This window comes from Phasianus colchicus, chromosome 1 (genome assembly GCF_987193195.1).
Source record: "Phasianus colchicus chromosome 1, bPhaCol1.hap1.1, whole genome shotgun sequence".
Lineage (NCBI taxonomy): Eukaryota > Metazoa > Chordata > Aves > Galliformes > Phasianidae > Phasianus > Phasianus colchicus.
The window spans coordinates 90,283,012-90,425,145 of record NC_143436.1 but is presented as its reverse complement, the minus strand read 5'-3'; the positions used below and the strand labels follow the sequence as shown (position 1 = coordinate 90,425,145).

At 38.8% G+C, this 142,134-nt stretch overlaps 1 protein-coding gene and 1 long non-coding RNA gene across 5 annotated transcripts; one reads left to right on the top strand and one right to left on the bottom strand.

Moving 5' to 3' along the window:
- Window positions 1–66,856: 66,856 nt before the first annotated feature.
- NECTIN3 (nectin cell adhesion molecule 3) lies at window positions 66,857–127,339 on the bottom strand. Of its 4 annotated transcripts, none has more exons than XM_031613211.2 (9): window positions 126,806–127,339; window positions 106,078–106,416; window positions 98,100–98,396; window positions 96,184–96,301; window positions 93,282–93,433; window positions 80,929–81,067; window positions 79,716–79,797; window positions 70,568–70,630; window positions 66,857–70,023 (listed from the first exon to the last, which is right to left on the bottom strand). In XM_031613211.2, exons 1-9 carry the CDS (start codon window positions 126,984–126,986, stop codon window positions 69,847–69,849), a joined length of 1,548 nt encoding a protein of 515 aa, XP_031469071.2. In that variant the 5' UTR covers window positions 126,987–127,339; the 3' UTR covers window positions 66,857–69,846. The 4 variants fall into 4 exon arrangements, with proteins under 4 accessions (XP_031469071.2, XP_090008204.1, XP_031469070.2 ...); XM_090152078.1 differs by having other exon boundaries at window positions 69,916–70,019; window positions 126,806–127,337; XM_031613210.2 differs by lacking the exons at window positions 66,857–70,023; window positions 70,568–70,630; window positions 79,716–79,797; window positions 80,929–81,067 and adding an exon at window positions 84,039–85,982 and having other exon boundaries at window positions 126,806–127,329.
- On the top strand, window positions 85,992–89,233 carry LOC149919841 (uncharacterized). The gene is made up of 3 exons (XR_016471913.1): window positions 85,992–86,082; window positions 86,783–86,990; window positions 88,888–89,233. It is a non-coding gene; the product is annotated as an uncharacterized LOC149919841 (long non-coding RNA).
- Window positions 127,340–142,134: the final 14,795 nt, after the last annotated feature.

Sequence of the window (142,134 nt, the reverse complement as noted above, 5' to 3'; positions counted from 1 at the left end):
GCTGAATATATTTGAGCCTTTTATTGCCACCATGACCAAAAGTATGAATCTTCCCCCTGTTCCCCATCTAACATGCTGACTGTCTGAATGCCTTATGCACAAATGAAATGGTCCCAGTCTAATTGTATCTCATCAAAGATGATGAATGTCATGAGAAACCAGGTCTGTGAATGATTCATCACTTTATAGGCTGACTGTATATCAGTTGAACAAGATACCCATTAAACTTGATTGACGTGAAAGACTGTCCATACTTTTACAGTTAAGTTTTTGTGATTTTTTTCCTTACCATGAGGAACTTGTGCTCTTAGGCTGGTGACCTGAGGAAAACTGTGGCCTGCCTAAACTCAGTGGCTAAATTGAGTGGCCATGGCAGAGAATGGTTATATGAAACCAAATTTACACTTGCTAGAAATAGTTGTTCGTCTTTCAGATTACCAAAGCTGATTAACAGGTGTGCTAGAAAGCACTATGACTGCGAAGCTTCTTGCATTCAGTTCTCTTTGTGGATTCAAATCAGAAGATATGCTGAGATGCATGAATAGAGGTGCATGTCCAGATACGGTGTGAGACTAGGGAGCGACAAGTTCAAGCAGCAAGCTGAGTAGCACATAGAATGAAAAACAAGTTATATGACATCTGCGTGCATAACTAAGAACAATTAGAGGGGAAAAATAGTATTTTAAAAGCTTCACTTGTGATTTCACAAAGGGACATTTTAATTCTCTCAACACTACATCTGGACTCTGAAGATGACCTGGTGAGTTTCATATCCCAGCCTCTTCTGCCTGAGCTACAGCATCTCTTGAATTCTGAATGCAAAAAGGAGACAAATCCACAGTAAGAACTGCTTTCCATGAATAATTCAGCAACCTCCAGTCATGAAACCCACAACAAGCACTGCAAGGAAGATGAAGTATTTTTGCTGCCCATCATTATGTATGTTCATGCCACAGGGATTTTTCAATTATTGAACAGTGTAGAGTTGCCTTTGTTTGTAGAAAATGTCAATTTGAATTGTGTGGCTTCTACACATTCATTTATGTTTGCCAAAGGCTGCCTTAACCTTAGTTTGGCTTTTTATTCCTCTGCCTCATGAAGTTGTAGATCAAGATTACAGACTCATTATTAACATTTTAAGAAGCATCTTCAGTTTAGATGCCTTAGCTGTCAAGACAGTTTCAATAGTTTCTTCTTCTTTTTTTTTTTTTTGGTGCCAGAAAAAAAGTTCTATTTCATTTGTTTTTATTCACCAACTCAACCATTTAAAATAAATCCTAATGATACAGAAGTATGTTATAAGCATAATAAGTAATAGAAAATGAAAGGTAAAGCAGTTAATGTTAAGTTTACAAGCTAATATCTTGGAAAGTATTGCTGCTTTTATTTAGTACCTATTGAAATTCAGCCCACAGTTTAAGAAGGAAACGCCTGCATCATTTACAGAGAGTACAGGAATAGTACTTTGAACAAGGAACATTTTCTGGATGTATATACTGAGCTTCAGTGAGGTAGTGTAAATAGCTTAATTTTGCTAATGGTGACAGAAATAAAGGAGTATCTGATGTGTAAGTTCAGAGGCAAGAATCTACCCTTTTTGAGGCATCAGTGAGAATAGAAATATATAGCTTGTAAATTTCTGTTACATGTGGCAAGAGTTATTGCATTTTATTTATTTGTGAGATATGATGAAGAAGCTCAAAATTCTTCTATAATTATAATTTTGGTGTAGTTGGGCATCATGGCTATGCTTGCATATGTAACCAGTGCCCTTCACTCCTTGGGTGCCAGGATTTTACTATTACCCCTGGTTAGTCTCTGTGTTGAAGAATTACTGGACTGCCACAGCAAAACAAGAGACAAATTTTGCAGGAGATTGGGTTTTTTGTTTGTATGTTTGTTTTTGTTCGGGAAACAATCTGCCCACGTCTGCAACTACTGAATACAACAGGATTGTACATACTGTGCTGATCTGGGTGGATTCATCAGCTCAGATAAAGATTCTGCATGTGCTACAAATCTTGTCCTAAAAAGAATATTTTATTTGTCAGACAAGTTGAGTTAATTGTTGAAAGCAGCATCCCAGTTTTATAATAAAGTAGAACTGAGAGATGTAAAGTAACAGGTTCACTGAACCAGAAACTTGGAAGAAGGTAACTCTACTTCATGTCCTCTTTATCTTCAATATCTATGTATAATAAATCATTCTCAATAGCAAGACACTATCAACAATGCAAGACAAAATCACCAGTGGAAACCTTACTGGAATGTTACCCTTTCCTATTTTTTTTCAACTAGTAGATAATATCTCCATCACCAGAAATTCATCACTGACATTGAACCAGCTGCTAAATGTTAGGCATCCGATCTTCATAATCAGCTTCTTGTCTATATACCCACAGACAGATCCTTTCAAAGGCAGTGCATGCTTTCCTATTTGTTTAATAACTGATATGGAACAAAACCATCTTGCCTGTATAGCTAAACATGATTACCATTTTTAACCCTAAAGTGAACTTCAAAATTCCTAAAATGATTTTGTTGACATGGAGACAGACTTAATAATTATCAGTGTTATATCTCTTGATGAGAACTATAAGAACTGACTTATTGATTATGATGAAGTTTAACTGGGCAAGATAAAACATAAAACACAAATGCAATAAAGCTATTTGGCAATTATGGTTAAATAGTTCAATAATTTTTTCTGAAAAAAGAATTTCTAAAATACAGATTTTTTTGTTTGTTTGCTTGCCATACATATACATCTTAATTTTTTAATTAATTTTGATGCTTTCTCAGTATCCCTTACTATTAAATGATTAAATGATTAAATGTTAAATGACTGGGAAAAGGCCAATGAAGTAAAATTCAGAATAAAATAATAGATCTTACATCTTAGAATTTTCAAAGGCTTACAAAGGTTCAATAAATTACCTCAGTACAAAAGCAAGGGTGCAACAAATTTCCTCATTAGCCACCCTGTCTATTTCTGTGTTTAATCAACATGTATTTTTTCCTCAGTCCAGAACCCCATGTCAGTGCCATAAACACTAAAAATGCATCTTTACTCTAAGATATTTCTCTGATAACCCTATAGCATTGCATATCTATGGTAGACATTATGGGCATCCAAAGCTAATGCACTCACTTGCTGGATGCATTTCCAAATTACAAATGCGTGTAATCAACATGTTCTTTTTGACTCCTATTGTAGCCAGAATTTCTTCTCTTTAGCTTTGAACTGTATCTTTCTTAAAGGGAAACCCTAAGGGAGCATTATTCCTTTATAAAATGAGTCCTTATGGCCATCACCTTTACTATGTCCAGGAAAACAAATCCAAATGCACAGCCCATCAATTGAGGCAGCACAATCATCAGCATAGGCTTTCCTGAGGAACGGATTGTGATCTCAAAACATCAGCCTGAGAAAACTAACCCAAAAGTCAAGTAAAGAAATCCACAACACTCACACACTGGAGCCATTTCAGCCTGTCGCATAGCCCCCTGCTTTCTCTTGCTGTCTGGTGCTGTATTTATGTCCTGTTCTGGGGTCAGATCTCAGCTTTGCTGTGGCAGTCCTTGCACACTGCTCTGATCATTTCAATGTATGAATGCCTCCTGGCAGTTCTCGCCATCAATAGTAATCTACAGCAGGCTGAAAAACAATTATTTGATTATTTGACATGACAATTACTCATTGGCCTCATTTCTCCTCTGAGAAGTGCATCTGAATATACATCACATCTGAAATTGTAGCACCGCTGCACGGGGAGAATTACTGTTGGTACTACTCACCTGTGGTAGCATTAATTTAATTCATGGTTTGTTCCTTTCCGATCTATTTTCAGCTCTCTGCTTTTCCATGTTTTTTATAAAGGTACAACAGAACCAACACAAAGGTATTAGGAGAGAGATTCATTATGAATGTGGGGTTGAGAGCAATCCTGGCATCTTGCTCCCAACCTTTTTGATAATGTGTCACTTCAGAAGGAAGAAATATTTATGATATTCCCATTACCTAAGATCATTTTTCCATTTCTAATTTGCATGAGAAGGATTGACGGTTATGCATCCATCCTCTCTGTGGACATTATGACAGTACATCCAGCAATGTTAAATAAGGGGACTAACAAATAGCAAGCTCAAGTTAACCTGCAAATCATGATCTTATGTTCAAACACTGATACTTCAGATTTGAGAACAAACAAACTGAAAAAAACAACAGTAGTTCAAAATTGTTGTCTGGCTTTAGTGGAAGTAGGAATTAATAATAATGTCAGCATCATTTTGGGGCTGGTATGAATGCGACCTGTGAAATTGGCAGATGAGGAATAGGGAAGAGGCAGTAAAAAGAAATTTTAGAACAGAAGGATATTTTGGTCAGCCCCACCATCCAGCTGATCTCTTTTTCAGCTGTGAAACAGGCATTCACCTGCAAGTATGTGGAAATGGGAATGATGAGGTACATTGCTAACAGAAACAGACTGCTAACTTAGAGAGGATTTAAGGAAGTGATCCATCATGGCTTCAGCTTGCTTTTCACCAAGGTTATGCATTTGGGAATGTGTGCAACAACAGTAACACTGTTTTTCTGTTATTAATAGACTTCTATGAATAGAAGTCTTTTCATTAAATATTTGGTGGCTCCACCAAACTATCTCACACTTCTCTGGCTGCTGTCTCAGCCATAACTGGCAGATCCTTAAGGACATTACAGCTTGCCTAAGACAACATCTTTCCTACAGAGGTCCATTAGAAAGCTCATGCATTTTACTAGGAGCTTCTTGTGTCGTGATATATCCTCACTATAGTGGATGATAAGATACAAGATGATAAAGGGCCTAGAGCATCTCCTGTATGAGGAAAAGCTGAGTAAACTGGGTCTGTTCAGCCTGGGGAAAAGATGACTGAAGCAGGATCTGATTCATGTTAATAAAGATCTGAAGGAAGGTGGGTAGCAAGATCTAAAGGAAGGTGGGAAGCAACTGAGGCCAGGGTCTTCTCAGTAGTGCGTAGCGATAGGACAAGGAGTAATGGTCTAAAACTTACACAAAGAAAATACCATAGAAACATGCAGAAGAAATTAAGTAAGGGTGACAGAGCACTGGTACAGGCTGCCCAGAGTTGTGGAGTTTCCTTTTATGGAGATATCCAAGACCTGTTTGGACTCATACCTGTGCAAACTATTGTAGGTAACTGCTTTAGCAGGGTGATTAGAATCTATGATCTCTTGAGGCCCCTTCCAACCCCTGCAATTCTGTGATACTGTAATCTGAAATTTCATATCTATGCCAGTGACTCCCAAATCTGTCTTAGTAATGGAAAATCCATGAGCTTTTGTAAGTTTTCCATTTGCTAGTAGGTCAAATAAATGCTGACTCAGTCCAGGTTTTCATTATCAAATGTGTACCAGAGACACTTTTAAATGAGTCCTGTTCTTAGCCTTAGTCCATGACCACTTCTTACATTTCTGATACTTCAAAAGAACTTCTTGAAGGAAATGTGGGGAAAGATCATGTCTGCAGGGAGAAAGCTCACTCAGAACTGATTTTCAATTAGTTTTTTTAATTAGGTGGATCATGGAAAAGGTGAAGCTATCTTTTAGAATACTGTATTTTTTTGATTAGGTGAGTTGGTAACTTCTATAAAATCAAGCCACACATTTCTCATTTGGACACAATTGGAGCAATACTCATAGTGCACAAAAGCTCCATATAAAATGGTCTCTCTTTTTTCCTCAACATTTTCACAGTATGGCTGCCAAAGAGCATTGGCATGAAAGATGGTTCAACTGCTATCATAACAAAGTTACTTGCAATAGATTTGAGAATGCTAAAGGATGAAAGATTAATTTCAAGGTTATGGTGATGATGCGCAGATGGTGTCACAACTCTGATTCTATTTGCAGTTTCATATCTGGGTGTAATTTGCCTATGTTATTGATGGTTTAGCAAATCTCTCCTCTTGGGCCTTGATACCCATGTGTCTTAATGATTACAACTGGCAAGATTTATGTCCTGTACATAGAGACCTTCCTTAGGATTTTTTGCCTGTGTGAGTGAGCTCTGTTTTATTTTTGATTCCCAAGTTGTCTTTAACTTTCTATTCATTACATTTTCACTTCTAGAAAGGCTGTGTTTGAAATGACCTGTTGGGTTACTTAGGGACAACTTGTACTTGCGACAAGTGGATGTCATGCGCTGAGATAACCAGACAGTTTGGAAAGACTGCAAGCTGTGATATATCAAATAAATTAACAGCACTGAAAGGAAGGAAAATCTAAAAAAAAACACGTAACAATTACATAAATGTCTCAGATTTTGAACTTATTTCTTGCTTTTGCATTGATACAGATGACTGTAAAGGCAAATGTCCACACCTTGGTCAGATACAGCCATGGAAACAGAAAATTTATGCTAGGCAGTTTGCATCAGAGTTACAGGAAGGACAGGGAAAGCACAAGCTTCTGAATAGGGCTGAAGACACATACCGAACTTCAGGGAAGTGCCACTTTCTAACTAGGAAGTTTGGGTCCGGTGATGTTATGCCTACACGCTTGAAAAAGAAGATGTAGTCCTAAAAAAATAAAGGAATCAGGTCTCAGATGTTGCTGTTGTCAGCTGTCTGCATAATTCTGAGACCAGAACTCTAGTGCTGTGAAAAAGGATTCCTATTATAGAGAAATCAAATATTGCCAGTACTGGTCAACAAGGCTAACACGCTTGGAACTATACAAATGAAGTCATATTTTTAAGCCTATTTCTCAGCTGAACTTAATAATAAGTATGATATAGAAGATGTTTGCTTTCTCCATCAAACACACTAAGTGGGAATAGGAGAGTCCTTACCATTGTGCTCAGTCTGAATTACACATCCATTTTGAGTCATAGATCAGGAATGTAAAGAGCTCAGATTGCTCCTAATGATGCCACAAGCATTTTACAGACAAAAATTCTGTTTATTAGTAATACTGGCTTTAATCTATGAAGTATAAGATGGAATAATGTTTTACAAATATTAGGATAATTAGTGCAGAAATAATAAGCAAGAAGATCAATAGCTTTTCAGGTGTGCATGTGCATACTACTGACTGTCTAAGCCCTACAGAGGTTAGATTTCAGATCTTGCTTCAATCTAATATTGTATTCAGAGCAGTGATTTATTTCATTCAGGTAAACCAGTCTTTCTGTCTCTGCTTGAAGAGCGAGGATCACATGGAAGGCTTCTTTAGTTCAAGCAGAGAAAAGACAATTCACAGATTTTTATTTTTAATACATCAGAAGCTGATTCCTCAAGCCTCCATCTTTGCTGTCTTCACAACCAAAATTCACTGTGTTCACACATTTGAGTTGTTATTCTGTTTAAAATCCTGAAATTATAAATAGCCAGCACTCTTTTCCTGTAAGTCCTTAAATGAGTTTGTTCTGTTTTCCAGCATCCTTAGTTTTTAACAAATTACCATGCTTAAGCAAGTTATTTTGACATGCTTTTAGAAGGTTTTGCATCAGCTGCAAGAACAGGTTTATAAGAAGTATGATAACAATTATCCTCAATCTCAGCATACTTGAAGAAGAAAAAGATAAAAGGTATGTTATCAGTGTTGCCATTCCTCATGTGGGTTCCTGTATGGAGAACAGATGGTGAAACTATTTTAGGGTCACACTGCCAATACAGCTTGATGTTGAGAGGGAAAGGGAAATCTGTAGATCCAGAGATGCTCACCCTTTTCAGAAATGAGCATGAAAGTTTCAGCTTTCAAACAAAAGAAAACACAAAACCAAACAGCTAGTGCATTCAGAGCTGGTTACTAGGATAATAGGAAAAGCTTAGACCTTCTTTGCTCAGGAACTTACGGCAGCTTCAGAAAAAGGTGGGCCTCATTGACCAGAGGCATCCACCAACTAGATTATAAACATGCTCTTAGTACTTTTTGGTCAAGTCTAGGCCTTATACTCCAGTCTCAACCTATGTCTGATATTTTGTACCCTGGGCCCTGCAGTGACACAATAAAAAGCTCATTTTACCTGTAGTAGGCCTCTTTCAGGAGCAGGCAAAGTCATCAGGTACTGGGTAGATCTCTACAGATCAGCTCATAAATAAATGCCTGTCTTTTACTCAGCACAGGAACCAAAGGAAACATCACAGGAAAGAGAAAAGATATAAGAGACTAAAATAATTGTCAAGAATTAAAACCAGGTTCAAGAAGTCAAGCCAGAATTTGTAACTCTTGTGCAGACTCCCTAGATGCAGACAGTATCATGAACCCACTGGGGTCATTTTGTACCCTGATTTTCTGGCTAAGATGAATCAGCTACATCACTTACAACTGTCCATAACTGTGATAGAACATTTCTCCTGGTCTGGATGGGGCACCGTGTCTTCAAACACATCCATGACTCCACAGAGTTATGTATCTGAGTTATTTCATTGCTATGATCTTCAGAGTGCAAAGAGGATTTAATAGCAGAAAGATGTAGTTGACTGTGGGACTCCAATAATGTTTAGTTTAGGGTAAGCCAAAAGGTAGAGAGTAGACTATTTTGGCAGTTTTTTTAGCACCATCTCCAAAGATGCTTGCTACCTTTTAAAAAAATATGTAATCTCTGTATATATTTTGCTTAGCAAAAAGAGAAGCAAAAGTCCTGCATCTTTCTATGCTAGGGTTAAGCAGTACTAGCTTCAAGGGTTTTGTTTATTTTCTAAAAGAAGGTCATTATATCCCTTCTTCAATTCAGCTTTCCCTGTGGAACTTATACCACAAACAGGCCTTTACAAATTAACTCCAGTCCCAGCTGTTTAAACAGAGCATAATCTGACGTATTTAAAAGACTTTTTTTTTCCCCCCAGCATCTGTTACAACCCGAGGTCAATCTGAGAATGGCCAAAAAAAGCCAGAAAGGCAGTGGGACCTAAAAGGAGTGAATAGAAGCCGTACTCACTAATCCTTCACCATTCTTAAGGATTCGCATCAATCAAGGAGCAATTTCAGGCAGTGCCATGCACTCAAGGCTCTGCTGCAGCGTGGGGACACTTGACAATATTTGTCTGTGTGTAGAAAGATGGGCATGAAGAAAAAACAGATTCCCTATCATCATCTTTGCAGAACAAAAATGTGGAAAGCAGACTATCTGAGGTACTAGGATAGGCACGTCTTCAATTTCAATTCAACTGGGTCTTGTTATGACCAAATGGCCACAGTATTTGCACAGTCAAAGCCAAGAAGAGTTTCCTTACATCTGCTGTAATAAGAATGGAAGGTTATGGGGTTTTTTTGGATTTTGTTCTATTTTTTTTTGTTTTAAGTTCAAGACATCTTATACATCTTGCATGGAAAAGGTAAAATACTCTATTTGAGGCTGTCCAATTGATTCTACAGGAGCATGAATTAAAGAACGTGATGTCATTTTAACCAAATCTATTGCCAACAAAGCTGCATAATATGAAATTAGGGAGATGCTTAAAGGCTGAGAGATCTTCAGTTTACAGCTACTACACTAAACTACATCAGTAGTCCACTATTGGCAGTCCTCGAGTGGGGTTGCTTATGCCGAGGTTTGGTGACAGAAAAAATGTAGCTTTAAAACTGTTACTTTTATCTGGGTAGGAAGCTACTGTCAGAAGCTGTTTCTGACAAAAGATGTTATTTCTGTCAAAACAGAGACTATATGGTTACATAGGCATTTGGAAAAGCATCTATTTATTTATTTATTTTTATAACACTTCATTTTATGTTCAGTTTCTTGGAACTGAAATCTTTCTGCTTTTCTCAGAAAAACAAAATTAATTACATTAAAAAAAAATTACAGCTTAAAATCTGAAAAAGCAAGCTGTCCTATTGAAATGTCTCCAGTGAGCTCCTTCAGCTCCTGTTTTTCTGAAGCTCAGTGCCCTGCCAGAGATGTAGCATGAATACACAAAGTGTGCCTTACCCACCACACAGTGGATAACGCTGTGCACGGACAGCACAGCATGTCGTGCTGCTCTGTAGCTGTATGCATAGCATGAAAAGAGAAAAGCAAGACACTGAACAAAGGTATCAGCTGCACCGCTTCCACAGCATGGTCCTCCCAGTATGTTACCATTTATCTCTGGAACAGAAACAAAATCAGACGACAAAAACAAGAAGTTCAGCCCTGTTCATATTGCTGAAGCTTTTGTCAGTTACCAGATGAAAGGCCCTGTGCAAACAAATTCTCCTTTATTTGATGTGCAACTGGCAGAAGAGAGGCTATTCTGACGCCATCTTCCATCCATCCATGAGAGCAGACTCTCTGATCCATTCTGGAAAGGCAAGGAGGCATCCAAAAGCACATTCCCAGCTTCTTTCTCTTTCCCCACACATTTGTGCCCTCAGTTTACCAACAGCTTGCTCTCAAATTTCAGATCGATAGTCGCTAACACGACCACCTGTATAAAGGAAGCAGTGTTGCAGAGAAACAATAGTGGGGAACAGACTCACATCTCAAAGAAACTGCATCAGGACGGGACAGAAAACTTTACTCCACAACAGGAAAGCAGCTCCCATGTCAAGGACCAGGAGAAGTGAGGAAAATCTCTCCCATGTGAATGCTGTCACCTAACCAGGAGCGACCCATATTTCTCATTGTTCAGGACTGAGAATGCCCCTCACACCAAGACATTTCCATTCGTACTAAGGCAATGTGCAGTGCAAGAGCACCAAGAATGAGCAGGACAAGAACAGAATAAAACAATCCCTCACACATTCAGATAGTCTTGATTCACTTGCCCATTTAGCTGCTAAATAGAAGCTAACAGCTTGGTAGGGCTTAAGGGCTTCAGGTGAAGAAACCAAGGCTGATAATTCTGCTTCAGAGATGCATACAGCTACAGAGATGCATAATTTCAATTTATTTCCTAATCAAGATGAGTGTTTCGAATCCTTTTTTTCCAGTACTAGTGGGCTATCAATCTATGGGCAGTAGTAGCCTATATATACATTGCTCTGCATATAGTTTAAAACTCCCTTATCCCACTACACGAAAGCCAATCTGTCTTTCTAGACCTTGTGCCATGGTCCTTTCCCCATCTCCAAGAGATTCCTTGGTTACGCTCTTTGTCATTCAGAATTTCTACACTGCTTTGTGCTGTGAATTAAATTCAGAAGAGAAAGCTGTCTTCGTCTTTTGTCAGTTTATGGTGTATTTCATCTCCCACTATCTCATAAAGTGACAGCTTGATTATAATGTAATTACATTTTTTAGTGAACCGAGTGCACAATTTTATTTCCAGATGGGTTTATGTTCATTATATTTAAGCTTAAGAAAAAAGCTTCACTGGGAAAATACAAAGAAAGGTGGTTGCTATTTTTTTTTTTTTAAGCTGAACATTATCTAGGGCTTATTGAGGGAGGGACAAATGCCAGCATCCCACCAGAGAGAAGATCACTCTCAAACATGAGAGCACAGATGAATCTGAGAGTCCTTTAAGACATTTATATGGAAATTGAAAATATAAATGTTTAATTTTCATTGCATGGAATTGGTAAAAAATAACAGGTTGAATAGCTGCACTATCCAAGAAGAAAAGAGCCTGAAAAGCAAAGAGCATAGAGTGGCTGCAGATGACTATGGCAGGGACAATGCCTGCTCACAAATTGGTGAAATTGAAGTCTTTTTTATTCAGTCAAATCTTCAAGCCTCCTATGGCTGGGTCCTTGCCAAGGAGCTCGTTTGCAAGTCAAGTATTATTTGTTGATGCTAAGAAGCACAAGCTGATACATTTTGCCAAAACATGTGTCAAGAAAATCCATGTAAATCAACAGTGCTTTGCAGCAGAAACTGTGGTTCCTTTCTGAAAACTGTCTTAGTAAAATGGCACCCTGGGGTTTCCTGTTTATTGCATCCCAGTGACTTCCAAATCAAACATGATCAGCTCAGGCACAAGTGATAATGATTTTTTTTTTAAACTGCTGCTTCTATGAAAATAGAAATAAAATTGTTCACCCAAGACGTGCTTTCTTGGTCATGCATGAGCAGTATAGAACCTACAACTGGTATTTACTCAACAACGCTATTTACAACTTACATTCCAGTTTCCTTTCTATCATCCAGTCTGCAGTTTACTGGCATTAAAAATACATCCAGAAGCAAAAAGAAATAATAATAATAATAATCCGCAAGAAAACATGTTAACCTACTCCTAAAGTGAAATTGGATCTTTGTTGGAGTCCATTACTTTAGCAATATTTTTACTTTTGGTTGAGCATTTGCTAACACAGCTCCTTTCCTGTCCAAACTGGAGGTGCAGTGCAGTATACAGTGTGGACTACATCAATTTCCTGAAAGGAGAAATTACTTAAATAACCAGTGGAAACAAGTATTTTCACTTCTCACTGCCATTTCACCACTCGTAATCCTCCAGATGTGGCTGGAGAATGGTGGCTTTTGGAACCATGTCTTGTATGACATGATTTATTGGCACAACTTTCCAGGCTCTTACCTGAGATCAGGCTGAAAATCCTTCACACTTTGCTCCTTGAAATGCACTGATACTCCTCCTCTTTCATCAGTCATTACTTCAAAATATACACCCTGCAAATAAGCAGTATTTTGGTTTAGAAAAATATGCATGTTCACTTATTTTCAAACAGTTCTGGTCTTATTTTCCCATTTCAGGCTACTGATAAGTAACCTAATCTGCTGTAATGAGAACACTGCTCACTTTCCATGCAGTATCAATCCCACAGCTCTCTTGGGACACTTTAAACTAGCATGTAAAATTTTGATATTCCAGGCACGTATTCCACCTCATTCTATTACTTTGCCACAGACCTCGGTACACAAACTTAATTGTTCATTTGTCTGGGCCTGTCAGGTTTTCTATTTCCACACTCCCACCTCAGTACCAGCATTCTGCTAGGTAGTGGGAAAATCCAGAGATTATCATATACCACAACATCATTTGTATGCTCTATCAAACAGGAACTAATTATTGATCAAGCTGATTCACTAGAAAGCCTGTGAAATAATTTGATCAAGAAGTAGTTTCTATGTAAGAATTGGACCTTAGAAATTCAGATAAAAGATGAGAAACACCATCACTTAACTGCTACCTTTCCAGGTAAAAAAAAATCAACAAAAGGCTAGACACCTAGAGTAAAGAAAAGGGGAAATCACGTGAGAGAAAAAACAGAGATAAAAGAGAAAAACAGCTTATATTAAAGCTTAACAGTCCTGGGGTTATTGCGAAGGCTTCTGAATGGATGAAGCATTTCCAGTAATTACGATGAATCGAACAAATACTGTTAACCTCAGGCTTGCTGCAAGACTATCTTGAAAAACAGACAATTGGTTTATATATATATATATATATATATATATTTTTCCCTCTGAAACCAAGTTATTGTTTCACTTAAGTGAATAGAATCTGCCTACGAGAAAAGCTTTTTGCGTGGGATTTTCAACACTTAGAAAATCATCTTGGGATTATTATTATTATTATTTTTCACAAAGCAATCTATTCCCTTACTTGTCAATCCGCTCAGATGAGAAGTTTTTTTCAGATGAGCTGCAGAGCATTCGAAACCCAATATCACTAATCAAACAATATTCTCTAAAATCAAATCTACTGGAGGAGGTCAGTCAGAGTTCAAGAGTCCTTAATTCCTGAGCAGGTTCAGATTTCCCTTTAAGGTTTACAGTAAGACTCAACACATCCTCCCTGCAGTGATCTTCAGACTCCACATCTTCTTTGCCTCTTTTTCCACATATTTTGGCAATTAATTGAAGAGGCATCAGACTTCTTCCTGCTGTCTTCAGTAGAGGTCACTGAACAGCACAGGGATGAGAAGGCCTACTGAAGCCTGTAGTTTTTGGGGTCCCAAATCCAGAACAGAAAGAGTTTTGCAGAGTAAAGCCATAGATGGGACCAGAGAAGACATTAATAGAGCTGGGACTCTTCTCCTTATCCAACACCCCAGAAGAGTTCTTGACTTTAACTTGCCTAACTCCTCACCCACATCCAGAAATGATGGGTAACAGCTGAAGATATCTCCTCTGTGTACTTAGCTGCTCCCTTGTTTGGCTTTGCTCTTGTACCAAAGATAGAACCAGATAAAAAATTATAAATAAATATATTTATTTATATATTATTTATTTATATATATTTATAATTATAGATAAATTATATATATATATATAATATTTATATTATTTATTTATAAATTATAAATCTTGGTAAAAATGAAATTTGAAAGCAACACTTAAAACTTCTATTTCAAAACTATAAAGTATATGTCTTGAAATCAATGCCACAGTACCAGTCCTTCAGGGCATAATTCAAAATAGCCCTCAGCTTATTCATAGTGATGTAATACAAGAAACATATTCATAAATGGCACAGGACTAGTTAACTTTGCAGTTGTTTTTCTTCGATCAATAAAGTGGCACAGAGGTCAAAGCTTTATATGACTGAGAAGCTATCAAGCTGGTGACAGCACTAAAAAACAAAATGCTGAAGTGCCTGTTAAAAACTGAGTCCATCAAAAGAGAAAAAAATCATGTCAAGAGTCTTACTATACAACTCAATCAACAAGATTTTGTAATCAATACATGGTATGCAGTCCACGTAATTCAATTTGAGAAAATTTTAACTAGATTATATCTTGGCAAGAAGACCTTATGGGTCACTTTAAATTCAATTTTTATCTGTCCAAATAATGAACTCTAGAAGGTTAAGAGATTAGCACATTGAGTATGTTTTAGTGCAATCAAAGCTTTCCTAAGAGAAGGCTATTGTACTGAAATTGTTCAAATTTTGCCTGGATTATCATATAGACAAGACAAAATCCAAGAATTAATATCTGCAAGTTTCCTTTGTCAAGATAAACTAAGGCATTTGCAAAGTGCTATAAGAAATGCAGACAGCCACTTCCATTAATGTAAAAGCTTACCCCCAAATGACTGAATAAATTCTAGAATAATAGGAAGCACTGTCCCAACACATAATTACAAAGATGATACTAGTCCAGAGTATTTTCTTTAAAAATATGTATATTCTGTTCCACTTCTAATCCTTGTCTCTTCATTCTTTGCAGTTATAATTCTTTGCTACCCTCATTAGGATTTCATTCTTTTTGGTCCATCAAAAACTGCTCTGCATTTTTGTTTTCAGCTTCTGGGGGGACCAGTGCATGCAAATCACAGCGCTTCTGTTCCCTCTGGCTTGCAGTTTTACACACAGAGAGAGCCAGCCAGGAAAGAGAATTAAGAGGCGGCCTGACCCACTGCCTTGCCAGGAGGGAGGCTCCATTATATCTGTGTCATTTTTGACAGACTTGTCTCTCTCTCATTTTGCATTGACTGCCAGCAGCTGAAATGCCACCAGATCCCCAGGCCATCTGTTCCCAGGCTTCCCTATCTTTTAGCACTGAGAAATTTCTTCTTACTTGTTAACATAGGGAATTCCATTACATTTTGTCCTCCCTCTTAAGGACAGGGAGAATTGATCGCTCACTCACTGCCTCAACCCTGTACCTACTGATGGACATCTCTACTTTCAGTAATCTGTGAACTACTCATTTCTCCCATTGCTTCCCAATGCTCTCCAGGCTCTGATTCTCTTGCAGAAACTGTAAAAGCTAACCCGCACCTCTGGCTGCTGCAGGTGCTTTGGGTGAAGAGTAGCTGCTTTGGCAGGATGAGCAGAGCCTTATCCTGGTGGGAGACAGGGCAGCCTGGCTCAGTGCTCTTCTCATGCTGGGCATTGCTGCACCTCACAGCTTGCACCCCAGAGCAGACCACTGTCCACCACTGCTGCAAAATGCCATAAATCAGCATTCCTGCCCTTCTGGGATGGCCAGAGTCTGATGGACACATCAGCACTGAGACAAGGCTTAGCAGGACTCCTCAGGGAGTATAAATCCTCTGTGCTGAGGAAACCACTATGAATGCTGGGTCAGGATCTTTTGCTTATGCTAACTGATAAAAACTTGCTTGATGTGTCCTCTATGGCCATCAATCTCAATAACATATCTGGAAGTTCTGATTTCCTACTGCTTGTTATTGTTGCATGTGACTTGCTTACATTTTGTATATGATAAATGAGTAACTGTAGCTATCCAGAAGAAGGCTAATTAAAAAAGCAATGTGAGGCCAACTAGGCAGAGATAATTGAGTATTAAAGTACTTGACCTGGCCAGGTGCTTAAAGATATTGCCAAAAAGGTCTTCAAGTTAAAAAGAGAAAAAAAAGAAAAGCAAGCAAAAGACCACCTTGACAGATTATTAAATGCTTAAACCTTCTGGCAAAGGAGCTGCTAATAAAGAAACACTGTAAACGAGAAGACAACAGTAGCAATAGTAATTATGCAGCAGAATGATTAAACAGCTCACAGCCTTAATGACTCTAATCTATTTTATGAGAGGAAGTCAAAGCTACAGCATTCAAAAAAAAAAAAAAAAAATCAATTAGGGAGCAAGGGAGATGGAAAAAAATCTATTTAGGCTGCATTCCTACAATCAAGTGATAAATCAGTCATGATTAATTGCAGAAATCAGTACAGCTTACCATGTTTTGATAACCCTGCAACTCTACCAGAGATGGGAGACCCATTCAATTTCTAAGCATCCAAAGAGACTCCACAGAGTAATCTGAGAGAAATTGCCATGTCCCACAAATTGTGCTGTCCAGCCAGAAGAATATCCAGAACTACCAGCATTAAGAAGCTTGCTTTGGAGAACTTTGCTTATTTTTATTGCAACAAAGCTACTTTCAGGTCAGTTCACAGGTACCTAACAGGATCAATAATTCTCAACAACTCACGATTTTTTTTTTCCTCTTCCTTTACTTTTTCCCTATTCCAGATTAAAAGAACTTCAGATATCATCTTCCCACAGTGTCACTAGCCATGAAAATGTAATTCTTGGAAGTCTGCTACATCCTCCCTTACTGCAGAAGACAGAAAGTTCAAAGATAGAACACTAGGAATGCGTGTGGGAAAACCAGAGGTGGTTGCTGGTCCCTTCTCTCACAAAGCCCTATTTGTTACATCAGGACACTGATGGTCATGGTCACCTGTGCTGTGAAAATCAGCCCTGAAGAAGGATCTCATTTTCATTGCACTCTCACCCAATTCTTGGCGTGGCGGTCAGGAAACGGGGGGGAAAGAAAAGCCACAACTGGCTTTGGATCAGATTGAGTGTGTGAGTGCGAGAAAAGAATACAAAGGCCGGTATTATTCCAAAGGTAATAATAATACATTAGTCAGATGCTCATTTTTGTGAAGTTATTTTAGGTATCAAAACCAAAGTGTTTCTAAACCTTTTGTATTTAAACTTGTCACTCTCTTCTCCAGCATCCCATTTGCAAACACAAGTTGAAATACAGAATTTCTCATTTGCTGCATTTCTATGTAGTTTTCTATGTAGTTCGTATTTATATGTATATATTTATATATTTTCTTTTTTAATGTTGTGTTTGTACACTTCTATTTTCTGTAGTTAAAAAAAAAAATAAAGTCATTTGCAGAAGATGATAGGAGATGAAGAAATTCCATCAGGACTTACCCGTGCCAAAGTTGCTCAGGTGCCTCTCAACGTTTCCCTGGAAAAAATAATTGCTGGTCATTACCACCGTAACATCCATCCCCATTTGCTCACGGTTTACTTTTCAGGGCAGGACGCAATTAATTAACAAGGGTTTACGTTTGTTGTGTCTTTAGACGGAGAAGTTATTGACAGCCACTTGACATTAATTATTTGTACTATTGACATCTTTGTGCTGTGGAAAGCTCTCTGGAGAAGAGCTTGGGGATACGCCAAAGGTGGTGAGGAACATTGCTGAAGGCAAGCAGGTGATGATGTTACACGTGTACAGACTAGGAAAGCAGGGGGAATTAATTCCTGCTAATTCTTTCATCAGAAATGCTCAAACTGTAATTGTTTTAAATCAGAGGACTGTGGTCAGAGGCAGCAGCCCAAGTGGTGCAATGTCAGTGACAAAAATTGGAGTGACACCAGCCTGAGCGCAAGCATGGGAGATGCTACCCAAGTAATAGCAGCTGAGAAGAGAGGGGGTCAGTGGAAGACCTGCAGCTGTCTGAGTTGGCAGTGCTGGAAGAAGGTTACCAATCATAAAGCTTCTTTAAGTGGACCATCAACTGGATTACACAGGAATCAAGGGACTCCCAAGAGACATACAAGAGCAGGAATCAATTTGAATAGAAATAATGTGCAAAAATTTGTGACTGTTGAAGCGAGAGAGTGGTAACAGGTTGTTACTCAGTTCCAATGAGAAACTCAGAAATTCATAGGCATATCTTAGGGTTTTGTTAAAGTTCATTATTGTCATTTACATTATGGGTATTGATCTTGAGTGTATATTTCATGGATTGTTTTTTATTACTTTTAATTTAAGTTTTTTACAAAATCAGTAAGCTATGTTGATCCTTATTTGATCACAGAAAGACTTGGGTTGAAGGGACATCAAAGCCCACTCAGTTCCAAACCCCTGCCATGGGCAGGGCTGCCCGCCACCAGCTCAGGCTGCCCAGGGCCCATCCAACCTGGCCCTGAATGCCTCCAGGGATGGAGCACCACAGCTTCTCTGGGCAGCTGTGCCAGTGCCTCACTGCCCTCTGAGTGGAAAATTTCTTCCTACCATCTAAACTAAATGCCCCCACTTTTAGTTTAAAACCCTTCCCCCTTGTTCTGTCATTAATGGATCTCCTGCTTGTAAGCTCCCTTCAAGAACTGGAAGACTTGATATAACAACTTAAATTGTGCAGCTTTTTTTTTCCCTGAGACAGCAGGCAAATCAGGTGGCACACAGTACATAGTGAGTAATTAAAGTCTGAGAAAAACAATTTCCTGCTCACCTGTAGGTGCTGAATCTGAGGTGAGCACCCACCTGATGTTCATGTGCTGCTGAGAGCTGGTAAGCCAAGAGGACTGAGGATGACTGTATGTTTTTCCTTTTGCTTAGCTGAGGCAAACAGGCCGGTGAGGATTCAAATAAGAAAGGATTAAAACATTTTTACTCTAATAGAAATGATCCCCTCAATCAGATGAGCAATAATCAAGAATTTTGTTCTTACTGCTCCACATGTGCTATTTTCAGCACTGTTTTTCAGAAAAGTACAGACAGAAAACATAATACCAGCAAGATGTGCTGCTTTTCAGCCAACAGTTCATTCCCAGAGGTCACAAACAGTCCAAGTAGGCATTTCTGTCCTTCAGAGGAAGACATCCAGGTCCACAACTGCTGCTTTGTTGGGTCTTTTCCCTGTCCTATTTGGATCCCTTCCTCTTCATCTTCCTCTTGTTTTGCTTAAACACAATGTAGATCCCAGAGATCTGCAACCCTGACCTCAATAGATCTGTCTCAGATTGAAACGCAAGATCTTCTCTGATGGCCTTTCTCCATTTTTCTGCCTGCTTCAACTATGGAGCAGCCAACTGGGGCAGCAAGTCACAGAAGGATGTTGTTCCTATAGTAACTCATTTCCGTTACCCACTCATTAGATTAACACATTTCACATCAAAGGTAGACATCAAACTATCTCAGAAATGACAGCCTGAGACATTATTTAAATATAAATGAAACCCATCAGGCTGTGTCAAATGGCACTATTTGATATCAAAACATACATCTTTAGCTACTGTCATTACACTGTCCTGCCTGAAAATCAGCAAAAGCACCTCAGCGTGTTCACTTTGTTACTAGTTTGTAGACAACTGCTGAAGTACTGAAACAATCAGGAATTCCCCTACATCAGACCTGAGCTGCAACAAAGCAGGGAGGTTCACTATCTCTGTGATCAACACTTTCGGTGTACTTAGCATTTGATAACATTTGCAACACTGCTTTGGAAAAAGTCTAAGTGACACTCCAAGTAGCAGCAAATCTCCCATCATTTTTGCTTCCCCCAGTTTCAATTTTGCTATGTTTTAATGCTTCAAAGTTAGTTGACTTAATGGAGGTTTGAGCCTGAGGAACAAATCTGTGCACTAACTCTGTGCACCCAGACCATATGAAAAGGCTGCGTTGGTTCCAACATCATACTGAAACTCTGCTGTGCCTTAAAGAAATCCTGAAAACTGCACAGACTTTTTGCCACTGAAAGTTACCAACATCATCTTCTGGTAAAACACCTGACAAAGAGGCAATGTCAGAGGCAACAGACAAGATATATATTTCCTACTTTCTATCATGCTTACTCTGGACTTTACAGAGTGTTTGGTACTCCATCCCTCGAGACATTCAAGGCCAGGCTGGGTGGTGGCAACTGTGCCCATGGAAGAGGGTTGAAAATAGAAAATCTTTAAGGTCCCTTCCAAGCCAAGGCATTCTAGGATTCTATGTTTCACTTTTCTCAGTCTCAGCTCTCCAAATAGAAAATGAGCCATTTCATTTTATTTCCTTTCTCGTCATTCATCTTTCCAAATTGATTCTCAGAGAGGTTTTGTCAAATATCTACATTCATATATACATATATGCATATATACATACGTATATACAAGTTTATACAAGCGTACATACATACACGGCACCTTCTATGTATACTGCTTGTGAAATCTGAAGTGTTATAATGGGTCCTTGACATGGCTTTAAATGCCACCTTAATGCAAACTTGCTGAAAAACCCTGTTCCCAGCACTTTGCCGTGACTCAAGCAAAACCTATTTATGCCCAGCAATTTAATTCAGAGACTGACCCTCATCGGTATTTTCATGTCAGTGTTCTCTGTTCCCTGTACATTTGTATTTGAGAACCAGCATTCTCCTGATGACAGCTGCAGTTTCACCAGTCTGTTCAAATCACCAGGTACTGAACTTTGTTCTTTTTTAGTTTGCCTTTACACCTCTCCTTGTCAGAAATCACTTTTGTCAGCTGTGCGGTCTCATTGTGCCAGCTCACTCCATCAGCATCTTGCCTAACTTCTCCTAAGTACAATATCTCACAAAAGTACAATTTGCAGGTGGAAAATATAATTATCATCTCAGAAAATCACCCTAGAGTTGTGCCAAAATTCATAAAAAAGGTGTGATGTATATTAAGAACTTAGAAGTATTGATGCTGTTCATCATTTCTGATCGCAACATCAGTGCAGCCATCTGTCTTCTGAGAAAAATGCTATGATTATGTTCCCTCATACTGAATATCTTCACAGTCACTTCTAATACCTTTCCAACATTGCCTCATTTCATAGAATCATAGGATCATTAAGGTTGGAAAAGACCATTAAGGTCATTTAGTCCAACCACCAACCCATCACCACCAATGCTGCCCACTAACCATGTCCCTCAGTGCCACATTCACACAGTTCTTGAACTCCTTCAGGGATGGTGACTCCACCACCTCCCTGTGCAGCCTGTGCCAATGTATCACCACTCTTTCTGAGAAAAAAGTTTTCCTAATATCCAATTTGAACTTCCCCTGGGGTGACTTGAGGCATTTGTTCTTATCCTGTTGCTGTTGCATGGGAGAAGAGGCCAATCCCAGCCTTGCTACAACCTCCTTTCAGGGAGTTGTGGAGATCGATAAGGTTGTTTCTTCACTTCCCATTGTCTTGTTGGCTCTCTGACGGTCCTGCCCTTTCTTGGTTTGCTCCTGCAAAGAGTGGGGAAAGCTAGATTGTTGCAGAACAACTTGCATGGACTCTGAAGTACAGAATGGTGCATGGCTGGGTCTTTGCTTTTGTACCAAAGAGTACATTTCACCCAGGGAGAAGAGGTAATTCTGTCCTTGTTTCCAAGTAAACTGCAGAAGAAAGAGACATTTCCTGTTTTGTTGTGCTATAACCTTATGCAAGTGCTTTAAAATATATATGATTTTGGTCCTTAAAACCTGTAGCCTTTTCCTGTCATTTATGTTCTCTATACTTTGTGCCTCATTAGAAACCTGAGAGGAACACAGGCACTCCGACATGATGGAAATGCCAGCCAGCAGCCAGTACATTTTGAACATTAAAATGGAAACGGTGAAATGGTAAATGAACGTAAAGAACAAACAGTTTTTTCTCTTAGCTTCCATTATTTTCTGCATTAAAAATACAGTAGTCAGAACAAAATCACAGACTTTAAAATCAAGGAAAGAAATTGAATGGTAAAGTTGGCCATGAATTCTGTAAATTACCACTACTTAGTAGCTACAGCCCACTGTGGTTCTTCAGAAGAAAGTATATGTCACTCATGTCACTACCCAGGGAATAATCAGAGACACATCTTAGTTCTTTATCGGCAGAGAAATACCAGCTAAGCTGCCTGCTTTCTACTGGTGAAAGCTCCCTCACAGGTTCCACAAAGGCAGGCACAGACCCACAGCATGGTTGGGGTTGGAAGGGACGTCCGGGCCATCTGGTGCACCCTCTGCTCACACAGGGACACAAGAGCAGGGTGCTCAGGAGCAGGCCCCTCTCTGTTCAAGGTGATGAGCAAAGGGGCCTTCCCATTTCTGAGCTCAGTTCTGTTTATAGAAAATACTTGCTGCCCTTCTCAGGGCACCAGGGAGGGGGAGCGTACCTTTCATCATCAGATACCAAGGTGACATTGACCGGTTTTCCTTTCTCTCAGTTCTGATGTGGTGCTTTGCTGATTTTAAACATCTGAAAGAGAGAGAGGAAAGAGCATTTTCCCCAGAAGAGAAATCTGCAAGCACTCGCATTTGCATGAACTGATTTTCTTACCTCTTTTCACAAAAGGAGCTGGCCAGCAATTAGAAGGCAGGCAGCACTTTGGGAATAACTTCTGCAGTTTTCTGCCTTTTTACCCATGGCAGATGAATGCTCTTTCAAGTCTGCCTCTGGACCAGACATCAGCATTGTTCACACCTGTAAGTGGTACTTTCTATTTTGCAGGTAGAAAGTCACCTATCACAACCACTGTCCTTGTGGGCAGAACTGTATTGGGATCCCTGGTTTCACCACAGGAAGGATAATCCTCAGTGCTATGCAGTTTGTTACAGGATAACTTTTCCTGTTATTTCCGGGTTGGTCATTTTTCAACTGTCCAGCTTTACTTCAAAGTGCTCTCAGTTTTGCCATAAGCTACTCATTTGTTACGTTTAGTTACGTATAGCTGCTAAAGCAATAATCACCTTACAGTTTTTGGCTTCATCTGATACAACTGTTTTTTTCCTAAGCAGACATTATCCAGCTGCTCCCAGCTGCTAAACCTGTCTCTGATTAAAAAGTCATGCTCTGGAATTCAGTATTGGTATCCATACCCCAGGGCCTATCCATAATCCCAATCAATACATCACACAGAACACGGATTACAAGAGGTGCTGCCCAGCCACCTCAGTGCGAGCAGTCACTCTCTCCCTGGCAGCTTTCCCAGTAGCCCTGCAGACAGCAGACAAAGCACAACCTAGAGCAAAAGCAGTTTACTGGCAAAGATGTGCACTGTCACACAAATAGCAGACAGCTGCCCTAACATATCATGACAAGGGAGCTCAGATTGCACTTGACACTTACATGGTATACACACACACATCCTATAGGAATCCATCAGACCAGGCCCTCATGAGAGGCAGGGGTTAACTTGCCTGGAGTTTGTCAGCACCACTGCTCCCTTGTTAATAGAAACAGCAGCAATTTGCTTTAAAGATGAAGGCACAAAGTGACCTTCGCTGCTGCCTGGCAGTCTTAAATCCAACAAGCACAGCACAATACCTTGCAGGTCTCAGAATGATTTTTAATACATGCTGGACTGTAATAGCCCTCTCCCATAGCATCTCATTTCAGCCTATGACTTGGGCTAGTACATTTTCCTTGCTAAGCCTTCTATGGCAATGCTAAATGCTCAAGGGCTTTGTCAGCTACACAGTACGTACCCCAGAGGCCCATGCAAGGTAGGAAATAATTCTGCACAAAAGGGCACGCAGCCATACTACCTGAACACACATCTGTCAGCTCCCCAGTCACCTGCATCAACTTCCTAATGCTACCAAGAGCTGCCTAGCCAAATGGCTCAGCAAACCGTTACACTTCTAAGAGAAGATCCAAGACTGACATGAGGGAGTTATCCTAAAGATGAAGATGCTGGTGGCTTCAGCAAGGGGTAAGGATCACAGCAGAGCAGGTGGCATGTGTAGGAGTATGTCTGGCTGCTCCTGTCTACCACCACCACTACCAGCAAAGGAGTAAAGCAATTACAGAAGACTAAATTTCCAGCAAACCTGCAGACAGTGACTCATTTTGAAATCAAAAGGATTTAGAGAGGAAGTGCTGGAATTTTAGTCGTTGCTTATTAAAAAGAGCATGAGCAAGGGAGCATGGACTTAAAGGTGTTCAGGACCTTTTCATTTTGCTCGCCTCTTCTCTCTCCTCTAAACTACTAGGTCTCCTAGCACTCCTGATGTAAGAAAATATTCACAAAGCATGATTGTTCTTCTCCAAAGAACCAACTGCTGACCCATCCTTGTCTCTCTGCAATCTTTTAGGACGAGAGTAGGCTTCTCAGAATAGTGCAAATCAGCTCTGTCAGCTGAAATCAGCCTTCCCTCCAAGCAATAGGCTAAGATATTTTGTATTAAGCAGTGAAACATAGAATCATTAAGTTTGGGAATGACCACTAAGATCATCTAGTCCAACCATCAGCCTATCCCCACCACGCCCACAAAACATGTCCCTCAGTGCCACATTCACACAGTTCTTGAACACCTCCAGGGATGATGACTCAACCACCTCCCTGGGCAGCCTGTGCCAATGCTTCACCACTCCTCAGAAGAAAATTTTCCTGATATTCAATCTGAATCTCCCCTCGTGCAACTTCAGGCCATTCCCTCTCACCGTATTGCTGCTACGTGGGAGGAGAGGCTGATCCCTCACCACAACCTTCTTTCAGGCAATTGTAGAGATCAGTGAGATTTCCCGAGCCACCTGTTCTCCACACTGAACAATCCCAATTTCCTCAGCCACTTCGCATAAGACTTGTGTTCCAGACCCCTCACAGCTCTGTTGCCCTTCTCTAGACGTCTTCCAGGGCTTTGATGTCTTTCTTGGAGCGAGAGCAATCAACAACACATGACATGATAGTATTAGATACTGTAATAACACTGTAATGCTTCTCCCCATGTGCTTTTCCAAACTGATCTTCCATCTCACAGGCTCTGAGTTGGCTGGTGACAAGTGCATGTTAGGAACTGTGACCACTACAGCAGACTGCCAGACTCTCAGTGATCACTCTGCTCTGCTCATATCAGCTCAGAGGAGCCTGGCCTGCTGTCCTTCACAACAAAATGCGGCACTCACCCTGTGGCCCAGCTGACAGGGCAGCTTCCTACAGTGAACTGCCTTAACAATACATTCCAGTACAGTTTGACAGCTGGTAACACATGCTGACACACTTAGCATTTATTTTCCACTTTGCACCATGAAAAAAACCTGAGGTTTTGTACAGATTACAAACACTGCCAGTAGAAGCAATCGCTGGACAACTTTTTATTCCAATGCACAGTACCCTATAAAAGTTTTAGATTTATGTCTAAATATTTAGTACAGGAAAACATTTCAGCCAAGAATCTGATTGAATTCTTGTTTAGTTTAGCTTTGTTTTTAGCAAGAAAGGGGGGAAGGAAAAGGCAGACGGGCACACATGAAAAGAGCATCAGGAAACTACTGTGAGAGAAATAGCTATCCACTTCCTTTGGGTACCATTTATATGGCTCTATAGTGCCAGCTAAAATCTTACACTGAAAAGTAATGCAGCAAAACAAGTTTGCTGTTCAAAGTTGTCTATTTTTATTCATCTACTGCTGCTAAAGTGACAGTCACTTAATAAGGAAGATCTCTGGGATCTCTGTGAACAAGTTCACTAAATATACAATTATGCATAATTTTAATTCCAGCGTCACCCCACTCACAGCATTGTTTTCAAACCTTCTCATTAGAATGGGACCAAGAATCTTCAGGCGTACTTTAACATTAACACTGACTCTCTCCTAAATAAATCATGCAAAGGAAAGTAGTTTTTGAGTCACATTCCGTGTTAACAATCAGTCAAGTTCAGAACAGGAAATTCCATTATCTAAAACATATTTCAAGGTAAAGCTCTGGTTGAAAAATATAAATGATTTTGGCCTTGTTCTATCATACATTTTGAAATAAAAGGCAAGAGACTTCTCAGTCTTCACAATTTTATTTATTTTTTAAAATCAATCTCCAGAAAGAATAAATACATGATCCAAAAAGCACTTATTCAACCCTAGCCCTATAGTTTGCCATAATCAAGCTTTTTTAAAGCATCCTGAAGAATTCATGCAGGAAATTCGGGATACATGCTTTGAAAATAAAAGAGATTTCCTTTAACCTTATTAAATGTTTTAAAAACCCCTTTCCACTGAGTAAACTAAAATGAGATTTTACTCAATTGAATAAGTTTAAATTGGCTTCCAAGGACTTGCTTAGACTAGTTTTATGACTCCTCTATGCCACGTATTGTATACATTTGCAAGTTGTAGCAATGAAGGCTTCGAAAGTATACCTAAAAGAACACAGTGCTGCACTGGAGGGAATTTTTTGTCAAGGCAGGTTGGAGTATAGATGAGTTCTCTGCTATTTTATGAACTATCCAGAGAAACCACTGTGGAGAGTCAGGATTTTTATTTTATTATTATTATTATTATTATTTCTCAACCTAACAACTAAATATCCTTTAAACATCCTTCTGCCCCCCAACAAAGAAACATTGATTTCACCCTTTTGGAAGTGAAGGAGAACCCAGTATCATTCCACACCACAATGTGTGGAATGGAGGCCATCCATCTCCATTCCACTGCTGTCTTTGCCCCGGCCTTTTTGTCTGATCTCAGGCACACCCCTCTCATTCAAGTATTTCAGAGCGGAGTAGATGCTGGTAATGTTCCTTACTAGAGAAGTGATTTTTGTTTAGCTCTCAAAGGAGTCTGTGTTTCAGGGTGTATGAAATAGAGTTCATGCCACTGCCTGGCTGACAAACCCTGCCAGACTGAACTCTTTGAATGTCCTGAGATGCTAGCTGCAGTAATGGCTGTTGTGTGTGACATTAAGACAGAAGAAGCCTCATTCCATCAGGAAGTACCTCTTCAGGGTCAACTTACAGTCCTGGAGAAGCCCAGCTGCCAGCTACCACTGTCCGTGCACATGCTTTTGTGAGGCCTGGACTTGCCTTCTGCTAGGGATTACTCAGGAAAGTTGCAATTTCAGTCTTGCACCAAAAAGTTATGGAGTTGTCACTGCTCCAAATCAAATCTTGCTCCATCTGCTTCCCTAGCATCGGTTCCCAAAGCATTTCCTGATATCCCTCAGTGAAGGAAATTGGTCTGCTGCATGTTGTTGTTTCTGAAAGGATGGGAAAAGAAGAGAGGAAGCAAAATTGGAGCTACATTAAGCACATAAATGTTGCTTAGGCCCCATTGATCAAGTCTGCTTTGCACAGGACACAATCACTGACAATGAAATTTTTCCCTTTTTCCGAGATCTCTGTGAAAGTGCCAAGCATGATTCTCACTTGACTGGTTCCTGTGCAGAGTAGCAACAATACATGATTAAGATGTGAGAAAGTCATTTATTGTCATTTGAGAAGAGAGTTATATGTGTCTCGCTAAAGAGCTTGAGACATTTTGATAAGGTCTAATGGCATAACTACCTTAGCAGATGTCATAAATATGTCTGTAGGGAAAAAGAGTGAAAATTCAGAGATGTATATGAACAGTGATAAAGAAGGACAGAGTGGAAAACATGGAATGAAGCAAATAATTTTTTTAGGAACAAAAATGAGGGAAATAGAGATGAGCCTGAAATAATAAACTAAACATAGTGATTGTAGCCAGGAGCCAGAACATGTTTTTCAGAACTAGGTGAACTTATAAATGCAGACATGGTTTAATAGTGTCAAGACTGCAGGCGAGAACCATAAGAAAGCACAGAACAAAGACGAGGTCCCACACTTTTTTCTCCCCCTCAGAGCAAACACAACTCCTGCCCCCATTAAAACTGCTGAATGCAATCCTAGTGACACGCTGATAAAGCCAGGTCCAAGACAAGGTTGACCAAAATAATCAGAGAAGTAGGTAGCAGTAGAGTCTGATGTAGATCTGGACCTGGAGCCATTATATAATTTAGTTTTCCCTTGCAATTCTGACACAGGAGTCCAGGCACAACATTTAATTAGTAACTCAATTATCATTTAAATGTTTGCTCGTAAAGTTCAATAAAGATCAAGCAGCTGAATTTTGACACAAGTGGCTGTGTCATCAGTGATTTCCCAGGGGGTGGCTTATTTGAAGATTAGCAATTCAGGCGGAGGCTTCTAAAAGAAATTAAAAAAAATATATTTCAGTATATACTTTTGGCTGCAGACATTGCCCCTATTATTTGATCATAATAGAGTAGGAAGTATTTCATACCTCATAGCAACAGACTGGTCCTAAGCTGCTGTCAGAGATGTCACCTCCATCTAAACAGCACTTTCTAAGAAGTAAATCACAATTGTACTGCAGAAAGTTAGCAGGAGATTCACTAAAATGACTACACCAGCTGCTGAAGAAAAGAGGGAGAAAGGTGTGCAGATCCAGCTGCTAGAAATCTGTTTCTGAGAGGAAACAATCTTAGATTTGCCTGGTTTTCTTTAAATAAACATCAGTCTACTTCATCAAATATCTGACCTTGGATATCATAAGCTAGATACATAAGAAATTTATCAGGAAGAAGATACATTAATCATAAAACCAACAGGTAGAATAATGTGAAAGTATTCCTTTCTAGCAGTGAAGCCGACTAGAATTGAAATCTGTTATTTGCCCGCTATATCCCCTAACAGGTACCTACACAATGGCAATACTCTGATGACCAAACATAGCTAAGCTTCCCAGAACATTTTTCCATGTAAGGAGACAAAGAGAGGATGAAAATCTTTAGTAAGTCCTTAAGACTGAATTGATGGAGCTCAGTTTTGCAAAGGCAGGACATAGCACAGGATGAATAGCAGAAAGCTAAACAGATCTGATATTAATGTCTGATCCCAATGTAGGATCCACACCACGCTGCAGAAGATATAACCCTAAAGATCATTGCTAGGCTGTCCTAGCAGAAGTCACCTTCATAGCTCTACTGTGAAGGCAACAGAGCAAGGGCACAGGCTGCCCAGAGAGGTTGTGAAGACACCTTTTCTGGAGATATTTCAAACCTACCTGGACACTTTCCTGTGCGACCTACTCCAGGGAACTTGCTTTATCAGGGGTTTGGATTTGATGAGGTCCCTTCCAACACCTATAATTCTGTAAATATGTGAATTCAATTTATTACTTCTCTAATAGACTTTTTCTTAAGGAATTTACCAATTACAGAAGAGGCTCAAAATCAGCAATCAAATTCAAGATTAACATGGCTAAAGATTGCATGTGGTGCTAATGAAATTGAACTAAAACAGCTTGGCACCAACTGCAGTGGTAATATGAAATAGGGATATAGAAATGATTTTTCACCTTTGTTGTTAACTTAAACAATTTTTGGTCTAATTAGACTGGTTATTATTTTGTCTTTCTGTAAAAAAAAATGAAAACAAACAAGTTAGTTCTGTTTGCAAATAAAGTGCTCTGTTTTCATGCAACTCAAAACAATGCAATAAAAAGAATGTGAGCATTGTTCACCAAAGAAAGGAAAGAAGAGGCTGATGGATGATGTCCTTTTTCCCTGCTCTAGGCAGGTTTTAAAGGACTGGATGGGAAACATGTGAGGCCTTCTGCTGTATGCTCAAGAGGATACAAACTGAAGTCTCCCTTTGGCAAGAGAGCAATGGCTCGAGCTGTCTCTCAATAGCTGCAAATGATTACAACATGTGTCTGAACTGGGAAGGGACTGTTCGTCCACCCCAAGTGCTTCATTGCATTGCCTGCTCTTAATTTTAAGAAATTCAGTTAGGAACCACTAACCTGTGAATCAGATGGAGGTCTCGGAGGTGGCAGGCTGTGGTACATCTCCAGCTCAGGCAATTACCTATCATGCCAGCTCAGGCTAGCATGAATGTGCATAGGGGAAGAGGTTTAGTTTTTCCAAGGAGAAAAGCAGCACATCAAGGCTTTCAACAACTCACAGCACAGCCTAGATGTCTAACTTCACTTGTTTGTTTGTCCTGTAATTTAAGAGTCATAGATCCATGATTCAATTCCCAAAATGCTCAGACACTGCAGGTCAAGATCATCATTGAGTCATAGTCATTGCAGAATGCCTTTAACTTTTTTTGAGCAGCATTTTTCTTTCCTACTGCTGTACTACCTACTGCCTAAGTGTTGCAAGCAAGCCTTACAATAGAGAAATGGTTTATCTTTCCCACCCTTCAGTGCACAGAAATAATTCTCTCTCCCTTTACCCACTTTTAGCGCATTAACATACAGCTCAGTCAAAGTCTGACAGCTCGCCATTCTTAGCCACAAAGTAACGTGGAGCTGGTGGAAATGTACAGTGCTGTAGTAAGGAGGAAAGGAATAGAGGCACTAGGAGCTGAACCCAGCTAGGCAAATACTTTGGCATTGTAACTGTTAATGCTGTCTTAGTACTTGAAAACAAAATAAAATAACTGGAAGAAGAAAACTGGGAGAAATGTACTTCCCATCTTCCCCACGCCATCCCCTGCCTGCCTCAATCTACTTCTTGAAAACACCTTTACCTAACCAGAAATACTACAGAAACAACAAGTAGCTAAAAATCAATTGAAACCTTTTGCAGGGTGGAATTCTCTGTCTGGGTGCAGCCTGCTTTTGCATTTTGTCAAATTGTCTCTAGGCAATTGGAAGTGGGCTCTGAGTCATTCAGTTCTACCCATCAGCAACTACAAGAGTAGCCCAGAGATGCCCTGGTCCCAGAACTGGACAGGGACACTTCTGCCCACTCACACCACGGCTTCTGCAAGGCAGGAGCCTGTGGGCTGCAGACATTGCTTTTTTGGTCACCAGCTGAGTCCTTTCCCAGGCTCCCCCCCCCCCACAGTCTCATCTAACTAAAACAGCCCACATCTGAAAAAGCCAAATATTAGTCTTTGGAAGTAATAGCTTTTTAAGGGTAGACAGAACAGATGTCTTTGTGTTACAATTCTAATACGAATATCAAGCCCATCCCTTCTGTTGCCAGGCATTTGGACTGTGACTTCAGTTTTCTCACAAAGGATAAAGCATAAGCAAAGAACAGATGGGGAAATGGTATTTAAGCCACCAAAAAAAGTTACTGGAGATTTTTGGTTTTTTTTTTTCCTCCCCCCCTCCAAAAAGAAACAGCATTCTGGAAAAAGAACATGAACATAGCTTCAAACTAACAGATTAACAGATTAGTATCTTTCAAAATTCAAATAGCTGAATTTTGTAATTAAGATTTTAGAGGATGTAAAATCAAGAAAGCAATCATTCCAGCTTTTGCATTTTTTTCCAAATATTTTATATTATTGAGGTAATTTCCAGAATGAGGGCTGACCCTACTCCACATTTAAAGAAATATTTAGCACTTTGCAGAATCACTGATGAAATCTAAGCAGTGATTTTTTTTAAAACTCCATTTCATGAGAGGAATGGTTTTTCAAGAGCTTTCAAAACAGAAGTAGAATTTTCTATGTACTTTTTAAAACTGTGGGCTTGTTTTTCTTTGTTGTTGTTTTGTTTGCTTGTTTTTAAAGGAGATAATTTCCCCGGACTGGTCAGTCTTCAAAGTTATCTATGAACTACTAAGAGGTTTCTCAAAATAAACATCAGAAATTTCTTATTAGAAATTAGAGCAGTTCAATTGGAAGGGATACACACAGATTGAATCCAACTGCCTGACTACCTCAGGTCTAACCAAAAATTAAAGCACATTAATGAGTGCATCATCCAAATGCCTCTTGAGCACTGACAGGCACAAAGTACCAACCACCTCTCTAGGAAGCCAGTTCCAGTGTTTGACCACCTTCAAGGTAAAAAGACATTTTGCAGTGACCACCTGGCCCTCCCCTGGCACTGCTCTGTATCATTCCTATCCTCCCATCAGTTCCCAGGAGCAGAGCCCAGCACCTCCCTCTGGTGCTGCAGAGAGCAGCGAGGTTGCCTCTTGGCTTCCTCCATGCCGGGCTGCACCATGTCCTCAGCCTCTTTTCACATGCTGTGCCTTCCAGCCCTGTTACCAGTTTTAGGGCCCTACTCAGAAAATTCTCAGGGACTTTAAAACCCTTTTATATTGTGCAGCCCTGAACTGCACACAGTATTCAAAGTGAGGCTGAACAAATGCTAAATTACGATGGGAGATTCACCTCTTTTACCAGTCCACCACACTGTGTTTAGTGCATAATAAAATGCCCCTTGGCTGCCAGGGCACACTGCTAGCTTGGGTTGAGCCTGCAGTCACCAGCATCCCCATACTGCTTTCTGCTGAGCTGCTCCCCAGCAACTAATCTCCCAGTCTGTGCCCATGTCTGGCATTCCCCCACCCCAGGTGCAGTACCTGAGATGAGATTTACCCCTGTTGAACTTCATGCCACTGATTGTTCAGTGCTCCAATCTTTCTTGATTCCTCTACATGGTCTCTCCACCCTTGAGAGAGTCAATAACACCTGCCAGTTTTGTATTGTCAAGGAACTTGCTAATGACACACTGAACTCGTGCATCCAGATCACTGATAAAAATGTTGAGCAGAACTGAGCCCTCAGGATCACTGCTGGTGATTACCTGCCAACCAGATGAAGCCTCTTTAATACTACTCCTCTTTGAGCTCTACCATCAAGACAGCTTACCATCCAGTATATTGTCAACCTGTTCATTTCACTTGGACAATTTGTCAGGTAAGATGCTGTGAGAGGCCACGTGAAAAGCTTTACTAAAATCCAGAAATAATACATCCACCGCTTTCCTTTCATTCACTAAGTGGGTGAACTTGTTAGAGAAGGATGTCAAATTAGTAAGGCAAAATTATCTCCTGTTGAACCCATACTACGTCTGATAAAACCTTGTCCTTTAAATGCCTTTCGCTAGCATCCAGGATAATCTCCATAACTTTTCCAGGGAATGTCATTTGATTAAGGGACCTGAAATTTCTCAAGTCCTCTTTTGTGGCCTTCCCATAGTTTAGCACAACTCTGGCTAGCTTCCATCAGCGGAGATCTCCCAAGACTCCTTCAATCTTTGAAAAATTTTGAGAGGAATCTGCTAACTCCTTCAGTACTACAGAGTGAATCCCATCAGGCTTCATGGACTTGTGAACATTTAGTTGATGAAAATGGTCCATTACAGTTTTTATGACTTCAAATGGAAAAGCCACTGCTCCTCCAGTCATAGTTCTTACCACATAACCAAAGATCCATCATTAATCTTCAGAACTGAGCCCAAAAGAGTAAGAAAAGCCTTTACCTTTGCCTAACCTCTAGTTGGTAGGTGACCATTTTCAAGTATCAGTTCAAGGTTTTCCTAGATGTCCTCTTAGACTTCCTTAAATGTAGACATACTTCAAAAAAAGCTTTTTTTTGTCGCTGTTGTTGTCTAACATCACACTGGATAGTATGACCACATATAGAAAATGTAAATGCGCATCCCACAAAGCTCATTAGAAAAAAGTCTCTTCTAGTCCAAATGAAAAAATGCATGAGCATACACAAAGATCAAACCATACGGTACACAGAGGAATAAATGCTAAATTAAAAAAAAAAAAAAAAAAGAGTAAAAAGTTGGGACGAGTAGTAAAATGTTGGCAAATAAGCAACTTTGACAAGTTTAACAAAGATGCCATTTCTTACATACCACCAACTCATTTATAAGCCTTCAATGCCTGCTGGTCATGCATGGTAAAAAGTCTTTTACAAATTCTCTTAGTTTTCCACACAAGCAGGAAATTCCAAATAAACAAAGGAGATTTATGTTGCAAAATTTATAGACCCAAAGAACAAGTAGAATTAGAAATCAAGAAAGAGTTTAGGAGTGCAAGTAGAAATAATCAGTATGGGGTTGTTTTTTTTTTTTCCATCAAAAATCAACATCTTTCAAGTCAGCCTCAACATATGCATCAGAACTAAAGAAGCTTTTCAAGATTTGTGAACAAGATATAATGATTGTAAACAGAAATAAAGAAAGTTACATTTGCATAGAAGTCAAACTTGCTTTACTCTGATGATGATCAAACTTTGCAGCATGTTGCCCAGAAAAGTTGTGGAGTGTCCATCTTTGGAAGTGCTGAAAATCTGACTAAACACCATTCTAGTGGACAATCTGGATAACCAGAGATGCCTTCCAACCTCAACCATTTTTTTTTTAATAAGTGGCAAAATCATATGCACAGAGCAACATTGGTGCAGGCTGCCTGTCTGAGTCCAGATAGTCTGGTCCAAACAACAGAAATATGTGTATTTTGAAGCTCATATGAGCTGCAGTCATTCCCACTTGTTTCCCTGAAAAGCAGCATGCATGCATGCACACACAAACACACATGCATACAAATACCCAAGATTTTCCTCTCAAATACCCAAGATTTTCCTCTCAAATTGTCTAGTAATGTCTGACACTAGTGTTCAGAAAATTCAGCTTATTATCAGAGTGAATAAAACAGATCTATGATTCTACTCCTTCTCAAGCCTGGGGCAATAAGTTGTCAAGTCATCAATGTGACAATTTACTTCAGTCACTAAAAAGTCTTTGACTACTCTGTGAGGTTTCTAATAAGTAGATTTATTATCATAAAACACAGTTACAAAAAGCTTTTCACATCTCTCCTTAAAAGCAGCTTCCCAAAGTCAAGCAGTAAATATCGTCTTTCTGCTGACTTGAGTCAGTTTTGGATCACTAGCCCCCTTGACAAGTTTTCCTTTCACAAGAAAGGAAAAAAGAGTGTATATAGATCCTGTAAGCACTGTATGTTAGAATGAAAAGATCAGCCATTGGCTGTACATTTAATACGATGATTTCTTTCAAAAATTGCCTTCTATCTGAACATGTCCCTGATAACCTACAGAAACCAACTGATAGGATTGTCTGTGCCAATGGGTAAAAATTAATGAAAACAAAACGTGCCTGCTATAAAGATTAAAAATAGCCAAGTCTAGAAACACATAGAAGGTCTCTCTTGTCAAATGTTCAGGACAGAAAATCTTACTTTCTTGGAATCTTTCATCTAAGCAATGATTAGATAAATGTGATTTCAAAATACAAAAAAGTGCTTACTACTCCCATTGCAAGTTTATTTCTCAGGGCTTGAATCATCAGGAGAAAGGCACCCCAGGAAGTTTCAAGGATAGGAGTCAACTCACTGTGTAACTTGTGAATGGGACCAATAGAAATCAAAGCCTTTGTTTTCTGCTTCATGGCTTGATTGACTTTGCAGCAGATTAAAGCAATGAGCTGTGCAATTGTCAACTTTCTCCTGCTACATAGTCTTACTCTTTGAGGAGTTATTCTCTGGATCAGATTTTTATTTCAGTAAATACTTCTTTTCATCAAGTAATGCTTGTCATGTAGTAAAGTGAGGTAAAAGGGGAGAAATAGAAATTATGTATAAGCAAATTACACATTTCCAAGAGCAAATTGGTACTATTTGTTCAGGTGGAAGAAAATAATGCTAGGTACACTAAGTGTTTCATAGGATGTGTGCATGTTCATTAAAGAATGACTCATTACAAAATTGTATTCAAAGATTGCATTCTTTCTGTAACACAAGGAATCACTTCCCATTGTTCACAAACAACACCTAGATGAAAGCATGAGTGGCCATTAGTTCGGGTTTAAAAGCCAGTGAACCATTTCCACTAACTTGCTCTGTACATATGCCAGTAAAAATTCTACCTTAGCTTTTACACTACTACTTTTATATGCGCATTGGAAGTCCTATATTCAAATGACTGTGCTAGAAATGAAGACGTACATCTAGCAGCTCATCTATTGAAAAGAAACTTACAAATATATTTTAATTCCATTCATTTCAGTAAGAAAGAGATTCCTGAAATTCTCCAGCAAGATTTTGCTACTCAAATACTCTAGCACTCTGCAACTTTCTGCAAAGGAAAATGCATTTATTGATTACTCCAACTCCTTCACATTCAGTAGTACAGCAAAAGGCTGAGTTTCTCAACAACAAATGAAACAATGGCAGAACAAGGAATAGATCGCTTATCTTCCTTTGTGGCCAGCGTTGAAGCATTTAGACACCAAGACAATCTCTATGTCATGCTCCCACATGCTTTGACTGCTTAGCAAATCATACAATCATTGAATGGCTTCGGTTGGAAGGGACCTTAAAGACCACCTTGTTTCAAACCCACTGGCACTGGCAGGGCTGCCATCCACCAGAGCATTGCCCAGAGCCCCATCCAACCTGGCCTTCAACACCGCCAGGGGTGGGGCATCCACAGCTTCTCTGGGCAATGTCTAATACACGGAGCTGATTTTTTTCCATCCTCATAGAGTGATTAAGGAAGATTTTTAATTGATATTAATGGGATGAAAACCCTCATATAAAAGAAAATACTTCAAATTCTGCCTTTAAAATTAGAAAAATTAGATGATTCCTGACATTTTTACTCTGATTCCATCAAATAATAATTAAAAAATGCTTCTTAGTTCTAATTAAGACATAAACATTACTTTGAGAAGATCAACGGCTAGGACAGGGATTTTTGTGCCTAGATTGATCACTGGCTTTAGAAATTTGGAGATAAATTTTAGAGGCCAGAGAAAGAGCGCTAGGAAATGCTGCACGTGCCAATAAAGCCGAGGAATGTGGGTACTGTCCGAGGTGCTGTATTGAAGTTTAATTGTACTTACAGAAGGACTGTCTGACATACAGTCCTACAATTAAGTAAACTGCCTTCCCCACTTCATTCCCACCCCTGAAGCACAATCTTGCTGAGAAAAAGCATTCCTCTGCCAACCTGCCTTCTATTCACCGATCCACACAATACAAGTACTCACTGTGCTGGTTCCTAGAACCAAATTAGTCCTGTAATACATTCTTATAGTCTTCTTTTCCATATTCAGTCTCCTTGGTTAGTCATCACACAAAATAAACAGGAAGGGCAGACGGGGAAAATTACCTTCTTTTGAAAAGTAAACAAGGAAAAAATGACAGAAAAAGAAAAAAAAAAAGGTCAGGCTAGAAACTGTCTGCTTACTCAAATGCTGTTACAGTTGATTCATGCCTGAGAAGGCTGAGGAGCAGTGAAGAAACAAGTATGAGTAAGTAACTACTGACAGCACAATGGCCCAGTGACTCACTGACCTACAGCATCACCATCAATTGCTCATTTATGTTCATGACAAGCTGCAGAGAAGTCAGCCATCACATAGCAGAGGTTACTTGGAATGATAACATTCATCTCTGGCCCACAGCTACTCCATGTACTTTTTCACCCATAGCCACATTCTGGAGTTGCATTCTCAAAGTCATTTGCAATTGAGGCAGCATCACAGGAAAAGCAGAGGCAGAAAGATTTACACAGCAAAGGAAGACAACATCCTAGGTATCTATGGGTCACTTTTTCAGGCATAAGTCTCTTACACTTCTTAATGCAAAGTAAGACCAACGAGTATTGAAAAGCTTTAGTTTCTTTGACCTGCCTCCCTTCCAACTCCGTTAAGGCTCAAGGACACCATTTTGACTTGGTCAAAACTCCAGTTCTGCCTGAAGTGGTACCTTGCACGTGCTTGTGCCTGGCCACAGTGCCTTGACAACCCCCTTGGGCATCACCTTGGGGCCACTGGAAGACTCTACAACTGCTCCCAGCTCAGGGTTACCCTCACATCCTGGCAACCTTGCTCCTGCTGCTCTCTGGGCCCTTCATCAGGTAGGTAAATCAGAATCAGACCATCAACAGAGAAGGAGCCAGAAAGCCCATTTTGCTGTGTGGAGCATCACACTCTCCCAGAGACAATTTATTCATCCAGCTGTAATGGAAGCCTACCTATGGACAGATTTTATTTTTTTTGTCACATCAGCCAACATTGATGTCATTCTCAGCACACAGCTTTCTTCTTCTGAAGAAGTCATTTCACTCTCTTCTGCCTTCATTTTGTTCATACTCCTTACAATTTCTTTTGCCTGACAGCCAAGTGGCTATCCCATTACATAGAACCCAACAGAAGACCCTCAGGACATCTGTCATGACCTGGTTTCTGATATTAGTCTTCCTCACTCACACTCCTATGATATTATCTGGATGGCATCATCTTCAGAAAAGAGCTATTTTACTATCATTTTCCCCCAGAGTAATGCCCTAGGACAAATATGTTGTTGTTATAATAACAAATTCAAGAAGAATTATTTTGCAACTAAATTATATACCTAAAGTATGAACAAGTACAAATGAAGAATGCCTAAGATCCATGTAATTAATACTCTATTCAGAGTTAATGGAAAAGCCCAAGAAGCAGCACTGAGTTCCAGACTTCTTTATCATTGCTGGGAATTTGAAAGAGGAAACTCAAGAATGATTGACACCAACAATTTTGTGTGCATTCATTACCCAAAACTTCAATATATATTTTTTTTCAGATTTACTCACATTAGAAAGCAACAGGCAGCTTTTAGTACCATTTTGGTTTATCTGCAAAAAAACTCAAAAAACAAAAAACATACGGTTTTGCTGAAATTAAATCTACTTGCCTTCTCTCCTATTTTCTGTTTCCTTTCCTACAGTTAAAGAAAGAATAAAAGTCTTTCAGTTAAGGCTTCAACAAGTGTACTCAATCATGAATGACAAATACCTATTTCATCAACAATATAATGATCAATAAACACGACTATTATTATATTCTTTCTGCCAAGGTGGACTTAAAGTAGAATTTTCATCAAACTGAACTGTACGGCAAGTTGGATCAAAACTAGAAGCAGACAGAACTCTCCATTTTACAACAAACAGTTAATTCCTAATAACAAGACCTTTATTCAAAACCACTTTTTTTTTTTTCTTTTCCATGGAGGACTTAGAATAATGCAGCTCAGAAATTAGTTATTACTGAAGGCGCAGCAAGATGTGTAGATTAAGAAACAAGAAAGCTGCGCTGGAAATTTTACCCCTGTTTGGCAGTATTTACTCCCATTTCATAATTAAGGCTGTGAAGCTGCCAGAGAGGATGGAAAGCTTCCCCCTTAGGACTGGAGACTGAGTCTAGCTGCAGTTCGTCCCAAGTACAGACCCTGTTTGTCCACACTTTGTCCAGTTTGTTCCCAAGTGCAGTTTGAACAGCATACTGGGGCTTGCAAATTAGGCAAATACTACCTATTAAATGTGAAAGCACATTTAAAAAGAGATTAGTAGCATAGTCTTTAAGTGTCATCTTTGTTACTGACCTTTCTTTATAGAAGGTGATTTCAAATTGATCAGCATATATATGCATTGGCATACAAAGTGTTAAGCACTGTCCAGGTAGAGTTGTGAATTCCATATGCCAGAAAGCAGCTAAACAAGTGCACTAAACTAAAACAATTTTAAAATCAAGGTGATGGAAAGAAAACTCAAATCCTTCAGAGACAAAAATACCTAAAACTTCGGTGTTGTTTTTGTCTGCCAATGAATTCTCATTATCCAGATTTAAAGGCTAAGGCTACATACAAATTAATTGTTCTTCTAAAAGAAATGGTTATATCAGTAATTTTTGCTGCACCCTCAGCTTTGACAGGTTGGACAATGATGTCCCCTGCAGAGCCAAACCATGTGTAAGCACAGAGCCCATATGGCTGAGTTGCAGAGCTCTCTCTCCCACTACTACAAACAGTACTTCCTCCTTCTTATCTCTCTCAATAGAAAAATTGAGCTCAGAAATTCTCTAAGCTTTTCAGCTATAGTCTGTCACTACACAGAAAGAAACCCTGTAAAACCTGTCACCTCCAGCCTTACTAGAAGTTTCTTCTGCTCAAACAGCAAACTGATAACAGGACTTAGAGGATATCTTTCAGGTCACATCTTCTTAAGGAAAATGTGGCCTTCTACAGAAAAATCATATTCTCTCTCATGCCTTTCACCTGCTTATTTCAGGCTGTAGGCTTATTAGCACGAATACTTCCTACAGGCTTTCATGACTTGCTAAAGCTCCCAGTATGCATTAAGGCCTTCACATTTTAGAGCTGCATAGTATTACTAACAGAATATAGAAGGGTAATCTACAGATAAATTACTGTAATTGAACACAATCTACCAACCATGTTCTAACTGAAAAATACTTTCTATATAACAGAGAAATACTGTATCGAATTTTAAGAAAGCAGTGAAGGCAGCAAGACAGAGTTAACATCTATTAATTACAGATAGTCTGGACAGAATTTTGCCTGGCTTGTTTTCAACTTTTATTAAGTTAGACACCAAAAGCTGTGTCACTGCATGCCATTTTCACCAGGACTTTTCTATCTTTATCATTAGCAAGGTTTACTCAAACCTGTTCCAAATCTCCTCTGTTGCAGTATCACGTCCCCACCTTTTCACTAAGGGCATGAGGGAATATGAAGGAATATACGAGGGCTATTCCAAAAGTAATGCCTCCTGTTTTATTATGTTGACCCAGATAGTGGAGGTGGATAGGATGCGGATGTCAGTGGTATGGCAGTTAAGGATGAACCTTCCCACCAATGTTCTGTTACACACTGTTGCTGTATGACAGATGGCAGCAGAAGGGCAGTCTGACAGAATGGTGTCCGACATGGAAGTATGAATGAAGTAAAAGGGTGTGATTGAATTTCTCCATTTAGAAAAAAATGGCATCCATTGGCATTCATTGATGCTTGCCAAATGTTTAATGGAGACCAAGCGGTGGATGTGAGCACAGTGAAAGCTGGACTACGTGCACAACATTTTCCCCCCAACGACATTGTTGTAGCAGTTGTGGGACTGTGGGTCACCTCTGTTCCTATTGGTTGTCATGGTATTGGGATGGAATTATAAAATATGTGTCTGATTTATAAATATTCTGCTCAGCACTTATTTTAAAAGGAAATCCATGACAAACATTTGACATGTTTCGATAGGCCTCAAAGAATCACAGCTGCTGCTAACGTGGTATTTTTATCTTCAGAAGATTAGGTGGGAAAGATTAGTACCTTCTGCACTTCAAGCAAAGCAGATTGCATTAGAACATGGCAGTGATAGCAGGAGGAGCAGAAAATGAACCAGAAGGAATGACAAAGAGCAGAACAAACACCTATAAACACTATTTCTCAGAGACCAAGAGATTTTAAAATATCAAAGTTATTACAGTAAAGAATGAAGGTATTTCTGTTGATATATGCCCATCTCTTAGTCAGAGATCCCTTTGGCTTCTTACAGAATTTGCTACTGAACTGAGTTAAGATTGCCTCATGGTGACTGTACAGCATGCCAGACACTCAGTGTCCACTCAGCAATATGCCCAGTAACTGTCATCTACTGGAATTTAAAGCCAAGGGTCAGCCCTGTATTGAAAAACACTTCATCTCATCTTCCAAAACATCATCAGAACATAATCAATTGATAAATCAATGGTATCCCCAGGCTAAAAGAAAATTTTAGACCCTAAAGGGTCTAAATCTCCCTGTAAAGTAGACTTTTTCTAAGAAATCACCTGCAGAGGGGATAGATAAGTTACTGTGGCCTCCAGGTACTAGTGAACACCAAATACATTTATTCCTGCTTTATTTTTCAGTATATTTTTATAAGCATTCCTTCATCATGTAACCTCACCCCTTCCCACTTGTTCAAATTTACTAGACAAATTAAAATGAGCCAAAGCTTTAAGACCTCCAAAATCATTATGAGAATATGTACTGATTTTTCACTTTGGAGCAGAGATAAGAGGTATTGTTGGTTTTTTTTGTTGTTGCTTGATGTTTAAATGTTTCAGCCATCCATCTCATCTGGATACAGAACTGTTCAATGCCTACCTATTAATTCTAACAAATCTGTGAATAATTCATGCAGTGGAGGAGATCAAATTACCACCTACCTTCACCTGTGGATGCCAAAAGATTAATAACCATTTAGAGTCCTTTTTCTTGTATTTTGCATTCCAAATAACACAATCAGTGTGGCTCTCAACACCGAAAAGTGAAACAGATGCATCACTGGAAGGCAGAATTCTTATACGGATTAAAGAAAATGTGTGAGGAGGCCACTCTGTAGATCACCTCACACCAGGCTGAGGTTGGCTTCTCATTTCATAGCAGAAGAGCACTCACTCATCTCAGAGCTTGGGCCCAGAAGTCCATCTCTGCTTTAGGGAAAGAGGTGAGGGGGAATACACAACAAACAAACCTGCTGTGTCATGGGGCTGGATATAAGGTAAAAGCAAATCAGTGCTTTCTGGTTTTTTGTTTGTTTTTTTTTTTACCCTGTAGGTGAGGTGGATCTGTCTGGCCCTCCTAAAATTGAATAGATTCCACTGTGCAGAGCAAAGAAGCACCATCTACTGCTGCGAAATCAAATCAATTCCTTTGTGCCTTAGGCAAATGCCTGCTTTGTAAGCAAAGAAGAAAATATATATTCTAGCCCTTCTGTTCCAAGTATGGAGCCTCCACCCATGGAATACAAACTAAAGCACAAGTATCTTCTCTGGATTTCTCTACTTTGTCCTATTTGCTTATGCTGCTGGGGCATCACAGTTAGGTCGAAGCCATTCCCTTTAGCAGCACTTGGAAGTTCACGCTCTTCTGGGGGATGCTTGTTTCCCTCATATCAGAGGGCAGCAATGCTCCTAGGGGCCTCCATGCCTGGCACCAAGCTCAGAAACTGCTACCACGACCAGCTGTTTCCTAACAGCTCCCCAAAACACCAGACCCAGCTGAGCACTTGGTGCTATTGCACCAGTCCCTCTTCCCATCTCTTGTCTTTCCCCTAAGCTAAAGGCTACTGGAACAAGATAATACCATGTAACAAACCCAGGGACACTGGGAAGCATGGCATAGGGTTAATCTCATCTCAGCCTGCCACACACCCCTGAAACTAAGCTGCCTTTCACCTCAGGACAGCCAAGTTTTCCACTCCAGACCACCCCAAGCTGTGTACACTGCTGTTCCAGAGTTAGCAGTTGGGCCTTTTGCTACCCCAAAGCCTACCGCAGCCAAAGCAGAACAAGCACATTACCCAGGCATCAGCTGTGCAGGGCAAGAACAGACAGCCCCCCCTCTTAGAATCATACAGTATCTGAACTATGAGCCCGCCAAGAGCCAACACCAAGGCGAGGTCTGAAGCAATGCTCATGACGAACCTAAACCTCTAAACCTGTTCCTTCCATACCAGTGTGTTCTGAAAGAGACATGGGAACTTTGTTCGTACTATGTCCAACCTCATTTCTCTTCCTGCTTGGCAGCTACATGATGGCTTACTGTTATGCCTCTAGTGCTGCTAGCTTTTACTGAAACTCAAAAGCCATGAGAACTATCGAACTACGGAGTGGTTTCCATCACTGGTTAAATGAACAGTATTTTCCTGGGGGTGAACAGAAAACGGACTTGAACAAATTAAATCATTTTAGATTTCTTTCTTTTCCTAAAATTTGTTTCAGAAGAAACTGAAGCTTCTCTCACAGATATCCAAAACAACAAAAACTTTCTTCCTTAGTGTTACCACGAAATTAATTCAAATTAAATATTTAAGATTTTAGTAAACTAATATGAAATTTATTTAACTGTAAGCACCAAGAAAATATCCGCACGTATGCAAGTTAGTCCCAGGTTGTGCTTTTTGCTTATCATTGTCTTCAGGTTTACTTGTTAATTTTTTGAGTTTTTATGCTATTGTTTTGTTTACTTGCGTATTTATGCCTTACGGATAAAACATTCCCCAAATCCAAGATCAGATATGAAGAATAAAAAGGCTGGTTTCCAAATACTTGGTAATACAAGGTAAACAAGCAACCTTTCACTCCCCATGGCCTTAAGTCACATTCATCAGTTTTAGATGAGTCTCAGTGAAAGCCAAAAAATCTGTATAAAATTAAGCTTCTGCGTAAAGCTTAAAGCATTTTATTACATCCAAGTAACACAACAGGCTTTCATTGCTGCTCAGGAATTGTCAAAAATTGTTTGGTACAACTGATTGATTACACACTAATTTCTGGTGCCAGAATCAGGTATGTATGATTTGAATTGTCCTAAAGCATTGTGGATATTGTAAGTTGTATGATCATGCTTCCATGAGAAAGATATGGCCTGGAATTTCAGTAATTATCAAGAAGGTCGGATTACGTATGGATGGTGTTGGATTGAATTTCCTTCATATCTCCCCACAGCCTTATTACACTATGGCACTGAATCTGTCAAATGGTGCTGTTTAGGTTTGTGGCTTGCACTACTTGATGCCAGCTTCAAAGCAACTTCCCAACTCCGTCACATTGCTGAAACTACCCAGCTGGAAAAAAGTTACCAAGAATATACAGGGAACATTAAAGAAACAGGTCTTTAGTGCTTCCCTTCCTGCAAATGGTACGAAGCAAATCAACTGTGAACAAAACTAGCAGCAGAAATTGGAATGAATTATGCAAGCTATCTCAACTGAACATTTTTTCCCCCTCATCATTTCCCTGCTTTACCTAATGTAGGAAAATTCTTTTAGACAGCTGTTATTTCTTTTGGCTTCTTTCATACATCACCAGGAATACCTCCCACTGGGTTTCTCGGGAGATTGCTAAAATAACATAAGTAATACAGTGCAAGCATTCTATCATTAGTCACCTCAGATGAAGATCATTCTGGCTTTGTCTATTCCTCTCTGTGATTCCTTTCAGTGCATCAGCACAGCCCTTTGTTTTTGTGAATGTTCTGTGAATATGCTCATCGTTCCTCAATTCGTGTAGCACCTTTGTGACAAATTATTGCACTCAAAATCTTGTTATGGGCAAAAGGAGAAATGCTTCATTTAGAAAGCCAAGCGCTTATTGTCAGACTAATTAAAATCGTAACAGCCTAACAACAATACAATAAATTGTTATTAGATATCAGTTATAATGATGCTAACACTCTAAATAATCTAAATTACCTAAATAATTCAACGCTCATCTCAGTAATACAGTAAAGGATTGCTATACAAAAGCATTGTTTGGTGCTATGTTCTCCCTTATCCTGCTCCTTCAGCTCCTAAGTGTGACAGTAAGTCATCTTGAAGAATAAACTGTGAGGACTGCAACAAATTTGCTAGCATCCTGACTCCTTTTCTAGGAGGAGCATGATGCTCATGATGCTGTTTGTTTCCTTTTGCTGAGAATTATATTGGTGGTAGTTTCTTCTCTCCCTGTATAAGCCTATATTTAAGAATTTTTCTATGTTTCCTAACACAATGTCACTCCTTAATATTTCAATCTTGATTTTGAACTCAATATTATAAGCAGACTCCAGTATATGCAGATCTAAAATATTTTGTATACCTGCCCCTTTTCTTTGTTACCACTAGAACTGCTTTTGTCAAGCTATGCAGTTATTTAACCAAGTACTGTTAAGTTGCTGATAGCTCTGAAGGCTCCAGACTCTTCCTCTGATACTTTTATCTCCCTGTGCCCTTACACCACTTCCAGTGCCCTTCCTGGTAGCATCTCCTATCACACAATGACTACATTTCTCCATGCTACATTATGCTAAAGACAGGTACTTCATTTTAATAACTACTTGCTATAATCAATATAAAATTATGATAATTCCATGTGCTTACAGAAAACTAAGCAAGAGCAAATTATGCAATAGCCTCCTTATCATTAAAAAAAATCTTGCTAAAACTTGCTAACTAAACTAACACTCTATGCTGGCAAAGACAAATTCAAGTAAAGCCTGATGAGGATTACTCTTGAGGTCTTGTAAAGCAAGCAGTCTTACAAAGCAAGTGGGCTACATGGCTGTAATGGCCAGGTGATGCTAGTCTTTCCAAAGCATAAAAACTCAAGCCTCAGTCTTATCAAGTTTTGTGCACAACTGCAGCCATTGAAATGTAGTGTGCACTTCTGTAAGGCTCCAATTCCACGAGGCCAATTACATCACTACATAAACAAATGTTTGGGAGATAATTAAAAGATGATTTAGAAAAATTACAGATCCAGCTGTTAATGGATGCGAATGCAGAGTTCTATGATTAGAAACATTTGTTCCAGAGAATCGTTGGTTTTGTTTTTTCTGCAAGCATACATGAGATTGAAAGTGATGGAAATTTTAAGTTCAGCAGCTGGAAATGGGAGAATTGTGCAACTCTTTAGAATTGTTCTAGAAACAACAAACACAAGTTGATCAGATGTATGCTGTTCCTGACTGTACACCTATTACCATTACTATACGGCCAGTTACACATTTTCTCTGCTGATAGGTGTGTTGAAATGCACCACGGAAGACTGAACTGCATCCTCAATAGAGCTGTTTTTAAGCATCCCCTCAATGTTCATCTCCAAGCATGAGTGGGAGTGGAAGCTGCTGGGCTGTTTTGCTGAATACCCTGGATCTTCCTGGACAATATCTGAAATCTGTGAATTACTTGTATATTTTTTTTCTCTCTTTTTCTTTGTTTCTTTCTTTCTTTTATTTATTTATTTTTGCCTAGACTAACCAGCTTTCACAGCAAATATATGTGGATCCTAGTCTACTACGTTGTGAAAGCCTGTCAAGTCCTGAGAGCCTAAGCCAAATAAAACATATATATTTTTTTCCTTCCCATATTAAAACACAGTTTAGAGAATCAGATATTACCACTTCTTGGCAAAGAAAAAAATGCACATTCTGGCAAAATAAACCCATCATACATATCAAGAGAGCTGCATAGTAGAATACTTGGTGCAATGCATGGAAGTCTAACTTGTGAAAACATATAATTGCCTACAGCTTTCTCGTGAGATCTCCAAGGAGATAGCCATTGAAGAACATACTCTTCTAACACCCAGCAGGGGCTGCAGTAGAACATCCTCATGTCAACTACCACAAAGTATTGCTTGTAAAAGAATGAAGATTGTAAGAAAATCCTCTACTGTTTTATATATTCACAAAATGAGACCAGTTGTTCTGCTGTAAGCTAAGCCTATCGCTCCAGACGCATCTTTGTCAGTGCTGAATAGAGAGGAAGACTCATTTCCCTCAAACAGTCACATTATTCCTGATAGAGTTCAGGATGCTGTTGTGTTCTTCACCATGAGGGTGCATTGCTGTTCTGTGCTTAGTTATCCATCAAGACTCTCAAGTCTTTCTCTGCAAGTTGCTTTCCAGTACGATCTGATTTGAGCCTATGAATGAACGCAGGGATACCCTTATTTCTGTGAGCACTTTCACAGTGACCATGCACACTCAGAAGATGTAGTGTCGTATCTGGCCAATGACACACCACAGCTGGATCAGCAAATATGCAGTGCTATGACTGACGTGTTGACTGTCACTCAGACATTCAGTATAACTTCTTTTCCTCCAAAGAATGGTAGAGAGAAGCTGGAAACTGCTTTCAGCAAGTCTGAGAACACTCAGATGTCTGCATGTCTGGCTTATATACAGTAACGAATTGAAATAGCATAGTTAAGAGGGCTTTTCCAAGATCATCTAGTCCAACTGCCTGACCTCTTCAGTGCTAACCAAAACCACAGAATCATTAAAGTTGGAAAAGAGCTCTAAGATAATCTAGTCCAAACATCAAAATTAAAGGAGGGCATTGTTAATGAAAGCACTGTCAAAATGCCTCACTAGGAAGGTGACAGAGAGCTGACTGACTCATAGAACCCAAAGGGTTGGGTGGAGAGGAACTTGATGAGGTTCAACAAGTGCAAGTGAGAGTCCTACACCTGAGGAGGAATAACCACATGCATCAGAACAGGTTAGGGGCTGACTTGCTCGAGAGGAGTTCTGCAGAGGGGAACCTGGGTGCCCTGGTGGACAGTAAGCTGGCCAATGGTATCATGGTGTGCATGGCTAGCAAGTCGAGAGAGGTGATCGTGCCTGTCTCCTCTGCCAGTAACGGGACAAGAGGCAGCAGGCACAAACTAGAACACAGGAGATTTTATCTGACCATGACAAAAAGCTTCTATACTTTGGGGGTGACAAAGTACTGGAACAGGCTGCCCAGAGATGTTGTGATGTCTCCTCTGGTGATAATGAAAAGCTCCCTGGATGTTGTCCTGTGTGACCTATTGTAGGGAACTCGCTTTAGCAAAGGGTTAGACCAGATGATCTCAAGAGGTCTGTTCCAATCTCTATGAGTCTGTAATTCTGGGAAGCTTGTTCCAGTGTTTGACCACCCACGCAGTAAAGAAATGTTTCCCAATACCCACCTGAACCTCCCCTGGTGCAGATCTGTGCTGTTCCCACCCTGCCATAAGTTCCCATGAGCAGAGCCCAGCACCTTTCTCTGCAGCACCTTCTCAGGGTGCTGCAGAGAGCAATGAGATCATCTCCCTGACTCCTTCAGACTAGGCAGCTCAAGTGCCCTCAGCCCCTCTGCACATGCCTTCCAGTCCATTTTCAGCTTGATTGCCTTCCTCTGAATGCACTCAAGTACCTTAACGTTGTTTTAATACTGTGTAGCCCAGAACTGCTCACAACATTAAAGATGCAGCTACACCAACGTTAAATAAAAGTGGAGGATTTTCTTACAATCTTCATTCTTTTACAAGCAATACTCTGTGGTAGTTTACATGAGGATGTTCTACTGCAGCCCCTGCTGGGTGTTAGAAGAGTATGTTCTTCAATGGCTATCTCCTTGGAGATATATATATACACATCTTGATGTAGAACATCAGTTGTAACTTCTAGAACCAGAAAAAGAGAGCACGCCTTGAAAATTCCAACTGCACCACCTGTAACCTCAATCTGGGAACCCAGAGGGCATGCATTTCAGCCAATAACTACTCCTGTTGGTATGACTTTATACCTGCGCAGTACTTAGCTTTGGTGCTTCAGGATCAAACACAACAACAGGCTGACAACATCCACTGCTGACAAAAGCAGGATAATTCATATGAACATGCACTTCCATTCCTCCTTCACTGTAAGAGGCTCCAAATCCTTGCCAAGTAAATTCTCTCTTCATTTCTAAGGAAAGTAATGGGGGAAACACACATGTTGTATTATTATGAGAGTTCATAGTATAAATTGCTCAGCTGGAAAAAACAAACAACAGCAACCTTGTGAGACAGTCAAGCTGTGTAGACCCTCCTACGCACAGACAACACTCACCCTCCAGGACTGCTTTGCAACTAGGCTGTAATCCATCACATGCTATGTGGTCCAGATCCCATGGTATGATCCAGATGCAGAAAGCTTACAGTAGTCCTACTTCTGCAGTTTAAGAGGAAAAAATTATGCTTTTCCTGCATATTGGTTGTGCTGAGCCACACATAAGCAAACTGGAACATTTCAGAGAATTTTCCTGCTAATGAGTTAACATTTCCAAAGTGGGCTCAGACAGATGCAGCTATAAAAGTACTGTAATTCAATTCATTGACCCCTGGTGGAAATGAAGCAATGAATGAGACATTTGCTTAACAGTGACCCAAGACAGTTAAGAAAGCATTTATCTTATTACCTTAACATCTTTTTTTTTTTTCTTTATACAAGGCAGTGTGTGCTGAAAGTAACATTCAGAGGAAGTGTTTTAGTACATATTTTTCTTCCCCTTATCTACAATGCTGAATATTAAGTACATAAAACAAATGTCTCTGAGCTACTAAGGCATGCCCAAGGAGTACATTTTGTCTCCTTTCAGCAGAGTGCTGTCAAAATTGTCACACCACCCACAAGTCCTTTGATACTTCAACTTCATATGACACTCACAGAAGTTCCTCCATGATGTGAAACAGTTTGGTAAGAGTGATCATTCCTCCTCTCCCTCTTTCAACCCACTGGTGTGAACGACACTGCACAAAATAGCTACAACAAACCATTGACACATTGGAATGCAATCAGTGGGCTGCTCAAGGAAATCTCCTATTGCTTTAGCACCTATGGCCCTGCTTCATTTGCTGTTTACAGACACATCTAGCACTTTTTTTCACTGCATCAGTCATCATCTATTTTGGGACTATCAGTTTTTCAGCAAATCTGCTCCAGCTTTCATGAGTGCAATCTCTGAGCACCAGCCCACTGTGGTACTCTGTCATGCAGAAAGCACCCATGCTGTTGTAGCTAAATCATATTCCTATTCAGGAGGCATTGCACAGAGAATGCTTTCTGGAGATCAATTCACTTTAAGTTTGATTCATCTGGGATCCTTCCCAAATTCTTCAATGCTGCATCTAAGTGAAGAAAGACTAGGAAATGCCACTCTCAAGCAATAGAAATGGATGCACAAGTTCTGGAAAGTCCTATTGTCTAACTGAAGCTTTGAGGGATGTATGTCTTTTTTCCAGCACTTAAAGAACCACTGAACTGTTCTGTCAAACATTTATCTTGAGATATTTTCTCAAAGCAAGGGAGTTGCTCTGAGCCATCCTGGGCTAAGCTGCACAAACCTTGCACCTGTGCTGGATAATCTGAGCTAACGTAAGTAGTTTTTCCTACTGCCACATATTTCTCTTGTAGCCATTTAAGCAGGACTTAAGGTATTGTTTGGTAATATTTTTACTTGTCAAGACAGTTTCAGATTTACTCTTACTGAAGAGTAATATATTTTGTACTGAAGTCTCACAGGTTTTCTCACTCGCACTTGTCATACTTTATAAAGTTCTAAATGTACATGGAAACTAATCTTCTGAATTACTTTCTCCTTCACAAAGCTGTTGCATGTATTCACCCCTTTAAGAACTTAAAACAGAAGTACTGACACAGCTGTATGTCTTGCAAATGCCACTTTAAGTGTAACACACTCAGGACACATTGTCCTTTTCTTGCTTTTCCTGTCTTCCTCAGTACTGGGCTGTAATGCCATAGTGAGTGTGCAAGCATATAACACACCCTGGGTGTGCTCAGAGCAGAGGAGCTGAGGGGAGGCCTCATGGCGGCTGCAGCCCCTTTGCTCTCTGTGACAGCAACAGGGTCCAAGGGAACAGCATGGAGCTGCATCAGGGGAGGGGCAGCTGGGAGTTAGGGACAGATTCTGCACCAGATGGTGGTGGGCATGGAATGGGCTGCCCAGGGCAGTGGGCATGGCCCCAAGTGCTGAAGTTCAAGAGGCATTTATACTCTGCTCTCAGACATATGATCTGATTTTGGGTGGTGCTGTGTGGAACTGGGAGTTGGACTCAAAGTTCCTTATAAGTCCCTTCCAACTTCAGACAGTCTGTGATTTTATTTTTGTATAATATACCCAATTTTTTTTTTTCCCCCTCCCCTTTATAACACACAGCTATCAGCAGAGTAGCTTGCACAAGGAGTAAAGGAGGGAATCTAAGAACTGTGGGCACATCTATAAACTGCCTTATATACAAAAGATATAAGGATCTCATAGGGACTCCTAATGCTTTAATAAGATACAAGAATTGGTAAAAGGTACAAATCCAGGATAATGCAGTAAAGAATGCTTTATGATTAGAGCTGATTTTTTTTTTTTTATAATTAAGTGGAAGTACAACAAACAAACCAGGAAAAAACAGTTCATAAATCATCAAACAAATTAGTAACAGATCTCTTAAGAAATAACTCCTGAAAATGAGGCTTCTTCTTGCTATTTATATAGCACCTAGCCAGCCATCTCTATTGCAACGATGCCAAAGGTTGACAGACAGTAACAACATCCAAAGCAACTGTGCAATTAACTTTAAAAGCCATTTATTCCCTCAGTTTCAGGAGAATGGTTTCCATATCAGGTCCTCAGCTTTTCTGTGTGACATTAAAGAATCAGAAGTACCATCTGGATCCAAACAACCTCTTAGAATACTAGTGAATAGATATTTCATTTTTAAATGTATTGATTTCTGTAATGTTTAGTCAGATTGGCAAATATGCATTTGATAGAGTAAACTGTGCATTTTTTTTTTTTTTATGTTCTAGCCTCTTGCTCCTTACTGCTTGCACAGGGACACTCTTGCACCCACTAGTACATAGGAAACATCAGTTTATCATTCCAGCCTCCTCCCTCTATTTACCAGTTGACCCAGCAGCTCAGCTGCTCCTACCCTTAACCAGCTTGTATTTGGATTTTGTTTCTTCCAGCATTTTTGCTTTAATTTTAGTATCTTTCTTGCTCTTTATCCTGAGGCCATCAGGTTTTGTGTGACTGATCATTAGCAGCCGCAATTATCTGTGACCTACAGCTGATTAAGACCTATGGCTAGACCTCATCACTGACACTAGAGATCTGCTCTCTAGATTCAGTGCTCCTTCTGTATGTTTAAGCCATACCAAAGTCAGCAACTCCTCTTTCCCATGCACTGCCTTCACTCATGGCTGTACACCAGACACTCTGAGACATGCTCTGAGGTTGGGAAGTCTCAGAAAGGTGTCTTCATGCCTCTCTCCCACTAATGGTAAAAATGAGATAGAGAAGGACCTTCCACAGATTAAAAAAAAAGAACATGTCTACAGCAAGTGGACAAACCCTGGCAATAGTACAGATTGAACAGGTAAAATGTGCTTAGCATGAAGTCAGAGTTATTTGCCAGATTAATCACTGTAAGAGACAGCAGGATTTTACTGACATTGTCATACTGTAAACAAATTTTATTACAGTCCTCCACATATTCCAACAGCTGTGTTAGCATGCCCTGGGTAGCAGACTTCAGATTTTTCAATTTCTTTGCACCTTTTATATTTTGATTTGTTTAAATCTCTTGATCTGATTATTGAGTCATGCCAATAGTCATCTGCATATTATAAGTGATCAGCATATTCCAATTAGAGACAGTAGCTTATGAGTACGTTTAGTTGACTGGAATCCTTTTGGGCCTGTCAGCAAAAGCCACTTGGAAAAAAAAACCTTTACAATGTCTAATTTGGTGTTATTGATCTGTAAATGCAAGAGATGAAACACTGCTGGAAAACTTCCACAAGATTATGTCAACACACAGTGGGAGCATTAAAACAATCATTTTTAAAGAAGCCAGACACAGTGATTCACCCTCTTCAAGATGTGCCTGGACTTTGGAATGACTTATGATTTTCGTATTATTTACTTGAACTGAAAAGCTTTACTTTCTCCCCAAAAAGTTAGTTTTAAGGTTTAAGAGGAAAATTCATCTTGGCCAGAGCATCAGCTCACTGACTAGTTTAAGCGCCCAGCTCTATTTGACTTCATAATCACACAGGGAACCCGCACGCATGAACACTAAGATCTACATTTCTGGCAACTTGCTCCATGCTGCAATTTGTTCCAGATATAACTTCAGAATAGAGATCAGTCACAGCAGCCTCCGGGCTCCGCAGTCACCGGCACATGTGGCCAACAGCCTGTGACAAGATTGGAGTGACATTGCAGCAGTGGAAGCTGTGGCATGCAGGGAGAGGCAGCCGCCTCCAGCTTTCAGCCTGCTCTGAGCCTGGGTCAGGGGGCACACATTGCTGGTCACCTGCTGAGCTGCATTTTGCCTCTCTGATCCAACAGCTTCCTGTGTTGCTTACAGGCATGCTTCACCTACAGCTACCTGACCAAAAAAAAAGCCACTAACCGCGGGTAGAAGCTGTTTCAAGATGCTTTTATGCCACTATAATTTTCCCCCCCTATGAAGTTCTACCAGGGTATCATTTTCTTCTCATCTGAGATAGAAAATATATCACCTTGCTATCTATTTATGTTATTTAAATGGGAATTCAATCAGAATTATATAAATGAACCCTCTACACATAAGCCCCATACTAACAGGTACCTCGAGAGCGCTGGTAAAATTTTACAGACAGCATCACCTTTCCCAATAGGGCAGGGAGTCTTCAGAAAAACAGTAGGAAATCTGAAATACCTTATTTTTGACAGAATGCTTTTGATGCTATTGATTATTAAAGTCTTCATTTCAACTCCTACTCATGCAACAGAATATATTGCTAGCTAGCTTACTGGCTGTAACCCCATCTACAAGCATGCCAGGCAGCCCAATACCACAGCAGGGGCTATTTCAGCCCCTACACCAGCATGGGCTGTCAGTCCAGGCCAGCTGGCCTCCCTCAGACCCACATTCTAAGCCCACTGGGGTTGTGAACATGTCCAACCATTAGTCACACTCAATCAGTGGCTCAGGAACAAGGAGAGCATTGAGCCTGCTGCTTTTCTCCATTTTCCTGCCCACGCCCTAACACTGACATTTAAGCTAGTCTTGTCCTCGTCTTTGGTGGCAGAAGTTTGCAGCAGGGTAATGAAAAAAGGTGCAGCCCATTCTTAGGCCAAGGAAATGGAAATAGAACTGACATTGCAGATCACGGGTATACGTATGTAACACATTATATTAATGATAGGAAATAGATTTAGGAACAGGAACTTAAGCTATCACGATAATGTTTAAATACACATTGAGAAAAGCAAGGAAAACAATAAATGCACTTATTTCCACTCATAAACAAGCAGAAAACTAGAAAGCAGGCTCAGAATTTCAATCAAAAACCATGAGGGCAACCTCATGGTAATTAAACACTAGACAGCAGGATTCACAACAGTAACATCAGTTTTAACTTAAGATTCTCCTGTTACTCATTTGCTCATTATAATAAGCCACACAAGGGTGAGTTTCTGGATATCTGGTTTGATACTTCATAGCTATCCCTTCTGACACTTCTACGCTACCATCATGATCACTCCACAAGATTGATGCACAAGAATTCAGCAGGGCCTCAGCCTTGTGCATGATCCAACAGTTCCATTCTGACTCCAAGTCCATTACTCTTCTGTGCTATGTTTTCTGCTCAGTCTCCAACCTGTGGGACAGTCTCCAACATGTGGGACAGAGGAACACACTCTTCCAAAACATCCCCCCTCCCAGGAAGAACACATTGTTGGACACTGAAAGTCTGATTAGTTGCTCAAAGTGAACAAAAGACAGGTTCCTTATTGAATACATGGCAGCATAGGACTTCAAATGAGCATGTAAGTGCTGGAAGCGAATAAATCATTCGGCAGGAGAGGTGGTAATGTAATTCAGCTAAGATTTGTTTAAATTAAAAAGTCATAAGGAGACTATGGGAGAACTTCTTTGGAGGTGTACCAAAGCTACCTGCACACTTAACATATTGCACTGTTGCCACAGGTATCATCTGTGGGGTCCACCATATAACCATACAGAGCAATCACATACTTGGGTCTCTTGAGTTCTTAGCAGACCATCTTGCTAAGCTTTAGGAGAGATTACTGTTATAGGCCTACATAAATAAAACAGATTCATTTCTTTTGTATTTGTATGTTTTTCTTTTTATGTCAAATTCAGAGGTATTCAAATCCAACACGTATGCAGACAATGCATTATCTGTTGCCACTTTTGTCCTCTAAAGATCTTTTCTGTGATTTCCAGTGAGTATTAGCAGCTTCTTCACAGAGAATAAATCTGACCTGTCAACACATGCTTAGCTTTTCTGCCGCTCACTCAGAGTAAAGGAGCCAGAGTTTCCAGAAATTCAGAAATTTTTCAGAAAAGGAGTTCGGGGCTACCCACAAAAACTTTTTTTCTCTCCATTTCATGGTCTTGTTTCCACCTCACTTCTAATTGCATTTAGTACAATCCCCAGCATTTCCTGGCTAGATTTGCTTGCATACAGGAACAAAAAACCTGACAAATGACCAGATCAATGACGTTTGTTTACTTTGAGAAGCAGAACAGCTTTTAGTTGTTTAAAACTTACAAATAAGGAATATTTTCAAGTTCTAACAGAGATGTAGGTTCATTCCTGCCAGTTTAACTAGCTGAATTTAACTCTGTAGACATTTATTGCTGAAGCCCATGCTCCATTTCTTTCTACCAGTAATTACACGTCTCCCTGGAAGAAAGATTTTGAAGATTAGACATTCCAGTGACAGCGTCTGCTCTTTGAGAAGAAGTAGCAGTGAACTCCCTATGTTTATCTTATTGAGATGATTTTATATTGCTTAATTCTTGAGTGAATATGAATACAAGGCCTAACTTTCAACAGCTTAATATTTCAGATTGAACATGTCTAATACAGCCAAACAGGAGGATGCTGACAGACAGGTGATCCATCTCACAACAACAGCAACTCTTACTTAAATACTTTCACTACTTCCCATTAACTGGATTCAGCAGCCAAGTAACTGCAGTGCAGGCCTTTAACCCAGCTGAAAGTTACAGCCCCTTACAGTGTCAGAGTGAGCATAATTAATTAGTTGATTCATCTTCAGTTTCCTGACAGCAAGCAAGACTAACAGTTGGATTTCTTGCACTGAAGATGAAAATAACCAGGAGACTGGACCAGCTTTGTGCAGCTGAGTTAAAACTACAGCTTTTTCTTATGCAAGGTAACCAAATTGAGAGGAAGGAGAAGAAACTGACAGTTTGTTGAAGCAAGGAAGGGAGAAGAGTTTCAGTTTGGGTCTGAACACATGACAAGAAATAGAAACACAGGACAAAAGACTTAAGTTCTGAGTAGTCCCACAGAGTTAATCGCAATTGTGCTTGACAAAGACACGTGTCAGCAGTCTTACTTCACATCATACTACCATACGCAGCTGTAGGACTTCTTTTGGGTGAGGTAGTGCTTAGTATTCCCATTACTATTCTCAATGAGTAGCTCATCCAAAGGAGCCAATTCCTCACTCTGAACTCAGAGCGATGCAGGCAGCACAAAGGCTGCATTTTAACACCTCTAGGTAACAGGCCTCCCAACATTTCCACCTTGCTTGGAAGCCTCTGATCTATTTCACAGTCAGAAACATTCAACACTTCATATCCACAGATCAGCACAAGCACAACTTCAGCTTTCTTATATCTATTCATTTTCATTCCTTGCTGATTTGACTTGTAACTGTTCTTTAACTGCAAGCAGCCGCCTCTTGCAGATTAACTCCACTGTTATTTAGTCATCTGCATTCAAGTGTAGTGGCCATAGCTGAACTAACATAGAAGTGTTTCAATGACTCCAATAGCTTTTCACTAAGACACAAGCATCACCTTTTGTGTTGTACCAGAAATGGTTACTCCAGTATTTGAGCTCACTGCTACAGACAATAAGAAACAGTGACCCTGTGCAAATGAGCTCCCTTGGCAGGGTTCCCTTCGGCACTGCTTCAACAACTGGGCAAGTAAGCAGACAACTAGTAGAAAGAAGCATCTGCTGCTCTTTCTTTCAGTGTCAAAGCAATTTATTAGAAGTAAGATAACCTACAAATAGGAAGGTCTGCTGCTGTGCAAATGCCAGCTCTCCTCACACACCCCCGCAGCTGTACTTCGCTACAAACACACTCATTTCTCAAGCGTTAATACAATGAACATCCTTGAGAGAGCAGCTTTTTCCTCCCTAGTTCAAGCTGCTGGTCAATCCAGTCCAGTAATCTCATAGCCAGGTCTCCCCACTTCAAAGGAGGACAGAAGCAAAACAGGTTCGTTCAGGCCAGTCAATGCTCACGACGCTGAGCTCCCAGATGCAGCTTACCAGTGCCAAACATTGCAGCCTTCCTATAAACACTTTCCACACAGTCATAGTCTAATAAAGATATCTGCTCAAGATGCTCACCAGGAAGATATCCTCCTCCAAGGCCCGAATACTGTCCATACCAGCATTCCCTGCAGGTCCAAGGTAGACAACATCTCACTGCACACACAGTTTCCCTTCCCTACTACCTGCCCAAGGAGAACAGGAACACTGCCATACCCCCTCAAGGTGGGACCTGTTTTTCTCCTGGGTACAATCAGAAAGCTGAAGCAGGTCAACTCTGTAGCAACAAACATAGCTGAAGGCCAGGTAGATCTCATCAGGCTTTTACAAATTCACTTCTGAAATTGGAAATCAAACTTAAGCATCTGCAGAAATAAATCTTTGGCAAGTCTGGGTAAACTCTCAGTTTGCGCAGCACTTGAAAGAATGTTACTATTGTCATCCTTGACACTGTGAAGGACTTCTTAGATGCCTGATTAGTCTACTACTCAAAAATGAGCCTGGATGCTTGCTTTACAGGTTCTTCCATGCTACAAATCCTGGCCCAAGTAACTATAGAATAATTGATGCACTTCTTACAGAGGGGTGTAGGCACAGGGCATTTAAGCAGACCAAGGCAAGCATAGTACGTGCCTACTGAGGCTTATATGCAGTAAGGACATATCTCTGTGCTCTTCTAAGAGGCATTTCTGAATGTGATGCAAGAAATACTCTCTGCCCTTTTTGATGCTGACTGATGAGCTTATGTGTTCTGAGCTGCAGAGTACACCAAAAGGGCATCCCAAGTCCCCTCTGACACACTACTGATGTGCTGTTTGTGGCATCGCCCATCTCCCTCTTCCCTCAGCCACCAGAACAATGCAGGATATCTCTCATGCTTAATTGCTCTCCTTAACAACTACAGCTTGATTTTCAAAACCCAAACAACTTCATCTTCCCTGTCTCTAGCTTTTTGAGATTTCTGCTATGCTCTTGGTAAAATACTGATCAGTGACTTCATGCTAATAAGACACAATATCTCTAGAATTCACATTTCATATGCAGTCTCCTAAATTAACTTCTTTATGAATTTTGGAAACTGTTTTCAATCATTTCTATTAAAGGTGCACCCCTATTTAAGCACGTTAAAGGCTGCTACTTAATACTGCACTTCCTCAAATGACTTAGAGCTGGAAGACAGGACTCTTCTAAACAAAGTGAACACGGTAAAAATGAAAGATAAGGCAGAGATACATAGAAAGTCACAGGACAATCAGCAAGTTAGTTTCATTAAAGTACCATACTCAGCCAGTATCAAACAGTTAACATTTCTTACAAATCTTCAGCTAAATGGCTTGTGAACCAAGCACATACACATTTCTGGACGTAACTGAACCTTTCCCCCACTTGCCTGTTCTAACATCTGTACAAGAGGCAGCAGAAATCCAGTGTGGCTTGTTATTCGTACCTAGCCAGGCACGTGCATCCTGGGTTACATCCACTGTTGCCTTAGCTTCCACTTGTAACAGCTGATCAGACAGAACTACATTTTATTCAAGGAAATACTGGCTCCCTAAAAATGCCTATTCGAATTTAATGGTAACTGTTCTATATCCCAGGGGTATTATCAGTGTTGCAGTTGGATTTCTACAATTAATTAGTTCATCGTCTGCCCTTCACGATTACATGGCACTTCTCCATGGCAACATTGATTTATGTAGCTTAGTTCAACAAAGAGAAGAAATCCACAAACCATCAGATTTCAAATTTTCTGGCAGCAGCAGCAATGAGAGCACTCAAGCTGCAAATTTTAAGAGACATTAGCTGTTTTGCCTAACTTCTGCTGTGCTTCAGCAATTGCTGAAATTTGCATTGACCAGTGCTTAGCTGGCCCTTGTCTAGGGGGCTTGTAGCTGATTAGTCATCTGTTGGCTCATTTCAAACATACTAGAAAAACAGCTGAAATGAACAGCATAGGCTTTATAACAACCTGGGGTCCATCCTCATTTAATCAGATCTGGGCTACTACGAAGGCACCATTTATTCCTCACCGTGTTACAACAGGATTTGTTTGTTTTTAAGCTTCCCTGTTGCCTGGTTTAATCACGCCTCTAACACCTCCTACTCTGTAGTAATAAGAAATAACAGCATCTATGCCTTAGATTGTTTTCTAATATTGGAAGATCCCAAGACATTCCATACATTTTGTGAAATGCATTCAAGATATCTAATAACCTACCCAGCAATGAAATGTGGTGGACACCTCTGAGCTGCAAAAGTTGTGCTTAGCAGCGGATACTAGAACAGCCACAAAACATTAAGTGACACAGCAAAATCAGACAGAGCCACCACTACCAAACCTGAGCTGCAAAGAGTTTTTAATGCTCCAAATTTTAAGTTGCCAGTACTTTCTCATTTTTCAAAGAACCAAGGACACGTTTCACACGTTGATATTTTGTAAGGTGACAAAACCCCAGGACAGTCAGCAAATGAAGTTAGAATACTTAATACCATAAACAATCTTAAGTCCACTTTCAAACTCCTGTTTCATCTCTATTGTGCATTGACATTTCAATATGGGAATTCACAGCACTTGCTCAGTCTGTTTTAGGAGCAGTGGCAGAAACCTTGCTTTCTCCCCACCAAGATAATAAAGCCAGTGAATTCTCTCATATCCAGTGTGTTTGTCCACAACACATCTCTACCAGAAAAAAGCCTTCGGATCTCTGATCACTTTCCATTATCAATCCCACAAGACTCTCATAGTAGAAGCAGAGAAAGCACAGGTGACCAGAAGAACCTGGACAGGCTTGAGGTGGGCCCATGCCAACCTCATGAAGAGTAACAAGGCCAAGTCCTGTACTTGAGTCAGGGCAACCCTAAGTGCACACAAATGTTGGGCAGATAATGTCTTGAGAACAACCCTGAGGAAAAGGATTTGGATGTGTTGGTTGATGAAAGATTCAACCTGAGCCAGCAATGTATGCTTGCAGCCCAGAAGGCCAACTGTATCCTGGGTTGCATCAAAAGAAGTGTGACTGGCAGATCGAGGGAGGTGATTCTGCCCTTCTACTCCGCTCTCATGAGACTCCACCTGGAATACTGCATCCAGTTCTGGGGCCCAACACAGGAAGGACATGAAGCTGTTGGAGTACGTCCAGAGGACTATGAGGATGTTCAGAGGGTTAGATCACATCCCCTATGAGGACAGGATGAGGGAGTAGAGGCTCTTCAGCGTGGAGAAGAAAAGGCACTAAGGGGACATCACAGCAGCCTTCCAGTACCTGAAGGGGGCCTATGGGAAAGCTGGGAAGGGAGTTTTAATAAGGGCATGGAGCAACAGGGTGGGGAGAAATGGTTTTAAACTGGAAGAGGGTAGATTTAGACTAGATATTAGGAAGAAATTCTTTACTGTGAAGGTGGTGAGACACTGGAACAGGTTGCCCAGACGATTTGCAGATGCCACATCCCCTTCCTCCCAGAAGGCATTCAAGGCCAGGCTGGATGGGGCTTTGAGCAACCTGGTCTAGTGGGAGGTGTCCCTGACTATAGCAGAAGGTAGGTCTCTTCCAACCCAAACCATTCTATGATTCAGAAGACATGAACAGAACCTGGTGGCCCTGTGGCAGTCAAAGAAGAGTCAAAGTCCAACAAATTCAGGGCAAACTCAGATCACAGCAGTGCTCTGACGGCATCTATACACAGCTCCTCCTGTCCCCAAAACCTACAGGTCTGTACAGTGCTGGATAATCACTGCTCTTCACTCTACCTATAACATACAGAAATCCAGCATGGGTAAAAGGGAAAACTCATTTTAGCTCCACATTTAACAGTGCATAAAGTAACCTAGTGAGTTACAGTACAATAGGTTTCTGCTTTGTTGCATTCTATTTAGCTCTCACCCATAACCAACCAGAATTACCAGTTTCACATCCCTGTTGTCTGAAATAAATATTTTATGCTTTACCAACAAAAATAATTAGGCTTTTTAGAACAGCACAAAACCACTAACACACACCACAAAGCTATCAGTTAGGAAAATACAGGCAATTACATCTCCAGCAACACCCAACTTAAATTTGAGGTGTTCTGTTCAACTAGCAGATTTCAAAGTACTACTAATTGGTAGGATTTCAAGTGCAATAGATCACTTCCCTGCAGGACTTCCTGGTCACTCTGATGGAATTAATTTTATCCCAAAGTCTCAGTGTTCATACTATGCAACCTCCTCCAAGAAATACAGCATTTCAAGTAGTTAAAACCAAGTTAATTACTCTGCCAGCAACTAGAAACATGTACAATGCCACCGCGCATTGAAAAAGAACCACCCACAGCTAAGGAACCAAACTGTTTCCCACACATCTGAATGGACTGAAGAAGCAACTCTTTACATTTTTAATAAGCAACACTACTAGTTTATAGATGTTGGGTGTGAGATTTGATGGGAGTATTCTAAGAGATTTGAAAGCCTAAGAAACACTCAGGACAAAGAAGGAAAGGAAGGGTCAGGAGTTATGCATCTCTTAAGGTGGTTACATACGAAAATTAGGCATTATCAAAGAGCTCAACTTTAATCCAGCACAATGAAAGACAAGGAGGAAAATGGATGTTGCAGATGCACTGAAAGAATAACAAGAATTCCACAAAAGCTTCAAACTGACAACAAATTCATCATAAAATTAAGTAATATAGATTTACCAAATACACCTCTATAATGGAAATCAGAGATCCCTAGCCAGCAGACCTTTCAAGCATTGAGTCTTCCATTTAGAGCACTGAGCACTAAACCACAGCTTCACAGATGAAGCAATGTCAGCCCGTTAAGGTGAATATAAGACCAATGAGATGTGACAGCAGGGTACTTAATTTCATAGCCTGAGATATACCTCCAGTCTAATATTGAAGTTCTCAAGTACTCCATATGTTCCAGCAGATTTCAGTGTGACATTTTACACATACCCACTTAAGTTTCAGAATTCAAGCACTGTTAAAACATGGAAACAGTCTGCTAGGCTTTTCTGCAGCCTATTACCTACAACACAGTATGAAAGCATTTGAACTCTCTGGCATAGGTGTAGGTAAGTAGTGACCACATTTTCTACAGTTAAAAGATGTAGGAGCAGACAAAAAGATTCAGAAGTTGCAAGTAAGCACTCGGCAAGACTTGAGGCAGACACAGTGCAGCATTCAACAAATCTAATGTAAAAAAGTTGTCTATCCTCCAATTTCATTTACAGCTTAGGTCATTCAGCAGCATTAATTTGCCACTGTCAAGTCAGACAGCATTTTTCACCAGGTTCATAAATGTTACATAAGTTCAGTTTCTAGTAGAAATAAGTCTGTTAGGCATTAGGATACTTAATTGCTGATATATAACTAATTGTCGTCTTTCACCATCCACCACATTTACAAGCTTGTTTGCACTGCCAATTTTAGGCTGCCCTAGTAAAGTCTGGCAACTGCTTTTCCACAATTAGCATTACAAATGTGGTGGAAGCTTCTATATCAGATTGTATTGAGCTGCTTATTCCTAGAAGGAGATAGCACATAAGAACTTTGTCTTTCCTAGTAGGTCACAACCACAAAACAAAGTCTTGCATTTTCAGAAACTGCAGAATGGATCAGCAGCTAACAGAAAAACAATTTAAAATTACACTGTTCAGAAGCAGACCATGCTTTCCTCTTCCTTTAATTCCTTCTGAAGCCAACAACTCAGTATTTGTTAGCAAATCCCATCATGCTACCATCTGGGGTTGTTTGCCTTGAGAGGAAGGCGACAAGAAAGTGAGGTGGAGTGTGTGTAGAACACTGTTTCAAATTGTTTTGCTTTTTTTTTTAATTAGACTTGCCATACATGAAGAACTGGTCTACATCCTGACAAATAGTAAGCAGTATCTTCTCAGTCATAACCCTCAACATGACTTCATTTTCCACGAGCCCTAAATCTGAGTGCTCCACTGATTCAGAGGACAAAAATCCATCATGCTTTAATCCAATACAGATGACATCAAATTCTTCCAACAGAGAAGGACAATTGCAGGACATCAGATAGAATTCATTATAACAGACTGCTGCATCTTATTAACACCTTTCCCTTCTAGCTCCAAACACAACAGTCACAGGAACACCTTCCTGAAAACTGAAGATGTTAGTCCTCTAAGAAGTGTTTATTAGATTCATTACCCAATAGAAGCCACTGATAAAAGCAAGATAAAAGCAAATGACCAGTTAGATTCTTATGTTGTCAGTATCATTACTAGAAGTTAGCCTTTGTTACAAAATATATGGCAACTCACTGAAGTGATTCTGTCCTTACATGGAATTTATGGAGAAACACGATTAAGTCTTCCACTTCATATGAGAGACTTTTTAAAAATCTAGGTCAAAGTTTAGTGATGATTACCTTTCTTAGCTATGTGCAGAGCACAGATGTATTAAACTGAGTACACAGTAGGATTCAGTTCTTCAGAATAGAAACTTTTATCTTGAGCCACATCTTCACAAAATACATGAACTAAGATGAAGTTGGCCTTTACAGAAAAGTATTTGTCAGTGCTGATGAGTAACAACCTGAGCATGAGCCAGCAGAGTGCCCTTGCAGCAATGAAGACTAACTGCCCACTGGACAGCGTTAGGAAGACTGTAGCCAGCAGGTCAAAGGAAACGATTACTTTCCTAGTTGAAATTTGTGAAGTCTCACTGCGTGCCTTAGCAGTCCCAGTGCAAGGGGGAGGTGGCCCAACAGGAATGATTCCCAGGGAGAGCCACAGAGGTCAAGGGCTGGAGCACGTGATATACAGGGAACAGCTAAGGGCTTGGGGCTGTTCAGGAAAGCTACCTTAGGGGTGGGTTATAGCAATGATAGATTAAATCTTTACATAAGCAGTTTTGCACTGTACAAGAAGCAACAGAAGCTATAAGTCTCATTACATTTAAGAAGGCATTTTTTTCTGCTATGACAGCAGTCAAACACCAGAACAGGTTGTACGGGGCCTGTAAAACTGCCATCCTTGCAATTGCTCCAAGCTCTACTGAACAAAGCTCTGAACAACTTGATGCAATTCCGATGACTGCCCTGACTCAAACGGATAGTTAGACTAGATCATCACCAGTTATTCCTCCCATTTTAAGTTATTCGTATAATTTATAAACCTGTAAACTTGGTCATTAGGAAGGTTTCTTCTTCCATTTGAATTATTTCTATTTCTAGAAAAGCCTTTATGACAACCAGTGCTATTACAGTATTAAGAATTAAACCAAATTCTCCTCACCTGTTTCATTTCATTTATTTTTAAAGCTGGAACTTTTCACACAACCATTATCTTCCAGCAACATTTTTCAGTAAGAAAAGAATCTTTGAAGCTTCCATTGCACGTAGTTACAGAGGAAACTAGATCTGCAGACTAATTGCAAAGACCACTGCAATATTTTCAGCTGCTGGATGTACCCCGATTCTGATGCAAAAGACTTTTTTCAAAATACACTTTTTCCTAAATTCACCCTTGCATCCTAAAGTGCATGTCCCACAACAGAAAATGGAGAGAAGTGGAACTATCACCATATATATGATTAAGGAGACATCTGTTCTCCGTCTAGACTATTACTATCATTTATTACTAAAAATCTCGTGAAACAAAACTCAGAATAATGTCCAGCTTATTACAAAAAATCACAGCTGAACTACATTCGAGACAACTATTAAAGGAAAAAAAGATGTGTAACAATATTGACAAAGAACAAATTTGAATCAGGACAGAAATAAAACAAATTTGTTCCCCTTCCAGGATATTTTTTTCTTGTTATCTGCAGGAGAACAAGAAAATGCAGGATTAGAACAGGATCTTGACTGAGATGCAACAATGCTTCACTTAACAACTAAACAACCATGTATCTTCAGACTTCCCAAAGGCTAAAAGGAAGCCTAGGTTTCCTTGGAACAATGTCAAATTGCTTCCAGGCACATTACAATTTCATTTATCTTTTTTCAAAGGGTCACAGCTCAAGAAACAGTGTGTTTCCATTTCTTCTGTCCCAATCAATGTCACAGTACACGCAGTGTTCTCTCTTAAATAGCAAATAACCAAAAAGCAGGGAGAAGTTATTCTTAAGGACATGAAAATCACTTGAAAGGATGCAGCTGTCAAGACATCACAATGGTCATAACATTTTTTTTTTATTACTCAATGTATCCTGTAACCAGCTGTACAAATTGAACACCACTCAGCAGTTATATTGGAATTGCAGACCTAATAAGTGTATTAGCAGTGACAACTTACCTGTCAGTAACCTTCAGCTTTCTTTAACTGTTCAGTCCTGCTAGGAAGACACTGTCTTAATATTTATTGTTTCAACTGAAGATGAAATAATATTACTGGTAGAGCAATTAGCCATATGCGTTTGCTTCAAGTTTTATGAACAAAAAAAGCATTTTAATAACAGCAGAACAAATCAGGCAAAAACAAAACAAAGGTGTTTCTGGTAACTTTGTTTGTATCAGAGATTTAAGATTAGGGATTAACTAGAAGAAAAACATCATCACTGTCAGGGTACCAAGCATGCAGAGTTAATATATTAAATTGTAATAAACAACATATTAGGCTGAATTCCATCTCTTATCCCTTGACCAGCTCTCTTTGGTTACTAACCTTTTGGAATTCCATTCTTATAGAAAAGCTGGTCTTGATCCGTGTGTCTGTATAAATATCCATAAGTTTTCACTCACCTGCGCTAAAACAAGTGTGTAGTTATTCTGATATAAGAGGCCAGCACGTGGGAAGAAAAACAGAAGGCATATTCTGTTACCTTATGGGAACACTCAGTAATTAAAACAATTATTTGAAAGGTTTCAATTATACCTCTAATGAGGAAAGTCTGTTCATGTTTTAATTATTTACTGATGCAAATCAGAGCAACAAAACAAGCTCTTCAACAGAACTAAAACAACCCTGAGAGAGCAAGCACTACCCAAGTGCACAGTCCTCAACAATTACTACTCTCTAGCCTCACTTCATTCCTCCAGTAAGAAGTAGAAGCACCTCAGGTAGCCTCAGACTGGGCTTTCAACACTTGTATGGAAGCTTCTATCAGCTTCCTATTTGGTCAGCTGTGTGGGTTTCCTCCCACTTTATTTTCCACAGTGATGCAAAATATGGTATCTTCAGAAAATATGAGGTACGCAATCAAGTCCAAATCAACTGTCATCCCAAAGTCAGTGGTTATGCACTCAGTCAAGAATCATCAAGTGATTTACATGCTCACACATTATCACACTTAGACACACGCAACAAACAAAACTGTTAAATGCACAGATGTATAGAGAATACAAAACTCACTAAATAGACTTGAGGATCAAAATTGAGTTTACACAAACTCCTATTAAATAAAACAAATGCTGACAAAGCATTCGCTTTCATATCCACCACTGATATTCACAAGTGGTACTGCTAGAAAAGTCATAAGATTCAACTACACAACCAGAGACGAAGAAACACATCATGCCAAGAAACTGGCTGCATTTTTAACAACTTAATCTTAAATGTAAACAACAATAAAAGCCTTTATTTTGTATATTTTTTATTTAAGCCATAATCCAAAATACAAACATTTGAATATGTACAAAAATAAGACATTTTCTAGACCTTAAAAAGGCAGAAACTTCTAAGTGTGCAACTTCTGTGCAAAATCCTACCTATTTATACTCTCATATTTAAAGAGCTCTATGCAATATCTCCACCCCAGAACATCTAGCCACACACAAAACTGTAGGCAACATCTCAGAATACTTATTCTAAATATCCCTGAATGGATTACAAAAAGAAGTCCTCACAGATAATAACCACAGTAATGTATTTTCCTGACTACTTTAGGGAAAAGTACATGCTAACAGGCAGCTTGCAAGACTTTCTATAAGTTCCCCCCACCCAGACCCCCCCCAAATAACTTGAGCAACACAGGCAGACTACATCTTTCTTAAGGATACTCTCACATTCTTAGTATTCTTTTCAAATAAAATTAAAAATTTTGTTGATAACATTATTCTTCCCCTCACCCCACCGTTTCAAACTCTTCATAACAAAATACTTGCAAACAAGAAATAAAGTGTAAGTTCAGAATTCCAGTCTGTGAACACAATAGGAAGTTATCATCAATATGATGCTCAGAGCATCATATTGAGCTAACAAATTTAGTGTAAGCATTACTATAATACAAGTTTTGAACCACCTGTAATGCATATTCAAGACACTTTCATATCAAGTTTTGCTCAGTGATATTTGTCTAATATCAAAAAACAACTGACAATGGAAAAATTTGTGGATGCAGAAGACCTTATTCAAGTCCCAAACATAGCAGGTTTCAAGTTGAGAATAGTTGTTCAGAATTCAAATGAGCATGCTCATTAGTCCGTAACAGCAAGTTTTCAAGTGGTTCAAAACAGCTCCCAAACATCATCTTCACCAACAATTTACTCCACCACTCCTTTAGCTATCAACTTGGCATCTGATATGGAAGTTTGTATGAAGTAGAGGTCCGCCACTGAATTCTTCCGTGCAGAAAAAAATTGCACCCACTGACATCCATTGATGCTTACTGAACATTTAATGGAGACCAAACAGTGGATGTGAGCACAGTGAGGTGCTAGGTGGTATGTTTCTGCAGTGGCCACAACATGAAAGACAAGCCACATTCCAGACAAACATGCACAGCTGCCACACCATGAAATGATGAATGCTTCCATTAACACATCCATTAGCTCATCCCTGCTAATTAGCTAATGGTGATGACTGTTGACAAGTGTTTTGTAGCTGAGAATTTGCTTTATCAAATAGTGTTGTTCTGCTCTTTTTATCTGTCTTAGTTCCCATGGAAATTAATGGGAAACATTTCTCAATAAGCAGCTTGCTTTTGCATAAGTTGCTCCAAAAGTAAAGAATGAACATCCAGTTCCAGAACATGAACATCTAAGCCATCAGCTTCTAGCTGCTTCCTGTAACAAACTAGACATATTTACCTAATGCTATTGTAATTAGTGATGTCATTAACTTCACTATAATGGAGATGAATACAAGTTTCATAAAAGCATTCTGCTCACAGCATATTTAACTATACCTATCAGCTTTCAATTCTATTGTTTCTACAATGGTGACTCTTTCCTGTCTTAATTTCGAATGTCTTCAAGAAAAAACCACAAATATTACAGAAGCAATGTTCAATCTGTTACAACAATTAGTTCAGAAAGAGACATAATTAATGTTGTCTTAAAGTAATCTGACTGAAAAATCATTGTTCTGTACTTATGTGCAAGTTTGAGTAATTCCAGTCAGCAAGACGAAGTATTTTAAAACAGCAACAATAAGTAGTCCCATGAGCTCATTTTGGCATTAATACAAATATACACTTTTTTACTTGCAGAATATTTGTTTTACTGTGAAAGTTTTTGTTTTTGTTTTCCTTCCCCTCTCTATGAAGATCCTGAGCAAGTTTTTTCAACCATTACCCACAATGATAAAAATTTATCTGGAATAATGTTAGCACTGGAGGCATCAGGACATTCAGCAGTTATTTCATAGTACTGGCTAAGATTAGAAAATGGTGCTGGAAACTTGAAGACTACTAAAGCTCTCCTTATCTTGCTAAGACGTGAGAATGCCTCATGGCAGTAGTTTTACCACAAAGAGCATAAAATGTATTAACTGCCAAGGAAGAAGAAACTCCACAACACTTCACTGAGGAAGAAGGCTAAGTAGTAATTTGTAGTTAAGATGCATTTAAACGTAAGACGCTTTCAGACAGTTTTATCTACTAATCCTTGTCCAGCAAATAAATTTCATATAGACCTACCTGAACCTATAATGAAGAAGTACATCGATTCACAGCCAAGATCCAAATAAAAAGGAGAAAAGCTTCTGATGATGTAAGGAAATTGCATCTATTTTTACAAGGTGAGAAGACACCTAACATTTTATAAAACAGTAATTTAGTACTTGAGAGGTAGTTTAGTTGCTCATTTGACTCAAAGAGGTAGAGGCAGTGGAGAAACCGGTTGCTAAGGCTAGTCAAAATGGTAACTATCTCAAGTTTTCTAAGATGCAAAGGAATTGATTCACAGCCTGAGACTACTCATGTCACCACGGATCCAATTCCCTTGACAGTATTTACCTTACTTATGTAAAAGTTAGTAATTTCAAAATATCCATTTAAAGGGAAAACATTCCCTATGGAATCATATATAACAAGGGCAGCACATTTTGTTGTCTGTCAACTAACTGAACTGTAGATAATACTTCTTAAGCCTATAAAGGATAAATAATAAAGCCAGATAGCTCTCTCCTCTTTTGGCAGGTTGACATTGTGCTGTAACTACTAAAATACATACAAAACACTAGAAGCAAGATTAAGTCACAAATTCCATAAGGTTTACTTATACAGAACTGCCATGCAATTTCTTCCCACAGGAAAAAGAAAAGCAATTGTTTTAGAAATGGAAGCCAACAAGACTTATTGGTCCTATGGTCAGTAAATATGCAAAACCTCATATCTTAAAGCTAGCATCAGTATACATAAATCATACATAGTGCTCCCTTGGATTGATGTAGACTCTTCCAGGTCCGGAGTTTTGAGGGTGTCCGCTGTTCCAATTTTTGTAGTATGTCTGCTGATAAACAGGGTACATATGCTGAAGACACTGTTGTTCCTGTAGCTCTTCAGCCTCACAGATAAGTTGCCTTTCATTCACAGCTTTCTAAGCACACACAAGAAGTAATCAGTTTTATAGTTCATGTATAGAGATCACAGTACTTAATGTTGTTAGTTTTAATGAAAATGAAGACAGTATGATCTCCAAAACAATCCTAAAAATTCAGAAGCATGAACTTAAGAACTCCAACCACTAAGACTGTTAGATGACAAAAAAATGTTAGTAACTATTTAGTTGATGTCAAAATATGTTTCAAATGACAAATTCTAACTCTAATTCAAAACACAGAATTATGAAAGCATCTGTCAAACATTCCTGTATTTTGTTATGTTTTTTTCTCCTCAAACAAGAACTTGGAAGTTCTGATGTTCATGCATTTGAATTAGTCAGCAAAACTAGGACATACCGGATATTGAAGTGATACTGACCCATTCCACTGAGGGATAGCAGATCCATGTACCCAATAGTTACTGACTAGGATGGCCAAATATTTTGTTTTTCCTAGCAGGAAATATCTTCCTACCCTTATTTTAAGAAACATGATGAAATCAAGGCTTTGATCAAGAATTCAAGCTATCTGAATATTTACCATGTGCTGCAAGTTTCCAGTATCTTTCTCTCCATACTGACTTTGCAAAGCAAGATGTTCTTTCTGGAAAAAAACAAGTTATAGTGGAAGCAAGTCAAACCCAACACTGCAGAACAGATTCATTTTACACAAAAAAACACTACTAATCACAAAACGCATTCTGTGTTGCAAAGTGTCTTAACTGACCGCCTTTTAAAATACTTTTTACCAACTCTTCCTGGTGGGAAGCAGAATGCTATTGTCAGTTTAGAAATGTTGTTTTCACGTATTTTATTTTTACTTTCAACACAAGCATGTTGAAGAAATTAAAAAGCTTTAATTTATGACATCGATCTTAGACAAAATAGGTTAAAGTGAAATTCAAAGCATGGTAAAGTTTCCACAGCTATATGGATTAATGCTGAGTTTGAGAACACACAAGTAGTTAACAGAAAAGCAATTTAACTGTATACTACTGAAAGTAGAAGGGAACAACATATTTGCTTCTCAACTTGATGAAATTAAGTAGAGCCTTCACTTCAGAAAAATACAGTTTTCTAGTGGCAGTATCCCAAATTAAATTGTTTTTTGCCTTGTTGATTAAATCAGCATAAATATATTTGTAGCTCATCTACTTAAGTTTGTTTTGCTGATTAGTTTTCCTATTGGCAGTCCATGCTGCCTAGATCTTTTCCTATGATTTTGTTCCACAAAGCCAAAACTTGCCTCTTAAAGTCTGTCTTCAAATTATTATGTGCTTGGAATTGCCCACACCCAGCCGCAGGACCTTGTACTTGGCCTTGCTGAACTTCATGAGGTTGGCACAGGCCCACATCTCAAGCCTGTCCAGGTCCCTCTGGATGGCATCCCTTCTCTCTAACCATATGCAGAAGTAATAACTTCTCTAACTCAAGGGCCCTCTGCTTAATTAAACTAACCAGTCCTTTGGAACACTGGTAATGCAACAGAAGAATACTCACAACTTTGTCCACCTGACGGGGTCTGATTTGATCACTTGTCCTACTTTCAAAAGTAGCTAGAATCAATTCTGCAATTCTGCCCTTCATTGGTTGAAGAACAGCATCATGACCAAGATTAACACAGTTGTTTTTTTTTTTTTTTACAGACAGCTTAACACTGAAGTTCCCAAGTTCATCAGCACCCCAAAGATATTACAGCAATAAAGCAGTCTTAAAACTTACATCAATCTACTGATCAAAGACTTGGATAATTACTATCCTATCCAACAGTTTTCTCCAAGATAAGCAATGAAAATAGAATTTCTCTGATAGCAAACAGTTATTGCTCTCTGCCCCACTTATATCTCATACATTTCATAACACAACTGTTACTGCATGTACTAGGGGCTTTGTGTCTGGTTGTTTTGATATTTTCAGATGCAACATACATAGCAAACAAACATTAGAGTAAGCAAGCCTCGTGATTTAAGCATACCTGCTAGCAGACAGAACAAAAGTATTAATAGTTACACAAGCATAAAAAATGCTAAAACAAAGATTTTACACCTGACCATTAGAATATTTAATAGGGGATAAATAACGTCTTAAAGACTGAAGATGTAACAATGGTAGAAAATACTATTTTAGTAAGTTCCTGAGTTGTCATACTGCTTTTGAAACAGATGGTGATTATTACTACTGCTGATACCGTAAGTAGGACATAATTGTGGTTTATGTGTGTGTTACATATTAATGATAACTAAAACCATAATGAAGTACGTATACACTCCATAACAAGCTATGCTTAAATTCACCTACATATCTGAAGAAAAAGCTAAATGCAACTAGCTCATTATCAAAAATAAACAGCATATGATTAACACGCACATATAGAGCAAGTAAAAGTTACTGGTATCATCTATTATTAGAAAACCAGCACTACAGGCAGTGATATAGCAAGCTCTTGAAAACAAATTAGAAAATTATGATAGAAGTGAACTTCCAGAGCTCCTCCAGACATTTGGTTCAAGTATAATCACCTATATCTTGCCTGAACAGCTAGTGGAGATGCTATTCAAAACCTGCTTGGACTACAAGCAATGTTCCTACGGTGGGCTATCTTATTTTTCTATTTGCAAGCTTTCTTAATATTTAAGCACATTTCTGCAAATACATATTTTTTGTCTTAATCAACAGGCAGAGAACAGATTCTTCCATTCTATGTAATCCTTCGTCACTTTGTAAGAGAAAAAACATCTGCCCTTCTATATTTCCTCTCAGAACGGTAAACCATTTTTTATTCAGTCATTACTCATTTTGCTTCAAGCACCGATCATGCTAAACAATGCTCAAGTGCCTTACATAACTTCTGATGTGCTCAGTGCTTAAAGGAAAAATTTGCTCGCATCTCAGAAGTGAAACTAGATTAGATTCAGCAGATATGAATGAATTTATCTGAACAACTCAGCACAGATACAGCAAGAAACAAGAGGCATCTGCATGGTCTTGATGTCTCACCCATGCTAAGTCTTGTAACTTCTACCATTAAAATCATAATCCAGTAGCAGCACTTCTCACAGAAATTGTTCCACCCCACTCTAAAACTTAAACCTTACTCTGCAAAGCTCAAGATGAACATTCATTTTACTCTTGCAGTCATTTTCTAAAGAATCAACCCTCTGTCAACCTCTGGGGTTGTTCTGGAAAAGAATCATTATGTCTTCCAGCAGTCTTACTATGTGGTGTAAAGAAGACAAGTAAAGGGAGATTTCTTTGTAGTAACAACTAATTTGTCACTGAAAGCTATGTAAACTTGGCAAATTTATTCAGAAAATAGACAACTCTGCACCTTATGTCTACTTGCTTTAGTTCAAGTCTGTCACTAGTCCATTTAACAGCTTCACCATTCTTTGGCCATCAGCAATCTCAAGGGGACCAAGCAGGCAAACAGCTGAAAAACATTACTGGAACATGGAATAGGCTATGAGACCAAAGGCACCAGAATGTAGCTTGAGGTTATGTAGTCAATGGCCTGAGAGAGAGAAAGGTCTTGAAAAGTGAAACTTTGTGGACAACCAGAGCACAGTCTTAGTAATTATAGGATTAAATGACAAAAAGAAAGAAACAGCTGACAAAGATATGGTGCCTGTAATTACCTCCACAGGACAATGGCAACTGCACTGCATTGGGAGCAAAAGAATCATTAAAGAAATCAAACCTAACAAATAACCATCAAATTATATAATTTCTATAAAGGGGTGCACTGCAAAACAAAATACAAAGAGGCTATAACTGTGTACTGTTCATAAAAAACTACTTAGTTGGATACAGCTTCTTCTTCACAACTTCAAGTCAAATAGTTCACTGTTGTTAGCACCTGCCTATGAGAGCTGCTCTGAAAGTGATGTCTCCTACATTATTATGTTGCCCCATTGCATCAGAAGTGGGGGTTAACCACGTGGCAGCAGATACTGAACCTTCCTGCCAAGATTCCATTATACGTGTTGCTGTGTGACAGATGGCAGCAGAGGGGCAGTCTGACGAAATGGCATCCAACATAGTGCATATGAAGCAAAGATGTGTCACTGAATTCCTCCATGTGGAAAAAACAGCACTCTTTGACATTCACTGACACTTGCTGAACATTGATGGAGACCAAACAGTGAATCTGAGCAGAGTGAGGTAGAGGGTGGAGGGTGGTGTTTCTGCAGTGGCAACAGCAAGTCACCTCTGCTAGTACCTATTTTGACAGGATAGGCACACAGGCTCTTGTTCATTGCAAGCAAAAAAATGCATAGCTACTGGTGCTGCCTATGTTGAAAGAATAGTATTTTGTAGTGAAGAATTTGCTCTATCAAGTAGTGTTATTGTGCTCTGTTGCAGTTTCCATGGCAATAAATAGGAGTCACTGTTCAGAGCAGGCTATGTACATACACAAGTTCAAAAATATTTCCATGAAGTTACTCATTACAGCACTGATCAGCTTAAACACAGTGTTCATAGAAAGTTAGAGTTTGGACTAAGAAAAAGAGTCTAGGTCTAAAAATGCCTGGTTTATCCCTAAAAAAAGGAACAAAAGCACAAAAAAGGAGAGGAACACTTTATTCTGAAGAGGAACATACAAGAAACTTCCAAACAGAAACAGCTGAACTAAGACTTAACTTAGAATACATTTTCAAGCAAAATGCCACTTCTCATCTGGTGTATTTTTATATACTTACCTTTAACTTGAGTGTATCTGGGAGACAGAGTTCTAGTATTTTAGTAACAAACGCTTATTTGCCCCTTTTCTGTGCTTCACCAAATACACTGCACACGTTACAGAGAATGCATTTGCCCACATATTTAAGTCCCATGGAACCCCATTCTTCAAACATTTACAGATTTAAAATATAACAAGTGATACAGAGTATCCAGAAGTTATTCCATTTTTTCTTTTCTCTCTCAATCTTAGGTTTACAAAAATAAAACCTGTAATACCCTTCTAAGCAAGCAATTCAATTCTCTATTATTTCCACGTTTAGTGGAAATCACTCCTTCAGTGATATATGATATTTTAGTGGTATCATTTCTCCTTATTAAGTTATTTTGAGCTACTTAACTTATAACCTTATCTGCAAATACATGGTGAAACAAGCTGAAAAATCTCATGCTTTTTTCCCCTATTCCTTCACTATTCTTTTCCACTGTCTTCACAGACCTATTTTTTCCCCAAACTTTTGTCAAGTTTCCTGCTTTGTATTTCCTATTAACTCTTCCCTTCCCACCACTGCAAAGTCATACTTCTTTTAAACTTAAATTCTCAGATTGTAATCCATGGTTTAATGCAAACTATTATTTACTGCTAACTAAGAAATGCAGTGTTCTCTCATGTTAGTGCTAACAACAGGAATTCACCATATAAAGAGTGGTTCTAGGAGGAGAAAAAAATTCATGTGCCCTAGAATTTCTACCAACAGTGGATTTAGACATGACTGAGGCTAAATCTATGAAGCCAGAACAGAAAGTTCCACTGGAATCATTTATTCAGTTGAAATCATTGACAGAGGAAATACTCTCAAAGGGCAAGAAAACAACACTTACTACAAGAGACTGGAATTCCACATGTTACTGCCATGGAGCAAGTGACAATTCAGAATCATATTCTGTCAAAGGAAACAAGTGCTGATCTACCCAACAGTGCTTGCATACAGAAGTACACAACATATCTGGTGCTTTAAGCTCTTCTATGTACACTAGCTTCCATTTGCCTACCTTCATGTATTTCAGTGTTTCATAAGAGCACTGAATTTTACTCTAATTGTACTCTCTCAAACAGTCCTTTAAAGAACTAAACCAATTATCTCACTAACATCTTCATCTTGCACTTCTCTACCCCTCATCCTTTTTGATTTAGATTATAAAGATGTCCTTTCTAATCCCAACAACATTTAACAATTCTTATTTATGGGAATCCATCCCATACAGAATAAATTTCCTTCATACATTCAAAGTCCATTAATAGAAGACTCAGTGCTTCATTCTACTCCCTATCAGTTTAATATTTGTCTCCTATTTTAAGATCCTACATCAGTATTAAATGACTACCTATTTACATTTCCCGTTTTCTTCTTTTCTATCTTGCTTGCCTAAACAGTTCTCTCTGTCTAAAGCAATGCTTGCTTTTCCCTCAAGGAAGACCCACCTGTATTAAGATCAGGAAAAAAAACTACAAGAATGCAAAAGAGTCAATCTATAAATGAATAAAGACTATGCTATTTAATTGAGACTACTGAGAATTATTTATTTTTTAATTTAATCCAAAAATATTGTCACCCATTCAAGGTCATTACACAATGTTACGCTTTTAATTGTGTTATGCAAGCTCACTGTCTGTTTGTCAGCTGTCCTAATTCTGTTCCTTCCCAGCTCCTTGGGCCCCTCATTGAGAACTGCCTTGGCTCTGAACCACACTGCTTAGCAGTTATAAACATCAATGTGTTATCAACATCGTTTTTTCTCCTAGAACCAAAACACAGCATCATGCCAGACTCTATGAAGAAAACAGTTTTGTGTCAGCTGAAATTAAGACACTACGCTATCCAATCAAATGTTAAAGTTCTTTACTGGCAATAGAAATATTCCTTTTCAAATCAGGGGAAAAGAGAAGCCATACCATGACATGGAGCTTTGAAGGGTCTTTGAAGTTCAGCTCTCTCTCAAGTTGCTTGGGGGGCACTGGCTTAACATCAGCCTGTGGAAGGCAACTGCTTTTGCATCACTGGCTACATACATATCTTTATTTTTATTTGTCATAATGATGCTTTCCTCTATCTTAGTAAATAGGTTTTTCCTCAACCCACAAGTTCTACTTGTTGTTGTTGTTTCCTCCCCACATCCCACTCTGGAGGGGGGAAAAAGTCAGTGAAGAACTGTGCAGTGCTGAGCCACCTGTCAGGCTATACTTAGCTACATATATTAAGTACTCTTAGATGTTTCAAGTCTCAAGCCAGACTCCTCAGATACAGAATTACCTACTGAACTGTATTTCTTTATTTCTGTTGCTACAAAAAGCCCAAATAATTTTTTGGTACTTCAAGATCTGAATATTCATGCATTATATTATAAAATATACTTCATTTGTGATTTTGTATCCTTCTTTTGGAAAGGTCTGTCAAGACAAATAACTACTGTTTCACAATGAAAAAAGAGTTCCTGCTTCAGGTATGTTTTTTAAGTTTCGGTTCCTAGCAATATATTCAAGTAAAAATAAGTCATTTTTTTCTTTGTTCCATTTAATATCCCTTCAGTTTGGACTTCTCTCTCCCCCACTCTTAGGGCCAACCATAATTCCTCAATTCTTATAGGAACCATAGGAATATATACTCTGGTATCCACAAACATCAGTATAGAAAAAATGACTTCCAATAATAATGCTTCAGTATAGATAAAACGTAATTCAAAGACCTTCTATTGACACACAAAGAGGATAACTTCAGCTAATTCAGTTACATCTGAAACACTTAACGTGACCCAAAATACTACTGTGCTTGACTTAAACATAGAGATAGTTTACAAAGCTGCATATTATATCAATTAGCTTAAACCGAAACAATGCTCAGCTACTGGAGTATGCTAAAGACACCATTTCAATTCACTATCCTTTTATATTACTTTGCACTTTTGTGTGGTCTATGATTTCTGCTCAGATTTCATGTGTTCTGTTGCTGTCATCAATGCAGCAACACTTAATCCACCATTCCTTTCAGCACTACTGGAAGCTTTCACCTGAATATATTTTATAAAGAGGCTCACCAGCACACTTCTCACATCTGTCCAGATACTGCAGATCAGACAGCACTTGGAACCAATGGCATGGCTAGCACAGACACTTTGTCAAACAAGACACAGTAGCAGGCTAACTTGTTTTTTCCCCCTCTTGACAGCTATTTAACTATTGCCTCTTAAACAAAACAATACAACCAATCACTTCTTGACTACAGGTAGTATTTTGACATACCTGTTAAATTAAGCAGAAGCACTTGCCTCAAGCATAACAGACAGTACATGATTATGAGTAGTATCATTAACAGCTAGGAAGACAGCCTTCAGTTTTTTTTCAGCTTTACACAATTTCAGAAGAGAAACAAGTATGCTAACAATGTTATGCCAACATCTCTTTTTTTTTTTTTTAAGTCAACATCTGGCTTCAAAGAAAACTGGATCTCTCCCCACTACCCCAAAACAACTTATAAACATACCCAGTTTGAGGAAAATGAGTATTTTCTTTTTATATGTAAAATGTATTTCAATAAAACATTTTGTTCTTTGAACAAAATAACAGTCAACTGCACTTTTTCTTAGTTCTGGAATACTCACTAACAGAATCCACAGCAAGCATCACCATAGAGAATTCAAAGACAGCAGACAGTTCATAAAAGGAATATAAACTAAACTCTATGAATATCCCTGTAGAGGATAAAGAACTGCATTTCTTTGTTATCACTTCACTGTTTGGCAGCACTACAGATATGCTGGTAACTCAAAATATGCTATACCTTTGATTAAATACACAAGATAATCTTTCATCATAATTCAAGTATAGGACTGTATTAACACAAGTATGATCCATCAGTATTGCATTCACTAAGAAAACATCAGAAGAGTTACATCATTGTAAGCACAAGAAGGTACTCAACCTGAAGTGCAAAAAGCATTGTTTTTGTTACCTTATGTTTTACACCATCATTAAGACCAAATGATGAAAACTCACTATATTCTTGCCAATTAAACTTTCTGGACTTTCATATCAATAAATCATACTTGTACTAGTAACAGTAGATTTCAGATTCCCACTTCACTCAAACAACACTAGCAACTGTTACTCTGCTTTTTATCTATAATGCACCATATTCTTTTTACGCATTTAGAGGAAAGCTTTTATTGGCAATTCATATTTGGAAGGTTTAGTAGCTAGCAATCACTTGTAGATCTTCAACAGAATTTCCAGTGCTATTAAGAACATCAATAGCTAAGACTTCCATGTCAGACTACAGCCACAGAACAGCCAGATGTTTTAAAAAACACAGACCAATGTCATTTGTATAGCACCACTAAAAATTCAAGTACTTGTCACAGAGTTAATGTAGAATCTTTTGTTGCTGATTTATATATTCAAGTAAAAAAGGAAGCAGATAGGTAATTGCAGATGCTTCAGTGATTTTGTGATTCTCACTGAGAATCAAAAAAGCATACTCTGAGTTAATGACAGCAAAGCTAAAATACTAAAATATTCCAACCACTCAAACTTTTTGTAGCTTACAAAAAAGGCAATTATTAACCAGCAAAAAAAAGATCATGGTGCTCAAGTCTTTTGTTAAGTCCAATATGTTTCTGCTCCTCGTACAGTAGTTTTTTTTTTTTTTTTTTTTAAAAATCAAGCTATGTATATTACCTTAATCACCACAGAATCTCAAGCATAACTTCTACTTCAATAGTAACGAAGTCTATCAAACAGTATTAGAGATACAAAAAGGATCTATCCACCAGCTCCCAAATCTTTGGAGACTACATTAACACCAAGAACATAAGATTCAGATATCACATCTGTAGAGAAACCTTTCAGTTATGAACAACCAGTCTCTGTACATTATCAACAAATTCAAGCAAATTCAAAGTAAAGTAATCCAGCAAAGTTAACACTTTGTCTCTACGTATAATCCCTTACTCACCTGAATCACAGTTTCTTTCTGTGGTAGAGAGAATGCTCTCTCCTCACGTGAAGATGGTTTGTGAGTGGGTGGAAGATCAATCCTGTATTAAAAAAAGATCAAGGTATGACAGGATGACAAGCCACATTCGTGAAGTCCTGCTGAATGGTCAGAAAAGACTTGTAACCAAAGTCTTGCACAAAATTGGTTATGAGCTTTCTCAGCAAAAGCAAAAGGTTAGTAACTTAAATGCCTAAGACTTCACATCAATATTCTTAACTCAATATTCTAACTACAAAATCTAACAGAAACAGACATCAGTTATTTCTAGTCACTTTAGAAGTTTCTCATCTACAGGGTAACACCTGACTTATCTTCCAAGATCAATTCAAGCATATTACTCTAGTCCTCAATAAGCATTAAAAGATGAGGGACATTCATTTCCCATTCAATTTCAGTGTTAACTGTGTAGAGTATATGTGAAAAAAAACACGAGAACTTATTTACAGATATTCACCACTGTCACTTTTTAATGCATGCTCCAAATCAGGTCTACACGGTTTGGCTACGTGGACTAAATCCCTACAGAATTTGTTTGCCTAGTTTTGCATGTCTATATCACCTACCTGGACACTTTCCTGTGCTACCTACTGCAGGGAATCTGCTTTAGGAGAGGGTTTGGACTAGACGATCTCCAGAGGTCCATTTCCTCACAATTCTGTGATATCAGGTGCTTAACATAAGAAACCATGTGCTGTATCAGAAACTTAACAACTAATGTGCCAGGAAGCACATTAAGTCGGTTGTTCCTGAGCATACATACCTACAGGTGCTTGCTTCATCTCACACGTACAGCAAGATAAATCTTAACAGACCTTTACTTCTACAGAGCAAAAGTTTACTTTCATATTTGATCTATGGTTATGATAAACCAATAGTCTTATATCTATGGCAGGTCAAGATGGATCTCCCTCTACCCTCTAAGCAATTAGAAAAATATAAAACAGAACTAAGATGAAGAATACGTAGATGAATATTTACTACCTTTGAAACAAATCCTTAGCTTCTTCATTAAAAAAAAAACAGTGATTTTTACATGTGATTACCCTGAAAATACAGCCCTAAAGTCATGACGACTTACAGACTCTAAAGAAGCTCAGTCATTTGAATTACCTATGGACTAAGTGTTTTCTACACATTGTGCTCAATTAAAAAAAATGCAGTACATACTTACACTTTGTCAAGATAGGATGGCCTTTTCTTCCTTGGGGTCAGCAGCACTGTCACAAAGATGGTAATGATAAAAAGAGCAAGGACTGCTCCAATCACAGCCCCTGCTACAGCAACAGAAGATGTCTGCTTAAATGGCATATCTGCAATGTGATAGCATAGATTACACTTTTATGAAGTTCACATACTTTCAATGCTCAAACAAGCTATTTCAGTGTTGCCCTGAGGAAGGTCTCTCCTCTCCATCACCAAACAGAAAGCCTCTTCCTGTACTAGCACTCTCGTGAACCTTGCTCCAGCCACCCATTTCAAAAATTGGTGAAATTAAGCAATCTCTTAAGTCACAAATATCAATTCAAGCATTTCATTGACTACTTTTAAAAAATACTATGTGCTCCAATTTTAAATTTCAAGACAAAATGAAGATGAACACACACTATTTATATGAACGAGGTATTAACTAAAAAAAACTGGAAAAAACATAACATTACCAGTGATCTCTTCAAATTAAGTCTACAGAAAGGAAAAAGTGAAACATACAATCAAGAAAATAAATACTATGAAGAACAATGCAAACTCACTTATGCTTGGCTCACACTTAAAGCAACTGCTAGGGCTACCTATGTTTCTCTACTACCTAAAGCTAAGAGAAACAGCCATTTGTACCAGTAAACTTAATAAGGGGGGCTATGTGAAGAACAGCAACATTTTTTCCTTTAAAAAATAGCATTTTTCATTTAACCACAGCAGTGCTACATCTTATGGTTAACAATCACATTGAATTAGCACACGTCAGCCATTAAACATCACTTGTTTCACTACGCCAGGAATTCAATAAGTTGTAAAAGATTTCTAAAAGTGTGAAACCTGCTAGCAAGCTCTGCTTCAACATTAGATTCAACATTCCCAACTTCCAGTAACTTATCGAACAGTTGTGCAACAGGAATAATTCATATATCAAATAATACACTGGCTTCATTAAAACCACTAGTTGTAAATTACTAGTGGCACACAGCAACAACTATTCAGATCTGTATTGATACAGAATCAGAAAGACAGCAGCAAAGGCGTTTCAAGTTAACACAGCTCTATAGTTATATTTCTAATGCAACACACCCCATTTATTTCCCTTCTGAAATGCTCATATCCTTTCTCTGAACACTAAACAATCCTCCTCAATTTAGCTTCCTAGCTGAGGGAACTCTAGGAGCCTTTTCAGCTGCATAAACATCCAAGAACAAAACAACTATATAAGCTTTCTTTTTAATCAATTACTCTGCAGCAGTTCAAATGTCATTTTACACTGGACTAAAGCACGCCTTTACTCATCCCTGAGTTCAAAAGAAAAAAGCATATGAAAGCCCTGGCAACAATAACCCCCTGGAACCACTTACATTTTTAAGCAACAGGAAAAGACTGTATTAAAAAGAACTAAGATGATGGTGTTTGTTGTTGTGTGTTTTTTTTTTTTAAATTTGTGAATTTATGACTTTATCCCTTAATTTTAACAAACACATTACAGAAAAAAATCAGTGTAACTGTTTTTACCATACACGCCTTATTTGCCAGTCACATACTTGTGTATATACAAGAATCATATATATACATATATATACGAGAACCTTAATTCCCCTCCTCACATAAAAAAAATGGGCACATCAGACAGCAGAAAGCTGAACTACTGCATTTTAAATGGCTTAAATTTAGATTACACTCAGTGCCATCTTATTTAAGGAAGTGTTGTCAGAAGTTAATATATAGGACTAGGTTCAGTAAAAGTTTAGACACAGAATTCTGTTTCTGATGTGAGTAAAGTAGCCACCCATTTGCTTCCATCCAGGAAACACCGCAATATCCAAATAAGTGTCGAGTACACAAAAAGCAAAGTGCAATTATTGCAGTGCTCACTTAGTTTACTTTTCTGAACTGCTCTGGCCAGATAACAGACTTTCAGTGTAACAAGATGAACAATAACAAACCCAGACTACTTTGCCAAGATAACAAGTCAGAGAGCACTAAAGATGTATAGCACCAGCTACATCATTCTTTGATCACCAGTAGGTGCAAGTAGATGGGAATGAAGTTACAACACATAGTTAAAGAACAACTACAGCAGCTGAGTAAAGAGGATGCTTTTTCTTGCTGTGGTTCTTTTTTGAATTCTATCCTACACAGTGCATTGACAGTGCTTCAAGTGCAATTGTATGGAAAGCAACTCTTATTCCTAAGGTTCTTTAATTTCTAAAGCAACTCATTTTCAAAGGTTAGGGTCTCCAAGAGGAAATGCTAAAAAGCTGTTTTAACAGTCTAATTAGTATAGCTCCTAATGCCTGTGGTTTTATGCTTTTAAGTATGTCTGTCAAACTTTTTAAACACTACCTATATTCGAGAATGTAATAAAGAGTTTATTCACACAACAGCCATTTATACTTACAATCATTTTTCTTTTTTTTTCTTTAAACAGCAGACATAATATACAAAAACAATGCAACACTTGTATGTCCTATACCTATTATCAGCTTCAATACCAAAACACTTCAACTTCTTAACCAATGGGAATTAAATATATCTTTTTTCTTTAAAAAGCAAAAACACCCACAAAAAACTCCACAGAGAAAAAGATAACCCATGTGGAGAAAATGTTTATGTTGTATGGTTTTAAAGTAACACCATCTTTTAAAGATGACATATCAAGTACTGTTATTTGGAGAGGTATGGTCTGTTTATTCCAGAAATAATTTGCATCAGAACCCTCAGCTAGAAACAAACTCTGAGTTTGCTCTCTAGCTACTGATACACAATATAATTTTCTAACCTTCTTGAGACTTTGGTTTACGTATCAGTATTCCATTAATCCAGACGTGAACTTGAGTTGTTTAGGGAAGGTTTTCCATTTGAATTTCAAATAAAACTGTTTTAATCTTTTTTTTTGAAGACATGCAGTCATATGCAATCACAGTGTATTGTCTACAACACTCAAATCAGCTATTTTTATAAAGCTCTAAATGCTTTAAACTAGCAAAGATCATGAGGATAGAAAGTAATTCCAGCAAAAAACTCCACTCATGAAGTAGCTGCAAGCATGTGACCCATTTCATTTCAAATTTAAGTGTGTTTTTGTTTTTTTTTTTCATGCTTCAAATCCTGATAGACTTCTCAGCTTCATTTTTTTTCCATGCTAGACATTTTAAAAGCATTTCCATGCTATTCCTTGTCATTCTGAATCCATTTTTCTACAATTCAAGCACACTGTTAAAACACTAAGTTGTCTGCTGCGAAAACAAATCCACTGCAGTACAGAGACTGCACATTTTTATCTCAATTGCTGTGTCTTACTAGATTCTGTAGTTGCATCATTGCATTGCATGTTTTCACTACATGAAGCAGCTGCGCAAGTGTACACTTCCCTAATAATAATCTGAAGTTCTAGTTACTCTGAAAGGAAACATTCTAACTTACACAGAAGCAGAGTAAAACCATTGTTTTAGCTTCTGGTCATATAAACTCCAGCAAACATTTTGACACCTCTTGCACACTGTGTTTATTGGCATCCCAGAAAATATTCAAGTTCGCTTTCACCTCCAGCTTAGAAATCCATTGGACCTTTCTTACTAGCTGTGTCCAGTTTAAATTTGGATTCCCATTTCAGAAAGGGTTCACTGTACTTGCAAAAGGAGACTGATGTTCAACAAAGGATTCTGACATCCTGACAAGTACAGGCTTAACAAAATACCATACTGTATGTATATATACACATAAGCTTAAGATTTATAAATCAATGACTATACAAAAATAATTTTCTTATTCAAACAAGCCTTTTACTAGTTTACAGTTACTCCTCAAAACCTTGTTCATAACTTACTTTCAGTGCAATGACTTCTTTTAAGTACATCGTTACAAGAAGGCTCATTAAAATGCTAAGAGGTATTCATTTTTGTGCAGAAAAAAATGAAAAATAAAGCTTTGATTCCACTGTAACTCATTGTAACTGGTAAATTTGTTATATAGAAGCATTAAGATTACCACAAATGGCAGCTAGATTTGGAGTTATTCACTTACTACATCTGCAGAATAAATGCCCCACGAAATTTTATTCAATCGCTCTTATGTAAACTTTTTTTTTTTTTAATCAGAGACCCAAGACAGCCACTTCATATCCATTAACAAGTTTGACTGGTAACTTTAATTTAGCTTTTTCTTTTTTTAACCTCTGACATAAACCAGTATTATAAGCATTCCGCTTTCAAATTCAAATCTTAGACAGTAGTACAACATAGGGGAAAAAAGCAGCTCAAATACATTTCTCCCAAATTCAATATTTGCAGTTGTCAAGTCACAATATAAAAACCTTCCAAAAAAATCAGTTTCAAAAAGTTTATTCCTCCCCATATGTAAGTATAAACAATCTGAAAGTGATCAGCCAATGAAACGAACTGTAAATACAAGTTTTTTTTTTCAGTGGCTACTACACATACCACTCCCTCCGGGATATTACCGAGCCATCTATGTGAGAAACAAAGTCTTCTTCATTGTCATCGTAACAAACACCACCCATATACTTCATGCCCAGTGTTCCACTTTCATAGTAATCCATTGGTCTTTCATAACGTTCCTGGTACCTGTTAATATTGTCTATATTGTTCCACTCTGGTTTTTCAGGGTCTTCTAAATAATCTTTAGATATTAAGCTGTTCATTGGATGCTTTATTTCTTTTTTTATACTGTCAGGGTAAGAATCCACATCATCTGACTGAAGAACATCTATTTGAGACTCTTTTTGCATATCTGATGGCGGAATGTAGTTCTTAGCAAAGTAGTCACCACGGAACGTCCGTCTTCTCCTATAGCAGATAATTCCAACCAGAACACTGACCAGTATGAGGAAGAGGGCCCCACCCACAGCACTACCGATGACAGTACCCCAAGTGTCTTCCTGCATTGCTGGCAAAGTTGATGATGGGAAATCTATTATTCTAGGTTCTGTTGCTAAACCTGTGATGCCATCAGTCGAAGGATGCCAGGGAACCGTGGGCAGTCGAGTGGTAGTAGTAGGAGGATCTAATGAAAAGAGCAAAGAAGTAGACAAGACACAGAAAAGGCACAGAATGTCAATGCAAGCTAAATCAGTTAAGGGTTTATAAGAAAGCAAAGTTGATGGGTATGTTCTACAAGAATAGTTTTTCATTCTCAAGTTCATGTTACTATGAAGTCTTATACTTCCTACAGGCTTTGAACCACTTCAGTATATTTTGGTTTGATCTGTGCTGCAGGATAGGAAGCTTCCTTCAAGTGTGCCAAGAAAAATCATATTTAAGTAGCTGTCTTGCACTCAAAGCAAGCTGCTTTTCCACTCAGATATTCATGGTTCAGAATTAACCTCCCTTGTGGAAGAATGCTGTCTACTATATAAATCCCATCTCCTACCTTTCCAGACAGCAATTACAAATATTCAATCAAGTTGTTTATGCCATAGAATAAATTACTCCACAAACTCCCCCATCAGATATTGTTCAAGGTACTAAGCATTGTAAGAATGAAAAACTATGAGTTGTGTACTCAGTCAGCAGCACATGAACTACTGATTTCAAGCTATTCTCTCCAAAATTATCTGTTGCATTAATATCTTACTCAGCTTCACCTTAGGGTTAGCAAAGGAAGCATAATTTAAATTCGCATGTATTAAACTCCATAACACTACGTTGAATAAGGAGCTTTCAGGATTTCAAGATAAAAACTAGGAGATTTGTAGTAAAAAATGTTCTCTCCCATACCTCCTAGAAACCAATTTGACTCCTCAAAACAATTCTATATTCATTCCACAAAAAAAACACCCAACAACTATCAATTTTTTTTGTCAGACTATGCAAGAAACAAGAGATTGCCAGAAACTGAGTGCTTCAAGAACTAAGTTTTTCCTTTGCTCTTTAAGTTTTCTGGGGGAGATGTATGCAGCTGTACTGAAGACAAGGCTTCAAGTCTTGGATTGTTGACACAAAGATGCTTCCTGAAATTATTCCAGCCAACTTCAAGGTGACATGCAATACCAGTTTCTACTTCAGCAGTGAGGTAATAAAAATAAAACTTTCTGCCTCACCCAATGTAAGGTAATTTTTAAAAAGTAAAGCAATTAATTCTAACCATATTATTATAGCTTAAGTATTTTAGAGAGAATATTACACTGACAGTCAGGTAGCCATGTTATTTAAATGCCCATAAGCAAGATTCATTGAACTACTAAATATTACAGAGGAACCCTAAATTTACCACTGCAAAAAGTAAGACTGCTAGAACTGGAGATTTGTTAAGCGCCCAGTTATCTGATGAGACATAAGCTTAAGAATGCATGATTTGTAATTTTACTATTCAGAGATTGTGACAATTCTCTCACATTAGTCAGAATTGCTATATTAGTCATCATCATTGCATACTGTGTTTCAGACTGCATCCCATTTCAATTCAACATTTTAAGCTTGACATGTTACATTTTATATAGATTTTCAAAGCAGATAATTATATTACCTGATTATGTGTAAGTGGTGATTTGTTAGGGAGGCATACGTAAATGAAATTAATTTGACAGAAGACAGGAAATTGAACAAGGAAGATGTGCTACCAAAATGAACAAGAGGAGTTCAGGTTGTGATTTTAGTAAAAATGGATTTAAAGTGAGTTTCATAATTTAACAAAGAAGTAGAGATAAGTAATCCAAATTTACCAAGGTTCCCATGTCCTACAATTCCACAGATCAAGTTAAATTCAAGCCTCTCTTTCTTGAAAAATGTACTTCAGATACAAGATGTTAGCTTAGCTTACAATTTCAGACAATACCAGCAATATTTACTTCCAGGATGTATGTACATAGAAACATACACTAACTTAATTCTTTACCCATTTCCCTCTGATAATGAGGTTTTAAGTCTTATCCTGCACATTCACAAGTACATGCATCCTGGAAAGTTTAATTACCACATGTAATTGCTACTGCTGTTTCATACTGTTATTAATAAAGATTTTCGTACATCTGTTAGATCTTATTCACAAGTTATCAAGTTGTTAAACTGCATTATCTACAAAACCTAGTTAGCATCTTGATCTCCATATCACTACAGTTGTAGTAGCAATTCAGCATTTGTTTATATGCATTCCTGGAGTGTATAGTCATTGCAACCTTTATTGTCCATCTGTGTCAGTATCTTCTACCATAAGATTAATTACAATCATGAACATGCAGATTTACCTTCTTATTTTACACAGAGCTTTCAGAAAAAATACAAATAATTTTTCCATACTTCCCACTGTAAGCGTATTTCACAAATACAAAACATTCAAAACAAGAATACTGAAGTTCCTTACCTCCACTCCATAAAAAACTCTTTGTATTACATATCTTAGAAAGCATGCTTCAGACAATTCCCCTCAGTGTATTTGACCACCACAACCTAGAAAAACTAGATGCTTACATGCCAACTAGTTGTCTTCACTACGGTAATACTTCACCTCATCAGCAACTTGTTGCTTTGAATTCTTTATGCTTTCCACAACACACTGTTTAAACTCCACATTAATTAATTATATGGTAAGTCAACAGAAGCTAAGTCCTAAAAACATGTAAATAAAGAGATAGGCCACCCTTAGAATCAGACAGATAATTACCTTCAAAAAATTAAGTTCTGTTTTAGTACCACCCAGTATATCACTGTAAAAACCAACTGCAGAGCACAATATTTTTCAACTCTAAGTGAATTTGTATTTAGCACAAGGGTTGCTCTGAAATTAATGACTCCTATATTATTAGATCAGTCCACAGTAGAGGAGGATGATGGTGGTAGAGCAGTAAAGGTTGAACCTTCCCATCAACATTCTGCTGCTTTGCAGCAGATGGCAGCAGAGAGGCTGTCTGACAAAATGGCATCTGATGAAATGTATACGAAGCAAAGGGGTATAATTGAATTCTTCCATGCAGAAAAATGGCTCCCTCTGACACTGATGCTTGTTGAATGTTTATGAAGATCAAACAGTGGATGAGAGTACGGCAAGGCAGATGGTGGGTGGTACTTTCAGCAGTGGCAACAGTAACATGAAAGACAAGCCATGCTCTGGATGGCCACACACAGCTGTCACCATGAAATGAAGAACATCTCGATCAGATCATCTGTGCAAATCAGCTAATGGTGGTGACTACACTGAAAAATGTTTTGCAGCTGAGAACTGCTCTGTAAGTGTTATTGCGTTCTCTGTATTCACTGTAGCCTCCAAGAAAATAAATAGGGAGCCAATACTTTTGGATTGTGTTAGATAACTGAGCATTATAGAAGTAGTTCTAACTGCTAAAAAGTTTATTTTTCAACTCCCCTACTACAGCCAGGGAAGTAGCCTTTCTATAAAAGAAGGCACTCTGAACATCTGAAACTGTCTTTTCTTCAGATCATTGGTGTATACCCAAACATTCCCTCTCTAAAAATCAGGTAGTAGGTAATGACCATAACCCTCTCCCCAGAGTTTTTCAAAATCCAGTATAGAACCTGTGTATAAAATAAACATTTCTCTTTGGATTTTCCAATCTTTGCAATTTTAGGATTCTACCTGAAGTCTGTTCCTCTTTTCTACTTCAGCAGCATGATAGATTGGAAGATTTGAGATTGGTCAGAAGCAACTGACAATTTTAGATCAGAGTCAATAACTTATTTTCAAAGTTCAGCATACTTCAACAACATAACCTCAGGCTTGCAAGATGTATTCAGAAAGGAAGTTTAAAGATAACATTTAAGTTTGCATTTAGCATATCTTGAAACCTTTTTCTATATCACAGAAAAAAGCTTGCTAATCTCTTACATTTTTTAGTTTGTGTTTTTATAGTTTAATAGAATAAAAAAAGTCTGTTCACAGGGCTTCCCTCTAAAGATGTATATAGAAAGAACATAAGAAGCTAAAATAATGAGCAAAATCTGTTTCCTCAGTCCTTAGAAAAGCCACCCTTACAATAAAGTGGCTCTGTATTTACAAACCTCATCTTCCTAGAACTGCTAGGTAAATCCAGGCTTTACTTTTAACAAAAACTGTCTCCTTCAAAGGAAATTTGAAGGAGGTGACGAAAGAAGCAAGTATGAGCTCATCTGAACAAAAATCTCACCAGTCACTTCTCAAATGCAAAGGAATTAGGCCACAACAATGTAAGCAAGGGAACAAATTGCCAGGAAAATAAGAATCCTGTTTTACACAAAGTACTGGAAGTCAATATGTTCTACCAGATTAGGTGGTTGACACATTAAGCTGTAAACTAGTTTTGGAAGTCTTGTTGTTGTAGTGCTGGATCAGGAATTTTAACAATACTTGATCACCTCCAAATCCCATAAGCAGCATGACTTACTTTCCTTTGCTGAACAACTATACAGAGGATCTTCACATCACTGAACAAAACATTGGGAAGTTAAGATATCTGTACCAGTAAATAAACCCCCCCCCCCGGCTTCAAATACCATGTTAATATTGCTCAATTCATCAAGACAGATTATTTACTGTAGCTACAATCTAGTATAATTTACTAGATCTACAATTTAATCCTTGTCAGCTACTCTTATAGTCTCCTGACTTCAAAGGTATTAAGCTAAAGGTCAAAGTAAAACAATGCCTATAAACAATTTTAAAAGACTAATGCATATTAAGGCAAAAAATATTTTTGCTCAGGTTACACTCCAAATCTATGACACATTTCAAATCAATAGCTATCTACTTCCTAAAGCTTTATAATTACCAGTATCATGACTTCTCAGAAACATTAACTCCACAAATCACCGTTGACAGGTTCATTATTGAAATTTGAAAGATAATATGATAACATAGCTTTGTCCACTAGCTTCCGAGCTTCAATTAACATTCTTGCCAGATTTTATACAGTGGAAAATGATTAAGATAGAGAAATAAACAATTAAACGATGTCTCTACATGCTTGCATGGTGAGAGAAGGACATCCACAGGTGTCACTCATGACTAGATAGTACCTATCAGTTAAGTATAGAATTAAGAGTAAAAAGGGAGTAAACAGCTTGCTTTAAGTTTTACTATTTCAGTCTCATTTTATGCTCATCAGATTGTCCCCTCCACAAAGAAGCCAGAATGGTTATTATATAATGGATATTTCATACAATCTACTCACCCTACATAATTTCAAGCACATTTCAGTTGTTTAATAATCCAGTTAACACAAAAGCTACTCTTATAGTCACAGTTAAATGAGATGGATATTAATTTCTGAAAGCAATACAATTTTTGGACTTGATGAACGCCTCACTGCTTCTTTAATCAACTCTTCCTTAACTTGATACACATTACTTTTAATTATTTTGTTGTTCTAAGTAGTTCTAAGAAGAGATTACAAATATGCTAGATACTTAATGTTAGTTAATGCATATGACTTATCTGAACACTATTTGCACTGGTGTAGCACCAGATTTTCATTTGCCTGAAAAGTCACCCATATTTTCTTGGATGTTCATGATGCTGTCTGTCCCAAGATTATAAAGATTATGCTTTTAAGAAGCGAGATTTAATTCACCTCAACTAAAATGTTTCTTATTACTGGTTCACATAACTTGTAGAACCATAGTCTTGAATGATCTAAAGAATAGGAAGTTTCAAAATGGAACCTTACAAAGAAAATTTAAAGATTTGCACTGTAGTTGTTGCAAAAAACAAGAGGTACTAAGTAAAACTGAGAAAGAGGCACAAAAACATTCATGCAGCTTAACTATCTTTGCTGTAAACTAGTTCTAGTTGTTGTGTTTATCATGGGCTAGAAGAAACCTTAAAGTATAGCTCAACTGGCATGCATTTCTACTTTACTTTTTGAAAAACTTAGTCTGAGAATTCATACTTGCCCTTCTAGTATGTTAGTAAACACTATCATTCAAATTATATTCGCAGTCTTATATTTTTGTGTGTTCTAGTCATGGGGAAAAAAGTTCTACTAACAGCATACAGCATTCACAGAATTGACAACTCCAACAGTTACAAAGTTGGGTCAAGTTCTCCCCTCTTTAACATTAGTACAGCACTCATGACAGAGCATTGGAATGCTACATTCCAGAAGCATATTTCATCAAATCAAATGACATCCTGCTAATTTTCATGATTTAATTCTTACAACAGAACAATATCTTCAGACTGCTACACAGCCATGAATCAAGTTTCATGTAATATTTAATGTTCTGTTTTTAAGTAATTCCATTGTCTGCAAGTACTTAGACATTTCCAGTTAACTAGCTCATTAAATAGTTATTTAGAACAGCTCTCCACAAAGGCCCTCCATGGAGCAAAGACTGACATGCAGCATGATTACATCAGTATGATTAACTGAATCACTGTCCCTTCTAAAAATGCTGCTATCTACTCAAAATGAATTTTTGAGACATGGCTTTAGGCATCCTCCATCTTCAGTTTTTATCTGAAGCTTTCACTCTCATCTCAACCTTTTGAGCATTGGTGTTTAGTTTTATGTTCTTAGGAAATCATTTGTGTTTCCTTTCATGTAGCTTGTAACCTGTCAGAATACATTTTAATGCTCCTTCACATTATGAAATAACTACTGTTGGGAACTTACTGAAAAGCAACAACACACAAGAAGTGAAATACTAGTTTTTCCTGTCTTGTTTCCTTAAGTGATAACTACCCAGATCAATAAGTGCTAATATATTAATTTAAACAATCCATTGTTGAGTTTGGGAGAGCTTTTTCACACTTGCACAATGCTGTTCAAGTATACCTTGTTAAGTCATGGTGTTCTCTCAGAGAAGGTGTCACAGTATTTTGTTATAAAGATACAAGTATTTTTCCCCAACAGAAAAAGTGCTAAAAAGAAGAACCAGTTTCCTATATTATGCCATGCAGATGAGCAAATAGGAGCATAAAATACTTATCTTTATGATTACTATTACCTTCTGAGAAAAGCAGACAGTTAAGAGCAATGAACATGCACTGAATATAACCTCAACTTCCCCAATACAGAGGATCTTTTAATTCTCTGAAGACAGCTGTTCCCCATTAACATCTGTTTCAATTAATTATGGACCAGGTATTGTTTACTGCAGTCAAAGTCTTATTAAAACACAAGGTAAAATTGGAAAAAACAATTTAATCTACCAAAAAGTAAACCTCAGAGGCACTACGGCAAAAAACTCAACCATAAGAACTTCCACTCTTCATTGCTATTATGAAGAGCCAGTTTAATCTCAAGTTTCACTGTAGATCTGAACTCCATACTTAACTTACATACAACCAAAAGACTCGTACTGAAGAGCCACTTGACACCTGAAATTTGCTATTAGAGTCAACATATTGTTGCTGCTAAGAAGTAAGACTTACCTAATATGTAGATGGTCTTCTGATCACTTCTCTGACCAAGGGAATTAGTCACCTTACAGATGTAAGTCCCAGTGTAGTTGTAAGTCAGTGGGCTGTTGAACTGCAGAGTATTGTTGACAGACAGCAGTCCTTCAGGCCACTGCCCATCCAGCCTAAAATGAAAACAGTTGGCTATACTTCAGCTGTAAATCTTCAAGACCAAAGTCCTAAAGTAATTAGGTTAAAATACATCTACTACTAGGCTAGTAAGACACTAGCAAGATACCTACAAACTAATACAACTAAGGAAGCCATCTCAAAACAATGGAGGAACAAACTAAATCAAGCTGTAGAAGTTAACAGTCAAACTAGAATGAATTTATACTGCTGTCAAATAATATACCTGTCTTTTTCAGCCATTTCAGCTATCATACTGAAGAATATTTCTGGTAGTGCAAGCTTAATTTACAGGATAAAAATCACTAACATTTCCCAGCAGGAGTTGAAACAGTTTCTTCTCTCTCAACCTGCCTTCCCTTATCCCTAATATCTGTCTCTCCTACATTACAGGATCTTAACTGTGATGCCTAGTGATACATTTCAGGAATCAACTGGATAAAAAGCACTCAAAAAAATCAACTACCTTCTCCAAAACTACTATTTTCCCAAAGCATCCTAAACATAATTTCAATAACAACTCTGAGAGAACAACAAAAAAAAAGACAGAAATTGGAATTATTTTAACATAGCTGTCAAGTGCCTATTGAAACATGCCTAATCTAATGCCTAAGTCAATCCTGTTGCATCTCATTTTGCTTTCATTTTTGTAACCATTAGAAGTTAAGTAGAACTAACTTCATAATCAAGCATGATCACCTGGACCACATACCATACAAGCATTTGGCAAATAAGATTTGATAAATAGCACCAAAACAAAAGCCACCTCAACACCATACTAGGTTTACTATTAAGCAAGTGAAGTCTTCCTCCTTTTTTCTGAAGACTATTGCCTAGAATTACTTCAGCTATATGAAGCTGATACAAATGATTAGCAATATATTTTAAATTATTCATTTTGAAAAATACTATAGTCACTTTGTTACAAATGTAAGCAGTAGAACAGAGCTTTCAATACACACAGCATTTTAAAATATTCCTTACAACCTTAAGAAGCAAAGATAACATTGCACTTGCAGCAATTCAAGCTTCTAGGATACCACACCAAGAAAAGTTATGATCTGAAAAATACTACAAAGCACACACTTTCAATACATCTAGTTTGTCTCCTTAAAGAACTCAAGTTTTCCTTATGCATAATTTTTTCCTCCTAAAAAGTTCAACATTCATTAGTATTACAGCTACTCAGGTCAATTTCATATTTGCCAAAGCGAAAGAGCACACTCCTTTTATTCCAGTAAATTAAGTTGTTCATGTGTAAGTTGGTTCACTGTTTGCCTTAGTAACTTAATAGTGACTTCTAAAGCTTAAAGTGTTAAAAGCTATACGTATTTTTTCTGTAAATAATGATTGTATTGCTTAGTTCATAAACTCATCTCAAGTTGAAATCAAAGTATGAGTACCTGGCTCATCTGAAGAAAAAGGCAGTAGTGCTCTCAAAATCCTGGCTTTAAACAGCATTACTTTAAACAGTTTTTTTTGTGTGTTGAAATCTCTCATCATAGTAAATTTAAGTTAAGCATATAGATAAAACATTTAAGTGTAATCACAACATCCTGCAATACTGACTCTATATGTCTATTCCTATGTTTAGGATCTAGTCTGTTACATGACTGTAATGCTTAATTTCCCTATAAAACCGCCACTCAGTTATTCTCAAGTTATCATTTCCTTCTTTTCAACCCTATAATGATTATCATTTTTATATGCTATTTTTTAACTGCCATTGGGAATGCAGGGAAATGAATTACAACTGAAGAACACCCATCTACATTAAGTTTTATTTATTTTAACTAGAGATATACATTCAAAGTTTAGCTTCCATTAAGCTGAATACTACATTTATCAGTCTTAAAAATTACTTAAATACTTTTGAAAAACATGATAAGTTCCACAACTCAGTAAGAAGTAGTAGCCTTCTCAACTGTAGTTCACAGATTTTAAAACACAGGTATTGATAAGTCTTTTCACATGTTTAGAATCTACTTCATGTAATATTAAAACAGAGCTAATCAAATAGTTGTTTCCCAGCGCACAGGCTATGCTAATTTAACTATCAAAGATTTTATTGTAGTGGTAACAATAAATTGTCCAGGCTTGTGAACTTCAAAAATATATACCCATCCATATTCACAGAATGGCCAGGGTTGGAAAGGACCTCAAGGACCATGAATCTCCAACCCCTCAACACATGCAGGGCCTGCCAATCTCCTATTTAATACTAGACCAGGCTGCCCAGGGCCCCATCCAACCCAGCCTTGAACACCTCCAGAGATGGGAGCATCCACAGCCTCTCAAGGCAGCCTGTTCCAGCACCTCACCACACTCTCTGTAAAGAACTTCCCCCTGACATCCAACCCAAACCTTCCCTCCCTCATCTTAACACCATTTCCCCTCGTCCTGCAGTTATCAACCCTTTCAGAGTTGATTCCCCTCCTGTTTGTGGGCTCCCTTTAGGTACTGAAAGGCTGCAGTAAGGTCACCCTGCAGTCGTCTTTTCTCCAGGCTGAACAAGCCCAGCTTCTCCAGCCTGTCTTCCTAGGGGAGGTGCTCCAGCCCTCTGATCATCTTTGTGGCCTCCTCTGGACCCTCTCCAACACACAAATCCTCTACCCTATTTTTAGAAGACTAGTTAACACCACTACATGCTACCCAATACAAGTCACATAGTCTGTTTAGTTTACAATACCACTTCAGATTACACCACCATAATCATGCCACAAGTCCTTCTTTTGTAAATATTTACCTGGTCCACATGAATTCCATAGGTAATGGATTTGCGTCAGCATTACATCTGAGCTGAACATTTTCTCTTCCAATGAACCAGTTTCCATCATATCCAGTTACTGAAACTTCTGGGGCATCTGCCAAAAAATAGTTTACCTATCAGTATCCACAATATTTTCTTTCAACACAGAGTAATGATCAACTTGATGCAAGAGGCAAAGGGTTTTCATTTTTGTGTTTTAGTTTTGATTTTTAAGAACCACCAGAAAAAAAAATAAAAGGACATAATACAGTTGTTTTAACTGGTACAGCTGTTCCACTTACGCAAAGTGGAAGAAATTCTATAGGAAAGAACCAATTTTGCGTTCCTTTCATATTCTTTGGTAATTCAAAGCTACTTCTCACTAGTAAGATACAGCAAGTGATCAGAAGCAGTGTTTTGAAAAGCAACCTAATTAGAAAATCAAGTTCACACCCCCAGTTGAAAAGGTTAACCATTATCCACTGCCATTGTAACGTGTAACTATGTTGTTTTGCAACTAAAAAGCAAGAGGACCACTTCAGACAAGTGAGACAGACCTTGCAGAATTGTTAAAAAAAACAGTAAAAGAACCATCATTACGAGTTAGTAACAGCTCCTACAGCAAAGGCATAGCAATATTTCCAAAAGCCGCAAGTGGAAGGGAAGAAAAGACTACAACACAATCTCTGAATCTCGTTTGCTCTTAACTGCTTTATATGCAGTGGCATTACAGATTCTGAATTACATGCTAGTGGTAACTTTCAGATATTAAGGTCTACTTGCTTCTCTTAAATACAGAGCTTCAATCTCATTCACTGCCAAGGCAAGTAGTCCTCACTTCTGTTTTGGTCTCACTTAAATCTGAGACCAATTTCGACGCTGATAATAAAACAGTGATCAGAACTGATCTGTATGTCCAAATGAGCAATTGCTCATTTCTACTAAGACAACGACATTTGTGCATACAAGACAATAAGAAAACGTTTATCCTTTACAAGTTCAAAGCCTTTATCTACCAAGCGTTAAACTACCTATGCAAGAAAGTTGTCTCAAGTTCTGAACAGTAACATTACTTCCAGAAAGAGGGGAATGAGGTGCAGCAAAGACTGCCTCAGTTCACAACAGTATCCTTACACAAACTGAACACAGCTTTGCCAGACAGAACAAATGCATAAGAGACTTTAGTCATACACCGATGTAACTAAGTTCATGTTTTCCAGTCATGAGATTTCTTCCCACTAAACAAAACAACATACAGCTAAAGGCTAACAGAAGTCCTTAAGTCATAAGAGTATCAAAAGAATGAATTAAAAACAGCTTATTCCACTGTTCAACAAAATTGCTTAACAATTTAAAACAAATTTGTTAAACAAATCTGGTACCTGAACAGTTTAAAGTTGAGTAACAAGTACTGGTACTGAATATATTAAAATCTTGCTTTCTTATGCAAATTAGAAAGGAAAAAGCTTTATGTATAATTTTAAACTTACTCAATACCCTCCTCCCTTAAGTCATACTTTAAACTCATCATTACAACCATAAACCTTTATTTGATTTCTTTAATACTGCTGAAATCATAGGACACCGTGAACAGTTTATAGACCAAACTTCATCTGTAATTTTTTCATTATTCAATAACACTATGAATAATAAGTTCACCCATGAGCCAGCATCTCAAACAATGCTATTTTAGCTTCGTTACTAGACTTTTTTTCTTTTTTTTTTTTAAGTTACAACAGAAACCCAAGACTTCTACTCCTGGCTCATCCCTTATCACACGCTTTTCTAAGCATTTTTATTTTCTCTTTTTCTGAAGAATTACATGTTCAACACGTCCCTATCAAACCTAAACACAGATAAAAGACAGTTATAGTAAATTCATCAAGTAGCAACAGCTACTTAAAAATACTTACACTGTATGTCCAACACATGAGAGAATCTCATCTCCTTTTCCAAAGCTGGGTGCCTCACAATACAAGTTATTCGTCTTCCTCTTGCAAATCGTGTAGGGACAATATTATACTGACTTATGACTGTCACTGTTTCATTTGGAAACAAAGTGGAGCTGGATTCCATTTCACCAAGACCTCCTTCCCAGTCAATCTCTGCAGCAGGTTTTCCAGTGGCTGCTGTACAAATGGCTGCTATTGTTTGATTTGCACCATCAATGAGAGGGTTTGGTCCTTTTGTTAAGCTGACAACAGGTTCAACTTTGGGGGAGAAAAAAGGTAAATTTAAGCCAGAAAGTTCAGAACTTCCACCCAACTCACTTACATAGCAACGATCTAACTCATTTTACAGAGCTCACACTGATCAGGCAATAAATAAGATCAAATCATTATCAAAGACAAACACTCTGCAGTGCTTTGGCCCACCAATATTGCATTTGCTCATGACTTGCAGTTTAATGCTGCTCATTCCTTATGTTTAGTGCTCTGACAGAACTCCAGAGTTGTTAGGCTCAAAGCATGAACTACAGTGTTTCAATTCCAATGTCTGACAGTAGGTTTTTTTTTTATGTATTAGATTGAAAATATACTCCTATATTAAAGAAAGCCTGAATTCTACTGCAAAATACAGTACTGTATTTAAAGTATTATCTACACTGACAGTTTTGATCATTTTAAAACTACTTAATATCTGGTGTTATAACACTAAATTAAGATTAAGTTTCTTACAGTTCTTAAGTGCAACAACAAATTCCAGGCTAAAAACAAGAACAATCAAGAATTGCCTTTTTAAAGATTTAAAGTGTAGACATATACACAGTACAAACTTTGCATTAAATTATTAGTGTATATAGTTTACAGAATTTTTATATATAAAATTGAAAATGTATATACAGATGCTATCAGCTATAAAGGTTAAAAACTTGACCTCAATACCTTGTCCAAGACTCAAGCAGCTCAACCGAAAGAGCCTGACATCCTTGTAAATCCATTGCTCTGCCACAAGTTTAGGGACTTATAGAGCAAACTTGTTTCTAGAAAGGAAGCTATGTTACTGATCTACAGGTTTGCCACAGGCTGTAAAGTCTTTAAAGTATTCCTTCCTGTTTCACTAGTATAATCTTGTTAAGCTGGAATAGACACCACTTACGACTTAAGTCCACAGACCATCTTCTGCTTCTGATATAAACTAAGGTTTTGAGTTTTAGGACAGTTCATTTCCCTTTCTAATACTGGGACATCTGGGCTTCTCAGTAGTACAGCACCCTATTACAAAATCCTTGTGCACTGATTCAGTTAAAACGAGCTCTCCAAAGTAAAGTCATCACTACACTTCAGAATCCATCTCAGTGGATCAGTCCTCAATTACAAGAGCAATGGCAATTCTTTCCACTTGCATACTTTCCAATACCCCATAAGAAGAGGTTTAGTTCACAGCATTTCTTCCAAAAAACCTGAAGCTAGCGCACATTAAAATGTAATAAAGCACACTTCACAAGAGCTGGCAAGATATTCTCAAGATAACAATACCTTGAAAGAGATAACAGTAACAACTTATTTTTGTGTGAGTGGGTTCTAGAATCAGTTTGACTGATTTCTGGTCAGTCTATACCACTTCTCCATCACTGAGAAAGTATGATTATTTGTCCAGTTACACTTAAATGAAAGAACACAACTAAATGGATAGCCTTATAAAAAACTGTTCTCTTTTCCACGCTCAGGGTATAACAAGTGCTTGAAGAATATACCTCAAACTGAAGGCTGGCTGCTGTCTTGGGAAGAACATCAAGACTGAATTGCTTTCTGCATCATTTGTCTGACTGCCTTTCCTGCTGTGCTATGTAAATGACCCTACCGTAAATAAAACAGCAGAAGTTCTTCCACCAAATTCTACATTCACTGTTCTAGATTTGCAACATCTGTAATAGAGCTCCTCTTTCAGTTTGATGTCTTACTCTCCAACACTACTGAGAACTGAAGCTTTCTTTCCTCCAAGCCCCTCTCATCCCCCCATCACAGCAAAATCAAAAAGCTTCACCATTAGTATTACGTTTCTTCACCAGAACTTTCAGATGGAAGAAAAAATGTTCATCTATTTCATCTCTTTGAACTTCTCTTGAAGAAGAAACTCCATAATTTTTTTCCCACTGTTTATGAAGGAAAAGTTATTAGTTCACATGTCTAAGAGTGCATCTCTAAACCCAAAACAGATTACTCAGTATGATGCTTCACTTACTAAGCTCATTAAAATAAATTGTCTTTGAATATTAAGTGCCAGAGAACAGGATACAGGATTTTAAGAACTTAGTTTATCCTAATATTAACTTTCCTTCAAATGGTAAGCTTCCTTTCTTAGGTGACATCTGATATTTTTAAGATTTAACAGCCTCAGCTGATAGAGTAATTCTTAGTCCTTCACCCACCAGAAAGAAAAAATTAAACCGATAAGTTACTCATCTTGACAAAATATAGCTCTTTCTAGTCCGAAGTGCTTTGGTGCTTTATTGTTGCATACTTTTAAAGTGTTTAGTTACATCTTCCATAAATCACAGCTTTTGAACTACACACCAACTAAAAAAGATAAAAAGGAGTTAGCTGCCCATTTGGTTATCTTTCACAATTACTCCACTCCAGCAACCCAAGCCAATTAACAGTAGAAACCCAGCTACCCATTCTGTAGCCTTTCAAGTTGTTTTACCTACAGCTTAAGAAAATTATCTTCTGAATGAATCCTTAATTACAAGGGTCTACTGCCATCTCCCAGTCATGCTTTTCACATTGGGAAACTTAAAGATGACCAAAAGCAGATACAGCACAGAAGAAGCTGAGAGAATATTAGAGAAGCTGCTTTCACCATTATTAGAAATATTATATCCTATTATACTTGATTCTATGATCATGCTCTGCTCAAGTGAAATAGAAAACACGGTGGAGGCAATGTTTACCTGGGGAAAAAAAAATAATTCCTACAAAGAGTCAGAAGCAAAATGGACCTGTTTCCAAAGCATAAGAGTGAAAGGGAAGTGGCAGCTCCCCATTAGCCCAATTAAATAATCAAGGAAAGATTAGAGACATTGATTGATAGAAGGCATCAAAAGGTCGGTGAGCATGGGTTACCTTGTTTGTGTTGAAGAAGAATGGTCACACATATTGGAAACCATTGCACAGTCTTGATTACATTTTGGTTATAAGCCACTGTCATATTTAAACTAAACTTGCACCTATTTAGGAATGCTCAACTCATTTGCACACATTCATATCAATCCTTCTGTTTCACAATTGCTACCTAATTTAAGCCTACCCACTCTAGCTTTATGTTACACACAGGAACCATCAGATACCATTAACCAAGCTCTCACACTTTACAAAAAGACAATATAACAAAGTGTCTAGAGCGAAAGTGTACAATGTTTCTTGGATTTACAAGGAAGTTGGATTCCTCTGCTTTTTTTTTTTTTGAAATAAATATTTCTACAACTGTATGCAGGAGGTCTGAATGTAACTGGCATGAATACAATGCAAACAATATTATTTCAACTGACCATTAAACTCACTAATTAATTAGTCACAACATGACACTGGGAACTGTCAACCATTTTTCATCATAACCTACATGTAACTAGTAAATTTTCCAAAGAAGTATTCTTAATAATACTTCCTCTCCACCTTCACATCAGCTAGCTTCATACAGACATGCATCTTCCTTTAAATTTTCATCATCATAATTTGTACATCAGTGTGCCTAGGGATCTATCCAAGGTGGCAGACGTAAATTCACTTTTAATAATCTGTGCTGTGCAGCTCATTTGATTCACAGGTTTTAAATCCTGCCTGTCATGCTTAAGAATAAGTTTCTAAAGGAACAAGAAGTACTTCATTACTCAAGCTTAAAAATCATAGAATAGTTTGTGTTAGAAAGGATCTTCAAAGGTCATCTAGTCTAACTTGCCAACATCAGTTGGTTCCAACCTCTCTGCTATAAGCAGGGGCACATCTCACTACACCATTCTGCTCAATCAATCTGGCTCTGAATGCCTCCTGGGAGGGGGTATCAACAACATTGCTGGACAACCTGTTCCAGCATCTCATCGTTTCACAGTAAAGAATTTCTAGTATCTAGTCTAAATCTACTCTCTTCCAGTTTAAAGCTACTTCCCTTTGTCGCTACATGCCCTTATAAAAGTAAGTTCCTCCCCAGCTTTCCTGTAGGCTCCCTTCTGGTACAGGAAGGCCACTATACAGTCCCTCTGTCATCTTCTCCTACCTAGGCTGAAGAGTCCCTGCTCTCATCCTGCCCTCATAGGGGATGTGATCCAACACTGTGAACATCCTCACAGCCCTCCTCTGGCTCCATTCCAACAACTCCATGCCCTTCTTGTATTGAGGGCCCCAGAACTGGATGGAGTAATCCAGGTGGAGTCTCATGAAAGCAGAGTAGAGAGGCAGGATCACCTCCCTCAATTTGTTGGTCGCACTTCTCCTGATGCAGCCCAGATACGGTTGGCCTTTTAGGCTGGGAGCACACACTGTTGGCTCCTGTTGAACCTTTCATCAACAGACACCCCCAAATTCTTCTCAGGGCTGCTCTCAAGCCATTCTCTACCCAATCTGTATGTGTGCTTGGGATTGCTCTGACTCAGGTGCAGGATCTTGCACCTGGCCTCGTTGAACTTCATGACTTCTCCTCTCAAGCCTGCCCAGGTCCCTCTAGATAGCATCCCTTCCTTCTAGCATGTCAATTGCATCACTCAGCTTGGTCTTATCTGCAAGCCTGCTGGCAGTGCACTTGATCCCACTGTCCACATTGCTTACAAAGGTGTTATTTAATACCAGACCCAGCACTGATCCCTGAGAAGTGCCATTCGTCACTTCCATTTGGATACCAATCCATTGACCACAGCTTTGAGTGTGACCATTGAGCCCATTCCCTACCCAGGATGTCATGCAGGACAGTGCATGTATCCGCTGATGCTGTAACTCCATTGTAAAAAGTCACCCAGTTTCACAAACACAATTTGCTCTTGGTGAAGCCATGTTGGTTACTAATCACCTCATCTTACTTTTCCATGTGTCTGAAGCAGAGCTTTCAGGAGAATCTGCTTCACAATCTTGCCAGGCAGAGGTGAGACTGACTGGCTTGTAATTTGCTGGATTTTTTTTTCCTTTCTGGAAAATGGAGGTTACATTTCCCCTTCTCCACTCAGTGGGAACTTCAGGCTGCCATGACCTTTGAGATACGATGGATAGCAGCTTGGCAACTTCATCCACCACTTCCTTCAGAACCCATGAATGGATCCCATAGACTTGTGCACCTTCAGGTTCTTTAGATGGTCTCAAACCTGAACTTCACTTACAGAAGGAAAATCTTCCTTCTCTCAGTTCTTGCCTTTGCTTTTTGCAATTCTGAACTCTAGCTTTGCAAGACAGTGGGATAAAAACCAAACCAATTATTTAAATCATCATATATAGTATTCGATTAGCTAGCAACAGAAGTACCTCTGCTATACACCATCTCTTCTTTCTTCAAAGACCATTTTAGCCAGTTTAGTCACTATCTTGAGAAATGGAAGGCACAGAACATACAGTCTGACATAAAACTTCTTTTTTGCTCTAGCTAATAGGAGATTTAAGATCTATAGTTTTAGATAGATTAATTAGTCTCTGTGACACAAAAAAGCATTTACATTTCTTCATTTTACCTCTCCTCTTACAGTGCATTTCCTTAAAGTAACAAAATACTAAGCTAAGCAAATAGACTAAGCAAAGTCATTTCATTTACATCTGTTAAGCTTAAGAACATAAGATAAAGGTTCTAAACACCAACTTAAGTGACCAATATATTGTGGCAAAATACAACATTACCTTGCAGTTATTTTTTTCCTCAGTCCCTCTGTTTTACATTTTAATAGCACCTATTACTAGATTAAATTAATCTACCTGCTATGCATAGTAAGCAAATCAATTCCTTACTAAATAGGAACCCGAAGGTAAAAAGGTGATGTTTCTACTGGAAACAACCAGTTTCAACCTCAGCTGGACTTTTATCACTCATGGGACAATTTTTTAGAACATCAGGAAAACAGTCAAAATAAAGCTGATTAAATCACATCAGAATTTTAAGTTCTGACTGGAGCTATTCTATGCCTTAAAACAGACCTGAACTTCTGGCAGTTGAACTCAAGCTACCGAAACCCCAAAGACCACTCTGAACCACTACTTCCCTATTGCTTTTACTACTTAACTCTAGATACCACTGTAGCAAAAAACTGTCAGAAGAACAGAAAACATTGAGGAGGAGTCAATCCCAAGTTACCCAGCTCTGTGTGTAAGCTAAGCATCTGCTAATCAGGATGGAAAAGCAAGCAGTTAAGACTGCAAATTAAAGGAAGAAAACTAATATTTAGACTCACTTCTGTCAGGAGAGGCTTGACCTATGTATATATTTGTCCAGTTCCATAACAGCTTGTATTTCGCTGAAGATTTACTACTCAAATATGCATGTTTGTTACTAACTTGGTGAAGAATTGGTTGAGGTTTCCAAGATCAGAGGCTGACACCATGCCACTGACAGGCTTACAACTATCAGTAGCTATCTACATCATTAAGAAAATAAGCCATGATCAAGACCAGTATACCTGACATACTATACTTCGGATGTTCTAACAAACGCTGTTATATACAACTTATCAAGCACACTGCAGTCCTACATTTTCAGATGCAGAACAATGAACACACAAACCATGGATTTGCTTTCCAAATTGCAGGGACTCTTTGTACTTCAAAAAACACAAGACCCAAAGGGGCAAAAATAGACAGCTACTAGTAAGGTGTGAAGAATATCAGAGGAAGACTAAACAGAAGAGATGAGGGATAGCAATAAGAACCTCCCAATGTTTAGTGTTAGAAATGAACCCAAAAGCTGAGAGACTGCTTGTCACAGACAAAGTCATAACAGGTGAAATAGAGGCAGGAAAGAATCAGAAGACTACATGTTTTGTAACAAACAAAGCTTTCTTAAAGAAGTTAGTGAAATTAAATTGGATTAAGTCATTTGCTTTGATATATCTATTTTGCCCCACCTTGTGGTGGAAGTCAGTTTACATACTATGTTACATCATCTGATTTATTTCATAGGGCATTCTACTATTTTGGAAGACATCAGAAACCAAGAATACCCTAAAAATAAAAAAATGTACAGAAAGTCACTGAAGGTCAGCTCTGCTGAACAAAACAGCACTTGACTACCTGCAATGGATATATAAATAACTCGATTGTTAGAAGACAAGTTATGACAAACAGTTAAGTCATTAGGCCAAAATAATTGTTTCACTTCATATTGCACAGCTATTTAAGTTAACCTGGTATTCAGTACTGGTCCTTCCAACAGAACACAACAACACAGGACTCTCAATGAGGTAGACAAAATTTAAGGTGAAGTTTTATATAAGTTTCACATTAGATAACTACATAACTATACAAGGGCTTGAATTCCCAGAAATAGTCTGAACAATTCTACTTTACACTTACAAGGTGTATTCAACAATTTATATTACAAACCCAACCAATGTCATTAACTTACCATACTAACAGCAAACTTAGAGGGAAATGAAGATTAATACTGTCTTCAACAGCTTCTCAGCAAGCACACACACAGATCCCTAGAATTAGTATTGTCTCCAAGTTTAAATTCTAAAAAGCATTGTCCAAATGTCTGGATTAGCAATATACCTATAAAGAACCTAGGTATCAGGACAATCAAAACATAAGTTTTTAAAGAAGCATGGCCAGTAAGACATATTCTCAAAGATAGTAAGAATACCAAAATATTATTGCTTCAAAAGATGAGCGAATATATTTTTCCATAGCAATTAGGTTAAAAGTAAAACAATATATTAATAAGTTGATGCTACTAATTTCAATTCTTTTCCTTAAGTTTACTTACCTAATACTGTTACAGTTACTGACGACTGTGAATTTCCAAGAGGGAATGTAACTGCCTTACAGATATATTCTCCTGCATCAGAAAAGCTTACATTTTTTAGGATGATTGTTGCATCAGTAAGTGAGTAGTTTTTAAATGACACTCTTCCTTGGTATTTTTCTTGAATAGAAATTCCATATTCAGGATGATGAACAGCAATAGTCTCTGAAATTTTACCGTGGATCTTCTCCCAAGAAACTTGTGTTATTGTTTCATTTACATCAATTATGCATTTCAGTGCAACCTTCTTCCCCCAAACTGCTGTCACATGTGGATCAACAACTGGTCCAGCTAAGGCACCTAAAAAAAAAACCCACACAAGTATTAGTTGTTAATGTGAAGACTTCTTATGTACCTCTTCATCATTTAGCTTGCCTTTTACGAAGAGAAATCCTACTTTCCTCTGAGAAACCATATTCTTTTACCTGATCCACAGCCATGTAAAAACACAGCTTAAACTTACAAAAGCTTGCCTCAGGAGAAACCAAGCTAGATATAGATCAGTCATACTTCTGAGAACACAAACGTCAAAATGCAGCACTCTGTAAAGCAACATGAAGACTGTGTAACTAGTATACTGATCTTCCAGGAAGTTAACTAGTTATGAGCACTGTATATGTTCATGTTTACTGGAAAACATTCCAACATGGTATTTTTGCAGCTTGATTACTGATCTAAAGCATCAGGTAAAAATTTAAATACTTCAGTTACTTCTCCTTTCTTGAGATGACACTAATGAAGACCTCCTAACAAGAAAGGCATAATTTAAGCCTTTTAAAATAGAAATCCTGTTTCTGGAAAAAAAACATCTGAACATCTTTATGTGAATCCACCCTTGGAAGGTTTCTATTTCCCAACAATTTTTCAGTCCTCAAGTCATAGCTAAGTCAATGAAGTAATTTAAACAAGTGATTAAAAGATTCAGATAAAGATTTCTTTTGGTATACTACTGACATCAGTCAGGAATTCTACGAAAACACTGAGTAGCACAAATAAATCAAACTAAAACAGAATTAGAAACTAAGACAGCTGATAAGCCAGTCAGTGGGAAAGGATGGTAAGGGGAAAAGTAGTCAGAAATCTCAAAACAGCAATAAAACAACTTTCAAAGAGAGAATATTTAATACTTTTAATTTACAAGTAATGAAAGAATGTTCTCTACTGTTTCTATACCTTTGTAACCAACATGCATCACTGAGAATGCTGCCCTCTCTGAAGTGCCTATGCAAACTCTCAATTTAAACTTTTCTTCAAATCTTTCTCAACTTGTCATTACTACATCTAAGCATGAAGTGAAATACTAGAAAGTGAAAGATAATTCTGAAAGATAACAATTTTACCTTATATAGAAGGCTCATACTTTATTTCTGAAATCTCAAAATATAAACTAATGTATTTCAGAACCTGTACTGCCATTAATGTAATAAGATATTTTTTGTTCAGAAATCACCCATTCATGATGTTCTAGTTTGCACTGAATCTTACTCTGTACTGAAGACTAACAGAATGATCAGCAATATTAACTGCAACAAACTACTCGGACAGAAAAGCACCTGAAGGAAAGTTATACGAAAGCTGCTTAGACTTCCAGCAGCATTAAAAAATGACTCATTCTACTTGGTAGCAGACAAGCTGTTTTGTCTCCATTTAAATTGGGTTGGGATTTTTTGTTGTTTTATCAGGATTTTTTTTTTGTTAAGTCTACTTCTAATGATCAGAAGCATTAGCTACATAAAGATGACCATGGCACTTCAGGAAAATACATATTACACATTGGTACTCAAATAGCCATTACTCCTCCTTTGGAGTAGTGAAAAGGAACTTTTTTACTACCAGTACTTCTAACAGCTCATTTGTGTGCTGAGAACACTGTGTCATTTCTTATATTGATTGCATGGATATTTTCAGCAGTGAAGTTTTGTTGTTGCTGCTCTCAAGATTTACAGGCTTTCAAGAAGATACTTCAAATAGAGCTCCAACCACAGAACATTCATCAGTTATATTTTGTTCTTCATTTATCTGTTCCCTGAAAAGAGCCAACTGAACATTACCCTCAATTTTACATGTTTATTTTGTCTTTTGACACATTCTAACTCCAAATACAAGACAAACTCACCTATACTAATCCAGTTTTTTATTAAAATTGTTCTAGAGATTTCACATAGAAGACTTATTCTTCTTTTCCAGACCCTGCAATACATTGCTCAGTGCAATCCAGCACAAAACTTCTTTGTATTTCCACGTGCATTATCAAACACAATATTCTACTTTCACTATAGATTGTCACTTACTTCAATTGCAAACACCCATCTTACAGCAAATCTACGTGCGTTTACTTTGGACACGCTCCATATTTTCATGGCTGAGAATACTGAGTCCCAGGGAAGCCAGCAGGTTCTCTTCAATTATAACACGGTTCATCATTATAAACAAGTCACCCAAAACCTAACAGTTAATGCATGATTATAGGAATATATCTAATAACCTTATATGGAATGAAGCATACAGTTGCACTGGAAGTTTTGAGCCTATCTTTTACTGGAAAACTGTTAAAATGTAAATGAGAAACACTTAGTTTTTCAAGTAGTCTTGTTAGTGTTTGAATGCTGGGTCTGAGCAGAACATGAAAGAAAAGTTATGACTGTTCGAGACTCTCTGCTCCCAACAAAGTAACAACTCATGCAGGAAAACCAGACTTCAGTTACTTCATCACGAGGAGGATCTTACACAGTCAGTTTCATATTTCAAGCAATTGTAAATTTCATTAATTGCCAAAAGCCAAATTCTGACAGCAGCCTTTAGATACCACTGAGGTTTGGAAACACTGTAGTGTCATGCAAAACTTTTTCAGACAAAACTACAGTTAAAGGAAGAAGTCTTTGTCATATGGACTTAACTTTTAGTCATTTCATACATGGTTCCCTAAAGTAGTAATGATCCATTGATGATCATGTGCACACCAGTTTAATTTTCAGTACTAAAAGGTGAATAAGAGTAGACAAAAATCACACAGATTCTATTCTTGTATTTCAGAAACTCAAGGTTCTGGCCCACTTTTACTTGTCACTAGATGTTTTTATGACTGTTCAGGATCTTAAGTTCCTTGCCAACAGTATTTCCCTTCCTATTTTTATTTTAAGGTCATGTTCTGATGATGTCCATCTCCTCTTAGCTGAAGAAAATAAATAAAAAAAATAAATCAAGTTAGCACTTCCAGTTAAATGAATCAAAGCAACTAAGAAAGTCATGAGTTTTTTTAGTGAAGAGGTTCTACTGCCTACTGACAGGCAACTTGCATTAACCACATTAACTCAGATTTGACACTACCTCAAACATTTCCATACAAGAAATCCCAACTCTTACTGAAGCCACCTGTTTTAAAATAATTTGAAGGAAGAAAATCACACATCCAAGTTACTGTCAAAGAGCACTTAAAAATATCAGAAGCTCTTATTGTTCACCTTCTCTGTTTACAGGACAGATTATAAAGAGTTCGCATACTGAAGACAGTTTGTTGAAGTCATCTGAAAAGATTCTGAAGTATGGCATCCTAAGTCTTATATCCATCACTTGATGTTTTGATGCTATGCTTAGAATGGCTATAAAACTTGTTAAATAAACCAGTAGGCTGCCTCCCAAACAGACCATATAGAGATAATGGAAGCAATTACTCATTAAAGTTTATTAGAATCGACAAGCATTCTTTGTTGCCGTTCCTCCCAGGCCAAGAAATCACTTCTTTAAAAATTACTTTGATAGTTCTCAGAATCATCCTCTTTTGTATCTGTAAGCCTACTTTGTCCTTCCCAAACCCAGGTGAGAACAACCACATAGTCTATTTGCATTCATATCTCTGGTTATCATTATTTAACTTCTTTTGGTTGCTGAACAATCAAGGTATGAGTTTAAACTAGCAAGTTAATTACTATGTTGATATTCAGGGCTCACCATGACTCCAGAATTCTTTATTAAAGGTTAGTATTTCCTTTGACACAAATATCTCCATTCAAGAATTTGTTTTGCTCAAAGACTAGCAAGTCACATGTCTACTCTAAAACACAGTTTTAGAAGCTTATAATGCACAAGTCACTTTAAAGGCCACATTTTTTTTTTTTTTAAATCTCCTTAATTTAACCTAAGATACCCACACACAAGACACAGTGCTTTAAGAAAGCTTAGCTACTCTCCTTTCCAAACTTAAGATTGAAATACGACCTTCTTTGCTTGCACACTTAAAAAGTTGGATTTTCACCATCATTTTCAACATCCCTGAAGGAAAAAAATCAGTACTCAAATTGAGATCTTGATTTGCAAACACTCAGCTCAAATCCAAATATTACTGTGTTTATTCTTTATGTTCAAATCTGTTGCAGATAAGTTTTCTTTTCACTCAGAAGTTCCTTTTCTACCTCCTTTCTGATTTCCTCATATATACTGACAAGTTGCACATTCCAGGACGTCTTTTCAGCACAGGACTTTTTCATGCAACTCATCTAATTGAAGATACTACCAGATAGATAACTTCTACTAGTGGGTTACAAAAAATTTCTTCAGTATTTTATTGTGAGATGGCATCCAATGCTGTTAATGCAAAAGTTTTCAAAGTAATTGCATCATTTGGCCTGTACAAGTGTTGGAAAATCCCTTGTTTGCACTAGTCAGACAGGCTCTTGGTAGCTAGACCTTTGCCTCCATGTTCATCCTTTAATGAGTGTTCATCCTACTATTTATATTGCACAGGCAACAGACCAAGAGCTTACCTTGTTTTGATCAGTTAGAGATTGTCAGTAATGTTTTTCAGACTGACCCACGCTCATCAGATTACCTCTTATCTAGCACAAAACTACCCTGCCTCTAAAACCAACAGCATTTAAGCAGCTGAGTTTCCCTCAAAACTGATCTACAACTCAAAGTACCCGGTTCCCCAGTCTACTTGTAAGCATGCTAGTAAGCCTCTCAATCCACTCCACAGATAACTCTTAAAGATGCACGCAGGGATTGACAATCAACTGAGCTTCTCAAACTACTACAGACCCTCCAGTTTTACAACCTTTGAGGACTTATAAATCAGTATTCCTTTATTACTCATCATTCTATAGTTAATAATACTCCAGGACTGTCCTACCTCAGACTGAAATCTCAACATGCGCATTACTGCAAAACTGAAGCTATGGACTTACTCCTTTGTGAAAGCAGGAACAGAAAGCATAAACTCCTTGTTAAAATACCTTCTAGAAGAGCAATTTGGCCCTCTGAGATCTGACACTACTCCCTTCCCAAACAAGCTGCTGCATCTCTCTTCATTCTTCCCACCGTATTTGGTATCACACTTAAATTGAGGGCAGATTTCAAGGCACAGTATTGCAAGTGTATTAGACCAAGTTGCATAAGCTAGTTGTGCCTGATTATGTTTAAACCAAGATAAAAGAAAGCCTTGACTGAATTTTAAAGTTATGAATGTTGAACATTCAGTTCAACAACTCTCCAGTTTCAGGCTGCTTAAAGAATCTACAACTTGCTTTTAGTTTTAAGAGCCACAGAACTTGAGGCTATCAAATATTGACCACAATGATAAAAGCTGATAATTCTTAAACTTCCCATCAGTTGAAAAAAAAAAAGATAGACAATAGAGTCATGAAAATATAGCAACTGTAATACACCGAAGTGCTCATGCTATTACATTAGAGATTACATGCTATTACATTAGAGATTAGTCTCCACATTTCCAACTTCTTTATTCATAAACAAAATAGAGATGTTTCTATATGGAATGGTTATACACAATTACAGAAATGCTCCTTTTTTTGTTTATCTGTTATAGAACTGCAGCCTACTACTTTGCAGTCTGACACTGTTAAGGAAGACAGACAACCTTGCCACTTCCTAGCCACTTATTCTACACCAGCTTTCAACTGGCTCAAGACAGTAAGACTCAAACACCACAAGACCAGAAAACCTACAGTTTCTCCCCACATCAGCAAGTTTTCCAGAAAGTTAAGGATGTATCCTGCTTTAGCACCCACTAACACATGGAACAGCTAAACAAGAACTGAAATCAAGAGTAGAGCAAAACAATAAAGACATCCTATTTCAGTGACAGCAAGCTGCTAGGTCAGCAGAACTTACCACAGAATAGTTTCAAGGTCAGACTAAATATCATGAGGTCAACCTAATTTCAGCTAACATGAGAAAGACCAGTTTGATTCTTCCAGTCATTTCCCCACTGCATCAGTGTTTATCAGCTACTTAAGAAAGCTCACTCTAGAAAATAATTTAAAAGTCACTTGTTTTTTTCTGAACCAACTTTCCACGTTGACTAAACAGAGGATAACCCAATCACAAGTAGCAATGTAACAGTGGCAACAGCCACACATTCTGGTGGCATTTTAAGATTTGTTTAGCTAGAGATTCAAAGCACTTAAGGACTCTACAGAAAGTAAGCCTGAAATCACCACTTGAGGCTTTATAAAATTATATGTTTAAATTGTTGGGAAGAAGTCTGTGCACATCTTCAGTATAGAGAACACAAAGTGCAAAGTCAAAAAAAGATCAGAACTAAGGCAGCACAAAATTTTTCAACATCAGCTTGTGTTTCAAATTGTTAACCACGTCCTCAGGAAAGAAAAAACCTGACTGTAGACCAATGAGCTACTATTTTAACATAACCTTCTTCCTCTTTCAGCATCACTTGCTTTGTCACACCCCTTGCTTGAAGGAGAAAGCTACTTTGTAAGTGAAGTTTCTTTGCAACAAGGTAGGCAAAGAGCAGAAATGAAGGATGAGGTAGGCTTCTATGACCATTATGTTCACTACACCAGTTCACCTTGCTCTTTTTGAAGATTTTTCTGGAAAAAAAGAAAAGGTATGTTATTTCTGTCTTTGAAGAATTCTTAAACTTTGCTCAGTGTTAATCACAATAGTGCAATATGCATGGAAACACCTACCATAAGACAAAGACTTGGAAATTTGGCATAGAAGAGGAAAAGTACTGGGTTAAAGCAAAAGAAACTCACTAGCTGTTTTGCTCCCCCCCCTTCATTTTAATACAGTTCAAAGGACCCCAAACTTTTGAAAATAATGTCATATTCCTAAATCTCTCCTACAGCACCGATGTATCAGCACTAATGCAGCTGTCCACATTCTTCACTTTCAAATGTATTGATTTAGTTCTAAATGTTCATTTGTTTTATCTATAATTGGACCCAAACTGAATTCCAATCTTAATTCCAACAAGGAAGCAGCACTCCCTAGGAAGTAAAGCCCACATGTTTACAAGGGCTCCAACAAAAAGGGGAACATCATGTCTAATTGACAACTGTAGCTCAAGAGATAAACTCTCAGTTAAATATTACCATAGAATGTTCTGAAGAATTTGCAGTTACTTTGAACCTCCACCTTCTGCTCCTAAGAATAGAACTGACATCGCACCACACCATTCTACCAAGGGACTGGTGTTAGCAGCTCCTTCATTCCCTCCTTTCAGAAGGCCAGATAACACAACATTGGACAAAGAAAAACACTTACTACTATACAAATAGCTTCATATACAGACTTGATGAACTTGACCTAACATTTTTCCCCCATGTCAGCAAGTTATACAGTTGTACCCCTCTTTAGCACTCACTAACACATGAAGCATTTTGTTCATTAGATGGATACCTTCCATTATGGGAAGCAAAGTAACCTATTGCTAGGTGCTGTTTTACTCCAGTGAAATACCAAGTCATTTTAAACTGCGTTTAACGTAATATATCTCAACTTATACAGTCATAGCTACAAGTCCACATCTAAGCCACCATTCTTATTTCACAGGGCTTTTCTTCACTTGAAACTAAAGCAGAAGCACAAGTGACGCTAACTCCTCATACAGTCCTTTATACTGCATAGTACCACATTCTGAAGACCTTTTGTATCAGGCAGTAGAAAATTAAATGCAATCTAAGATACTAGCTAAGTTCTTAAAAAAGGTTAAGCTCATGATTCAAATTGAGTTTTCAAGGACAGTCTCAGTAAGCCAATTTTATAAGGTTAAAGCTTTAAATCCAACTACTCATAAATAATGTTTACAGAGCCTCAGCAACTTGAAAACTTGCTCTGGAATTTCAACTTAAACCACATTAGCTTCACTGTCTGCTTAACACAGTCCTGAACTATTGTCTTCTGTGTATGTTAGTATACTGTAAATTTGGACACTTGTGTTTACTCTGATACTAAGCATTCAGATGTTTACAAAACTAATGACTGAGGGAATCTACAAGGCAGCTGTATGTTCTTCCACAATAAACATTCCAACCTCAGTTTAAAACAGACAAAACTTTCAATTCCACTACTTTTAAAGAGGAGCAAGCAAGGCAGAACAGCCTTTTTCCAGGAATTGAGTCAGGCTCAAAAGCAGGACTAGAGGAAAACATCTCATCCTTAGTCCTGCTACCTCAAATACACGAATAAGAGTGTTGTTGTAGTTGTGCACTCCAGTTCCAGCCCAAGAACTAAATACTTCATAGTCCCATTTTAAACGGATTTAATCTCAGGTGTAGCATTTAGGTACAAACACTAAATAAAAAGTAAGGGAAATTACAAGGGAAGTTCTTCACATTACTACTCAGATCTTTGATGGGAACATTTAAGTACTTCTACAGCTTTAAAACCTTTTAAAACAGCATGAGTTAACAGTCCTGACAAACCAACCAGAAGGTAAAGGCTGAGGTTCTCCTATGTGGTATCCAGCTTAAACACAACTGAAATGCCAACAGATACAGAGGAAGGTCAGAAGTAATGCTGTGCCTCTGTTCTGTATCTTTGTGGGGCTGCCAGGAAACCGTGTTAGAGACAAAACACACACATTAAGTTGAACATAACAAGTCTTTCTCAGTCAGTCTAAAGAAATAAGATAGAACTCCAAATTCTAACAGGGCCAAATTAAAACAGTAGTCAGCAGAAACAAATACAAATAGCAGGGAATTGCTGGAAATTAAAGCAAGTTTACACATATGGTAATTATATTTCAAGAATTGCAAGTGCCACTCTAGAACATTTCATGTAAACACTCAGCTCTGGGTAACATCAGTCAGGATTGATCTGAAATTCACCTTGAACATTGTACTACAATAGCCGTTTAGGGAGTCTCAAAGCAAACAAAGCATGTTCAAACACCTCACATATTACATGCAAGAAGGGACTGCAAGAACTCATTTTTGTTCTCAGAGAAGGCAATCCAAGAGAGGTCCTGAATTACTGTGCAACCCACTTTTTTCAAATTTAAGTACTTGTTACCCATACCAAGTGAGCAAGGGCACCTCCAACTCAAAGAAATACAATGAATGAAATCCCACTGCTCACTAGCACCATCCAGGTTTTTTTTTTTTTTAAACTTACCATAAACATGAGAACTCCTAGGTGCAGGTTTCTTCATAATACACTGCTCAGAGAAGTCAGATAACCTCTAACGATGATTTAAAGTTATTTCACATATGGAATCTCATCCAGTCAAGTTTTGCCTACTACCACAGTCATGTTCTTCAAGCACTTAGGGCTTCTGCTTCAGTAACTGATTGTCCTTTGAGATCTATTTTTCCCCCTATATTGACTTAGAATTTCACACACTCCAGCATGTCTATTTCTTCTCATGTCACACCTCTGAAGCGAGCCTGGATCCATCTCTGTCACCCCCTCCAATCAGGCAGCATTGAGGTCTCCCTCCCCTGCTCCACAAATTGTCTTTAGCATTGCCCTAACATCTCCTGGATGTTTTTTGGCCAGCCATATTGTTCTTTTGGCACAGATTTGCAATTCATCCTGTTTGCTTTCCACAGTGGATGCACTTGCACCTAGGCAGTATGGATGGGGTCATCATTTGTGCTGACTCAAGTGGGAATAAAAAAAAAGGAGCCTCTCACATCACATCCCTCTTGATGAATTTCCTTTTTGTCCCTCATGTTTGCACTTCAGATTACAAAAGTATCATGTCCTCCACACTCTAGGTCCAGAAAACAACCACAAAGACGATCTGAGGGCTGGAGCATCTCTCCTATGAAGGAAGGTTGAGGAAGCTGGGCTTGTTTAGCCTGGAAAAGAGAAGGTTCCGGGGAGACCTCAGTGCAGTGTTCCAGCTCTTAAACATAGATTATAAATGGGAAGGAATCCAACTTTTTTTTATACAGTCTGATAGTAGAAGGACAACTGGGAATGGTCTTAAACTAAAAGAGGGGAAAACTTAGTTTACATGTCAGGTAAAAGTTATTTACTCAGAAGGTGACGATGCTATGGCACAAACTGCCCAGAGAAGCTGTGGACGCCCCATCTCTGGAGGCATTCAAGGCCACGTTGGATGGGGCCCTGGGCAGCCTGAGCTGATGGGTGGCAACCTTGGTCACAGGAAAGGGAATTGAACTAAATAATCCTTCAGGTCCCTTCCAAACTAAATCACTCTATGACTGAGGGTCATTCTATGAATATAATGAATACCCTTGAAAGAATCACTAATGACCACAGGGATATCTGCAGTGAATGGTTATCAGATCAGACATTCTCTCCACAACATTCTGAATCCAAAAGCAATGTCTCCAAAGGCTTCAGGTCAGGTCAGCAAATGCCATCAAAACTTACAAGAACCTGATTATCTACCATATTCCTTCAGTAACACTAGGTTCTTTACACAAAATGCAAAGGTATTATGATGCACAGAATAAAGTTAAGGCATAAAATGAAATCAAACTAATTTTAATGTCTTTCATTTGATGATTAGAAGTGCTGTGATCGCAGTTTAAGATATATCCCTATCAAGACTAATCCCAGCTAGCAGCCAGCAAGTTAATAAGCTTTCTTAAGCAAGAAACAAAAGCTATCCCAATGCCTTTCAGTTGACATTTTTTGCAAAGGACAGTTGAGTTACCACTACTCTGACAGGCTTGTCCAACATTAATGGAGTTCGGCATTTGGGATACTCAGAATGCCAGCAGAATTTGGTGTTGAGAGAGTACACAGTACTTCCAGAAAGTTTAAGGATAACCTAGCAGAGAAATCTGTACAAACAGGATTTCTGAATTTCTTAAAATAATCAATTGAGTTTTGGCAATCCTATAGCAACAGTTCTAAGCACTCAGCATTCTAAATATTCAGCATTCCCTGTTCCTATAACTCTGCCTTCCAAAAGGATTAGAAAAATCATTTAAAAAAAATGGTGAGGAATACTGTGTGCAATGGCCTTCTAGATGAAGGAGCAAAACTTGCAATCTTCAGGAAAGCCTCAATTCCCTTAAAGAGGAAACTATTCATATAGTCCTCCCCTTTCTATACAGGCTTGTCAGATTATGGGCACATAACACCTATTCTAGGAATAACAGAGGTCTGGGGAAAGAGAAATTAAGTTGTATTTTGTACTATATTAAGTAGCTAAATCACAAGTTCATGAAGTCAGCTAAACATTGCTAAGCATTGACTCTGCATTTCTACCTACTTAGAAAGTTGCAGCACTATCTGTCAATAGTTAACAACTGCAATCCTATTATAAAACACAAAGTGAACACACCGAGCAGCAGCAAATCATTAAATATAAAACCTAGATCTTCTCTATTCATGACAAGATCTGATGAATTGCCAGTTACATTACAGAGCTATGAAAATGCCTGCTGCCTCCTACGTCGCTGACTTGAAGCTCTTAAGGCCACCCTCAACTGCAAATTAATCCTGAAGTTAACCCTTTTATACAGAATACGCATCAAGACAGTAAGCTAAAGTTAGTGATAGCCAAGCAAATTAATGCTTTATAGCAACTGCCAAAGTACATTTTCAGTATCTGTTATGCTGCCAGCACTACTCTCAGCTGTAGTACGTCTTACTGGCTACTTACTGAACTAACAGAAGAAATACAATCAAGTGATTAAAAAAACCATTATAAGTTGTTACTTATCTTAGGGGTTAACAATGAGAACCAACCTTCAAGTAAGCTTTTAGCAATTCTTAACCTACAAGTGAAAAAGCTTTAAAAAGAAAATCTTGTTTCAGACTTGCACTTGGACATCTCAAGCTTAATAGAAAGAGACTTCTAAGCACTTCTACGTTACTTCAAGGGCTAGCGACTACACTACACCAGCTCCTGCCTACTCATGCACAAAATATGAGGCTCTTTTAGAAGGCAAGGGACTTCTGGAAGTTATCCAGCCCTATCCCCAACTCAAAGTAGGGCCAACTTTGAAGTCAGATCATGTTCTGTGTCATACCATAGTCAGGTTCTCAATATCCTCAAGGACAGAGAAACCACACTGTTTCACTGTTTCATTTGTGTTGTAGAAAAAAAAAAACATTGCTAATACACTATTAGAATTTCTCTCGTGGTAGATTGTTGCCTCTTACTGTTTCCCCGGCCACCTCTAAGGAAAGCCATTTTTCCTGTCACTCCTTCCCTATCCCCCACTCCGCCACTGCAGCCAGCAGTTATTATTTCCTCCCACCACTCCTTTTAGACTTCTTTGAAGGTTGAAAAAACCCCTCGCTTTCAGTCTCCCTTCATACACAACACATTGCAATCTCCTTATCTCAGTAGACCTCCACAGAGGCATCAGCACCCGCCTTGTACCTTAGCATACAAAAGTGGATACAGTATTCCAAGTACAGCTTCAGAAGCTTAGAATAGTAGGGATTTATTACTTTTTTCAACTGGCTATGTTCAGTATGCTCTTCACCTTTTACATCACAAACATACACTGCTGACCTACAAGCACCCCTAGGCTCTTTCCTAGAAAGCTACTTTTCTGCCAGTACACACTACACTTCTATTGCTGCACCAACTCATCCTCCTCCCTCTGAGAATTTCACATTTGTCTTTGCTGAAATCCATGATGTTTCTGCCTGCAGACCTCCCACTCAAGTAGCCCTAGCCTTCAGAATACCCACTGTCCCTCCCAGTTTATTATCATCCACAAAGCTTGATGGAAGCATATTACTGGTTTGAATGAATGGCTGGTATGAAGTTGTCCTAGTACAGACCACCAGTTTTCTTTGTACATGATCAGAATTTTCCCAGACCCAGTTGTACATGCAGATTTCTTTTAGGCAAGTAGACTATAAAATGCATCAAGTATTCAACAGTTTGGTTACAAGGGCATTTTCAGAAGTCTTGTTGAAAGCTTTCCTACTCTACTGAAGTAAATAATACTTATTTATTCCTCGACCAATAGCTGTGTCCAATACACTTGTAGCAATCAGATCAGGACCTCCTCACAGTTCAGTCTCAAAAATGGTGACTCCTTAACTCCTTTTCTTCACATCCCTTAGTTTTCACCTTATTTATAACTACACTGGCTTAGCACACCTACAGCGTAGCACACCTGCCTCTTAAATCTCTGGAAACAATTACAAAATGGCTCTTGAGATTTATCAACCAAGGGATTTTCCACTGCATTTCCATTGGGTTGTACAGTCCTCACCTCCTTCTGAGAGACAACACTGAGAATTTTTACAAAGTCCCACATGAAGCTTACACAAAACAATTTCTATTACAAGACTAACTTATTTGCCAGAAGGCAATGTAAGTTATTAGATATTTGTGAAAACATTGACATATCAACTGATAATATCAGTAACTGATAATCAAGACATTTCACAAGAGTAAAAAAACCTGTTTTATACTCATTGAACTTAACAGTTGTCTTAAACATAAGCTAGGTTTAAACTACATGTAAACTGCACCTCTGATACCATAAACTGCTGAAACAGCAGAATGCCATCTACCTTTAGTCAACTTCTTCCTACATACAATATCCTGAGTAAGTTGTTATACTGCATGTGCTGGCTAGCAGAGGAGGCTGTTTCATGCTATCTCAGCTACTGACAACACACTGAAACTTTCAGCAGTGTGCTCAAAAATCTCATAAGAAATGATTGGTAGTACGCCCATAGTCAGATTCTCTTGTTTATTTTCTTTAGCTCTACTGATAAATGCTTAAGTACCTTAATAAAGAAATACTGTTTCTATTTCAAGAGATTATCTCTTAGAAAAAACAGAAATGCATCAAAAATTTTAATGCACAGAAGTAGTACTATTTAGACTGTCTGGTACATTTGTACAGTACAAATATCATCTCCAACATCCATTCATCCAATAGGGTGTTGATAACTGTGCTTGTCCCAACAATAATTAGTTTTCAACTTAATCACATGCAACATGGGTGGTACTGAAAGTACAGCAGCAACAGAAGTAGGAAAAGAACACCCATAAAAATACTGGATTAAGAAAGAAAGTTCAGACTAACTGCAGGAAGATAGTGAGGACAAGCTTGAAGTGTCACTTTAATAATAACTTTGACACATAGAAAAGAGGAAAAATGATCATCTGTACCTTAAATGAAAATTTAATACAGGAAGAACAGTAAATAATAAGCAAGAGCCATCTACTGCTCTAAGAAATTCTAGTATTCCAGGCAACTCTAGATAAACTCCATCTGACTGGCTTTAGTGCTGAGAAGGTAAAGCCATGCTATCTTATTGTACGCATTACAACATTAAAAATTATTTTACTTCCATATACTACTTGAGAAAGCTGAAAAGACAAAAATAGTCAAGAATGGAGTAGTGATTAAAGAGGAGAGTCTGAAAGCTTGGTATTTCTAGTACTGAATCCAACGGTGACCTTCTTGCTAATGTCCAGATGTAAAAACTTGACCAGATCGGTTTCCCACACTTGGGAAAACACTGGGAGCTAGATAGAAGACAACAGCACTTAAGTAGTGCTTTACTGTTTCTCCTATTTTTTTTTTTTTAATTCTACTAGTAACTCAAACTTGACAAGTTTATCAGTAAGCATTCGAAGCAGCCCAAAGTCTAAAAGCTAATTAACAGAAAAGAAAGATGGAGGAAAAATAAAGGATTCATCTATTTGATAGCTTCAAGAAGTTGTTTGTTTCAACTTGACTTGGAAGTTATTGGGCTGTGCTTGAAGCTCCTTAAGACTACAGGCCTAGCTTCTCCAAACCTAACCTAGCTACTAGCCATGAGTTCCCTAGGAGCCTGACTTAAGCATGCCTGCAGCACAGTGCCATCTGCTATTTCACACCTACACTTCTTGCCCTCCACATCCAGGGGAGGAAGACAAGCTCCTTAGCTAAGAGCTTTTTCATCTCTTCTTCCTTTATAGACCAGGAACAATTGTTTTCACTGATGTTGCCTATTACTGCATGATTTGCTGTTTAACTTATTCCCATCTAATTCCCTCCATTTCACCTACATTCACCTATTCTTATCTTTCCTTAACTCTTCTTGGAATTTTTTCCCCCCCAGACTTACACAACACTCTCTCCAATTCTATCATTCTGCTTCCTAATCAGAAAACAGGAAGAGCGTTTACAGTCTTTTTAGCTTATAAAAAGAAGTTTGATCAACCTCTGTTGTGCCTAATTCAGTAACTTGCCATCCCCATCCTCTCAACAAAATGTATTTCTGGTTATGGTCTCTGAGGAACTGAATGCCACTGTTCTCTAAATAAGCACCATTAAAAAAAACTGGATTTTAGATAGGTTACTTACACAAATAACCTCACACATCCCCCCCCCTTCACACAAGAACAAAAGCTTGTAACAAGTGACATAACAAAACAAGAGTAATTAATTGCACCTACACCTGCTCTTCAAGTGTAACTGAGAAAATCTGGCCAGTTAGCACTATTCATAAGGTCCTAAGGAAATTCCTCATGAGAAATTCTGTATCAGTATCTATATGCCACAAAGTTAGTTGGTCATCAGGAAAAAAAAGCATTTAAACAACCTTTAATACAATATAGCCATTCAAAGCTGGAAAGCAGAAATCAGATTACAAATAGTACTAGCAAGAAGCAATCTTACCACAGAGTTCCTCTTTTAAGATGAAATAAACCAGGACTACAGCAGAAGCACATAACACAACCACTCACAGAATGGCTTGGGTTGGAAAGGACCTCAAGGATCAACTCCCAACCATGCGCCATAGATGGGGCTACCAACCTCCAGATCTAGTACTGGACAAGGCTGCCCAGGGCCCCATCCAACCCAGCCTTGAACACCTCCAGGGATGGGGCATCCACAGCCTCTCTGGGCAGCCTGTTCCAGCACCTCACCACACTCTATGGTGAACTTACCCCTGATATTCAATCTAAATCTTCCCTTTTTGAACTTGAAACCATTCCCTTGCCCTATCACTGGCTACCCTTGAAAAATGTTGATTCCCCTCCTTTTTATAATCCTCTTTAAATATGGGGACCAATATAGGCTCTCAGCTCATTGCAGATTTATCTACTCAGTCTGTAGTCATAGATTCCAGTAGAGAATTTGGTTTGCACACAGAAAAAAACAAAGGTTGCCTTCTATCACAATACAGCAGGCCAAGACTAACTCTATAGCAACAATATGGTGTGATATAGGATGGAAAGTAATACTTCTGAGGTCTACTGCTATCCAATAGATAACTGAATTAACTCAAAGAAACCCCACCAACATTTACTTGGAGCACTACAAGTAGTCACTGCTTAGCAAGACTAACTTTATCCAGTCTGTATACCAAGTATTTCAACTGTCTTCTATTCACTGTGGATTTTGTTTCAAAAATTGCAACTTAGACTTCGAAATTGAAAATCTAGAGCTTTCAACTTCTCAGCAGGCTCTAAGAACATCTTCTCATTAGCCTCACACACTGCTTACTAAAATAGAATACCCCCGTGCCCTCTCCCGAGCCAACGCATTTAAATCTGCAAGGCTGCGTACCTTAAAAGCTACAAGCACCTAAAAGATAATCAGCAGATACAGATTCTCTGTAGAGGCAACAGACTTTGCTCCTCCTGTAACAGAACAGTCCTGCTTCCCAATACCATTTGTGAGCAATGCTGCACAAAGGAGTGGGAAATAACAATCGAAACCTGTCTATTTCTGAAAAGGTTGCTTAGTCTTACAAGAAAGGAGTCCTGCTAGAATCCTCATTTGTTCAACACAATCTTCATATTCCATGACATAAGATTAAGTTACTTAAGGAGGCAATGAAGAGAAACATACTGAATCAAGAAATGAGTCAGTCTTTAATGGGTAAACAACCATCACAATACTTTTAGAGTACTCAGTGTTCAGACCTTAACACCTCAAAATAACATTAAATTGCACTTCAACAAGCTTAGGAGCATTCTTGCACACCAGAAGCAAAAATGGTACTTGGTACCCTTGCATCTCATTCATCCTAAAATTTGTGATTGCTCTGACACTGACAGATATAAAGCCTACCACTTGCTTCCACCCTGTCATACAAGTTTTATAATCACTTTGCTATTTCATGCAACATTACAAATATAAAATCTTCCAAAGTTTAAATAGCAGTCAAGTCAATATGATATATTCCATTAAGACGTTAGCATCTATGTTTACTTATTTTGCATTCCTTTTTACATGAGTTTAATTACCACGCTGTAAAAGTGAGCTTCAATAACAAACATACAGAAACAGAACAGAGCTCAGAACTACTCCAAAACTGTATACTGCATATTAAATAGAGTTCTCCCCAGGTAGGAGCTAGACAAATCTCTGGTTTCACCTTAGATGATTCTAAACAAACCAGATTCTCTCTCCCTCTACTTGAGGTAAGTTACTCCTCCCAGCGCAGTTGCTCTGTTTCCTCATGTACGAGTTTCACACCTCCATACCTACCACATAATTGATCAATATTTCACCCTCTACAACCACTATAATCCCTTGTACCCTATCCTTACTCCTCTTAACATTGCTTTATTGAATCTACTAAAACACATCTCTTCCCACCACCTTCAAAAAAAAAAAAAAAGCATATTCCAACATGAATTTCTGAACAACTACACTGTACTTTTTCCCCTTGATGTACATAACAGGCATTTCATTGTTTTCTTGAACTCACCTCAACACCTTACTGAAAAAGCACTATTTACTAATGCAGCTTTATCTGTAATCAAAAATCCAGAAGTCATTTCAGATTCCACAAGCATTCTCTCCTTTCCTTCCCATTTGATTATTTGGGGGGTAATATTTCTCTAAGGAATTGCAGATCAAATCATCACCTCTGACTGTCAAAGCAATTTCATAAAAATTTGGTTTTATACTGGAGCTTCTCCTCTAGGGTTTTTTGGTGGTGCTCTTTCCAATTCTGCCTTTTGCAGGTACTAACAGCCCTGACCAATGAGAAAGAAGAACAGTGATGAAATGTAATCAGCAGCTTTGGGTTCTGTCAACATCTCACCACATTTGAAGTGTACTCACACTAGATGACAAACATCCTCAAAAGTCACACTCACTGTGTAGACCTTTCTCCCTTCATACTTACCTGTGACATTAGGGAGACAACAAAAACTACCGGGGAGAGTTTCAGGGGCAGGAAGAAATGTTACCTAAGCAGTAAGATATTGACCAAAATCTGTCTTCTCCTGCTCCTGACCTCATAGACCACAGGTCATTTGTACTTGAAGATTCCCCCTTCTGTCCACAGATCACACATCAAAACCCTCTGCTTCAAAAGCATTATTTCAAGACAACATTTCAACTTCTGACAGATGTTCTGAAGTGTTATCGGTCAAGTTCACATATGCCAAAAGCAATCTGGGAGGACTGACATCTCATTTACACTCATTAAGACTAAAATAGTAAGCTGCCACATGACACAGCTCTCAACTTCATTGTTACAGCTATCTTCACATTTTTACACGCACAATTAGTTTGGCAAGGTTATATCAAGCCAGCAGCTCCAGCTTTCTCACCTCCAAGGAGCACAAGTCACCCCAACACCTGGTGGTGATGAGTTGCTGCTTGGATTAAATGATCTTTGTGGTCTTCCTCAACCTTTAAAAATTCATGAAAGGGTGAGAGCGATGTGCTAGTGCAAGATATTTGCCAACTCTATGAAAGCTAAGTCTTCAAATCTTAGAGTTTTTGAGATGTAGCATCTTATTAATATAGAGACAATTCGCAACAAATACAAGCAAATACTAATAGAAGTGTCTGCTATTGATCAAGTACTCTGAAGTCTTGTATGTGGAACATTTAACTGTTGAAGGCACGTCAAAGCCAGAGCAGTTGGGTCTATAGCATTTCTTACAACGTTCAGCCAAGTAGCTCCAGAAAACACAGCGTAAGGCAGCACATCTTGTTTCAGTTACTTTCACAGCAGCGTGGTACAATAGCTCATGAACCGTTAAAAAAATAAGACAGACACTGATACAGACACTTAACTCCTCAGCCAAGACATATTCACTGTGTGCAACACAAGAGAAATTTCTGCGGAAGCGCTTCAACTTTTAGACTACTTCTTTAACAAGCATTTCATCTTCTCTAAGGAGTTAGCATCCCAGTGATCTCTGCCTGAGCAGTCTCCTAACCATGCAGAACTCCTGTGTTGCGATGAAGCACTGCAGCCCAACAGAAATGCACGTGAGCACATTAAGTCTCAACAAACTGTAACGGTCACAGGCTCACCGGCAAAGCAAGAAGCGCTGGCAAACTGCTTTTTTTTTCCTCTGAATCAACCCACGGTACACTGAGACCCACCCTTCTGTCTTTCCCACAGCCGCCTTTCTTTAGGGACAGAGAGAACACATGCAATTTCCACATAGTTTCTTCAGCAAACACATGTTTTTAGGCTTAAATTAGTAATAATCATCTATTTCGGAAAGCTACACCATTGCCAGAGGGGGGAGACTATTCCATGCGACAGCACCATCTCGCAGCAGCACTGCCCCAACTCCCTCCCTGAAAAAGCATTTCTCAGCTCCTCCACAGCTGCTTTATGATGGCACGGCTTGCAGGCTGCTCGCAGTATTTTTATCACACCAACCTCCAGAGGCTTCTTCCTAACTTGTTCCTCTTTCCTTCAAGAGGAGAAGGACACGGCACATCCTATAATAAAACATCCTTGCCAACTCCTCATCGCCGCGTTGGGAATACAACGGCAGAACGACGGTTCTCAATGTGCTTTTGAAGGAGAAGAAAAAAAAGCGGCCCCGCCGCTCCCACTGCCATAAAACCACACCGCGCACACGGGCTCCCATGCAATAAAAGAATAACCGCGCCGCGATTTAGTTCCCAACTTCCTCAGTGCCCGCAGAGCGGGAGGGCATGAAGGAGGGAAGGGGGGGTTATGCACAGGGCCCAGCGGCACCTGCCCGGAGGGGCTGTACGCACACGGGATATCCGGAGCCGAGGGGACCGCCGACTTTAACTCCGGGCTGCACGCAGCCAAGGAGGCCAGAAGCCACCTTACACCATAACCAACACCGGCTTCACCCTCGTTCGAGGGAAAGCGACGCAAAGCGGCAGCACGGGGAGACGAGAGGGCACCCCGCGGACACCGACGCCCCCACGCTGCCCGTAGGATGACCGCCACCGCCCGCAGGCAGCGGGGATCGCACCGCGGCGGGAAGCGTCGCTCCGAGCGGCGGCGCACAAACTTCCCCGCCGCGCCCGGGGCAGCGCCGCCGCGGAGCCGACCGCGCCGCAGGGAGGCTGCGGGCAACCGGGAGGGGGCCGCGGCCCGCGCGAGTAACGGTCCCCGCACCGCCGGCGGGGCCCAGCGGCCGCCCCGTTTCGCTCCTGCCGGGCTCCCGCACGAAGTTTCCCCCAACTCTCCCGCAGCCCCCGACCCCGGAGCGGCTCGGGTTTCCCCGCTCCTCCTCTTTCTCCGCCCGCCCCCCCCGCCTCGGGGAGGAAAAAGTTGCACTTACTGCAGCAGAAGCGGGAGAACACCAGTCCCAGCAGCCCCAACCCCGGGGGCAGCGCCGAACCCGCCCGGCGCCGCCGTCTCTGCCACCGCCACCACCGCGGGGAGGCACTGGCCGCTGGAAAAAGTTCCCCACGACCGAGAGGAGCCGGCGAGACGCGAGAAGCGGCTCCGATCGCTGCCATGCTCCGAGCTCGGCTGCTCAGCCGCTCCGGGTCCGGCCGCCGCCTCCCCGCGCCGGGCGCGTTTAGCGGCGAGCAGCGAGCGCTGCACCGCCCCCCGCCCTCCGGAGCTGGGCCACACCACCCCGCCGCGGGGACGGGGGGACGGTCGGGCCCCCACCTCCTCCCCCGCCTCCCGCCTCCTTCCTCCCCGCCCCGGGGCGAATCGCCTCGCCCCACGCTTCCCGCCCCGCTCGGGGACACCGCGAACCGCGTCCGCCTCACGGGGGGTTCCCGTTAGCGATGCGGCCGGCGCGGGGAGCCGGTGGGAGGGGGTGAGGACGGCCTCCCCCGGGGGGGTGTTGGTACGGCCCGCCCCGCCCCCTCCCCCGCCCCGCCCGCCCACCCGCCGCCGCCCCGAGCCGGGCCGGGGGCGCCGCGCTCCTCAGCGGGAGGGGCGGTCCCGCTCGGCTCTTGCCCGCCTTCCCCGTCCCGCCCGGTCCGCTGGGAAAGGAGGAGGTTGCGCCGCGCGAGCTGCCGGCTGCAGTCCGGGTGCCGCGCCTGAGGGCTGCGGTGCGGGCAGGCCGTGCGGGAAGGGAAGGGAAAGGCGCTTCCTTCCTTCCTTCCTTCCTTCATGGGTCGCCGGGGCGGGATCGCGCCACAACCCTCACGGCCGCCCTCAAGCCCTCAGCGTGTGCCCACAAGCGTTGGTCCCCCTCGACACGAACTTCTCCCGGAGCACCGAGGGAGTCCTGAGGGGACGAACGGGCGGGAGCCTGGCAAGACGACGGGGTCCGGAGCGGACGCCGAAGCCCCCCGGGGCTGGGCGGGAGATGGCACCGAGGAACGCCAAATATGGCCCTACGCAGCCCTCGGGGCCCTCGGGGAGTTTCTGTCACACAAGCGGCGGGGATCCTGGGCTGTGGCACGGTGCCCGGCTGTCCCCTGGGTCAGGCTGGTGACGCTGCGAAGGGGGAAAGGGCCTCAAGCCCCTGCCTGAGGTCCCCGGGGCCCGTCTCAGGCTGGCTGGCACCGGGTCGGTCGGCTGGTGGTGGCTCTTAGAGGCAGCGCAGCTTTGCTGCTGCATCCCCGCACCGAACTGAATGGGCGCAGTGTTGCCGGGTGCACCCCTACATCGGGTATCCCCGTGCAGGAGCTTGAAAGAATAAGGCTGTCAGTGGTGTTTTTACAATCTGGATATGCTTTTTCATCTCAGATGCGTTATCATTGCAAGAGTGCAAGAAAAGTATTGAATGGCCAATTATCCTATACCTGGTGCTAAGATGTCCACTGGCAATGGGTTCCCTATAAGCCCACGGATCACATAATCACAGAATCTGAGGTGTTGGAAAGGACCTCTGGAGATTATCAAATCCAACCCACCTGCTAATGCAGGATCATTACAGGAAAGCATTTAGGTTGGTCTTGAATTCACCTCCGGAGAAGGAGACCACCGTACAGTGAAATATTAGATCATTTCCTTCAGTGGTGGGCACAAACTGCAGTTTCTCCCCGAGCCATGCATGGCTAAGCTTATCAGATGCTCACAAAGGAATGTTCATCCAGTCCTCAGCTATGCAGAACGTTTGCCAGTTAACTGCCCTCATTAGTTTGTAGCTGTGAAACAAAACCAAATTCAGACAAAGAGTTACTGAGGCAAACTGTTAGCAGTGATGAATGTTGTACATTCTTCACCATTTTGGAGGGCAAACAAACATAACTGAGAGTACTCTCAGAGTTTTGTCAATTCGATTTGATTCCCAAAGTCCGGAGTTCAGCTCATATGAAATTCTCAAACCAGTTTCACCTGGGACTGGGATTCCAGTCTATGCAGGTGGTGCATAGGATCTTGTCCAAAACTGTATCAACAACTTTTGGGGACAGCTTGCTTAAAGGAAAAAGGAATATGCAGTGGAGTGGTCTTCCCACTGCTGAAGCTTCAAAGTCTGATCATTTCATCTGTTGCTGGAATCTTTGCCGTTTTGATTCCATGGAAACCAGTATATCCCTCCACGCCAATAAATCTGGATAAATATAATACTGAATTAATCATTAGAGTCTAATTTGTTTTTATACTTCGAGCCTTTTTACATGCGAAAATTGATGAGCTATCTGCTATAGCAGAATAATTTACATTAATACAGCTTTGCTGATATAACATTCCAGGTAGATGTATTAATTGTGCATAATTATTCCATTTCCCTGCATAGACAAGTCCTATATAGATAAATCCTTAAATCTCCTTTTATACTTAACAATCGAATCAAATTACATCTCATAATTACATTTACACCAAGTTCAAGGCACTCTTAAGCTGGGCAGGAAATATAATGGGGCCGTAGTGTAACTGAAAGTGCAACCCTTAAAATCCTATTTGTGGCAGCTATAATCTAATTGTCATCTGCTATATTATTTTCATTTCTACTCATTCCAAAGTAAGAAAAGGCATAAATTCCATTAAAGCGAAATGTTTTGAAGGGCTAACACCAAAATATGTGCATCTATTCACCGTGGCTAAGGAAGCAAATGCAGTTTGTCATGTTTCAGCAGAACTGTGCCCAGTCTGTATGTAACTGCTGCTAGTGCCAGGTTCAGCACTGTTGTAATCAGGCATCCTGGGGACTTTGTGATAGGAAAGGAAATTTGACTTCATGACATCAAGGCTAAATTTGGCTCTCCGATGCTTAGAACACTCCTGAAGGTATGATGCTGCAAACAATTAATCCTGCATATTATTGAATAAATGCATATAGGACACACTGGCTCACTTCTTGCAATTCCATTGTTACTGGCATATTTTCTCATAAAGAGATGTTTTTTTTCCAAAGCTGGCAACAGTCCTGTTCGAAAGCATCTTTGTGCTGCAGAGACACAAAGGACCAGACTCTCTTTCCAGCCCGCTTTCCCCCCTTCCCGTTTCCCTACCCCCACCATTGTACACCCACCTGCCCTTCCCCCCGTGAAGAAAAGCCCTTCCCCTTCATTTAGGCCGGGTTTTTGGCAAGGCTTCTCCTCTCTGTTCTTAACCCTTGTGGTCATTTGAAAACAAAGTTCTGAAGCAGTGTGAAATTAACTTATATGCATAACATTTGAAGTGACGGCACAAATTCCCGCTGGAATGAAGGGCCATTCACTTCAGTGGGAATTTGTAAATAGATTTGCAACAGAACCAATGCGCTTTTCTGAAAACTCTCGCTGCCATTCTCATGGATGGGACGGGGCCTCCCTAGCAATGTTTCTGCACCACCACCCATTATGGCCTTTTAAAATAAAAATACAATGAAACAGCCCAATAGAAAACCTGCCCTTTTCCCCGCACTATCCGCTGGATGAGACATTTTGCCTGCTGCTGGGTAGAGGGTCTGTGATTTGCTATCAGGTGCTTGCATTTCCACAGAGAGAGAGACCATCACTACACCTTTACTGAAGTTGGAGTCATCATGTCTCTGTCCACGCAAAACTCCAGATGGGGTTAACAGTGCTGTATGGAGACAGATGTCTGTCCAATTCCTGCTCCAGGAAGCCACGGAAATGCATCTCTGCAGGCATGATTGATGCCAGTTCCAGAAGGGTCAAAGGTGCAGAGAACGTGGGCTGCATATTTATCTGCATGCATCTCGCATCTCTACTGTGGGCTCAGTGCTCTGGTCGTCCATGAACTTGTTTGGGAAGGGCTTAGAAGGGCTCCTCGCAATGTACAAAGTTTTGTTTATTGCTTTTGAAATGCCCTCTTAATAGTGCTGGGTATGCTTAGGAATCTTTGGGCAAAGGATACTCTATAACCACACTTCTTACTAAAAGAGATGACTAAAACTAGAAATAAATTCTAAAGTTGGATTATTCTTACTTTTTTTTTCCTGCTTTCTGCATACAGTATGATGCAGAATGGTTTGTTATGCCATCTTATAGAAAATTCAATCACAATATTTTGATTTAAATCATAAGCAAGCTTAGCCAAGAACAACATACATACAGTTGTATCATATATGATGTTTAAAAAATCCATTTGCCAAATATTTTATTAATCGAACATGGCATTTAAATCTTGTACCTTTAAGGAGAAGTCTGAGTGACTGACTCCCTCTGTATTGCAGAATGCTACTAAGAAAACTTCGGTTCTCCTGCACGCAGAGCAACCCTGTTCTCATCTGTTAGTGCAAGACCTTTTCTGTGTCTCGACAAAGTCTGAGAGCTCATTCTTCATTTCACAACATAGTAAAGTAGGTCCCGACAGTAATTATCCCTAACCTTACGTTTCATATCCGTGGTCAGATGTACACATCATCCCCTCTTCAATTAAATGGAGAGTTCCGTTGTCTCAGCCAAGAGGTTTTAGACTCCCAGCCAAACAAGCAAATTCCTTATCCATTTCTGACAGGCAAAAAAAAAAAGTAGGCAAGGTCCGGTTTGCAGTTACATCTCTCTGATTACCGCTTACATCCCTGAGAAAGAGGACAGAAAACATAAGGATTCCTCTTGGAAGAACGCTTGCAAGCCAGACAATGCTTCCTCTGTTTTCTTTCTGCTCTGCTTCCCTTTACTGTAATCTCTTGCTCTCTTTCTGTGAGCCTGTTTTCTGTGCTTTCTCTCTCTTCATCTTTAACTATTTAGGTGTACTTACACAGATACGTACATATGATATTTTACATTACTAAGTACAGAAATACCCCTTGATTAATTTGTAGCTGTGTAGACAAACGCACAGCTTGTGTATATCATTTTGAAACGATCACATTTCCTTCCAAGACACAAGCAGTAGATATTTAAGATGATCAAAAAGAGAACATGGGAAGTTTGTCACTCAAAGTAGTCCCGATGCTACGTGAGAGGATGCTTGCCATCCCTCTCAATGTTTTGCTCGTGGCTCAAGGAATCTGCTTTCTTGCTGGGTCAAAAAGAGCAAAGATTAATTCCTGGGGAAAAAAAAAATGTTTATCCCAGTGAGGTCACAATTTCATCGTGCATGCCGACCTTTCACGGTGATCTTCTCATTGTTTCTATTCACTGACATAGTCCCAGCTCCAGCAAGAGCTTAGCTCTTGATTCAAGGAAAAAGCAGTTTTTGCATTCATTTTAATGGGATCTTTTATTCATTTTTAGTATCATTACTGTTACACCAGCTTTACTTAATTATGAGAGAAGAAGCAGGCTTACAATTCCCCAGAGAAATTTTCTGTGGTTTTTTTTTCTTCTTAGACTTAGTCTCTTTGTCTTCTCAGCCTCTCCTCCCTTAGTCTTTTAATTTTCCTTGAGTGTACTTATACTTAGCTTAGAAATAAGCACATTTTCATGAGATTTTAACTGCTGTAAGTGGTGTAGTCTTATTTTTTTCTTTCCCATCATCTTTTCCTCTGTGTTCTGATCTCTAGATCCAACAGGTATTCCTCAGGAGCGGGGTTCATGAACCCAAAGGTTGTGCCTGCGTCTGTCCTAGGAACACAGCTTGTATATGTAATATAAGAAAAATGAATCAGGGTAAGGTCACAAGGCAACTGCAGTAATATATATATTCCTGCTGTTTACATCCTCGTTTTATACTTGCAACCATATTAACTTCTGCAAATTCAAAGACCTGCAAAAGGTTGAAATATGCCATGGTTCAGTAAGAAAATTTCACCTTAACTATACCTGTAGATTTCTGCTATATTAAGCATTAAGCCCACATACTTTGCAGGTTCTACGATGGCATTTTTGAATGTATGTCAGAATTAGTGTTGGCCTGAAACTAAATTAAGGTTTCAGTCTCTGAATAATTTTTAAGTATATTTTCAGTCCTTTACAGATCAGGTCTTTTAAAACTCTGAGTGGGAAAGAGAAGTGTGTATTAATTTTAGACAGCTATTTTTACACTTGTGTAATTGAATTCAGAATTTGCCCTTCTGCCTTCAACCTGAAAAGAGTAGCCTAGAAGGTGCCAACATGCCTTTGATCCTTTGAAAAAGATTTGTAAACTGAAGAAATCTTATTAAACTTTAAAAACTAGTCTCTGTGCACTGAGTGCTTCATTTCTATATAGCTTTGTAATAGATGCCCTTATAGACAGTTCTCAGTACGATATGATACGATATGATACAATATGATAATCTCTACTTTAACATGAGCAATTGTTGGTCTGTCTCAAGGTGTGCCTTTGAATCAGGGGATGAACACTGGTCAACAAAGAAAACATTACTGAAATTGAGCTCTTCATTTACATCATATCTTCTGCCACTTAAATTATTCCCATGTAGAAAAGAAAGATGCATTTATACAGGTATGAATAGCCTTTTTTTTTCCTGTACAGAAAAGAGTGCTTTTATTGATAATAACTGCATCTAAATTGCATTTATGTAATGCTTTTACTTCATATCAAACCTGTTATGCAACAACCAAAAATCTGTGTAGATTAAGGGCTCGTGAGCAGTGAATTTTTTCTTTGGTGGTCCAGCCAAAACGTGGGAAGAAAAAAAAAACAACAACAACATTAATCTGTGCAAAAAAGAGAATATGGTTTTTTTAATGAACATTCTGTCCCCTTCAAATTAGGTCAGTTTCTGGACAAAAGCACCTTTTAAATGTGAAGAATCAGTGTTTGGAAATATTTACCATCTCATTGTTTCAGTTCTCCAGAACTGGACACTTCTACTATTTGCTGGAAGCTGTCCAAAATTCACATTTTCCAATTCTGTGAAAATTAGGTTTGTCTATAGCAGCGGGGCTGGAACTAGATGATGCTAAAGGTGCCTTCCAACCCAAGCCATTCTATGATTATTTTGTCAGAAGCAAGGCAGGAGAACACAAGGATACATCTACACCTTACAGAAGGGTTCACAAGGTCTCAGAATTTTTTTCTTTGAATGTATTGTAATCTGCTCAAAAAGGATTAAATAACCCAAAAGAGGCTATGCTGCAATGAAAATACAGAAGTCTATTTTAAGCTGATGCTGAACAATCATTTTGAAGGAATATTTTATTCCAGGTGTACAGTACCGAGAGACCCAACTTGCTTATAATTCTTCCTTTAATAGACACAATCAAGGAAGAATACAGACTAAATTGGTAGAAAGCATACGTGTAGCTTTAGGTAGGAGAACCCAACAGCAAGAAAGGAAACTTGCACTGAATTGTATGTGCATGTAAATACCTTGCTAAACAAGGACTGTAAAATGTATTTTTCCTGCCCATAAACTCACACCTGCTAATACACCTTGTAAAATTAGTTGCATCCTCAATAATACCCTTCAGCAATGAGTTCCAAGGTCTAATTATATGTTTGATTATATATTTTCTGTCAGCTCATTTACATCCAACTACAATCAACAGCATGTCAGCTGGGATCAATTCTTTGACAGTGATTTTATTATAGTTTCTGTGTAATCGTACTTTGGTATATCCACCCTGTTCCCACCCGTGAGCATATGGTATCTTCTTTTATGCATCTGAATTAGAGACAAGCACCAGCATTAAATATGAATCTCTTGGCTTTTGACGGTTGCCAGTCCTCAAGTTGTTTGCAAATGTTTTTGATATCAATTTCACTTCTGTACCACAAGTGCTTTGTTAACATCTGCCCTGCAGCAGATGATCATTTTTATTTACTGATTTATTCATATATCTATATTGTGGTGTGAAAACATATTCGTAACTCTTGGGCTTTAATCTGTGGAAGGAATACAACATAATGAAACACAGCCTTGCTTTGCACTTGAAAGGAAAAATGCATTATTTCTTTGTTTTTCAAGGTAATCCCACGTATAATAGGTAGCATAGCCGTAATAAGATCAGTTCTTTGTTGAAATTCTCCTTCCCTCAGCCAAAGAGCCATGCTTTCTCACACATCTATAGTCTATCAAATGTTCTTGGAGGATCTTTTTGCACCGGATGCTATCTTGTTTCTCTTTGTGCTTCAGATTAGCTCCCTAAACATTTTGACACACACAAAGAATTATGCCAACTAGTAACTGACATATCCTGTTTTTCAGACTTTTTCTTCCAAAGTTGCCCAGTCGTGCAGAGCCACAACAGTGGCTGAGTTCACTTTGTCATTAATGAGAGCTTAACGTCCCATTATCTTATGCTTCTGCAGTGTATGTACGTGGATAAAATTGCATGACTTTGTGTTAAATCTGTTCGTATGTTAGCTCTATATACCGAGATAAGTGACAAAAGTCTCTGAGTATTTACATCTTGGTTGTGTAAATGATTGCATGTGGTCATGGAAGGGCAGCATCCAGCTCATAAGTTGTGTTTTCCAAGAAGACTCCACGTTCCTACCAAAGATTTGCCTTTAGCTTTGAGTGAGCTGTGATTTTCATTTAATTGTTTCAAGCTGAATGGCCATTTGATGTTAGTTTTAGTGACGCTGTGTAGTTTTGGGTTTTTTTTTTTTAGTCAGAAAATGTGTGCGAGTTTAAATCAAAACTTCCCATTAAAATGCATGTACCAGTTCAGAAATACTGAAATTTCCAGTGGGAGAGGTGTCTAAGAGTGAACAGTAGCTTTGCAGGACAGCTGTGCAAACCCCTGGGCCTTTTTGCTGAAATACGCTTGCTAGATGAGACCACTTAAGTAGACAGACAAACATGAACTGGTAAAGGAAGAAGTCACTGATGTGTTCACATGAGGATTCACATGCAGAGGTGCTACTTGAAGTCCATGTGCAGCTTCTGGCTTGGGCAAGAAAGGAGATGAGGCTGAGTGGTGAAGTAATGTGGAAAACAAGCAGCAGGAAGGCTGGCTTTCAGGGGCAGCACTGTTAAGTGTAGGTTATCAGTAGACAAACTGAAAAAGGCCTACTAGGTTACTTCCATTAAAGTGAAATACTGTTTCTTATTCAGCTGTTATGACTGTGTCTATTGTTCCTGCTCCATTTTAGAGTGAATATTTTTATTCTTTTATTGTTATAACAGCAAGGATAGATTTTTTTTTTTTCACTTACTGGAGAAGCTACCAGAAAGTGTAGTTGTAAAGTGACCAAAATTGTTCACACCAGTGAGTGTAATTTGGCAAATAATTATGACTGAAAAAATATGGAAGCAGTATAAAAAGATCTGAAATGTTTCATTTCAGAAACACCAACTGCTTATTTTGACATTTTTTAATGAATCATTTTGGCTTTTCCTTTCTCCTTCAAACAACATTTTTTACCGGTAAGTTGTGTACATTTTTTAAGGAAGAAAGAATTAGGGATACATTTTCTGAGAACAAAATGGAACATTTAAATGAAAAACACGCAAAACGTTCTTTTTTATTTCAGTGGAGCAGACAATTTTATCCTTAGTTTTCTATCTAACAAAAAAATCATCATTTTCTCTGCTGCATTATTAATGACTGTAGATGTCAATAACCCAATGTATGCATCTCAGATTATACCTACTTCCTTCCTCTTGGAAGGAAGAAGAAAAACAACAGAACTCTGTGTCAGTGCCATTGTATATTTTCATAACGCTGTCATGCCACACAAAGAAATAAAGAAATAAAGGTAGCTACACCATTTGTGAGTACATGACTGTCCAGACAAGATCCTGAGAGCCGATGCATATTAGCAGAAGAGCTCTGCAGAAGCCTGGTTCTGCCATATGTGGCAGCTTTGCAGGAACAGCTGTCATAGCAAGGACCTCATCAAAAGCCCAGAGTTCTTTGCAAGACTGGCTTAAAGCCATACAATATATATAGTTATAAGGAAAGGCGTGGGCTTTTTTTATTTCCTCCAGTCTTGGAGATGTGCTGAAGAAGCAGAACGGGACAGCTACAGAAGTAGAAAGCCTGATGTGCTCAAGAGTGAATTTCTGGAAGATGTGTTTGAAATACACCAGAGCCATGTTTTAGAGCTTTGGCATGGGAGCACAATGTGCAGATCTCATAAACAGGGTAAAGAAGAGTTAAGATGCATGGCACAATTCCAGGGTATACAAGTGTTAAGTATTAAAGAAGCTGTGCTGATGCAGAAGAAAAAAGGGGGTTGGACCATGTTCTTTCAGTTATTATTATTATTTTTTTATGAATTGTTGTAAAGCTGATCCAGTGATGCTCCACCAAGCATCTGTTGGCTCCTGATACAGCACAGAAACCCTCAATGCAGAATTCTCATGAAATGGCGAGGCTCAGGGACCCTGTGATAGGCCCTTGTGCAGAATGGCTGTGTTACCCTATTCTACTGAGTGTCGCCATACTGCATTCTTCCAACTCTTCCTCCTGTATTACAGCAAAAAAAAATAGCTATTTTGTAACTGCTTAATGCAAGCTCCTTTGTAAATTGAAATGGCTCTATATCCCCCTGGGTTATCAGTAGTAAATTGAAGTTTGCATGTGCCAACTCTTTCACATCTGTGTGTAAAGAAAACTGAGGGGATTAGTCTTAATACCTTAGAGCTAGATAAATATTTACTGAGTTTGATTCTGTCATCCTTTCATGGCCAACACTAAGTACAAGGTGACAGCAGGACTACTGAAAATATACAAACAGTATTAATTATGTTTTTTCTCCGTTTTCAAACCACAGAATCCACTTTCACGCCATACTTTGATTTTACATTTATCTCAGGTGAAATAATGGCTTCTTGTCACTTGTGACGCTGTCATGTCTCGTATGTGTTTCTGAAATATAATGCTCAGTTTACCTATTTAGATATGCCTTTTTGAAGATCTACAGCAGAAATTTACCGCCACAGCAGCCGCAGCCAAGCATCTTCTGCAAAATCCTTCCCATTCTGGAAATCCAAACTAACCATTGGTCACTCCAAACAAGAATCTGAACATTCAAAATCTGATCTCCTGGTAGCAAGAAGAACTTATTTTTAGCTCCCCACATAAGGTTCAGCTGATAGTCAGAATCATTTAGAATAGATACTAGTGGTATTGGAATACCAAATACCCGTAAATGCATAACTTTCTGATACATGAGTAAAAATCACAAACTTACTGAAGAAACAGAGAACAGTGACTTTTGCATTATTCACTTTCATGCATGATTACTATAATTCACTGAACCTGCAGCTTTATGTGAGAATGACAAGTAAAATTACTATGTTGTAAATGTAGCACCTTATGCTGATTAGCATCAGACTTTTGCAAGTAGAAGAGATTCTTGCCTCTTTCCTTCCTTTGGCTCCAGACCATCTCCAAAGTCTGCTGAAGGCCTCAGACGTAATCCTCTGAGTAATTAATGGATCAAGTCTCAGCTACACAACAGATCTGGTTGCAGTCTTTGAATGTCTGAGACAGCTACTTCATTTTGGGGGGGGGGAGGGTGAAGCAGAGCACTGAGCTAGAGAAGCTGCTTTCTAGCTCCTATGGACTGTATACCCATGACATATCCAGATGTCATTGGAAAATCTTGCAAAAGAGCTTGGCAATGCCAACGTAGTTGATGGCTAACCTCCTTTTGGAAAGGAATAGCAATCTTCCTTAGATGACATGGTTTCACGACAGCCTTGAAACTTCCAAAAAAAAAACTTTTTCTTTTAATAAACAGTGCAGCCTTCTCTCTTCTCCCAGTATAAAAAGCATGAGAGTATTAATCTAATGAAAAGTAAATGTATTTTCACCATGCTGGATCTTCTCCACAGATGCTGGAGAGGAAAAGTTGTTTCTGTGGTGTTGTTCACCTCATCCTGAGGTAGGGTAGATAGACTCACCCTTAAAGTTTGCTTCTTGTTTGAATAACTGGAAAGGCTGAGCTAACTAGCTCACTTGTGGCATTTGCATTTTAGTCATACAAATTAGGGAAGAGGAAGTCCACTCCTCATGAATGTATTTTGGACTAAGTCTCATCATAATTAATGCAAGACTATATCATTTTCTTAAGTACCATGTATACGTTAAGCAGACTTTATGTGACTGGAGGCACATTAGTGTCCTCTATACAGGAAAAAAAGGAAACTGTAAAGTGCTTGAACATACTCAACTAAAAACTGGCACAGTGACTTATAGGACAAAAGGAAGAGACCTTGCACAGTCACTGAGTAAACTGTGTTACAACCACATTTGTTCATTCATTGCTGACTGCATCACAAGGCCAGCTGTAGGCACCACACGTGTTAACCAACCTGAGTTCAGAACAGCTTCAGAAAGGAGAGTCCAGAATTTTATTTGATATTGTTCCCAGCACTGCTCTCTACCAGAGAACTAACTCCACTAACACTGCCAAAAGTGACTTCTGTTTTCTCAGCTGTAAAAGAAATGTGGTAGAACTACCTCTTGTAAATCCTGAATTTGCTTACTTATTTCCACTTAACTAAAGTTAAACTTCTGCTAGATTTTCTTTCTTTGCTGTTTCCTAGAACATATCACCAGCACCAAGGGAAGCTGTTGAAGCTGACAACATCACGGACTGCACAAGAAGCGACTAACAGCCTGATGTTGAAAGCTCAGAGGCTTTAATAACAATCAGTCTTTATGTGTTGAGGTTTCCTCTGACATGAATCCCAAACATAGCTGTGTATAGGCAGTGTTTGTATATGCACCTTCTAAAATGAGAAACACTTAGGGGAGTTGGGCTTCGAAGCATGCACAAGCTTGTTTGGGTGTTGGTGTAATTAATGATGACTGCTGGTACTGTATTATCCATGTGTATGAGAACATAAGCATACAAGTTAATGTCTGAAGTCACTCCTTCCTAAGATTTACCTATAACTGATTACAAAAATGGCACTGCAAACCCATTTTCCACTCCAAGAATTCTCCTTTCAGAGGCTTCCATCTCAAATTTGAAATCTCATGGCTTTTTTTCTTGCTCTATGGTACCCTACTAGGGAAGTAACTTGCAAAACATACCCCCACATTTTCAATTAATATGACAAAAACTTTAGTCTCACTGAAGTATGAAGTTCAGGAGAGATTAAGATTTTGAAACCTATACACTGCCATACAATCATAGTAATTTTTACTGACCTGCTGTTAATTTCTTTTCCAGCTTAGTGCCACGTAAAAAGACTTCTGACGAGACACTGAGTTACAGGTCCTGAACTTGAGCCATGTAATATTTGTCAGGTTATTCTGAAAACTTCATTACTGTATAAAAGAGTAGCTATTCAGTGTCAACTGACCTCACTGCTGATTTCACATCTTTTCTGAATTTTCTGAAAGGAAGTATTTTATCCATTTTACCACAAATAAGATCTATATTGAGAGGAGCAGTGGAATGTCTTGACATTTTGATAGAGGGCAACCACTTGAAGAAGAAAAAGTAGCTACCAAAGAAACTAGCAGAAAGTCAAATAATGAAAGTTTCACCAAACTACAATCTAATCTGTTGATGTTTTGCAGGTGTCCAACTGCTCACCAATCAACTCTGCAGAGTTAAGGCCAGGGCATTTGGAAGGAGTGGTGTGGTTGAGATATTTTAAAAGAGGAAGTAAAAATTAAAAACCCAATGGAGAATTTTAAAGGACGTCTTTGAGGGTGATGGAGCAGGTGCTTTTGTAGTCATCATTGACCAGAAGCTTGAGTTCTTTGAATAAGCTGCTCTGGAAAGTGTGGTAATTTAAATGAAAAAGATCTTCTGTTGCCATGATTAATAATTAATTAAATATTGACTCTGAAAGATATCTTGGTTGAATTTCTTATAGCTACTTAAGTATGCTCTAAAATCTTTTATCTCATTACTATTTCTGGTCACTGCTTACTCGGAACCCTTAAAGTTAGAGACTGAAAAAATATATATATACGTATTGATATTCAAGTAGATAATATTTTTCGTTCAGAATTCATGCAAAATCATGCAAAATTCTGTAATAAATTCATGTAGTAAATTAAAACCATTCTGTCACATACATCACCCAAGATCTTATTTATGTTATGGCAGTTTGGGTCATCACATGTCATTCATAGCAGCTAAAAACTTTATTAACTAATATCCTTTTTCAAAACCATTTTTTAATGATTTCTTACTATTCAAAGTACTGACTGTTCAGAATTACAACCTTCCACATAGTGGTGGTAAGCAAAAATAAGGGAGTGATTTAATTATGAATATTTAGGTGAATAACTGTGTAAAAAACTGACTAATTTATGATCCTCGTGTTGAAGTACTAAGTGGCCGAATTCCAAAATTAAGAGTTTGAAAATGTAATTCAGTGTCTAGTGTGGCTTAATGGCTATATGTCTGAGAGAGAAAAGTGCAGTCCACGAGCTTGGTTTATGTTCCCTTCAGAATCTTTGTGCTGAAAAGCCAGGCCTAAAAAGCAATTGCAGGTTTTAGAGTACCATTATTTATCATACCTCTGAAACTGCATTGATATGATTTCAAATCCACATCAATAATAAGCATAATTTCTATCTCAGATATTTTGAGTTATAGCAGACTGTAATTTACATTACCATCATCATCAATTACATCACGATTCTGTCTAAGACTTTAGTATGAGGGCAGGAAACATATCTGCACACTTGTGCGCTCTACAGAGTAATGCTTTGGTATCTTGTCATTCACTGAGACCCAGGAGATGTACAAAGCAGCTTATGCAGTGTGCAGCTGCAATCATATTTGCAGTATTTCCTGTGTCATGGAAGCACGGCAGCTGGTGGCAAGTCCTATCATGCAGTGGTGCTGGGGTAGAGGAGAGGGTGGCCAACGACCAAGTGCCAGAAGAGAGGCAAAGCTCAAAACTCCAGAATTTGAATTCCTTAGGAGCTGCAATTTTGCAGAACCAAGGAAAGCAGAGAGATGAAGGACCTCAGCCCTACAATGGGCCATGGTTTTGAAGCACTCTACAGCTTACTATGGCCACAGGAAGGACAGTCTGTCTCCTCATGCTACCAGTTATCACAGTTAAATGTGTTGCAGAAATGGTACCTGCCGAAAGCAAACTTCTTCAGTAAATTCTTTGTGGGATGAAAATCAGCTCAGTTTTTATCATTCAGTTTAGTGAGATTAGCTTTTCATGATATAGTTTTTTTTTCAACCCCCTATGAAAACTGGAATGTGACACAAGGTGACCCGAATATGAGAAAAAATTAGTAAAAATAGTAACATTTGTATATAATTCTCACTATTTTTATATGTATGTCATCGTAAAGCCATGCTATTTCTTACTTGATCTCTGTATTATGAATCCTTTCATTTTAACTGACAGAAAAACAAAACTGACCAATGTTAGCATTTCCATGACTGAAATTACTTTGCAGTATGCATGCAGACTTCTCATCATTTTTGTTTTGTTGTCGTTTGTTTTGTTTTGTTTTTTTTTGCATC

Coding starts and splice junctions, on each gene's coding strand:
- NECTIN3 (XM_031613210.2), bottom strand. CDS start 126,986: ATGGCAGCGATCGGAGCCGCTTCTCGCGTCTCGCCGGCTCCTCTCGGT. Junction 93,434..96,183: donor ATGGAATTCATGTGGACCAG/GTAAATATTTAC, acceptor TTTTCATTTTAG/GCTGGATGGGCAGTGGCCTG. Junction 85,983..93,281: donor GAAGACCATCTACATATTAG/GTAAGTCTTACT, acceptor TCTTTTCATTAG/ATCCTCCTACTACTACCACT.